Here is a 128,730-nt window from a genome sequence, read left to right on the forward strand (position 1 = left end):
GCTCATGTTAACACAGAGTTTCTCACTATTGATGGAAGGCACTGGATCCTCATCCTGGTCCTTGTGAGTAGTTTCACTCGTCCAGAAATTGAATTCATGACAGGAATCTTTTTCCTTCTCTTGGATGGAAGATGATGGAAAACTCCATGAGAAATTGAGTGTTTTCTTGGGCTGATTTGAATTGCCTGAGCTGCTCCATTTGCATAGATCAGTGATCCGAGGAGAATCCTATGAAGATTGAAAGGTGATCATTCATAAATCGTCATGAACTGTTATGAGCTAGTACATGAAAGGAATTGCACAAGAGGCATGCATACATACAGTAGAGTCACTTGATATGCCTCCTTTTTCAAACTTTTGAAGCCATGAAGGTAGACAGCTCGAGGGGGGTCTTGGGCCATGCCCACCGTTAACACCAGTTCTTTGAGCTCCTTTAATTATGCTGCACCAATCAGCAGAGCCAAAGTTCTTGTTCCTCTCTCGAGCATCCAGTTGCCATGATGGATCCACTCCAAGCCCCTTTCCTCGGACATGTCTATCAACTCCAGTGCTAGAAAGACAGCAGATATCAATCAGATATCTCGACAAGGCGAATGGAAGAGATCTTTCGGAAGGTTACATCAACTAGTGACCTATTGCATCAGTGGCCAATCTAAACGTAAGCATACATTTCAAAGTGGAGTTTGAGAAAATGTACCTGTCAAAGCTGAGGCTCAGCTCCAAGCTTCCACCTGGAACAAACAATGGCTCGACATCAAGAACTCCTAAAGCATGAAGCCAAGAGATGGAATTTTGATGAGTGCGGTATGTTGCGATTCCCACGACCCAAATCTTGCCACCTTCGACACCATGAGAGACCAGCCTTCCGAGCTCCATGACTGCGTGCTCCATGGGGGAACACAAGCTCCCTTCTTTTTTATCAGTAATCTTGAATCCACTGAGATCTCCCAGGTAGATTACGCTGCTCCTTCCATTCACGAGGCAGCTCAGTTCCTTAGTCTTCTCCTCCACCTCTGCTCTCGACGAGCGCTCGAGAGAAGAGAGTGAGAGGTTTGTGAGCTGGAGGCTCCTCAGAGTATGAGGAACATCGCCACTCACGGCCCTCTCCATGACCCTTCTCATGACGACCTCGCAGGTGGCTAAATCGTCATTTTCAGCGACGATGACGAAGCCGCTCTGTTTGGCTTTCGCTAGTGACTCCATGACGGCGTCGACGTCGTTCTCTACCGCTCGAGCAGCGTCTAGGGACCTTGTTTTCTTGGGTAGCGGCGAGAGAGCGTAGGTATCTTCGGAAGTGGGAGAGATGGACTGCTCCACATTGCACTTGACTTGGGTGCTGGAGAAGCCGGCCTCCCGCATAACTCTGCTCACGCTGGGGTCATCCAAGATGGAGACGACGAGCTGGTGGAGCTCGACCTTGACGACGAGCAGCGGCTGCTGCTGGGCCTCGACGGAGCCGCGGCGCTGGTGAGCCTGGGCGCGCTTGAAGGCTGCGACGAGGGCGTTGGACAGGGCCGGGGGGCGGTGGAGGTGGTGGTGGTGGTGGGCATAGGCGCCAAGGAGGGAACAGGAGGCGGAGGAGGAAGGCGAGGCGGCGGCGGCGGCGGTGGGGAGGCGGTTGAGGGCGACGTTGAAGCAGAGCTCGAGGGCCTTACAGCGGAGCGGGTGGGAGTGGGAACGGAGGCAGGCAGGCGGAGCGGAGTAGACCTCCGGCGCCGGAGGAGTGAAGCATGACGCTGGCCACGTGGAGCGGAGTGACCTGTGCGTGGCCTCGCTGCTGCGCCAGGCCGACGGCTTGCCCCACCACGCTCGCTGCCTCCGGGCTCAGCGATTGTTGCACCGTGCTGCCTCCTCTCATTCTTCTCCTTAATTCTTCGTCGTCGTCTTCCACTTGTACAGCAAATTAAACCAATCCTCTCTCTCTCTATATATATATATATATGATGATGACGAAGAAGAAGAACAAGAAGAAGAAGAATTAATGGTGCAGAGATATGGAAGGGAACGAATGAGATTGCTGAGGCAGAGGAAGTGAGGAGGACTTTGTAGAGGTGCTTTTAGTTTTGGTCGAGCCGAACATCTGGATATGTGAGTGAGGGAGCGGAGGGAGGAGCTGCATGGCTGTTGCTGTCTCTGCTTTTGTTCGCTTTAATTTTACTTCTTTTTATTTTTTATTTTTTAAAAATCCTTTTGGAGATTTGAGAAATTCGGTTTCTTTTTGGGTTGGAGGAACGTGAGAGTTGATGATGGGACTGAGGGGTGCGTTAGCACATAGCCATTGCGATGGGATGGAAGAAGGGTGCTTTTCTTGCGAAGGAGGGAAAATGGAGGCCAAAGCGTTTGATCCTGTGGTGGAAAGTGGAGCAGGTGTAGTAAACAAGCACCACCAAGGACAACCCATACGTACCTCGAGCTAAACAGTGCAGCTCTAATGATGCATGTTTTTATCGATTTGACTCAATAATTCTCTCTTCGCTGAGAATTGCTTGCAGATCGTGATCACTGGAGGAGGAGGAGGAGGAAGAAGAAGAAGAAAAAGAGGAAAAGATGTCACTTGGGCCTGGACTTGTTCACAGTGAATGGGCTGCTGTGATGAGTCCAATGAACTCTCTACTCCGCCACTAAAAACTACTTGAATTGAAACACGTAAACAGATGTGTATATCATTATCATTCATTTAGAAACAGAATACAAAATAGAGAGATTCTCCTTATCCATCGATCTCTAAGCCCAAAGAAGAAGCAAGAGTAACAAGTAAATCCAGGAAAGCTTCAACTATGATCCCATGGTAACTCTTCTCGTTCATCTTCAAATACCAGCACAGCATCTCTTCTAACCACTGCACCTTCATTTCTCCATTTGCCATCACCACCTCTTCCATGGACAGCCTAAAATCCAAGTATGGATCCTCGGAATCCAATTCCGTGGCAAAGTTTCCCTTAAATTGTAGCCTCTCAATTTCGGCTGCCTCTTCCGCTAATGAACTCGCCCTGCCTGGTTCAAAGAACAAACGGTTGGATCCCTTTCCGTAAGCGACTGCCAGGACAGCAGCCTCCGCTGCTGCTGAGGATGTCTCCGACTCCGACGAGAAGCTCGTGCACTCTGCTTCAGATGAGCCCGAGAAGCATGGCTCACTTGAATCCAACTCATACAAGGCTTCATTGACATCGCACTGTTTGTCTTCCTTCCTAAATGAATCTGTCATTGGGTGCTTGCAAGAAGGCCAAAGCCAATTAGAAGTAAGAGGAGGAGAGACTGGTTTGTGCTCTCTTTTCTTGAAGAAGAGAGACGCGAAGACTACCTTTCTAGCCATTCCTTTTCTTTCCTATGTAGGACAAGAATGAACGATGGTGCTGAGGTAACTCTTGCCGAGGCTTTATTAGTGGGTGGCAGATCAGGTCGGCATCAGTTAGGTCGAGGAAGGTGGGAGGGAAATTAGGGGAGTGAAGAAAAACAATGAATGATCACTCAATTCGGGCAGGACGTGTACACATAAGAGAAAAGTGGTTGTGATTAGGAAATGTTTAGTTGTCGTTTAGGTTGCAGATCAATTCAACATTGTCTTTTAATCTCTTGGCTGTCATGTCTCAGGGTGTTCAGCTAATCATATTCTTTGTCCAACACTCGCAACGAAGCCACCACTTATAATTGAGTTTGAAGGACTTCTTGTCTTCTGTTCTGTAAACGTTTGTGCTAAACAGGAAATTATAGGTCCCGAGCAGGAATTATTGTATTGGTTTAGAGGACAACCATCAATTAATTAAGGTTATCGCAAGCAATTATAATGTCTCTGTCTAAGCAAAGGTACCTATCATGACAACCCGTGCTCCGTTGACAGAAATATGTTCGACTTCCAAACTAATATTAGGAACAATTGAAAGATCAAGAACAACTATAGGGAAACAGAAGGCATATTTGGGCTTTACTTGAGGTATTTAGTAATGGAACACGAGTGTTTTGAGCTTCTTCAATGGATAATTAAGTGTCCAATAATTTCATAATTACAGGTCTTAGTCGGGTTGTTTAGTTAGGGAACACAAAATCTCTGAAGACCTGGAATGCTGCTGCTGCTGCTGCGATTGTGTCAGATGTTCTGAAACACAAAATTTCCTGGCTTCTTAGTGTTCAATATTAAGCATGTTGTATTGAGACCAAGTCCTCCAGTAAGATATCCTCTTCGTCACTCACCAACTTCTCAATATTGTAGAGATCAGAAGCTTCACAGACTCTGCCTCATCTGTGAAACCAATACAAGTTGCCAGTTCCTTATTTTAACTATCTAATGCATTGTTGTTCTTCAAATCTCAGTATCCAAGGGCGGAGGATCTTTATCGAGCGGCCAAAGAGTTCTTCAGTCATAGCAAATATGAAAATTAATGAAAAAAAAACTCACCATTTACTTAGCAAAATAGTAGAACTTTTAATTTTCATGTGATTTAAAATAAAAAAAATGCTCAAAACAATTCTAGTATATCGATGCAATGGATCTTCGCCAATGATGGAGGCTTTTGCAAAGATAAATTCTTGCTCATATAAGAATATATGAAAGTCCCGAACTGATCTCATACGTGTCATTTTGTTTGGCACAAACTAAGTTTAGAAGATACGTCCAAGAAGAACCAATTTGATGCATTGCACTTGACAAACTATGCGTTAATTAATTGCTTCGTACAGAACGTCCCCAAGCAACCGCTAATCACTAAAAGGGAGAACCTTTCCAAGTGGAAAGCAGTCTCGCCTGCAAAACTGCGTCCGCATAAATATTCATGTCCTCATTCACTGTATCTGTTCGATTGTTCATCTTGAGTAGAGTACCGCCGCAATTAAGAAACATCGATCACTGGACTGGAATTTATATTTAATTTTTAATGCTAATTCCCACTTTTAATTTTTTCCCTCACTACAAACATTCTTAAATGTTTGAGATTTTCTCTTTCGTCGAGTAAACAAGGATCGCAGAGCCAGTGGCATGGAGCAGTACGTAGAATGTCATGGATGCGTGATGTCATGGATGCTCCTCCTCTTGCTCTCCCTGTTTCTTCCGGCGTGGCTCTGCCGGATAAAATACTTCTGCGCGTGGCTCGCCACCTGCGTCGGCGTCCTCGTCTTCACTGCCCACCGCGAGATGTTCCTCCAGTCTCCCTTACCATACTTCTCTAGCCCTTCCAAGAACAACCTGCCGTAATCCCAAATTAACCCGTGCATGAATTGTTACAGACCTTCCACTGATTGTCGTACCAATTGGAAAGCAATGGCCGCTCCGGCGGCTGATTAAGTAACTAATTAATTACTTACCGGTGCTCCTCCTCGGTCCACGGAACCCCTCGCTTCCGCTCCTCTCCTCTGTTCTTACCGGCCGGCTGCTGTCGCGACCCTCCCGCACCGTCGCCGTAGTCGCCTCCGTCGTCGTCGTCGTCGTCGTCCCAGCACGCCGGCATGTCCACCATCCCCCGGTCGATCAGTTGGCAGTCCCGGACCAGCGCCTGGTACCGCTCCCACACCTCCACCGCGCTCCGCCCCGGCACTTGCCTCGCGATGGCCGACCACCGGTCCGCCATCCCCTCCGGGAACACCACCAACGCCTGTTCGAACGCCTTGTCCTCCTCCCGCGTCCACGGTCGCGCCGCCGCCCCGATCCGCCGCGCGAAAATCCCCGCCAAGTCCCCTGCTTCGCTCATCTCCTCTGTTTTTGATCCCTCCGCCGCCCCAAGAAAGCGAAAGGTCACGATTCTCCTCGCTGCTCACAAGGACATGTATTTATAGATCGCGGTGGCAGGGATGGGCGGACACGTTTAACACCTTGGGCGACGGATAAGTTCAACAGCAGTGCGGCACGCGTGTCCGATCGCGTCGGACGATGATGCGAATCTAGATCTTAGGATTGACGGCTGGCACGTGAGGAATCCGGACGTCGGCCGTCGGCGTGAGGCGAAGTGGCGCACGAGTCTGACGTGGAACGGCCCTTTCCCCAGCCAAGTGGCGTGTCTATACAACCAACACGTGGTACGGAGTGCTGGCGGACGACGTGTGTCGGTGTATCAGTTTCCCTGCCGTCGACGATTCGTCTACGTGGCAACTTCAGAAAATGACGCGGGAGATTATTCTCGGAAAGAAATAAAAAGCAAAGTTAAAATGACATTTTTACTATATTTTTCATATTAAAAATATTATTATATCAGATATAATTGATTTATTTTAATGTATTGATATTATTTTATTTTTTTTAAAGAAGCGAGTAATTTTAAATATGACAGCTATTTTTAAGATTAAAAAAATATAATAAAGTATAATTTTAATTGTTTGCCTTTAATTCATTATTTATAATGTGGGGCCGACAGCCGAGTCGATAACGAGCACGTGAGTTAATGCTGATAGCAATTGTTAATAGTGGAACTGGATTGTCTTGGCGATGGGACGAATAAGGTTAAGTCACAAGGTGAACAAATGATGAGGAAGCGCAGCCATTTGAGCACTGGATTTGATGCAGAATCTCTCAAGATTTGGATAGCACAAGTGATCCTCCTACCTTTCCGAATTTTGCACTGTTTGCGTAGGCCACAAATAGCTTTAACTTCTATAGTAAAGATTTGATTTGAAATTTGGGTCCCACTGAGAGTGTGGATTGGGTGATACATTTTCATAGTGAAAAGCGTCAATAGAACGAAAAATAAAATAGAGAAAATTATAAATTTGTTTGTTTTTTAAAAAAATATCCCTTGTCTTCCAAGTGTTGGATCCCATGGCAATTAAAAAAAATATAACAGCTGTAGCATTTATAATTAAAATAAATAAATAAAATTAAAGGGATGAAAGTGAGAGAGGTCTCTATTTTACAAAAGATGATTAATATTATCGACATTACAAAAATACATATAGATTATGTTTTTTTTTCTTTAAATAAATAAAGTATTTTCCAATGGTTCATGAAATAAAAATTCTAAAATATGAGAAAGAACACAGGAACATACCCAGCCCTGTAAGCCCTAGCCGTCCCTTCTCCCGACCCTCAGAAACCGAACAACCGCCGGTGATCCTTGCCGACGCCAATCGCTCATCTTCTCGATCAGGTATTTCTTACTCTTCACTTCCTTCGATGTTTTCCTCTACTGTTTCCGTTTCTCTAGGTTCGATCTCATCAGCCAGTTCAATTCTTTTTAACTCTTCCAAGTTTAGTTTAGTTTTTTTTTTTTTAAAATTATCTCAATCGATCGTATAGAAGCATGGGCCATGGCTACTCCTTTTTTTTTTTTCCTTTTTTTTTTTGCTGTGTCGAATGATTTTACGATCCTCAATTGAATAGTACCTCTGCAGTTTTCCAGCAACGTAGCACAATTCCGACGAGTCTGCGGGCGAGGGATGTCGAGGCACGTGGTGCGACAAATGGTGCCGTTGTTTCACAGCCGGCTGCAAATTTTAGGGGCTCAACTTCGGCCGCTGAGTTCTGCCGCGGAGGTGTCTTCTCCTGATGCCATCCACATGACGGAGAATTGTGTCCGGGTACCCTTTATATCCTGTTATTGATTATGGGCAGGGTGCTGTTCTTGTGATTCGTCATTTGACAATTTTTTTAGTCTCTTGGATTAGATGAAACTTTAGAGAATTTGCTAACAGATAGTTGATGGATATAAAACTTTGTTTGCTTAGTGAAGATTATGTATTTGTATAGTCACTCTGATGACAAAGTGGTTGCCTTTTGGTTGAAGTTGGGACCTTTATGTCCAGCGTTAGTTCTTCCAAACGTTACAGTTTTCTATGTTCTTGTTGAGGCTATACCTCTTTTCATAGATTTTAGGAGCTTAATGCCATAATGCCCTCTCTTTAAGAAATATAAAAAAGGAATAATCTCAATGATCAAATTGAACCTGTTGTTTCTTTATATTAATACTACATGAACTTATGTATTGACATAAATTTTTTTGGCACACACACATACAGTATATATTCTTTTAATATGATATTGGCCTAAATTTGTGAGGATCTAGATAGAAAAAAATTGACATTTATATTTTAAAAAGAAATGTTAAAAGTTGTAGGTTTTAAACTGAGCGGAAGCAAATCTAAATATGTAAAGATGTCTTTAATCAATTTTCTAACAAAGTATATTGTTGGAGTAGACATTATTATTCAGTAAGATTATGCAATTAAAATTGAGAGAGAGTTTTGTGATCATCATGTGTTTCTTAGACTAAAACAAAATTTTATTAGACAGTGACACTACCAATCATATTTTATGGGTTAAGAGATTTTTGACAGTTAAGGAAATCCAAAACTTAGTGTAGTGAGATAACTAAACGAAAGCGTAGGGTTATGAAAAAGATAAACTAAATGCTGTTATCTATGTAGATATACTGTACATAGAATTTAATGAGGAGCTTCATGTATCCATCCCCAATAGTTGGAACACACGGTTTATTTATGTTTGTGATAAGAAAGAATTATCTCAACGCAATTCATCAAGCTAGCGCATAGTTCATGTTTTTTGATTTTTATTTATCTCAAGTACTCAGTGAGTGAGTGTTGAGGTGTTTAAATGGTTTATTAGATCAAAACAGATCACATTTGTATGATTAATTTGGATTACACATACATGTTTGTGGTGTTACACACTCCAAATTGCTATTGCATTTTGGTCATTTCTACTTGATATGATAGAATTTTCTTTTATCAGAGATTGAAGGAGTTGCACGCCACTGAGTCATCCAACAAAGGCAAGATGCTGCGGTTAGGGGTGGAAACAGGTGGTTGCTCTGGCTTCCAATACGTGTTTTGTCTAGATGATAAGAAAAATTCAGATGACAGGTTGGTTGTGTTTTTTTATCTCGGAAATGGTTATATAAACTTCTGCATTTAATAGTATTATAAGTTTCTATCTCGTATAATCTCTTAAATGCGGTTTAGGTTTTTTGAGAAGGATGGTTTTAAGTTGGTGGTGGACAATGTCTCTTATGACTTTGTTAAAGGAGCAACTGTTGATTATGTCGAGGAATTGATTCGCTCAGCATTCCAGGTAAACACCCACTAGTGGAAATACATTGTAATACCCACTTTGTCTATGCATGCATATCCAACAATAAGAGCTAATGGTTCTCAGGTTGGTTTTCTGACCTATGTTTGTTTTATACACTTTCCCTTGCCAAGTGAACAGCTCTATTTGCTTTGTTAAGACCTACTCTTTTTTTTTAAAAAAAAAATCTATGGTTAAAGGAAATGTGAACCACAACCAATGTAATTGTACCTCCTTTTAAAATAAGATGTTTGAATGGGAGTTCAATGAAGATCTAGTTCATAATGAACAAATTTGTAAAGAATAAACTAAGAATTAAACATATTTCCTTATAAAGTTCAATTTCTGGATATATAAACTGAGCTTGTGTTGGATTAAAATTCACAAATAGATGCCAACCAGTGATTACTTTATGAGAAAGTGCTAGCTTCAGGTATATTTATGTCCTGTTGATTGAGGCTTTTTTCTTTGTTTAACTTCTGCAAAATAACTGGTTGGTTTCTATGGTTATGTATTCAACTAACAACGTATATACCTATTAGTTAACCATTTGTTATTTTCTTCCATAATTGTTCCCTTTGATTTTGTTGTTATTGCTCAATGACATTGGTTGAAGAGGAGCCTTAGCGCAATGGTAAAATTGTTGTTATGTGATTTGGTGGTCATTTGTTTGAGTCGCGGAAACATCCTCTCGTAATGCAGGGTAAGACTGCATATGATAGATGCTTCCCTAGGACCTCGCATTGATGGGAGCTTCGTACACTAGGCTGCCCTTTTGTACAATGACGTTGGTTAAACTTTTGAATATAATTAATTGATTTCCATTGTTAAATTTTGTAATACTTGTAAGGACAGAAGTTTGCAATAGGCAACCCACTAGATTAATCTTAAAAGGATAACTTGCACAGAGGACTCTTGGAAAATGATTGTAAGGACAGAAGTATGCAAAAGGCAAACCACTAGATTAATCTTAAAAAGGCCTTTTAAAATGCTAAACCATGCTATAGGATTTATATTTTTAGGTATGTGAACTTGGTACACGGAGCACTCTTTGAATTTATTGCTACCATTAAGAAAGTGGAGTTTTTACTTCTTTTTTTAGTTTGATCCTTTACGATCATCCAGAAGGATACTAATTTTTTCAGGCAATCAGTTTGCTGATCATTCTATCCTTCTTTTGGTCACTCGGACTTTAAGCTTTTCAAACCTCATTATATGGCTCTTTTTTTTCCTTTTGTTGAGCCAACTGTTTCACAGCACGGAGTAAATACCTATTTGCATGGAGTATAATTCAAAATTGAGGTTGCTCTAAATGTTTATAATTCAGTGGGTTAGGATAGTTGGTGGAATAGCAACTGATTAAACTAAGCCTGCAGGTGGTATCAAATCCAAGTGCTGTTGGTGGCTGCAGCTGTAAAAGCTCCTTTATGGTCAAATAGCTGGAAGTTTTCTTGGACTCAGAGTTGTAACAACCGGAGTGGGCATCCCACCATACTGGCCTTCAGATATGGATGATCCTTGTTTATGGACATTACCTTCTGCCTCTTCCATTTTTGTATCTGAGCTGCCAAAAAACAAAATTAGCCTATTTTTGTTGATATTAATCACAAAGTTTGCTGACAACAGATATCTGTTGTAGTCTATAATTGTTAAATTATTCCACACACATTGAAACAAATTAACAATTTGCTGTTTTTACCACAGGACGTACACCTGTGAAATAACACAATAAAGTTTTTCTTTTCGATCTGTAATTGAAAGAGAGTATTGGAAATGTTCTTCTCTTTTTCTTCTTATATGTGAACTATATGTTTCAAGTAAATCAGCAGATCAGGTCTTACCTATTAAGAACAAGACAGATTCAATTTTTTTTTCTCTCTTTGAGATTCGAATAAGACATCTTTCAAGTGACATAATGACTCTCGTTTTATATCTAATCAAGAAAACACATACAGTAATTACTCTTAGAGAATATGTAGACCAGTCAATTAACCTTTTATCTACATCACCAGGACTCCATTTTCCTGCCTCTCTTTTGATTTCCAACACCTCTCTTTGACCTAAAACACACTTGCTTTTGGGGTGTTCTGAATGAAGTCTAAAGTCGAACAATTTGTGGTCAGATCTTGGCGAACCATATATGATCATTCAGTAATGGGTTTGGCACACTCGCAAAATATTTTATTTAATTTCGATATCACTTGGATCGTCGTACGTCATTGCATTCTAGACCACAATATCTATCTTAATTAATTACCTTATGACATCATGTTATTCTTGCAACCTTATTATATAGAGACAAATCTAAATTCTATTTCTCAACAGTTACGTTGTTGGTTAATTAATTAAGTGATAATATTTAGTTTTGGTTTGAAGGATCATTAAGCGAGAATAAACCATTAATTATATTATGATCTGTGGCACTGCGTTTCTATGAGTAAGTCGAGTCAATAAAGTTATTTATCAATAACGCATGCCTGAGACTAGAATTGTGGATTTGGGTGTTTATCAACCATAAGATCATCTTCAAAATTAAATTAATTGATTCAAAGAGAGAAAAAAAATCAAATTTATTTAAAATTGGCAGCAATTGAGCTTTTACTCGTTGGCAGAATTGTGTCTGGTGATGACCAAGCCACTGAGTCATTCACTATCTTCCTATTTATTCGTGTGAAGTCATCCGTCTCTTTCCCCATTCCCCTTTGCCATTTGCATTCCTTCCTTCCTTCCTTGATGATCCAGTAATTACTAATTAGCTGATAGGAACGCCTCCACCACCACCACCATTACCAAAGACTTGCAAGCACCAGTCACACATGCATTGATTAACTCCAATCCTCCATTAACCCATGTATGCCTTGACAAAGCAGAGCCAACTTCTCTCTCCCCTTCATTTCTTCTCTTCTTCTTCTTCTTCTTCTTCTTCTTCCTCCTCCTATGGGCCTGAGGGAGACGTTCTCCGTGGAGTGCTCCTCCCTTGGCTTCTTCCTCCAGCCTCAATGGCTCCATCAACCGCCACCCTCTTCTTCTAATTACTCCTCCGCTAATTCCTTCGCGGTGGTGGAGCCCCATGAAGCAGAGTGCTTGCCGCTGCTGAGCAAGCTCGAGGAGGCCGCAGAGAAGACCCTCAAAGAAGAGACTTACTGCTTCGACGAAGAAGACGTGGCCTTGAATATCGGCTTGCCTGGTGCTGCTTCTGCTGCTGCGGATGAGGAGGAGGAGAAGAGCAGCTTGATCTGTGAGAAAGAAGAGCAGATGGTGATGACCATGAAGGAAGGATCAGTAATTGATGGATTATGCATGAGAAGCAGCAGCAACAGCAGCAGCAGGTATTGGATCCCTACCCCAGCTGAAATCCTCATTGGCCCAGAACAGTTCGCTTGCTCCGTCTGCAGCAAGACCTTCAATAGGTATAACAATTTGCAGGTAATTGATGAATTAATGACTATATATATATAGGAGTTTGAATTGTATATTCGATGCTGGATTTCGAATCTTACGAGTGTTAATTTGTTTATTAATTTGGATCGAGTAGATGCATATGTGGGGGCATGGGCCGGAGTACAGGAAGGGGAGAGAGTCGCTGAAGGGAGGGTCGTCGGAGGCGGCGGGGGCGGCGCTGATGAAGTTGCCGTGTTACTGCTGCGCGGCGGGGTGCAAGAACAGCGTGGGGCACCCGCGGGGGCGGCCGCTGAAGGACTTCCGGACGCTGCAGACGCACTACAAGCGCAAGCACGTGGCGGCGCGCTGCTTCGGCTGCCGAAAGTGCGGGAAGGCCTTCGCGGTGCGCGGCGACTGGCGCACCCACGAGAAGAACTGCGGCCGCCTCTGGAGCTGCTCCTGCGGCTCCCGATTCCGACACAAGCGATCCCTCAACGACCACGTCCGGTCCTTTGGCGCCGGCCACAACGCCATCGCGGCCACCTTCACTACTGCTGCTGCTGCTGCTACTGCAAATTGCGATGATCATAGCTAGAGATATTAACTCATCATCGAAAATTAGTACGATCGATGGAGAGAGAGAGCATCGAATCATATATAATCGATAAATAGTCTAGAGAGGATCGATTTGAAGGTGTTTGCATTGGCAATTAGAATCTCGTGCTCAGGAACAAAAAATTCTTGAGAGAAGGGAGTAGTTTGTTGCCGAGCATGAGAGCTAATTAATTAAGAGATTTAGAGATGTAATGGATGGTGATTAATTAATGGTATCGATAGTTCATGAATAAGAGACATGATTGTTGTGCTTCAGATCAGTTCAAATTACATAATATTCTTCTTCTGGTTGCCAGGATTGTTAGTTAGGATCAGTTGAGCATGCATGCATGATCTTGTCTCATAAATTACATCAAGAACTCGTAGAAGAACCTTGTGTTGTTAAAATAAAGATATATAATTAAATGTGACACAAAAGGGAAAAAAAAATAATGCATTAATACCAGTATGTGCATCGATCTCTAGCAATTAATATGCAGATGCAAGGGGAGGAATGAATCTTATTATTATTTATTTATTTTTGTCAAAGTCCACCACTCGAGGTAATCTTTTTCTTTTGCAGAAAGTCAAACTTTGAGGCCCAAAAAGGTACGTCGACGACGACGAAGAGCCCTAACAAATCCCACTACCGTCCATTTCCCGTCTGCATTCAAGAAATCTCTGCTGCATGCTTCCACTATCACCAACAAATAGTGATGCAGGAATTAATGAACAGGCTTGGAATCCTTTCTCTTTCTCTTTCTCCTTTTCGTTGGTTGGAATTGTTTGTGTGAACAAGGAGAAAAACTCGAAGAAACTCAAGGACAGGGAAGGGATCGAGTTGGGGGGCCACCATCGCCATGCGCCATGACTTGTCGAGGAGTCCCTTTGTCGAGGAGGGATCGAGATGTCAACGAAGACCATTTCCTTTTCTCACTAACAGTTGGAGTCTCGATCGGCATGGCGTGTACAGCCCGAGACGATCGAGGAGGATGAATGGATGGATATATGTATATATGCATGTATGGGATTAATGATGGATCCATACATGCTTAATTTGTATTTATGAGACATGCAATTGGTTTCGCTTTCCTCCAACTAATTGTTTAGATTATTGCAATCGATTCGTAACCTATGAAGATTTTATCGAACTAATAGCTTAGATTATATTAGATTTCCATTTGGTTCTTCACCTTTTTTTTCTTTTACATTGTCATGTATTTAACTTGAATTTCTTGAAATGAAAAATAAATCAATTAGTTTGCAATTTGCGTTTTACATTGAACTGAGCCGAAGTTGAGTTATAATGAATGACAAAACCCCAAGATAATTACCCAAGTAAGAGGCACAATCCAATAAAATATCATTTATTGTACAATATAAGATAACTTAATAATCAATTCTTTTACATTATATGTAAGATTAACAACAAATAATCGAAAAATGTTATTCAAACAAAAAAAAGTTCTTTGAGTTTATACAGATAAATTTCTATGCTAACTAGAGTAATTCGCATGCATGAACCCCCTCATCATGCTTTAACTCTCTTTTAGTTTGAAGAATGACAGGAATATTCATGAACACAGATTAAAAACTGACAGGGAAAAATTATACTTTCTGATTTGGGTTTTAATATACATGTGAACAGGAAGACAACTGCTACGTTGCTTATCGGGATATAATGAAGACTGACAATTCAGTAGTGCGAGAAAAAACTTTCAGTGCATGCCTGGTTTAAAGTCCTCTTAACTTGGACGAGAGCCAAATGCCACATTTTACATGAGATAGCAAGATTTGTCTTCAAAGCCCTTCACCATCAACTCATATTAAAACAAAGAGCACATGACACGTCTCAAACACAAAATAATTTATTTTAACTACCTCTCTTCATTCTGAAGGAGTGTCTTGAAGTAATAATAAAATTTGATTTGGAGGTCATGAATTTGAGTCTTGAAAATAACTTGATAAGACTACGTGTAATAGATCTTTTTCAGACCTTATTGATGAGAACTTCATACATTGGACTGCCCTTTATTTCGTGTCCAGCCTCATCGCCTAATCCGTCGAGGAGTGAGTCAACATCCTCGCCCAACTCTGTGAGTCTAGCACTGAGCTTATCTACCTTGCTTTGCTCTTGTCCCAGGCAAATAAGCAGATCATTCAGTTCATCTTCACTCTCCTTCTCAGCTGCTTCTCTTGCTTCCGCTTTGATTACTTCGACATCAGGATACTGGACATATTCACCTTTTCTCAGCACCTTCACTTCGGATTCGAGACGGAAATTGAACTGCTCCATGCTGGCTGTTGTACGCATCCGATAAACTTTTCAAGTTAGACTCCAGCATATAGTGTCAGTCAGGTGACGTACTGAATGTGGAGACCTACTAAATGTCTTATGAGAATTGCACTTCATAAAATGCACATACAGTGTCAGTGAGGTCACGTACTGAAGTAGCATAGATCCTACAAAATGTAGTCAAATAGCTAGATATGCATCACTTGAAAGTTTAGTGAAAATACAAAGAGAGAAACAGCGTATTTAAGCATGGAAAGGACTTGGAAATATTTCAATTTTATTTTAAAACATGTATCCACTAACAGATTGCATCTTCATTACCAGATAAAGAATCATACAAAAAAATTAAGGCTCTGTACAGTTATTTATGCAAGGGAAAACTGTTTACTAAAATAAATAATATTCTGATGAAGCCTGACATCACAACACACTATGTCGTGTTTAAGAGGTAATCTCATAATAAAGAATTTGGTGGAACAGGGAGCTACTATAAATTAAACTGTCTCAAATATTAACTATGATAATTTGCATTGATGAGTATCGCAGTATAAAAAGAACTTCATTTCTCTATAAGAGCTTCTTTAATATTAGGTAATTTTGGTACAACAACAACAATCATCCAAATGAGTCAAAGCTAATTGAACAGCTGAGATTCTAACCTCACTATCCATAAGCATATTCATTAATGTAGTTATGCCACGGGTAATGGAAATAATTGCTTCTTGTATTCTGCATAAGCACAACTTAACTTAGATAAAAGATGATAGGTACAAACAAGCCACAATTACTTTGCTTGCATGAGTACCTATTTGGGGAATGTGTGAGAAGAGCAGTTATAATCTGAAGAGTGTAATATCTGACCTAGAAGTCATCGTCTGATTGCAAAGAGACAAATGTAAGTAAAAGGTGGAAAACAGGAGACAAGACCAAGAAATATCACTCAGTTACCAATACACTTTGGAGAAGAGAAATATTCTCTCATTCTCTGGAAATAAGATCTGAATTCACTAAAGCTGATTGAACCACATTTTTCTGTCCTTGTGCAGTTTCCATGGGAGTTAAGGTACTTAGAATAGTTTCTAGCGCACTTCGTATCAGTTCAACATCATCACGTTCTTCCTTTAGAGCATTAAGAAGAAGAGGAAATCCTGTTTAGAAAAAAGGAACAATAAATAAGGACTGATTGGAACCAGAAATATATATATTGTAGACTTAAAGAAAGCACTACCCATAGCCCCAAATGACATCTGAGCAGTATGGCTTTCCGCAACAAGCAACTGGAGATCAATCATAGCTGATCGCCTATCATCAGCTAGTACACCATTGCTTATACGATTGAGATGTTTTTCAATATAGCCATCAAAATAAATGTGGTCAATGAAAGTATAAAAACCATTCTAAAGCAAGATGAAAAAAAGATAATAGGTGAATCTCAGTTTCATAAAGAAGTGCTCTTCCAAGAGTGTAGGCCATTGAAGCAATTCTCGTTCATCTGAGACCATGATACTTATACTACCAAATTCTATCTTATACTGGTAGTGTTGATATTTATATTACCAACCCATGGCTGGCAATGTTTCAAAGATAAATCTGATTTATCAAGTTTCAGGTACTTTGTAAGAACCAATTCAGCACTGCAGTATAGGATTAATACCCATCAGTAGTCTGATAAACCAATCTAGATTGGCTCTGATGGCAATTAGTAAGTAAAGGTTTGAATTAAGCATCACGTTGATGGACTCAAGTTAGAATTCCACTTAGCATAAGTAGTTTGAGTTTGCATTAGCACAACGGCCAGGAGTATTTAGGATTTTGGCTCTGATGGATGGAACTTTCAAAATGTTGACAAACAGGGATGGCCAAGAAATTTTCATCCAAGGAAAACTTGCATTTCATATCAGAACTCAGAACTAATTTCAAATTTTCAATCACGAACTAAGTATATCAAGCATGTAAGACATCTGCTGCTTAAAATCAATCCACAATATATTCACTTCAGAACAGAATATATGCAAACAAATCGTTATTCAACTATAACAAAAGTACATGTCAACCACTAAACAGATTTAATATTATTTAAGTAGAACATACTACCTGTCTTTGTTTGAATCAGAGTTCTCATTTCTGAAAACGAATCCACCAACACCCTGCATGCAATTGTCATCAAAAGAAAGTCATCTTCACAGTAAAACAATGGGTCACTAATTAACTATAAGAGGTCATGATAGGCCGGCAAAGCTGAAACCAGATGAAATTCAAGTCTGTGACTTGCCTTAAGGTCTTCCAAAATATCAATGTAGAAAGTTAAAATTACTTAAGGTTTAAGACGTCTGCACAAAAACCTTACTCACTCTAAATAAATCGTGATACTGAAGATTGCATTGTTTCGGAGGTATACCAGGGCAACATCATTAAGATTAAGACGATCAATCTTGAAATCCATCCCGAAATGATTCGGCAAGTATAATTGAGCTCCTTCTCAGCTGCCTATTCGAACAAAAATAAAAAATAAAAAAATAGAACAGGGGACGAAACTTTAAATGGTTTGGCAACAATTCCAGTAAAACGGCGAAGCTACAAGAACAAAGCTCTAACATTGATGAATAAACAACTCAAGCAAAAGAGTGAGGAGAGAAACCCTAAAACAGATCAAACCGACTGAATGATCTAGAGGGGCTTAACGTGAATTCCAATCCCCACAAAATTGGTAATCACGAATGTAGTGGAGAAGAATCAGGAGAGCAGAAGGATAACTGATCGCCGACGCGACAGAACAGCATACACTCTGTTCCGGAGCAGGTCGTGTCCAACAGCGATCAGGTATCAGCTCCGGCTGCAACGGCTGAGGAAGAGACTCGATCTCCTTAGGTAGCCGCCTTTTCTTCTTCCGGTGACCCCGTACAGAGGAGGGCTGGTCCAGTTGGGGATGGGAATTCTCCGGTTCGGGTTTTAGGCGAAATGCGGACGCGGGCGGGGGAGACAGTTGCGTCGCGATAGGGACCCCGGGACCACGGCCCGGGCGAGATCGTGGCCTCCGGTCGCCCGCAGCGACGCCTGTGGAGAACGTAGGTGCGGCGTCGGCGGTGGTCGCGGTCGGGCCGATGGAGGCGCCGGCTTCCCGTGGGAGGAAGTGGCGTTCGAATGGAGGCGAGAGAGAGAGAGAGAGAGAGAGAGAGAGGCTGAGCCGTTATATTTCAATTGTAACGGTGGTATTAATAAATTTGTCAGTGAGGTTATTTTAAATAAATTTCATAATTTATTTTTATTATTTTTACTAAATTTCATAATTATTTTGTGATATAATGAAGACTTGTTGCAGCCTTTTGTTGGGAAAAAGAGAGTTTTGGTGATGATCGCACAAGCAGATGCAAGGGAAGGGAAGCAAAGCAGAGAGTTTTGGAATTTCGAGGCGAGATTGATGCCGACCTCCGCCGACGACTGCTCCAAACCCCCGCCTCTCAGCCCTTCCGCCCCGGCCGCTGCCGCTGCCTCTGCAGCTGAGCCTCTCAGCCGCAGCATCTTTCCCCTGTCTATCACAGCAGTCTCCGCCCGCCGCCGCGCCGCGCTTTCTTCCTTGATAGCGGGCTCACCTCCACAAGACGATTCAGTCGTCCGCGAGCGAAATCCTGCTCTCCCCTCCTCCCCCGGCCATGCCTTCCGGATTGCGGCGCCCTCCGATGTTTTCTTCGACCCGATGACGAGCCTCTCCGACGCCAAAGATGACTGCTTGAGCTTCGTCACCGCTAGGGTCAGCGACGGTACCGCCTGCAGCGTCGGCGCCCGCTCTACGGTCAGCGATTTCCAAGACGAGGACAGCCGGCGGAACCCTGGCTCGAGCGGCGACGACGATGCGGATGATGAATGCAGCAGCAGCAGCAGTTGGTGCAGCGGCTGGAGCAGCACTGCCGGCGGCTGGTGGGCGAAAAAGCCGCACCAGGCGAATGATGCGCGGTGGGACGCCATCCGCGCCGTTAGCATACGTGACGGACGTCTTGGATTAGGGCACTTCAGGCTCTTGGAAAGGCTTGGGAGCGGGGACATCGGTTGCGTATACCTCGCCGAGTTGAGGGGAAAAGGAAGCCCCCTGTTCGCAGTGAAGGTGATGGACAAGGCGGCGCTTGTGAGCCGCAAGAAGCTTAGCAGGGCGCACACGGAGAGGGAGATTCTGCAATGTCTTGACCACCCGTTCTTGCCGACCCTCTATGCGCATTTTGAGACTGAGAATTTTGCTTGCTTGGTGATGGAGTTCTACTCCGGTGGCGATCTCCGCGATCTCCAGCAAAGGCAACCTGGAAAATGCTTCACTGAGACTGCTGCAAGGTAATATGCTGTAAATGTAGCATCTTTGTGGAAGCATCATTCATTTTGAATTATTCAAATGATGAAATGCTAATCACCAATTGAATTATTCAATTTTTGTTTTTTGTTTGTTTTCACATTCTTAGTCTTCATCAAACATTGTTCAACAACCTTTCCAAGCTTTAGGCTTTTCTTTCTATCCTTCTAATGTCTTTTGCTTCCCATGCAATGCATTCTGCTCTATATTTTGTGAACAAAAGAGTAAGAAGCTTAGAGGAATTCAATAAAATATTAGTCACTAATCTCCACATATAACTGTCAGAAGTTTGAACTATGTGATGCAAAATGCTTACACCCAATTTAATGATATCAACTCATCTAATGCTTTCTCCACCCACAACTTCCAATGGCAGTAGACTAAATTGTGGTCACATAATCTCTCCCATAAGTGTTGATATTCTTTTCCAAGTCCAAAGTCTAGTAAGTTGTGAGGCCAATTGAGTTATAAACAGTTCACTTTTGTTGCATCTTCTCTGGGGTGATTAAATATTACTGAATTAAACCTCTTAATGTGCTGCTCATTATAGTAAATAGTAACCTTTATCTCTACTTAATTATACCATAATTAGGCAAGATTTTGCATGTATTGTGGTTGTCTGACACTTATATTGAACATTCATTCAACACTCGCAAATCATTATAAGAGGCAATGAACCAGCTGTCTGATATTTGTGATCTTAACTAGCTTGCTGAAATCTCTGTCTCATATGTTGCTTGAACTTTGTTGCTAACATGGAACTGATTCTTGTTTTGATTACTATCTGAAAATAAGTAGAAATGATGAACATAGTCTGCCAATAAAGTCGTCATTCTTATCCATGCTTTATATAAAAATACAAAAATTGACTGCAATGTGAAGATGCTTCTTAACTCTACAAGCATGAAAATTTTTGATGATTCAGGTTTTATATTGCTGAAGTTCTTCTTGCTTTGGAGTACCTTCATATGCTCGGGATAATTTATAGAGATCTCAAGCCAGAGAACGTATTGGTAAGAGATGATGGACACATAGTGCTATCTGATTTTGATCTCTCTTTAAGGTGTGTGGTTTTTCCCACTCTGGTGAAATCCACAAAGAGTAGCGGAAGACACAGTCAACCTTCTTGTATCGAACCCAGCTGCATGAAGCACTCATGTCTGCAGCCTACTTGCTTCTCACCGCATCTGTCGGGTGTCAGGAGGTCCAAGGCAAGCAAAGCATGCACAACTGATGTTGGTAAACCGGATCAAACACTTCCTGTGCTAATCGCAGAGCCCTCAAGTGCCCATTCCATGTCCTTTGTAGGTACTCATGAATATTTAGCACCTGAGATCATCAAAGGCGAAGGGCATGGTAGTGCTGTGGATTGGTGGAGCTTTGGGATACTTCTCTACGAGCTTCTGTTTGGAAAGACACCATTTAAAGGGTCTGGAAACCGTGCTACCTTGTTCAATGTGGTGGGAGAGCCACTAGAGTTCCCTGAGCTTCCTACTATCAGTTTTGCAGCGCGAGATCTGATCAAAGGCTTGCTCTTGAAAGAGCCCCAGCAAAGGCTTGCTTATCGGCATGGCACTGCAGAGTTGAAGCAACATCCTTTTTTTCAGAGCATAAATTGGGCACTTATACGGTGCGAAAGCCCGCCAGAGGTGCCAAAGATGAACAAGTTTAAAGTCGGGACAAGCGGTGATTTTACAGTCACAGTTAACGGGAATATGGTGGGAGTGAATGTGAAACCATCCGGCAAATATCTAGACATGGATTTCTTTTAACTTCTTAGATCTTTGCAGTCTGCTCCTAAAAAGGTTCCAAGGAGACGACTTTGCTGTGATAAGTGGGTGAATATGGTTGCTCTCTTGATGCTTCAGACATCGATATTATGTTAGCAAGCGATCATGGAACCTTCCTTTTAGTTTGATCATGCCGATTGTTTCAGGGATCGGATTCATTGCTTGAGGTGCAACATTTTCAAAGAAAAAAAGGAAAAAGTGCAACTCTTCAACCATGAAAAGTTGGCATTCGAATCTCTGTACAGAAATCTGCAGAACAGATTTGTGCTAATTGTTCCTTGATTATTCTCTCGCAATGCCAACTGCAACTTGCGAATCTGAAACATATCGAAACTGAGCAGAACGATAGCACCAAGCTGCATAGTGCAGACTGCTATGAAGAAGGATTTCTGCAGTTCTAGCTCAATTTGCAGAGTTGAGTTGATCACTGTATATATATATATATATATATATATTTCACTTGTAATTCGTAGATTAAGTTCATTGTATGTTGAGATTGTAGTTAAGAACCAATTAGTTGTAATTAAGTGCAATCGGTCAGTAGTACTGTTTGTTCTATAATCTTCCATATCATGTACTAGAAATAGAACCAAGAAGACAAATATAAGCCTTATTGAATTGTGAAAGTTAGCAATCTCCAGAGTTATTGATAGGAAAGGCAAAGGCGCAACACTTGCACACAACTCAAAAGCATTGACCTCATCTTCGAACCTGAACCAAACTCTTCGAACCAAGACCACCATGAAAGGATCATGTTCAGACAAAGATGTAGACAATGATACCGATACTTAACAGGAATTAGGTGAGATCGTCTTCCTCTTCTTCCTTCAATTTGATGGTGTTCTTCACTCGCAGCAGAAGAGTAGTTTTCCAAGAATCCTGGTGTCAGTTTAGATTGTATCGTCAACAAGATTGCTTAAAGTGTAACAAGTTAACCAGTACAAATACTTGTGCTATCTTTTTTCTTGAGGAAAAGACATGGAAAAGATACTGGCATTGATTAGGAAATATTTATCAACTTTTATGTTCTTGCTACTCCATCAAATGCTAGATCAAGTAGAACATAAACTTTTAAAGTACGATGCGACGGAACAACAATGTTAATAGAAAACAGCATACCAGCCTGGTCATGCTGTCATATTCTTGAACTGCATCTGTAAATTTCACAACATCTCCCTCATCCAGTGCTTCTGCTAAATTCTGCAATAAAGTGGTACTTTTCTAAGTGAAATACATATAACTTTAAGAACTACACCAAATAATTTTTAACAAATCCAATCAGACATGCTGATCCAGATGGTTTTCTTAATTTTGAATAGTTTAAGAAACTTAAGTATAATTTGGTTATAAATAATTCAGTAAATTTTTTAGAATAAAAAAAATGGACAAGGAACGAAGGGAATAAAAGCAATATAGTAGCAAATAAAAGTGGCATGCAATGTTATTCTAATATCAAACGAATTAAATTGATAAAACATGAAACCTTGGACCGCAATAATTTTTTGAAAATTAATTTGACCATGCACCATTAGTTGGGCATTCTATATACTCTATAGTTTAAGACATTTCACCTTTCTTTTTACAAATTTGATAAGATCTGTCCATGATGCAATAGATTATGTGAAATTAAGTCAACTATCTAGGGCCGACTATAGATATTATCCTTTCAATGTGATAAATATTATGTGATTTTTTCTAGAAAATAATACTTGCAGGAACTTGGTTGACTGAGTAAAGAAAATTGATCTGCAAGTGTAAAGGCAGGCCTATATCACTCGAAAACCATCTAAGTCTTACAGATAAAAGCTTGTATTCCCGTGTGCCTGAAAAAGTGGGATCAAGTTCCTGCACAAGATGTATCACCAGGTTAATGATCTTTGACACAAAAGGTCTTCAATTTACCAGCCAAGATGAACAAACCTCATATCGTTCTAATGCATTTGTAACTGCAACAACATCACCTTTGCACAGCTGGCATATTCCAGCATTCAGTAGAATCCCTTTGACACTATACTTGAGAAGATTGTTATTGATGCACTGTCGTGCATTCACTTCAAGTATTCCAATTGCCTTTGGGTATCTGAAAAAATAACATGTCTAGTTCGTACACAACCACCACCAGAAGCTAAAATTTTCTGAAGCTAAATATCTCATATGCATATGCTGATTCTACTAAGTATACAAAGAACATATGGTATACAAATTGTTCACCAATCAACATGGCAAATCATACTTATAGCAATTTTCAGAATTATAGGTTAACCAAAAAAGTGCATAACACAGACTGAAAGTAAAACATTATTTAAGACGGCAGGCACTATGGTCAAGAGGTATGAGTTGTTTGCCAAGTCCAGATTCAATGTGGTAGACATAAGAGTTCCAGAAACTATATATGCAGAAAAGAGGTAGATATCAAGGTGTTCCAATAGATACCACTAAGACAGCTAAAAGCAATCTTCTTCAGGTCTGCACAGAAAAAACATCAGCAATGGTATAAGACGGTCAACCAGCTAAACCTAATTCTCAAAGGGGAAGGCAAGAAGAAAACTAACATTCCAGCACATTGGATCTAACAGTGTGCACAATCAGTACACCAACAAAAAGGCTTAGTCATAATCATAATTGCTGGTAAGGAACATAAACTAGCCAAAAATATCAGAGAATATTGAAAATTTGATATAGTAAAATAAAGAACAAATGTCAACAAGTTACACTTACTGCTCCAGTTGAGCGGCAAATTGTGCAACCTTTTGGTTACATTGATTGGCAGAAGTTGTTACTTCCTCACTTTGAAAGAGATCAGCTGCCCGTTCAAAGTACACAATAGCCTTCTCTAAATCCTGTTCTTGCTCATATAACTCACCAAGCTCCTGTAATATGACAAAATGAAATCCACAGAAAAAGAAAATAAAATAACTAAAAACACCCTAAGTTCATACATGCACAGCATCAACTTAAAATCAGGGAACAATCACCATCAAGGATAGTCCCAGCAAGTTTATTCCAAGCACAAGATCTGGAGAGATTTTTATACTCAAGCAATATAAATGCTAGATTATGCAGTAGCATGATACAGTCCATGGAGAAAATGCCACAAGAGAACATCAGCAGCAAAAGCCAGATCTTCACCTTGCAATATCTTGCAGCCATGTTTAGTCTACCAATCTCCAGGAAAAGGTTAACAGCCTGGTTTAATGATTCGGCAGCATCTGCATCAACATGGATTATGTTATTATCCAAATAGCAAAGTAACAGGTTGAAAATGCTTACCCACTTTTTAGCTTCGACAACTTAAAGATGTTAATTAGTAAAAAACTGGAAACAGCAAGAAACATGGAACTCAAACATGTAATAGAGCCAAAGAAGTAGTAACTGGTTTGAATCAAGGAGGCACTTGATTGAGCTTGGCTCAGATGAATATATACCTTGAATTGAGATTTTCTTGTAACAATTTGCTGCATCAACATATGATGAGGCAGCTTCATGCTTGCTATCTAACTGCATAGTGATACCGGCATGAATGATTAAATGCCAATAAAATTGATAACATGTGAAACTACTCATCCTATCAAATTCATGAATAATCTTATCTAACCTTCAATCGACAGTCAGCGATTTTGATGTACACTGATCCAGCCCTGTCCCCTGCAGTAGCAAATTAAGCCATTAATTAAGAAGCAATACAAAAACATAGTTGTCAACTGGAAATTAAAATAGTCAAACTAATGTTTATTGATTTAAATTTAATCAAATTTGACACAACTAAAAGAATAACTGATGCCTTTTGCTGAGTATTGCAGGCAAAATAGAACTTCCAACCAAGCTCAAACAAGTGCAATCATTGAGAAGAAAATTAAGAAATAATTATTTTGCAAAGGAAATAACAAAGTAACTTGATACCATCAAATCAAACAATCAAAATCGGCCAAATAAAGAACTAAACAACAGATCTAAATAGCAATAATGAAGTTGATGAATTTAGATCCTCATAGCTTGACTCTGCAATATCTAATTGACATCTAATCCAGAATAAGATGAAATGACTTCTGGACAACATATTGTATCCTAGGAGGCACAACTCATCTAACTGGAGGCAAGCTACCAATCTAAATCTCCCTGTTAATTTAAGCAAATGAATAAATGGGACAGGATTTGATTTGATTTGATTAAATCAACATTACTTTGAATTGGATCTTGTGCTTAAGTCAAACTCAAACAAGGTAAATGAATTTGCTCATATGGCTATGCTAGAAATTTATCTATACACTTATGTGGAATCCAAATCAGACAAGGACTAGGTTATTTGGTTATATTACCACAAAATGCCATAAATGTGTTTACCAATTTATGTTGACAACTTTAGGCATTGTTGTATTTTTGACAAATGGCATTCATGTGTTCATGTCAAACTGATGTTGGAGACTAGTGAGTGATGGGAATATAAAATGACCAGTTGACCATAATGTTACCGTGAGCAAAAACACAGCCGCTGCCAATTAATTATAGATAATGAATACCACCAATTCGACCTACAAAGTTCTAGGATTCACTAAATTCGAAGCTAAAAGTTACTAGTTATCACCAACAGCCAACATTTAACGAGAAAAAAAAAACCTAGGCAGTCGCCTTCCGATCGGATTTCAAATGGGAGAGAAACCAGAATCCAATAAGCCCAATACAAAATTACTTGGGCATACTCCGCTCATCCACCAGAACCGAAGGCGAATCCGGATAAGGATTTTTGTCTTCAATAAAACAACTAAATCCACCTAACCAGACAAGGGTGGTCGATAAGCAGATTTCTCCAACCAAGCACAAACATGCAGGGAAAAAAAATACAAACCCTAACTTACAAGGGAGAGAACCATAAATGAGGCAAGAAAAATACAGTTTTTTGCGAGCTTGAAGCAATTGGCGGCCTTTTCGAACAAATCGGCGGCGTCATCATGTTTGGATCCGAAGATTCCCCATCCCGATAGCTTCTTCTCCGCCTTCTGCACGAACTCCTCGGCCTTGGCGCTCTGATCCGCCATCTCTTCTTCCTCCAACGTTCTGATGGCTTCCTCTCAGCGCAGGAGCGGCCGCGGACGTACACACGGCAGAGGAAAGCAAGGCGAACGGGAAGAAAATCCTGCGAACGCAAGCAAAACGTTTGCTACAAATGGGCAAATCCCGTTCCATCATAAAATCTAACATTACCTTTATACCCCTCCTATTTAGAGTCGAGGCCAGCTCAAAATTACAAAGCAGCGAGGATAAACAACCGGGTCTTCATTTATTTTAAAAAGTACATTTATAAAAATCGCCGTTGCCGGGGATCGAACCCGGGTCTCCCGCGTGACAGGCGGGGATACTCACCACTATACTACAACGACTTCGGATGAATGAGCGAGAATTAATAATTAGATCTTTATTTGTTTCAAAAAAATTAAAACGCCGTTGCCGGGGATCGAACCCGGGTCTCCCGCGTGACAGGCGGGGATACTCACCACTATACTACAACGACTTCTGATCAATTAGCGAGAATAAATAATTAAATCTTTATTTATTTAAAAAAATTAAAACGCCGTTGCCGGGGATCGAACCCGGGTCTCCCGCGTGACAGGCGGGGATACTCACCACTATACTACAACGACTTCGTTGTATGATGATTTTATTAAAGGTAAATAAAACTTTATAACATATTCATTGCATTTTATAATGATAAAATATTATAAAATAATATGTTCAACCTATCTAATTTGCACGTTCAACTTGCCTAACTTACTAATTGGCTAAACTGACCAAATCAAGAAAATATCGAATAAGAAACTTTAAGAAAGAATATTGTATAACTTTAGCAATTTTTTTCCCCCTTTTTTATCATTAAATAGTTAATCTTGTATATTCTTTTTTTTTGGCCTACATTTTTTTCTCAATCTTTTGATGTTCAAAGTAATCACAGTAAAAGTCCTAGATTTTTATCTGTTATTGTTGTTTTATGAAAGGCAAGGTTAGTATATTTTTAAAATGTAATGTTGGCATAACCAACTAATCATATAATTCTTTTTTTTATTTGCTAGTTAGCCACTAATTTGCTTCCTAAAATACTTTTCCCACATATTTTCTTAACTCTCCTTTTCAAAAATTGAAAATTTAGAGAAAATAATAACAATAATTGCCATCGCTTTTTTATTTTTTTTCTATACGATAAAAATCTATTCTATATAGAAGATACTTGCTCTTTCTAAAAAATAAGAAAAACGAAAATTAGAATGCATTCTAAGAAAACCATCTCGCATTGCTCAATCAGTAATCCATTCCTTGCAATTTAATCAAATCCAACAAAAAGAGCAACATAAACCCTCAGATCCACAAAATCTAACAACGAATCCAATCAAAAGGATCTATTTCATAAAAAAGAAAAAAAATAAAACTTAATTCAATGGGGCCCCCAAAGGAGCAACTGCAGCACCGTCTCCGCCTTCTCCTCTTCCCTTCTCTTCGCCGTCCTCATCGCCGCCTGCTCCTTCTCCTCCGCCTCCGCATGCAGGACATCAGAGTTCCGCGGCCGCTCCTCTTTGGTCTTCTTCTGTGGCAGAAGGGCGAACCGGAAGGTGGCTCCCAGCCCCCTCTCCCTGTGGTTGCACATGTCCTTCAGCAGAGCAGAGCAGAGCAGAGCCGAGGGCAGTTTGATTAATCGCACCGGTGAGCTTAATGATCAGTCTGTTCTCGTAGGCGATTTATTTAGAAGGCCGACGATAGATTCGAGATCCCGGAATCGGATCCACGCGTTGGATGCAGTAGATTTAGTTCTGTAAATGTACTTGTCGCTGTTTTATATTTGGTTTCACTGTGTCATCCACCGGATGGTGTTGAATCCACTGGCAGCCACACAGAAGCAGCTACTTGTTTTTGAGTTTAGCGAGAGGGTTTTTGGTTTGGTGGATTAGGAGAGTCAAAATGATTTTTAAACATTTTGATCTTTTGTCACCATCAATCCCATTCTTCATGTCGGCGTAACATACGAATCCTCGTGCTGCGGGTCGGTAGGGTATATCAAATTACCCATACGTATACCGCGAAAATTTTGCACAAAAATCTATACCGTTACCCCAACGATATACCGGAATTTCGGTATACCGAAAAGCATACCGCACAATGTTCGACCTTGGTATCCAATGAGCCATGCATGACAACTGCCGACTGGTAGACTGGAGAGCCAAGCTAAGCCGTGGGCGGTATGGAAAATAAACAAAGAAAGCCAGATCGAGCCCCAGGTATCTGGAAAAACCAGCAACGTCCCTTGTTTTCTTCGAAACCCACCTTGTAATCCTCTCCCCCGGATTGGTCCTCTTTCCTCTTTCCCTTGAGGTCCGGAGTCCTTTAAAAGGAACCGCTTCTACATTATTTCCTTGATTTAGATCCCAACCAGCCACTTCTTCTTCATCAGCATCATCTAGTGCTCACTCATGGCTTCAGGGAGCAAGGCGTCATTGGTGGTCGCAGCGAGCGTGGCGGCGGTGGAAGCGCTCAAGGACCAGGCCGGGCTTTGCCGGTGGAACTACGCGCTCAGGTCGCTGCACCACCGCGCCAAGCGCAGCATCAAGGAAGTCTCGTCCGCGCAGCAGGCCAAGAGGCCGTCGCGAGATCAGGCCGCGGGGGCGGTGGAGAGAGCCGCATCCAAGCGCACGGAGGAGACCATGTCCAGAATCATCTACTGGGACGCCTGGGGACCCAAATTGTAGTCGCAAATAACCAAATAATCGTCTACCTCGATGAGTTGGGTACCACGTTACAAGCTATGTGCAAAATTGATTGGACGACGCTCGACAAAATGTTTCTAAAGGGAAGTCAGATGATTATACATGAGCGATAAATGTTTCTCCTATTACTACAAAACAAAATTACTGAACACAGGAACCTCGTGCAAACCTCTCTTTTGTCCCCGCAACATCAGTCTTCTGGGAAATATAAGGACAAAATTGTCGAAATCAGGAAAATAAGCTCGATTCGTAGTGCGAGGTAGATGCAACTTTGTGAGGGATCTGATCTATCAGAAGCATATCTAATTAGAAGTAAACAAGAAACACTCACGAGCAGCGATTCAATCCGTTAAAGAGGGAACAAAAGCAAGCCCTAGTTTCCGGGCAAAACCCAGAGTAATAGTCAATAGATCTTTGGGAGGAAGAGATACCAATGCAAAAGCTGGACAGATCAAACAGAAACATACCAAAATAGAAGATGGATCGAAGAGGCGGCTATCGCCGGCCGGGTAGGAGACAAGCACCCTTGATTCCCTGAACTGGAGGTCACGGCGATTTTTTTTTTTTTTGCAGAAAAATTTAATATTAAATGGCGTAAATACTTGCGCTTATAAATGGGCTGGCGCATACTCCGCATGATGGGTTTTGTAGAGAATTTGGACCATTTGTATTATACTCACGATGGATATTATAATATTTTTATGAATCATTCATAATTTTAAAACAGAAAAAAAAACATAATTCTGACTTTAACTCACAAATTAATATTTTTTTATAAATAAAAATTAAATAGAGAAAAATATTTATAATACTCATTTACATCGTTAAATAAAAATAAATTTTAATTATAAAAATCTCATTCTTATCTAATGAGAGAAACATTCTCTATTATTCATCTATTTATATCTTTTATTAAATTATCATTCATATTTATTAGATAAAAAAATATTTTTATCTATAAAATTTATCTTATAAAAAAAATATCTATGGGTAAGGGTGTAAATGAGCCAAGCTGCTCATGAACTATTCGAGTCTTGGTTGAAAAAAAGTTCGTTTGAGTTCGTTCGATTACGTTAATAAGCCGAGCTCGAGCTTGATTTCGAGCTCGAAGATATTATCGAGCCGAGCTCGAGTTTAACAGTATTTAGTTCGTGAGCTTGCAAATATGTTCGTTTAAAAATTCACGAACGTGTTCGTTAAGAGGCTCGTGAATATATGTGTATATATATATACATATATATATATATATATATATAACATGAATTATAAATTTTTAAATGAGTTATTTTCAAATCGAGTTCGAATTAAACTCGTTTAACTTTAAAATGAACTCATTTTCAAACTGAGCCGTTCGCGAACTATTTAATTTTATTACGAATCGAACCGAACTCGAGCTTAAAAAATTAAAGTTCGAATCGAATTCGAACCACACTCGAGTTAGAAAAAATAAACTGAGCTCGAACTCGAGCCTCTTATTGTTTGGCTCGGTTCGATTAGGTGAGGTTGATCCTAAGCATTTCTATGCGGAGATCCGCATTCTGCGTGAAGCGAGAGGCTTCCAGAATCGCCCACGGGTCTCTTTTTCTCCCTCAGCTCGGAATCAGATGTAGCTTCGAGCGAGGAGAGAGAGGAGAGGGAGAGAGAGAGGCAGTAATGGAGTTCTCGTATTACAGGTGGAAGAGCTTCAGCGAGGATGAGGATCGGCCGGATAAGCCTCGACTGTTCGGCGTCACGGAGATCAGGGGGCCCGACCACTGCCTCGTCGGCCGCCAGTCCTTCGAGGTGAAAATCCCTTCTTATTTAAGTTGTTTTCAGACCGATTAATTTTTTCATGTGCATCTATGGCGATGAGACGATCACAGCGCCTGTCGCTCATAATTTCTGTCTTCCTGATCGTTTTTCCTAGAGAATTACTCTTTGTATGTAGATCGTCAATATTAGGTTCTCCTTTGATGCCTTCCTCTTAGTTACCACCAATTCATCTATTTAGGGTTTATTCTTTATACAGTTTCTCATGGTTTGATGTGGAGAGACAAGTTTGTGGTGATGGGTTACCAGAGTCTGAGAAATTCACCACTTCTAGAGGGAATATGGGCAAGTTGCTGCTTGCTTGATCAATGATGAGATTGGAGAAGCTGTTAACGCTACTTATTCCCAGGCTCTAGCTTGATATGACCTTTCGTGGGGAGGTGGATTGGCAAACCCGACGAGTGATGAGAAAAAATTACCAACACAGACTAAGATTTGAACACAGGACCTCTTGCTCCAACACCATGTTCAACCTGATTGACTGTTCACATGTACCAAAAGCTTGATTCAATCTATATATTTATGTTATTAATAGGATTCTTCTTGTTGCTGACTACTTAAGGAGCTCTAATTGTTTTATATCCATCATGAAAGAGTGATCGACCAAGCAATTGCATTAAAAGATGTATGGTTTTATCATGATATAGTTAGCTCTCCTTTTTTTATCAGGGTCCATGTTTTGTTAGATTGTCTTTGGTCTATGATGTGTGACTTGAGAGATTGGACAAGTTTCTAAATCTATGTATTTAGCAGAAATTTCAATCTCTTCTCTTTTGTTTCAACCAAATAAGTCTTTGAAGCCCATGCTAGAGTAGCTTCTATATCTTAATGCATGTTAGATATCTCATGCCTGCAGAACTTAATCAATACCGTCATGACAGAAACAAAAAAGGTTCAGTAGCATTGTTATATCAGGTATACAATAAATGTTCAGTAGCTAGCAGTTCTTTTTCACCCTTCTCCTTCCTTTTCTTTGAACATGCCACTGTCTTAATCCAATATAGCACTTTAACAGAAGTTTCTGATGATGATTGCAGGAGATCTTGGAATCAATGGGAGAGTTTGTTGATGGTTTGAAATTTTCAGGAGGTTCACATAGTTTGATGCCGAATGACTTCATTAAAGAAATTACAGATTTAGCACATAAACACAATATATACGTCAGCACAGGTGATTGGGCAGAGCATCTGCTCCGTAAAGGCTCCTCTTCATTCAAGCAATATGTCGAGGTTTGTAGAATTCAGATATTTAGTTTGATGCTCTCCATTGCTATTCAGCTAGGAGACTTCCACTAATTTCCTTTTACAGGAATGCAAAAGACTAGGATTTGACACTATTGAATTGAATGCTGGATCACTTAAACTTCCTGAAGATGTACTATTGAGATTTATTCGTCTCATCAAGAGCAGCGGTCTTAAGGCAAAGCCACAGTTTTCAATAAATTTTGAAAAATCTGATATTCCTGTAGCTGGTCATCGAGCTTTTGGAGCCTACATATCTCCTGTTCCTGAAAGTTCAGGTAGCAGAAATACGCAAAAAAAAAAAAGCAGAAAAACAAAGAAAATAAAGGCTGTAACTTACTTCATAGAACTATAGTTATTTTGCAAATATAACCAAAGAAGGTCTACTTAGTTCAACAACCTTTTTGTTTCCTGTCATTTTTTCTTGTGATAGTACTTCTTGATCAGCTTTAAAATGCTAAACATGCTTAATGGCAATTGTTGGGATATGTAGAAAAGCTGGCCTTGATGCCATCTGCATTTCATGCAATCAAAATGGTAAAACCACTGCAATGCACATTGTAGAGAGTATTGGATTCAAAACTTTTGATTAGTGTACCTAGTGTTTGGATCAGAGTGTATCTGTGTATCACCATTACATAGCCAAAACCATTGTCCTGTTTCTTTTTAACTCTTGCATGCTAAATTTGAGCTTTGCTTACACTGAAATCCTAGTTTTACAGAACTAGTTGAAGACGTTGATTTGTTAATCAGAAGGGCTGAGCGTTGCTTGGAAGCGGGAGCCGACATGATTATGATCGATGCTGATGATGTTTGCAAGCATGCTGAATCTCTTAGATCAGACATTATTGCAAAGATTATAGGGCGTTTGGGACTGCAAAAGACTATGTTTGAAGCATCCAATAACAAGACCTCTGAGTGGTTTGTCAAACGCTACGGACCAAGGGTACTACTAACTACAATTGCGCATCCTTAGAGGTCAATTGAATCTTAGCATTGTGTCCTAATGGTGCTCTAATTGTGTTATAGGTGAATCTTTTTGTGGACCACTCTGAAGTGATGAATCTAGAATGTCTCCGAGGCCGCAACTTGGGAAGAAACCATTCATCTGTGTTTAGACCTTCATTTTTCCTGGTTTGATAATGCTCTATTACATCTATGTACGCATTGTTACTTGCGTTGTATGTTTTTAAGTGTGATTGGTCGGCGTGTAACTAAAACTCTGTCGAACACTGACATCTTGAATCGATATGGTGCACTGCTATATGGTGCGTTGCTTCATTCGTCTTGGGGTGTGCTCGAAATTGTAGAAAAAAATCTAGTGTGAAGGGGCCTTCACAGAGAGTTTTTTTTAATTTTGAGATTTACCAGAAGTGCCTATTCTGCTTACAGGAAGAAGAGTTTAGGAGTTGTAAAGAAATATGCTTGAATTAACTGATAATAGCTGCTTTATTATATCGAAAGTAGGAATCTTTACTACTTTTATCTCAAGAAATGCGCCTCGAATATGTCTGTATTTTATTTATTTTTTTCCTCCAAAAAACTACACATCGAATTACAACATACGCTCTAAAGGAAGTATGTGTTGCATATTGAAAATGCCAAGCTAGCTGTTCTTTGTTACATTACTATTTAGGAATAAAACCTTTTGCTGCTTTTGTCTAATTTTCTATACAATCATTTTGATCTACTTAGAAATATTCAGCTACATCCTACTGCCAACTTCTACATATGTGATATTGAACATCCATCAAGTGAAGTACGAGCACTTTGTTGCTGCTTGTCACTTAGTTTACTCTGAATCGCTCTATCAATATCCTCTTCCTTTGTGTCAACAAATTGAATTAGGTCCTTGACACTTTTTAACCTACCAAGGCGAACATTGGCTTCATGGATAATCTCTGTGTCTTTGGACTCGCCAACTTTTGTGCTGCTATACCTGATATATTGATGGCATATCTTTATGAAGAAAATTATGAGAGCAAGAACACAGACGGCACCACACAGCAGGAAGAGACCCTGGAAACTCCTGAGACCTAGCTGGTTCGCCCCTATGTCACTGCTGGAGGAAGAACAGCCAGTGCGAGTTAACCATTTGTCGTGGATTCTCTGTAGTTCCCCGCTCTCAGACAATGTCAGAATTGCAGTAGATAAGTCGACGGCAAGTGGAGAGTCCCTCTGGAATGCCTGTTTGACATTGAATTTGTCAGAACAATGTAGCAGATATGCAGACTACATTGTCGTTATTCATATTGCAAGAACAAAGATAAAAAGTTCTACGAGGTACTTTCTTTGTCAATAAGTTCATTAGATTTGTTCTGGTTTCACATTTTCTGAATTGAGCCTTGTTACTTAAGTTCAGTCTATTCATGCAACAGAGAGTCCTTTATGAAACTTGTAGTTTCTTATCCTAAATAAAAGGCAAAAAAAGGAAAGAAATTCAAGTTCCAGATAGCAATCCTTGAGTTGTTTGATCGAGACACTTACAAATCCCCATCCATTTTTGGTGAACGCTTCGCCGACGATCCTGAACTGGCAGTAAGTGGAAAGGAAGATCTCGACAAATGGAACCTCATCTACTATGGCTGCCACCCCACCACCCTCAGGTCCAAGCTCAAGAGCCTTTGCATATTGTTCAGGCGAGTTCAATGGCACAAGCCTGGATTCCCGAATGTTTAGCTCTTCGATCATATAATTCCTCGCAAACTTCCCTTCTTGGTAGCCAATAGGCTCGGTAGAGGAGATCAAGCCGTCGAGCCCTTTAATCCCCGAGGAGAGCTGTTGAACTGTGAGGATTGATGTTAAGCTAGCCGTGTAGCTCGAGTTGATAATCAGGACTACAAAGAGCCACACAATCAATAGAAGTCGTCCGAGGGTGCTCACTGTGTTCTCTCCTGAACATGTTCCAGACCAGATGCATAAGAAAAAACATCATAGCAAAGAAAAGAAAACCAAATCTATCTGATCCACAGCAATTCTTACTTACTATGGGAAAAAAACATGGTCGAGAAACTAAACCTGCAATATGGACACAGTGACTCAAGTCATTAAGTATTTCAAAACTAATATAGAAAAGAAAATACATAAACTAAGATGATACAGTGGTAGCGTACACAGTCAGTGACCATTTTGTTTCAATTCAGTAGTTAGCAGGAAAGAGAACTCACCAAAACATTGTTGCTATTTGTTGTCTGGGTTTACCACGAAACTCTGGGTTCATCCGATGTTCGAGGATCCAAACAACAGTTCCAACAAGGATGAAGAAAGCTGCAGTGACACACCACATCTCTACTGAAAATGGTTTCAGGAAGGCCAAAGCGTTGGTGCTACGCTCTCGGACACGAGTAACAATAACAAGCCCTGATTCAGTGTACGGCTGTGTAAAATCAGCGATTCTGGTTCTATTTCTCACGATAGCAAAGTCCCCTACCGCCGCATCAAGTTCCTGCAGAGAGAGGAATTTCAAACGATATCAGTGATAACGCAATTAAAGAATCAGCATAGTTTATGACAAGATGAAGCACGCACATTCCGAGCTACCATGTTCACAATTTCATCATAGTTTGGATTCTTAGAACCATTTCCGATCAGCATAAATGAACATGGAACTGGATAGGGCAACAGCTTGATTGCAGCATCGAATACATCGATGCAAAAGCCACCGAGATTGTTCGAGTTTGAAGAATCTGTCACAAACTGTTTGAAACTTGCTCTGTTGGGGACTCCAATTCTCAGGGGTTTCCCATTGTTTGGAAACACCCAACCACGTGGACGCGTTGCTGAATCTCCAGGCCATATGACACTCTGTAGCTTCTGACTTTGGGTTGACGTGTTTGGCGGCTTCTGATACAAAATCTCAGGAGCTACGACTGACAGACCAGAGTAATTCGTCCAGTAGCCTATCAACCGAGATCCAGTTCCACCGATGTTCAGAATGTCATACGATGGCTGGATGAGATTCCTATCTGAATCAAATTGCACTCGACCTGAAAGGCCGGTGAAGTTTGTCTGCAGCAGTTGCTGGAGTAAGCTCTCGCCTGCATCGAAAACTTGCAGGGATGCCAGGTGAAGCCTACTGCCCTTAGCGTCCTGCAATCGAGGATTACCAGAGAAGTTGATCGTCTGTCCTTCGTTTAGAAATTGGTCGACTGCATGCGCAACCAGCCAAATTGAATCATAAGCATACAGACCGTAACTGTTCAATCCTGAAGTAGCTTCTCCTTTAGATATAAATCTCTTCTTCAGCGCAGAATCTGGGGTATGGTGTCGAAGAGCGATGATTCCTTGTATCAGGCTCATGGTGTTTGAATCAGCTGTTATGAATGAATCCAAACTGGAAGCGAGCCAATCACTGGTTATCCACACATATCCAGCGGCCATCATCCCCAGATCTTTCGCAAGGGAAAAGATGTTCAAGCCAGAGTCAGGATTGGCATGGACAACGTATACTCGAGACTCCATCAGGTTGACCCTCACCAGCACTTCTTTGATGGCGTTCAAGTCAGCTTTGGGAGAGAAACCTGCTTTGTAGGAGACCCTAGACCTCTTCGTTGCTAGTGCATCACCCAGAGCTATTACTCCTCCCCTTCCATAATCATCATCGACGTAGATGGCAGTCACCTCTCTCCATCCGTAGAACTCAACTAGATCAGCTACAGCATTCATTTGGAAGTAATCACTATGAGTTGTTCGAATGAAGTAGGGATATTCCCGGGGAGAAAGGCCTGGATCTGTAGCACCAAAAGCTAACAGTGGCACGTGAAGTTCATTGACGACGTGAGAGATGACATGGGCTATGCCGGACGATTGAGGACCAACGACAGCCACCACGTTCTTCTCCATCAGCTGTAAAGCTGCATTACATGTACGATCTCAATCATATGCAAGTGCAATTGAACTAAGCATATGCAAAGTTACTGATTTTCATATGGTTTTAGATGGGGGAAAAGCAGCAGAAACCAACATCATCAAGTTAATCGATCGATGATTCACCTTCGATTGTGCCGAGAAAGCCACTGCAGTTTGTATCTTGTGTGATGACATTCAACTTAGTCCCTGAGAGGATGGTCGGATTGGCGTTGACATCTTTGACGGCTTGTTGGATCCCGAGCATGGCTGCCCTTCCAATGATAGAGTTGTAGGTAAAAAGAGCGCCCACGTTCACCACGGAAGGCCTGGTGGTGGAGACGCTGCTCCCGTTAGCCGCCTCTTCTGCTGCCCCAGTCGTTACAAGCGCAGTCAAGAACCACAAAACCCACAGGGAAGCCATGGCCATCGACTGCAGCTGAAAACCGGCACTATTTATGCATTTCTTTTTCGCTCGAAATGAATTTTTCATTGGGAAGAAGGGAAAGAAAAAGTTTTCGTGTGAAAAAAGAGACTGAAACTGAGACAGAAAGTAGAAAGACAACCTGAAACCTCCTTTGGCCGTTTAGATGAACAATACCTCGTAGAAGATTGCAGTAGGAAAAGAACCTTGCTTGTTACTTTATTTTTGTGTAGAAGATTCCCCTATCTCTTTCTTCATCTCTATGGATAGCATCTCTAAGATTCCCCAAGCTCTGCAAGAGCTGCAAATTACTCAATTTCATGCCACTGCCAGAGATGGTCAAACCAGTTGATCAATTACTTTTGTAGATTCTCCAAAGCTGTATTCTGCGCTTTTTAATTGCAGCATGCCTTCAAGAATTTGTCCTCTCCTACTTCATCTACAGCTCACTTTCGAATAATTGGGAGAATGAATCCATGACCAGCAGCCTCGAAGAAGCATGGAATTTTAGAATAGTTTAGTTTTGCAAATTAAGTACTTTGTATCAGAATCACTAAGCTTTTTTTCCGCCTTTCAAATTCACAAATAATATCTAGAATGAGGACAAACCAGCTCATGTTTCCTTGGTTCTGGTTGCATAAATATATCAAGAAAGAATAAAAATAAAGCTGCCAATAATTGAGAGTTACTGGCAAACCAGAGTCACCCACAAAAGTTCACATCACGAGGCACTAAGATACGTTTACTCGATAAATCCCAGCATCCATGGAAGGAAGTGCAGGAGAAGGCGTCCAGCATCCGATTGCGAGAAAAATTCTTACAAATATAGGAGAGAACTATCTGAAAATTGCCCCGGGGACTAAGATACGTTAACTTGCATCTATGGAAGGAGAGGAGAGGAGAGTGAAAAAAAAAAAAAAATCTTGCAGTCCATCTTGCAGAAATGGCCTTGCAGCTTGTCCACGGCTTGCAGTTGCAGGCACCAATCTTTGATGCCACCTTGGTCAACGCTCATGTATAACGACGATCTTCAGCTAATGTCGATCTACGTGCAAGTGTGTTAATCGCCATGCGGCGCTTGTGCTTGCTGTTTCAATTTAGAAGAGGCGACTCTAGCTTTATCATACAGAAATGATAAAAAAGGAGTCGAATTTTGATGGATTATCAGAATGAATCTTGATCGATTATTAATCAAAATTTTTTGAAGATCTTTATTCGATATTAGATGGAATTCATACCGATATACTTTCGGATCGATGGAATTCATACCGATCTACTTTTGAATCCATTTTTGAGTACGCTTATTTAATTATTTTGGGATGATTTTTAATTATTAAATAAATTTTTTTTCATAAAAATCTAGAGACAATTACGCCCTAATTTCTCTTTATTTTTTCAATTTTTTTTTTTTATAATTCTCTTCAAAACTTCTATCTCTAGAATAATAGTTGTTTTGATCCCGTCACGGCGTCACTTTAGGCTAAAATTGAGTTTTTCATTATAAATAAACTCTCCTCGCCAATTTTCTCAATTATATAAATTATAACATGAATTTAGATTATAATGTGAAATAAATTGTTTCATTTTCAGAATCGCTAAATTAAAACATGCATTATCTTGCCTGTCGACCATAATTATTATATTATTTAAACTCCAGAAATCAATTTGTAAAAAGCAAAATAAATCCCAAACGCCAAGAAAGAAAACGTGCTCATTAAAACGTGGTGCATGAGCTGACACGTGTGTAACTGCAATACTGTCGCTTCATGCAGTTGGATAATAAAAGCTAGATAGAGAATTTCTCTACTGCTCCGTTTACACGGGAATTAATTATCGTTTGTGCAAAAATTGAGTTTCTCTTTTTTTTTTCTCAAAACGTGAAAAATGCAATAATAATAATAATAATAAATGTTTGAAATGTTCAGATGAACTGCTAATTTAAGTTTTTTTATAACAAAAAATTTCAGATGGAAAATAGCCTTTAGAGATTTTTTTGGAAAAATTATAAATTTATCCTTTGATTAATTCTCTGTCTAATAAATAATATATAATACTTTAATTCTTAGGTAGTCCATTATTTCAATGACTCGTTTTCTCAGAATAAATTGAGCATTAAATTAACAGAAAATGAAATAAAGCGGGAAGGTGAGAGGTAATGGAAATTGATATATCGATATACTTAATAACAAAATTAATTAAAAGAAATTTAATTAATTGCAGCCGCTGGGTTGATCGTAGTTAGGCTTGAGACACGGTGGAAATTAAATGCAGCCGCCGGGTTGGTCGTAGCCATCGGGTTTCATCCAATATTCAATTATAGATTTAGCCGCCGGGTTATTCGTAGCCGTCGGGTTTCGTAGCTCCAATATTCAATTATCGATCTTTGAATGAATTTTGATTTAATATATTATATATTTCATGATTCAATCTGATTTCTTAAAATTTAAGATTTAATATTTACAATATAATAATTATGAAATTGTAACTGTTATAACTGTGTATCAAATATGATTTTGTGACTATTATAACTATGTAACAGTTACAATTTCATAGTCGTTACAATTGAGTTGTCACGTAGTTGTAACAATTACAATTTTATAACTGCTACAACGTAAATATTAAATCATAAACTTTGATCGTGATTTTTGATTTAAATTGAATCATGAGACACATAATATATCAAATTAAAATTCATTCAGAGATCTATAATTGATTGCTAGTTGAAACGTGTAACAGTTAGGTTTCAAGCTCAAAACACATTGTTTAAATCCTTTTCAAAAGTTTTAAGTAATTTTAATAAAAAAGAAGTGTCTTTTGACTTTTGTCTAAATTTTTTTCTTTTATATTATAGCAACTACCGAAATAACTATGTGCTATAATTATATGACAATTATAGAATAATAATTGCTATAATTATATGATAGTTTAATATTTATGAAATTATAATTATTATAATTTATACAGTATGTTCAATAACTGTTAAAATGGATTGATAAATTTTAAATTATTTAAGTGGGAGATGAATAGGAGTGGATTATGTTTATAAGAATGTTAGTACAAGAGGATGTGTTTCAGTAAAAAAAAAATGGTCTTTTAACTTTTAATTACCCAATTATTATTGGTGATGGACGGAACATCAATTATTTATTCAATTTCTTTCTTGAAAATACTTGTATACCTCCTGAAAGAAACATCTCCTTATAATTTAATTCAAATATTATGTAAAAAAATTCAAATTAAATGATATTAATATGGTCAAATCAATTAATCGAAACAGACAATTAGTGCCGGCCCTGCATTAATTATTTAAACGGTGCTCCCGCGTGTTTTTTGGGCAAGCCTTTCTTCTCTCCCAGCTTCTCTCTATCAATCATGGCCGACGATGGCTGCTGCGTCTCTTCGCCTCCGTCTCCGAAGCATCAACTCCAACCAACCCGCCGCCGGATGCTTCCCCAACGCAGCGTCGCGGGCGTAGCCCAGGATGAGCTAGTGGATCCGAAAGAGCTAGCCGACGCCGACAGCTGCTTCTGCGAATTCAACGGGGTCGATCTGCACCACAAAATCTGCAGAACTCGTGAAGAAGATGTAAAGGTTGGGACTCGAGTTCCAACTGTCCTGCTTCACGGTTTCGGTGCGTCGGCCTTCTCGTGGGACCGAGTAATGCAGCCCCTGGCGCGGCGGGTGGTCATGGCCGACGTCCTCGCTTTCGACCGTCCTGCCTTCGGCCTCACTTCGAGGACCGCTGTAGCGAGTAGCGGTTTGAATCCCTACTCCATGGTCTTTTCCGTCCTTTCCACGCTCTTCTTCATAGATCGGTTAGCTGCGGAGAAGAAAGGCGCAAAGGCTCTACTGATAGGGTATGTAGCAGTTGCTATATATATATATATATAGTGAAGCCCGCAGCTCAAGGTCTGCTTAACTGTGAGTTTAATTCTCAGGCACTCTGCCGGTTGCTTCGTCGCGGTCGAGACGTACTTGGAAGCCCCCGAGAAGGTCGCTGCGCTGGTCCTCGTCTCGCCGGCGATATTTGCTCCGCTAGCCGGCGGGAGAATCGGCAAAGAAGGACTGCGAAATCGGAAGGAAAATGGAGCTCCCGAGAATCATATTATCAGGTTTTTGAAAGCCCTATCTGATCTAAGGACGCAGTTGGTGCGGGTAATCTTTACTGTTCTGAAAACCTTCAGAAATGTGGCTGGCTCTCTGTTTGCTCGAGCACTGACGGCATTCCTGCGATCGACACAGGCGTTAATGCTGGTATATATAATATATTGACGTATATATATGTATGTATGTATGTATTTTAAGCATGAATGTTTTGATTCCTGCAGGTAAGAATGATAGTGGACAAGTTTGGAATATCGGCTATTCGTATTTCTTGGTTCGATCCGAGCAAAATAACAGATTATGTGATACAAGGTTATACAAAGGTCTGCTTCTTAATTACTTTACTAAAGCAAATCTGAGACAAGAACAAATTAAATATGCATCGATCTCTGTGCATGCAGCCACTGAAGGCCAAAGGCTGGGAGAGGGCATTTCTGGAGTACACTTTGGCCTTGCTGACTGATTACTCTTCTTCCATTAAACCACCATTATCTGAACGACTCGCTCAGATTTCATGCCCTGGTAAAAGCTTTCACTTTATTTAATTTTATAATTTAGAGGAACATTTAATTTTGTCGTTGAAATTAATGCACATCGGCACAAGCAGTGTTGATCATTACCGGCGACAGCGACCGGGTTGTGCCAGCATGGAACGCTAAGCGTCTCTCATTAGCGATTCCTGGTTCGAGCTTGGAGGTGATCAAGGAGTGCGGGCACCTGCCTCACGAAGAAAAAGTGGAGGAGTTCCTCATGATCGTCGAAACGTTTCTTCGGAGAGCGACTGCAGTTTCTGATGCCCGATCCATCAACGCACCGGCCGCATGCCGCCGGTCAAACATAACTGCGTAGTCCGACGACTGCACGTTTTAATTAATTTGTTGCTATATATATATATATTACGATGTTACATGGCCAATAATATTAATTATATTTATTCTGGAATATGTAAAACTCTTCAAGAAGTTTGAACTTAATTGGATTTGAAATGGAAGTAATTTTCATCACTTACGAAACATCTTGATGAATTTGCAGATCTTAAATTATATCAAAACAAAACTCCAATATAACTAATAATTTTGTTAACCAAAAGTAGTACATAATTATATAATAAAAATATATAGAATTTTATCTTCTATTGGAAAATTATTTTCTTAACATTAATTATGCATTCTAAAATATGTATAAATTCATATAAAGGAAAATATAATAATAAGTGATCTAGTCTAAATCTATAACAAAAATAAATATAAAAGAGAGATGATGAACAGCTGATTGCAACGAAAAAGTCATCATCTATTTGTGTCATCTACGAATTCAAAAATTCTACAGAAGAAGAAAGAGAGCGAGGGGTTGATCTTCTGAAGAAATTAGGGTGATGATGTCATAATCTCTTCGCCGATGAGGAATAAAGAGATTTATCAGAATCCCTAATTCAATGGGGATCATGCCTATATATGTGACCTAATTTGTTAACAACCTATTAATGATAACAATTAATGGTATATATCTAATTAATTATGGAGGGTTTAAATTATTTGAACAAAGAGATATATCAGAATCCTTAATCCAATGGGAGTCATACCTATATATATGACCTAATATATTATCAACTCATTAATGATAATACTTAATGGTATATATCTAATTAATTATGGAGAGTTTGAACAAAAAGATTTGTCAGAATCCCTAATCCAATGGGAGTCATGCCTATATATATATAACATAATCTGTTATCAATAATCTGTTATCAGTGCATTAATAATAATAATTAATGGTATATATCTAATTAATTATGGAGGATTTGAATTATTTGGACAAAGAGATCTGTCAGAATATTCCCTAATCCAATGGGAGTCATGCCTATATATATGACCTAATCTGTTATCCATTAATGATAACAATTAATGGTATATATCTAATTAATTATGGAGGGTTTGAATTACTTGGATTAGCGGGTTCTACACATAAATCTCTACATCTAATAATTCAAACCTTCCATAATTAATTAGATCACTTAACGAGTTTGATTTTCTTAATGGTATATATCTGCATGTCACAAATAACATATAAGTCCATCAAATTAGATAAAATCTAATAATTTTTCACTTGGACTCCATGTGATTTGTATGACATACTATTAAATCTTAGTTGACGTCAACAACAATGTCAAACTTTATGAGTATAAAATACTCCTGAAATAATTTAGTTCATTAACTCCATTGATATAAGACTAAAAAGGTCATAGTTACTAGAATATAACTATAGCAAACCTAAAGTAATCACAATATCAATGTTATTAATGATATAGATCAAGATGTAGATATGTAACATAGAAATTATATGAAATATTATCTGTACATGTCAATTTTCAACTGATCTTCTTAATGACTCAAAAGAGTCCTAATCATATTTGCAATCACTTTATGTTAAACTGCAGTAGTAAATCATAATCTAACCTCATGAGTCCAAAATGAATCTCATATCATATTTATAGGCATCATATGCTAAACATCATTAGTAAATCATAATAACTTTATTTCAGAGTGTCAAAAAATAAATAAAATATTTATGAGTGTTTTGAACATAAGTACGTAGAATATATCAAAACAGAATGTTTGTGTTTATTAACAAATATAGAGCATCAAAGATAAATAGAATCATACTAAACGAGTACTTCCTCCAATGGAAGAACTCTCATATCTAAAACATGTGCATGAAACACCTTGAGCACCAAGTCCTTGGTGAGTGGATCTGTCAACATGGAATATGTGTTGATGTGCTCTATCATCACCTGACGATTCTGAACTTTCTTTAACCAATAGAAATTTAATGTCGATGTATTTTGACTTCGACGAACTACGCGTTGTCCTTTGCATATGCGACTTTATTATCACAGTTGATCTTTAATGACCTGTCGATGCCATCAACAATCTTTAATGATGTGATAAAATTTCACAGTCAAATTCTGTGATTGGATGCTTAATAGCAAGCTACCAACTTTGTCTCCATAGTAAAAGTGACTATTAGCATTTGTTTGACACTTTTTCATGATATAACCCTTTTAGAAAATATGAAGATGTATCCTAAAGATGTATCCTGGAGTGACTCCGATATGTGAACATATGTCCTTTTATTTTCTGCAAATATCGCATCACTCTTTTCACCGCTTCTAGTGCGTCACCGCATTATAGTGCGTCAATCCTGAGTTACTTAAGTATTCCATTTAACATGCCCAATATGTATATATGTAATGTCCGAACATATACAAACTTATACATACATGAGACTTCCTACAACTAACACATAAGGGAATTGTTGCATCTCTTTTATTTCAAGTTCAAGTTGTGGACAATGTTACAAATTAAATTTGTCACCTTTAGATACGAGCGTATCACCAGATGCATAGTTTTGTATGTCATACTGTATGGGCACTTTTTCAATATAGGCCTTTTAAAGTTCGAGAATAACTCTTAAACAATCATAATATGTATGTATGTCTGAGACAAAGGATGTTATACCAAGATCTTTCATTTCAAAATTACATGATAGAAATGACTTGGTTTCTTATAACAAACCTTTATTATTGTTTGTCAGCAATATATCATCCACATACAAAACAAATATAATAAACTTGCTTGTATTGAACTTGATATATATACATTGATCAACAGAATTCTCCTTAAAATTGAATGAAATAACCACCTGATCAATTTCAAGTATCATTGATGGGACGCCTGTTTCAAATCATAAATGAACTTCTTTAATCTACATACTATGTGTTTTGAGTCATCAGACTTAAAGTTCTCTAGTTGCACCATATCTAGACTTCTCAATGTCACCATAGAATGTAGTCTTTACGCCCATCTGATATAGCTTTAAATCAAAATGAACTACAAGTGTCATGATTATCTTAAGAGAGTCTTTCGTTGACACAGACAAGAAAGTTTCCTTGTAATCCATATACTCCTTTTGAATAATTCTCTTAGTAACAAGACGAGTCTTACACTTTCCGATATTGCTCTTTGAATCTTGTTTGATTTTAAATATTCATTTACAACCAACGGATTTCATACCTTCAGACAATTCGATAAGTTTTCAAACATCATTATCTATCTTAGACTTCAATTCATCCTTCATGGCTTCGATCTACCTCTCGGGATTAGGATCACTTTCAAACTCAATATCAAAATCATGCTTTTTGAGATAAACATAATCACAAAAAATTGTGGATCTCCGTTCCCATGTGGATCGTCTTAAAGACACTTGTTGTTAAGGTGGTTAAGGTACTTGCTCATCAATATGAGACAATATCTCAACCTCAGTGGGGGGGGGGGGGGGGGGGGGGGGGGGGGGGGGTTCCTCTAATTACATTGGAGATAATATAGGTATATCTTAGTTCACTACTCCCACAGGATATGTAATATCTATAATGTAGGGTATGGATATCAAACCACTACTCATTACACTTTGTAGTGATCATAGGAGAATCGTCAATGCTTTTCTTGAAAGATACGTTTTAACCTTCCACTGTCCTCAATAAACTTGACATTTTTCATCTTGAAAAAGAATTTAGTTAAGGGGTCATAAAATTTATATCCCTTAAGCTTATCAGGATATTTCACAAAATAGTATCGCACAGTTCTTAGGTCCAATTTCCTTTCATATATAGGTCTAGTCTTAGTTGGACAACCTCAGACCTGTAAATGTGTAATGCTAGACTTCCTACCTATCCAAATCTCGTAGTGAGTTTTAGTCACTACCTTATTAGATATTCTATTAAGCAAGCAAATTGTAGCATTGAGTGCCTCACCCCACAAAGACTTAGTAGAGAAATGAAAGTCATTATATTTCTCACCATATCTGTAAGATACCAGGAATTTCGTTAGTGATAGAGAATGGAACTTGTCTTGCAAAGACCAAATCAACGAAATTGATTTGGGTCAAATCAAAGATTGTTTGATTAGTGAACCAAACAATTCGATTTAAACCAAATTAAACCAACTTGGTTTTGTTCGTGATGGAAGAGGTTTTGATAAAATGGATGCGATGAGAAGATTCGTCTTGCAAAAATAAATTTAACAAAGCTGGTTTAGGTCAAATCGGAGTTCGTTTGGTTAGTGAATCAAGTGAACAAAAAATAAATCCAGTTTGCTACAATAAACCTAAGATTTTAAGCCGGTTCAACCGAGTTTTAATCCCGCCATGTGACCCAGTTAGCCCCAACCCTAATCCTGGTTTAAAAGGGGCACTGTTACTCCTCGTTAAAACTAAAATCGCAATTCCCCTGTTTGATTCCCTGCCACCGCGCGATCGCCCTTCCCCGCGATCCCCTCCTTTGCCCGACGTCGCCGCCCGCTGCATGGAGACGCTGCACGACACCACCGACCTTCGCAACCCTTCGTCGCCGTTCTTCTAGAAGCAGAGCCTAACATTAACAATTGTAGAAGTTGCTTTCCATGGTTGAAAGTTTAGACTAAAATTGATAAACCATTTCTGGATACACATGGGTAATAGAGACTAAAATTGGTAAATCCAAGATGCAACTGCTTTATGACAAAAGCATAGTACTTTGAGAACACAAAAACTAATGATTAATGTGTTGAGTCTATACCCAGTATATATCAGTACATCAAACTCAACTCAAACATGAAAAAAATGTTTAAGACAAATCTATCATGACAAAATGAAATGCCTGAGTTGACTTGAAATTTTATGAATAAATAGACAAAAAAATAACAGAATTTTTTTCATCAATAAAAGCAAAAGGAGAAATTTAAATAAAAAATCCCTAAAATGCAATGCAACAAAGTTTATGAGCCAAACCAAATAGATTGGAATTGAAAATTTTCTATTCCATCTCAGTAGCTAGATAAATATTGAACTTGTTGTCCTATTAACTAAAACAAGATCCTATTAAATCTCACTCTTGATCTCTCATACAGGATACAGCTCAAATGCATATTTTAAGCACATTTATATGAACTCATTTCATATCTTATTTAGTGATTATCAGTAAGCTCACTTACAAATCTAGTCAACTACATGAGTTGATTGACTAAGTACTTCTCAATTAAGCTACATCACTGAAGTTGACTTCTGATAATATGCATATTATCACCAAAGAAAGCCATAGCAAACTATATTAAAAAATCTCAGGAAAACTTAGTTTCCTAATATATATAATGTTAAAGCAGTTGCATCTTGGATTTCTTATACCTTGAAATGGGAGAAAGTAGCAAGGCGAGCACAGGGAAATGGGTGGGTGATGCGAGAGGCGACGGCGGGTTGGGGGAGTAGCGACGGCGAGCCCAGAGCGAGACTAACTCGGACGGAATTAGGGTTTCGAGCAGAGGCGAGCCACGATGGAAATGAGAGCGTGGCGGCGGGCAGAGGGAGAAGAGAGCGCGGCGAGCAGAGGGAGAAGAGAGGCGAGCAAAGGGAGAGAGCGCAGCGAGCAGAAACAGAATTAGGATTCGGGTTTTTTTTCTACTTTGCTTGCCACGAGCGCGCGGAAGGAATTCCCAGCCACGTCGGCATCTCCACGTCGACGTCGCTCACGAGTCGCGCAGGGGGAGCGCTCAGGCTAACATATATATATATATAACTCAATCTTCCGTAATTAATTAAATCAATTAATAGATTTAAGTTTTTTTAAAGACATTTGTATGTCACACATAATATATAAACTCATCAAATAGATAAAATTCAACATCTTCAACTCAAATGATATCAATGATAACATATAAGTCCACCAAATTTATAAAATCCAATATTTTCTTCAATAAAAAGGTATTATTCATCATCCTAATAATCTTACCCGATAAATCTCACGATCATAAAATAAATTAAAAAGTTATAATTGACAAAGAAGATATTATTTCAACTTCATCAAAATTTAATTCTTATCCATTTTAATAAATCTATCTTATAATAATTAATATTTAATTTTTATCTATTTTAATAAATTTATTTTATAATAATTAATTTAATGATGTCCCGAAGACCACCTGCATGATCTTTCTATCATTATCTATTTATCCAATTGCACGACTCAGTCAACTGTGACTACTTCAAGCTGCGTGAGTAACGTCAGGACTGATCGTGCTGTCTACGCTCAGATTGTTTTTCTAAAAAACGCGTCTTTAAATTTCTAAAATTGACAGAAATTAGTAGATCATGTAATATTTCCATTCGCTTCCCTTCCCCTTCACTTTAGATTACAACTTGTTTTAGATTAGAACAATTATCGCATATCTCTCTTCCAGATCTCAGCCCTGATGGGTCCAGAGATCACAGTAGCAGGATGGCTAGCAGCTCCTCTCATCAGTCGCTTGACGAAATTGGCCATCGATCACTACCTGCGAACCAGCGTGAAGCAGAAGTTAAAGAAACTGCAGATCGATCTCAACAAAGTCAGAACCATCGCTGAGCTCGAGAACATGCAGTTCGAGAGCCAAAGCTTGAGGGACTGGCTGTGGCGCTTCAAGGAAGCGGTTTACGTTGCCGAGGACGTGATCGACAGCTTGGAGCTCCAACTTTCTTGGAACAAGGACCAGGCCAGTTCTCCCGCTTCGTCTTGTCTGATGCCGAAGGTTGTTAGAAAGGTCATCCAGAAAGCTTTGCTCTTCACCGATGCAACCGACGAGCCTGATAACTTCATGAGAGCGATCCTCTTCCCCGCGCGACGAAAGATCGATCGAGGCGACATCAAACAGCTGGGCGAGGTCGTCAAGACTCTCGGCGACCTCATCCATGAAATCGGCGATATTCTTAAAGTGGTGGAGCGACATGAAGCATCTGGCGGAGTGAAGCGAGGGTGGATCCCCCCCTTTTGGGCAGGGATGTCGCACCCTACCGGGGCCATACCGATCAGAGGACGAACTGCAGAAGAGGAGGCGATGTTGCAGGCCTTACTCGAGACGACGATGGTTCACGGGGAATCCTTTCTGAACTGCAGCAAGTTCTCCGTTCTGTCTATCGTCGGCCCTGGGGGGATCGGGAAGACAGTCCTCGCACAGCTTGCCTTCCACAACAAAGTGGTCGAGAGACATTTCGATATCATGGCATGGGTCTGCGTGTCCACTCAGTTCGACCTCAAGAAGCTTACGATCAAAATTATAGAGTCTGCTTCCATGGAGAGACCCTACGATCTTCACAACATAATCAGCCTGGGAGAGTTGAGGAAGATTCTTACTGCGGGGATGAAGGGCAAGAGGTTTCTGATCGTCTTGGACGATGTGTGGGAGGAATCCACCACTGCATGGAGATACCTTCTGACGCCCCTGAATTGCGGAAAAGAAGGAAGCAAAATCGTCGTGACGACCCGGCTCGAAGGGATCGCGAGGATGCTGGAGACGAAGGTGACGATAAAACTGGATGGCTTAGAGGAAGAGGAGTACTTGGAGTTGCTCAAAGACAGTGCGTTCGGCGTGGAAAGGACCAACAAGCAGCCAGACAGGGAGCAGATGTGCTGCAAAATAGCACAGCAGCTGGGAGGCCTGCCGTTAGCAGCAGTGAGGATAAGTGGTTTTCTGAAGGATCGCTTTGAGAGGGGAAAGACTTCGTTGGTCGCGCGAGATGGCGATCTCTTGTCAGTCCTCGGACAAAGCTACCAGCAGCTGCCCGAGCACCTGAAACAATGCTACATTTCATGTGCTCTGTTTCCCAAGAACTATTGCTTCGAGAAAAACCAGTTGCTGAGGTTTTGGATGGCACTGGGTCTTACTCCTAGCAACGGAGCCTCCTACGCCCACAACTTCGTCGACGATCTCTCAAGCAGATCGTTTTTCGTGGACGCATGGAGAAAGAAGAACAAGTTTGTGATCCATGCCATGATGCATGAACTTGCAGATCATATCTGTGATGGTGAGTTTTTCCGGCTTGAGGATGGAATCGAAGAAATAGAAATCCCAATGAAGGCTCACCATCTGTATGTCACTGCAGACAACTTCGTCAGGTTTTCAAAGGTTTTACGAAAGCGAAAGTTTCTTCGCAGCCTTGTAATCGATGGTAGACTGTCCTCGCCCATCTCGCACTCTGAATTCATGGATTCTCTCGCAGAGGTTTTGAAAGATTCACGTCGTTTGCGGCTGTTGATGCTTTCTGAACTCCCAGGGGATTTGCCTGACGCAATTGTTCATCTGAGGCATCTTCGATATCTGGAGTTTCCTGACAGCGGCGTCGATAAGCTACCAAAATCTTTTTGCAGATTCTATCATCGATGGAGGCTGAATCTGAAGACGGGCTCTAAGCATTTGTTGTTGCGCAATCACATGGACCAAGTCATCAATCTCTGTGCCCTGGACCCAAATCTCGAAGCTATCGACCATAATGATGATATTTAGAACATCTAGAATAATAATGTCAGTGTTCGAAATATCAGATACTATTATAAGTTATAACCTGTGTTCTAAGTCAGACACTAGGTTTGAATGCCAACATCATGCTTTCTATAACCTTGATATCAATTGTTTCCGTATCTGAACTTTGTATGTGGTGTTCTTTGCTGTGATCTTAAAAAATAGCTAAGCTAAACTTGCTTTAAGAATTCAATAGTTAAAAAAAAAAACTTCCCTTGTACTTTTACAGTAACTAAGGTCGAGTGTCAGATCATTGCAGGATAAATCATGCAGTTCGACATTCTTATTGTTCACAAAGTTGATACAAACCTGGGAAAGAGTTCATCAAAAGGATGCCCATGGTGCCAACGACAACATCATCAACCTACTGCAAACCGATCTTGTAGCACTAAATTCCAAACTGAAATCTCACGTTAATTAACCAAATATGCCTTTTCATAAAAAATAAATAAATGTACCAATGCTAATGTAATGCACAAAAGCAAGGAGAGCCACAGCAGCATAGAACAAACACCATATTTGTGCTCTTAAAGAGAAGCCATCACCATCCATAGAGATGTACTACATAATGTTGCTGCAGATTAGTATATATTACCGACACCACCGAAAGCAAATGATTGGCAGACGTAATACTAATATCGTTTTTCAGAAAATAATTCATCTCGATTATACAATACAATTATGACAGATATACAGTAATGAGTTATCAAACAGATTACGTTAAATGTATTGCTCTTACAATCTTCTTGCTTTTGACCAGCGCAAATGTCATGCATGTTACTAAGACATGTAATAAAACAATGGGGAGGAATGATTTGTAAGCAACTCTAGTTTACAGATGCCTTTATGCAAGTCCTACCGATACTCCTGGAAATTTACATGGCCCGTAGCTTGAGCATGCTCAATAGCTTCCTGGATATTCAAAACAACTCATTAGAAAAATAATGGTAATTTCTGAAATAAAGTGGCTTTTTCGTTGATATAGTAACCTTTTGGCCAACCAAACCAGCTTGGCATACTCCACAGCGTAAGGTAAAGTGGGCAGTGTCTGTGTAACTCCTCTTCCTGGAAGATAAATATTTGCTTATAGAAATCAGATGCTAGGAAGTAATGACATATATCACAGAAAAATCTAGAAGAATCATGAAGTTATGATCAAACTTGGTTAATTGTAAAGTCCCAAAGTCAATCAAATGTTTGCTGAGTTAAGCGATGGACAATCCACAGGTAGCTATTTAGGAATTCATTGTTGCTATCAGTCTATCTAAAAAATTAGATCAACCCATTTCTCATTTCATATTGAATGTGCTCTACAAAAAGACAAACCCATCTACTTGGAGTCGACACAAACTGGCCAAAACCCTCGGGATATTATCATTTAAACTTGGTGGATGAAAAGTTCACACTGAAAGAAAACAATGGATAACTTCAGAACTAGATTAGAAATCTATCAAATTTACAGTGAAAAGTTTAAAGGTGTCAACTAGCCTAGTCCATCTGAGCCATAGAAGTTGTCAAGGCCTTGAGTTTAAATCTATTCCTTTTTCTTAAACAAAAAAAAGGACAATCTGATGCACGAAGCTCCCGCCAATGCGAGATCCCGAGGAAGGTCTATTATATGCAGTCTTACTCTGTTTTAAAAGAGATTGTTTCCAAAACTTGAACTTGTGACCTCTACGTCACACGGCAACAACTTTGCGGTTGCACCAAGGCTAACCTTAAACAAAATAAACTAAAACAAAACATTAGTATTCTAATCAATATAGCTGCCACCAATGCTAAAAAGGCAAGCTTTGAGGATGCTAACAAAATTGTGCATCCTGTGGCTTTCAGTACAGCTTGTTTAGGTTATGTAGTTTCAAATCCAATTTATCTAGGCTTGCCTGAATGATGCAAATTGAGTGTCAACCTCAAGTAGCTACAATTTACAACAGAAGCACCGTGATTTTGATATGCTCATCTAAGACCAATTTTGTTGCAGCTGAAGAGAAAGATGATCGCTTTACCAAAAAAAACTTACCTTTGGGCATCTTTAACCAGATTAAGTGCAAAGTTCTCCACAGGTCCAATGGAGCGGTCACTTCTAACATAAAAAACGGTTTGATCAAACTCTTCGGGTGCCCCATCATATGGAGACATCTGTAAGAAACATATATTGAATTACAACAAAACAAGTTAGGTTAGCTATGCTGGAATGTGGAAAGTGACAGTCTTTTTCTGAGACGACCACAAAATTGACATACAGCTAATGCATCATAATGTAGGCCATCATATATCAGCATCACCCTTTCACTGTAGTTCTTCTCCTGTTTCCCAGTCACAAAGCAAGGGGGAAAACATAAAATCCCTTGGCCAAAGGAAAGAAAAAAGTAGTAGATTAAAACCTTATGATGATACATTACCTGGCCATACACATCACACCGAGTGGTTTGGATATCATAAGCAGCAATTTCACGTCCATAGAACTCAGAGAGAATGGACAATTCTATAGCACCTGTAGTGAAAAGAGGAGCATCTTACAAAGGAACATTTTAAGTATTAAAATCTATAATAATAATAATACACTAGATGTATGTTGTTCATGCCGAACAAGGCATTGGGGAAGAAGGTCAAAAAAGAGCATCATAAAATTTACTTTAGAGCTATAATTTGTTTTTTTTTATTCTGGAAAGCTACTCCAAAAGTTATATGGTTAAAAAATACAGAAATATTCAGCCAAAGCCACTAGAGTTTCAAAATCGTCAAATATCCCATGCTCTCTGTTGTAGGATACCCTAGGAGTTGAATCAACTACAAGATTGAATCAATAGAGCATTCCTTGGTTTAGTCACTGTTTATATGATATTAAATGCTATCAAAGTTGCAGGATCTGAATGAAATATGAAAAAAGATAGTGGGAGAACATCAAAAGATGATAGATATTTGGCCATTTGTAGCTTGCAGTACTTTATTTTGATTGAGAAAATCACAAGCGCTCACCACCCCATTTATCAGGATCCTGAATCCATGAACAATACGCATCATTTGGCTTTCCCAAAAAGGCTTCAGTGTATTTTCCTGGATCACTTCCCACAACTGCAGCTATGACCTGCAGCGAAACAGAAAAAGAAGAAAGAGAGTGAAGGTTAGGCTCAAATTACAATGATGATGATGCAGATATCAATAAACTCTTAGAATGGACAGTCTAATAGTTTTATCATTTATATTTATAGCCCATAGATACCCATAAAAAAAAGTAGCTGATTCAGAATACCACACTAACCATTCTTTATAAACTGTTTCGATGAACACAATCAATATCAAAACAGTAAACATAGGAAGGAAAGGTTTAATATACTATCATCGCACCAACCTTTCCTTAAAATTTCCAATTATTACTGGATAGGTTTTCAAAAAGGGTGTTCACAAATGTTTATGCACCAAGCTTAATTCTATTTAAGCAGAGGATGTGTGACTAAATGAGAGGAGTTGTTGGAGCAATAGTGAGACAAATTTTCTAGCAAGTGAACACAAGTATCACTTTTATATAAGGAATTCTAAAAGTAAAGCAAAGAGCTCCTCCTCCTTTCCCAGATCCACACTCTTGATTAATGCCAACATGTATTGTGTGTTGACACCATGCCAGACCAGGACTGCCATCGGCTTTAAAACTTGTATTTCTTCCTTTCTATTCTACCTTCACCACATCTGACACTGTTACTAAACATGCAAAAGAAACATAACCAATCCAAAAGGTTGATGCAATATTAAATCTAATTAAGCAATAATATCATAATATCCCATCAGCAACATGACAGTAATTTCTTATCCACAGATTTGATTGCACATTTGATAGTGTATATCAATACAATCTCAAAGCTACAACAGCATAGAGGATATTAACCTTGTTTTGCCGATGATACATATTTTCTGGTGGAATTTTTATTTATAGACTAGCTGTTATATACCATACGCAATGCAGCTGCCAAAGATTTAAGATGATTGCAACAGACTGAAGGGAATAGGTGACTCTTCACTATCTTGAACTGGAACTACAAAGGAGCTGCCCATGTTATGCACAACTGCAGTGCCTACTTGATGGGTTAGCATCTCACCTTTATTCCAAGTCATGCACAACTAACACCATAGTTGTTTTATCTAACCCTGAACATGATTATAAAGTCATTTACAGTCTAAATTCAGCTTACTACACCACAAAATATGACTTCTGTTTATCTACAATTCAGCTTACCTCACCTGTATATTCATCTATAATTCTTCAATGCCTTCTGTTTGATCCTCTATTAAGAAATTAGGAAATCCAATATAGATTATAACTTGAATCAAATCAATCCTTTTTAAATTTTTATTCATAGAATCCCTTTGAAACTAGAGGATATGTTCCAATTGTTTTTGGTGTTGTGTACCTTAACTGTCATCTACTATATCTTCATGTTAAGACTTTTATTCTTCTATGTTATCATTTACTTTGAGATTCCACTATCTAGCCTTTCTACTTATAGTTTATATCATAAGATTAATCCTTTCTTTTTTTATTAAAAATCTATTTAATTTTTAATCTGTTGGTTTAGTTAATGACTTACTAGGCAATGGGTATTGGATTCATCTTTTGATCTGATTTCCAACTTACTTTAGAATCATAAGAAATAAGATTTAAAATCCTAATTCATATATAGGATACATATCGTCTTACATGTAAATCACAACATTTTTATGATAAGAATCACGAATAATCCAGTTCTAACTATGATGTTAATGCTTAACAAAAATCATGAAAGTCTTTATCCGTTAGTGTCGATTATCTCCTGATAAAAAAATGTCTCTTTTTGGAAGCAAATAATTTATCAGTTTGCATATGAGAAAGGTATGCTTATAGTCAGAGAGAGCATCTAACTATATAGCCTACGCCAGACAATTTGAAACCATTCTGATTACATGAAAAATGCATGATGGAAGGCGTGAACACTTGCAGAGAACCACAATAAAATCTTCTCAATTGCATTCAACATACTGAAAGCGAATAACATTCAAGGTTGGTCTTGACATGGACTCTTAGCTCCTTGTGGTAGGAAATCTAATATGGTAGGAAATCTAACAGGTAAAAAATAAAGTAATAAACGAGACAAAAGCAAAAAATGACTACAATTGAAGAAAAAGAAGAAAACCTGTCTCAAATATGGAGCTTTGTGTTTGTCATGTTCCATAACATACCTGTAAAATTATTTATTTCTTCACAGATCCAGAACAACAATGAATTTTTGTTCAAAGAGAAAAAAAAAAGAATTTAGATAGCAGAAACCCACCCCACAGCATTGAACAGACAGCTGTTATCCGAAGGGATTACTCTCCGAACAACAATCCCTTCCATTCTATCGAATTCTCACCTGCATCAATGTCAACCAACGAGATCTCAATCACGAGAATATCTCTTAGGATGAGCTAAACAGAAAGCAAATAAGGAATTTTGACAAGATAAATCAATTAAACAAAAAAGGGGGAAAATTGACAAACAAAAAAACTTCTGGAGCCAAGTCGATCCAAGAAGGGGGAAAGGGTACCGAAAGGCAAGATCAGCAACTCAGAGCTAGAAAGGAAATGGCAAATAAGTAAAAGAAACGAACGGGAACCTGTGGAAGAGAGGAAACACCACCTAATCCCTTTCTTTGGCCGGAATCAACCTGCGGAAGGAACCGCTGGAGGAAAGCAGCGAAGACGGAAAGGTGCGGCGGCGTGAAATCGATAGGCGAAAGCGGGATCAGATTCAGGGGGGTCTAATAGGAACCCGCGTCCTGACTCGATCTATTACCCTGCCACAAAATCAATATAAAATTTTTTAATAAATTTAATAATCTATTAAAAAATAAATTTAATAATTTTACCTAAATTTATAACAAATCTAATATAAAAATAATATTTTTAAAAAATATTTAAACAAATCTATTTAAAAATAATATCAAGGTCGGTTGGTTGCGACCAAGTGAGGGTTACATTTGACCAACTAGTCTCATGAATTTTGCTCTTAGATCATATAAGTTTTTCAAATAAATCCATAAGATAGTCACCTATCAATTTCACAATAATTTTTTAATTTTCTATTGATTGTTTAAACTTCTCAAATATAATTTATTCTAAATGAGATTTAAATTTTCATTATCTACAACTTCATAAAAATTTCTCATTAAATATCAAAATTAATCGAGAAGACAGATAGATTTTGATACATCATCATAAATTTTTAAAAAAACTCCTATAACGTACCCTAAATAAAATTTGAATCATGAATCCATTCCACCTCTTACCATTACACAGTAACCCAAATCAATAATGACATTTATAATGGAGTTTAAAATCGATTTAATTTGAGCAATGAGAAACCATACATAATAAAAATTGGATAAACTTGAGCATATTCTTAATTAACCGGCTGATTAATCTACAAAGCCAAAATACCAGAAAATTTACGCGAAATTTTTGAATGGCAGATTTTTCAGTCATCCCCTCACAAGTTTAGAGAGGTCGCACATTTACAAGCACTAAACAGCATCCAGCAGGCCAAGAATCAAATACACAGCATGAAGAAGTTTTTCATGAACTTGGAATGCTTATACCAGCTTTCCATAAAGCTTGCTGGCAACAGTTGAAAAATGGACAAAACAAGCAAATTGTAAATGCATAATGATCCAGTGATCTATGATGGTTTGTAATACTTGGTCGGCACGAACGGCATCTTTGTTACAACTCCATTGTTGGACTTCCCTCGAATAACTATCTTCACTTCGGTCCCAACCTTGTGGAAACCTGATTTCACATAGCCCATTGCTATGTTTTTCTTTAGGCAGGGACTGAAGCCTCCGCTGGTCACCTCTCCAATCTTTTCCCCAGAGCTGCTAGAGATTTCGCTGTGACTTCGAGGGGGAGGGCCTGTCGAGAAGAAGCCGACGCGTCTTATGGCTGGACCTTCTTGGAGTTGCTTTAAGATCACCTCTGAGCCCAGGAAACCACCTTCTGCTCTTCTTCTCTTGCCAATTGCCCATGAAAGGCCAGCTTCAACAGGCGTAATGTGCTGTTCCATGTCGTTGCCATACAGACAAAGGCCAGCTTCAAGACGGAGACTGTCTCGAGCACCTAAACCTGTCAACTTAACCTTACCTTCGGATTTCTCCAGAATTGCCTTTGTAAGATCTAAAGCATCCTCAGATGGAACTGATATTTCAAAACCATCCTCGCCTGTATAACTGACAATTAGAGGGAGATGAGAAACTCAAGCAATTGTCAGTTCAACAAGCTGAACAAGGTCTACCTCACAAGCTTCCAAGTACAGGAATAACATGGAAAATACAAATACATCCATTGAAATTACTGTGTCCAGGATTTTTCAAGCACAGTGTTATTATGATCCAAGAGCATTACGTATTACATTGATCTTTCTTTTTTTCCCTTCAAATTAAGTTTAAAATTATCCAACCGAATCTAATGTCAATACAACTGAGGCTCAACTAAATGTATCATCCATAAAGTAATGGATGAAAGGACAAAAATTTTAATGAATGATGAAAACATAACTTAGCATAACATAATGTATATCTTTCCTTAGTGGGAGCACCAACAAAGATAGAGGTAGATCACGTCAAAACTCAATCTAAATCATATTGCTATCTTGAATCTAATAAAGTTCGATTCAGTGCCACAGTACTGATAATTATTATTCTTCCATGTTTCCCATGAAGCTTATATTTGATATACACGTAACATGAACTTAGAACATCCGGGACGATGGACATCAACACAATTATGCTGCATCATCGGGCAAATTTTGAAAATAATAAACCACCCCAATTATCTAAATCAACAACAAAGGATTTAATGAGATAGAAAAAGTGGCTCAACAAAGAATGCAGCCCCAAGTTTACAGGTTTCTCATGCAAATAAATTGTCAATTGGCAGGTGGTTCAACAAAGGATACCCCCGACCTAATTGGTTTCCATGCAAACAAATTGTCAATCAGATCAAGAGGTTGACCTATAAAAGAACAATATTCTTTTCAAAAACTAATTTGCTTTCTACAAATAATATCCTAGATTTGAGTGAACTAAAGGTTTCTAAGAAGTGAAAATAATTAATTATAGTTAGGTTACAAATCTTCATATGCATTGCATTAGAGGACTTGTCTCAATGTCAATGTCCATAAATATTTGTAGTAAAAGGATCAAAATACAATTATTGGCTATCTTTAACCTCACTAGTTAGTTACCGTACTCAAAGGAGCTAAGGCACTCATAAGAAAAGACCAAAAGAAAGAATATAACTTTTAATCAATGTTGTCTTCCATGTTAGAGTATATAAAATTAACAAGAGATTAACTCAATTTTTTTTATGTTGATGGACACTGAAAGTGCCAACTAATCCAAGACATTAGAAATTGGAATAAAAATGCAGGTCTGAGCTTGTAGGAAATATTGTCCAAAACACAAAATTAACTAATAAAAACATACCCAGTTCTTGTGAGGAAACAAAGAGATCCGTTGATGTTGGTGGTGCGGAACTCGCCAAAATAAAATTTGCTTAGGTTCTCCTTCGTTAACAATTGGAGAACTGGTGCAGCCATGGGGCCCTGAGTTCATTAATTAGCAATGAAAAGCTTGTCAGAAACAATGAAATAGCTTAACCATTACCTTTTCTATAGTCCCAACTATTCTAAAAGAAAAGAAAGTCAAAGGAGAAACTTACAAATGAATTTTTTTTTATTTAATGGGAAAAAATTGGAGAGGAAGACGACTCAGGGAAAAAAATTATTTAATGGAAACTGGAGAGGAAGCTTACTCAGGAAAAGTTGTCATATTTTGTGATAAATTGAAGCTTGTGTAAAGGAACATGGTTCAACTTTTATGAAAATCAATTTAAACTACCCATCAAAAATCCACTTAACAGGGAAAGGAGGTTCCACCCATCAACTAATTAATTCTTAAGTTGTAGTTACTTGAAAGAGTTTATTTGGATGAAATAAGTTCATCTTACTAAAAAAAGGAGAAAAAAACATGAGAGTGAAATAGTGAATCTCAAATTAGTTTTAAAAGTAATCTGCACAAGAAGAAAATTTCTAGAAAAAGGAAAAGGTATTCAAGTTTGATTTCATGTGGTATCTAGTACTCCAAAACATTAGAAACATGTCACATTGCTTATTAAATCTAGCTGCAAATGTTCCAGTCTTGTATTACATAAAGTTCGTTAAGTTGAAACTAGTAAAAACCGACAACAGCAGCCAGCAATAGTAGAATGGAATCGAACATGTATTTCTCTATTTTGCAAACATCTCCTATCTTATTTTTTATTTATTCTGCTAGTAATGAGGCATTTTTTATATCACTTAGACCATCAAATTAATAGCTTTCTATACTGTTACTAGAAGCCGAAACCAGAACATCTTGCTTGCGCAGTCTTGTGATATAAAATACAATTCTCCATACTTTTATTATCTGGATACTCTTCAGCACACTAGTTACTTATCGTTCTTTGGTTGAAAATGCCTTCAAGAACAACAGAAAGCTTCCAATTTTAAAGACTAGTTAATTGTATAGGAACATGCTGAGATCAGGTATCATCCGAACTATTCCAAAAGCACATAAAATCGAAATCAAATATAGATCTCAAAGCATCCTTACCTATTCAACTCAAATACATTCAGAAACAAGGGGTAAAAAAACAAATCTAGACTTCTTTCTGTGAGATCATTCCTCATATAATGTTTCTAGAAATAAATGTTCATTAAACAAGTTTCTCCATGATATCCGATCTGCACCAATATTATACCCAACAAAAAAAGAAGATCTCAGATACCTGAAGGGCAAGCAGCGATCTCTCATCATGAATGTGCCAGTCCACAGACCCTCCCTTGGACTTGAATGCCTCCATGTGCGCGCCAATGTGCGCCAGATCTTTATCCCTACATCCGGCGTTCACCACCAGGTAGATGTGATCGTCCCCCACCTTGGCGACCACAGAATCATCGATGGCGCCGCCGCGCTCGTTGGTGAAGATCGTGAGCGTCCCGGTGCCGGGCTGCAGGCCAGCCACATCGGCGACGACGAGAGTCTCGAGGAAGGGAACGCAGTCGCGTCCGCGGAGGCTGAGGCCGCACATGTGGGACACGTCGAAGAGGCCGGCGGAGGCGCGGCAGTGGAGGGTGGAGTCCATGATCGAGTCCCTGTACTGGAGAGGCATGCTCCACCCGGCGAAAGGCACCATCTTGCCGCCGTGCTCGACGTGGAGGTCGTGGAGCGACGTCTTCTTGAGTTCCGCCGGCTCGAGGGAGGGAGCGGTGGCAAAGAGGCGGGGGTTGGAGGCGGCGGGATTGGATCGGGCGAGGCGGCGGGAGATGCATCGTCCGAGACGCCACAGACCGCGTCCGCCCATCTCGCACGGAGGAAGCAGAGAAGGAAGTTGGCGCAGAGTTGGTGAGAGTGAGAAATAGGGAGATCCAAGGAAAAGGAAAGCCACTTTTAAATTAATACCTTCTTTGTTACCCACCGCACTAGGCTCACCTACTTGCTTCGCAACTCGAGGTAGGTAGGGTCAGCCCCTTTTCTTTATTCACAGATATATTAAAAGAATATTAATTTTATTTTTATGTAAAAATAAATAAATAAATAAAATTCACTATCTTAATAGCTCCACTCGCCAACGCTCCGATCCATGATCATTTATGAGAAAGTAAATCGAAAAACTACAATTGATCACGATTTACGAAAAAACGTGTATATGTCTGACTTCGGTCAACCGAATCACGATCGGAGAATTCTACTGCGTCGTAATCAACTCGGACAATATTGATTTTATTCCATTCATAGCGCGGGGAAACCCGATGATGGCCGGACAGCACGGCGAAGACGGCGGCAAGATTATTAAAAGAAGGAACCATTTTATTCAATTAATAGGCAAAAGAGTGACTGTGTTGAAAGACCTAGAGTGAGCGAAGATCTCTGGTTCAAAATAATGCCAAAAAAAAAAAAATACAAAATATATCTACTGATCTAGTTAAACTCAACAACACTACGTTCAGATGCGAGCAGGAATTTCAAAAATGGCGTAGTAAAATAACCCTTGCCTGACTCGTTGATGCTTTACTCAAATTATTTTGTTTCTGGCATCTTCGAGTTTCTTCAATATTTCTCCTGGAGTTCTATCGAGTTCATCAGCAATCTTCCTCTGCAAATCGGGAGGAAGAGTTGGGAACTGCTCGCACAGATCACCATCAATTACATCCTGCAGAATAAAAAGGAGCAAAATCAATAACGTGAAATTAAAAATGCACAAGTATGCATAAGAGTTTGAAGGCTCGCCTTGACAGGGAAATAAGCAGATCTGAAGGCCATGTGATCCCTACCGCACAAAGGCGGATGTTCTTGCCTCATGTGCATTTCTAAGTGGGAGAAAAAATCCACATCTTCCCTGGAGATAAATGGAAGCAATGCGCCCACACTTCCCATCACAGTCCCATAAATGACACATTCACCTCCTCCAGGTATCAGTGAGGCCTTCTGCAAGCATGTCACAACATCTCCGACATGAAATTGCACGATCTCCTCGACTTTATTAGGAGCACCATTCAACTTCCCTTGCTCCCACTTTATTTTACCTCCTGTTGGATCTTCCTCGATCTCATCTGACACATCTTGTGGCAGTCGAACAAAGTATATGTTTCCGAACTTGTCAGCTCCAGCCACGGTGTCAAAATCTATATGATGTGCTGCAGTGAGCCACCTTGGAACAGAATCATCCGCAAATATGTAAAGTTGATTTTCATCCCTTCTGTACTTGCAGTAATGAAAAGACTGCAAGAGAAGATTCGAATGACAATAAGTTGGCAAAATAGTCATATTTGAAGGGAAAACATCCTGCTTGAATTGAGTATAACCATGTGCAATTGTTCAAATAAATCCAAGCAAAGCATTCATGCATAGAAATACAATATTAAATGCTCAAACACGTTCATATACAGATGCACATACCATGTTAACCTAGGGTATAGTAGAATACAAGCAAATTGGTTAATGTCCATCCTAAAAAAAAACACACTAGCAAGAGAGACTTCAATAGCAGTGTGAAAATCATGTCACCAGAAAGTATAAGAAGAAAGACACCATCACCAAGATAGGTTTGCAGTAACTATGTTCTATTGGAATAAATCGAGCATGAATGACATATAAATTCTTGCAAAGTTTGAATTTAAAACTCACATAAAGCAAGCAGTTGACAAGCAATTTAAAACTCAGCATTATGAAGGATTATTTGGAAGGGAAAAAAGTCATAGGGAATAACATTGCCTTAATGATATCTTGATTACTTATATATCTAAGATGGCGGAGATTATGATTAATTATGATATGTGTATGTCAAGACATGGTCTGGTACACAGTGCCAGGTTCTATTATTGAAAGAAATATACCAAGCTACACAACTGGGTGGTGCTTAATAAATTTATTTGCCGAATATGTAAACAAAGTTACAGGGCTTCATAATGGTCCATTAGACAGATACTACCTTCAACAGCAGACATTATAAATAAAATTCACAAAGCTGCTTGTAGAACAGCCAATAACCTAAAGTACTTCTTGAGACATTTGTAAATCTCCAGAATTATTTATCTAATCCATTTGCATAGCCTAGTATTGGAAATCAGCCAGAATGGAAACAACTATCTGAAGCAATAAGCTGGCAAGAGTGAGCAAATAGCCTCACACCCACTCATCTTAGGCCAAATATTTGGCATTAGGCCTCAATGTGAAAATCAAGCCAAGTATTTTCAAGTTACTTTACACATTCAGATTCAGTTTTAAATCAAGTTCCTTTACATTCATCTCTCAAAAGTTTTCTGGAGTGCTACAAAACAAATGCAGGAGTCTGTGATGAAGATGTTGTCGAATACATGTTCTAATGTTACAGCTACCGGAAGTGCGGAAACAAGAGTCATCAATCCAAAATTGCCAAGCATGGTTAAGTATAAACAGAAAATTCTTCTAACCAAGGCTCAAAAGTGAGCATGATTAAGCCATAACAACTACCAAATCTTATCCCACTAGGTGTGGTCAGCTATATGGATCCTTCTACACCATTGAGTTCTATCCTCTACTATATTTCAACTCCCAAAAAAAGAAAAAAAAAACTTGATGGTAGCTAAATGATTTTCTTAGTCAAACCACATTTTGCAAGAGTTCCTTCATGATCAGTATCCAAAAAACTGAAGAGACAAATAAAGATCACATTTCACAATACATAAAAGTAGTAAAAACACAAAAGAAAGCATACCTCTTGGATATCACCAACATAAATCCTATCACGATATGTATGGATAGAAACAATAGAATGGGGAAAGAGCTTGTTCTCACATTTTCTGAGCAACCTCCTTTTCCCTAGATCGTACAATCTGAGTACTGAACCAATACCTGCAAGGAGCCTCCCCTGAAACTGACACAAAGCAAGTGGAACCCCCTCTACTTGTGTCTTGTGAACAAGCTCAAGAGACTTTCCTTCCTCAACAAATCTATATATGTGAATGAACCCAGCAGCAACACTTCTCTTAGGCCAGAACTGTAATCCTTTTGCAGTACCAACAGCCAAAAGAGTCCCATACTCCTTATCATGGAAGTTCACTGTGCAAATGCTGAATGCTGCTTCATTATCTTGTAGCTCCAACAGACAAGTTGTATTTCCTGTTTTTGGATCAAGAACTCTGATGCAAGAAGCCCACCTATCCGACTCTGCTTTTGGATAACCATATTGCTCATCCGGCAGAGCGTCCTCCTTCTCATCATCACCATCACCATTTTCCATCTGTTCACCATTGTTTGCATTTCCATTTTCACCAATCCCAGCAGCTTCCAAGCATTCCTTTCGAGCAGCTTCTCGCTCTTCCGCAGTAAATATCCCTTGATCACTCTCAATGATAATTAAATGTTTACGCTTGGGCTGCAGCACAAATTTCCTAGGAGTATATCGTAAAGGTACAACTGTTTCATTGAATGTCTCTCCCAATCGCTCAACTGTAAAAATTCTCAGAGCTTCATTAGCCACTGCAACAACTCCTTCAGCACATTGGTCTGAAGAAAAGGATGCAGCATATTCAAGTGCCTCATATGAGAGAGGAGTTAGCAAAAAGTGTCCTTGATGTATATAACCAAGCCAGGGCCTACTGGACAAACAAAGCATTGCCTGTCGGCCTCTTATGGTGGTTGAGAATAGCTTAGGAGCTCTTAGTCCTAAGAACCGGGACCGGGTATCAGAAAGTTGACCAGTGACCATATCAACAACTGTCCGGAACAGGACACCATTCTGCAAACCAGCATTGAGAAAGACACTAGCAGGATGATCTGCTCCTTCCTCCCCTCCACTGGAAGCCTTTACCTCGAGCAATAGGAGTGACTCAGGTGGTGAAGACACACTTTGGACACTCAAGATCTGCATACAATCATCAGGATCCAATGACAGAATCCTTATTGTGTTATCATAAGATCCCACAGCAAGGAAGCGAGACCTCTGCCTCCCCTCTGGAACTGGTGCAATATCTAAGCACGCCACATCCCCAGGCATTTCATGCTTCTCCACCTCCATCAACTGTCCCGTCAGGTCCATCTCAAAATAGATAAGTTCCCCTCCACTCAGAGCAATAACCACCTGGAGCCTGTTGGAGCCAACCTTCACAATGGTCTTCTTACCAGGTGTCTTCCACTCATTGATACGGCCATCCTCCCTGATATGCCTAATTCCATTGGGATGGACTTGCATTAGAGAATCATCTCCTAGCAAAGAGACAGAAAGTGAAGGTGTGGTGTCAAGAAACCCACTGTCACTGACTTCCTCAATAGTCTCACCAATAGAAAGCACAAGTGTGGCATTCACAAAAGACACAACAATGTAAGCGTCAAATTCATCATTGGCATTCTTCTTCACAGTCCAGACTGCACTAGGTGTGCCTGGAAGTTGTGACACTGCCATCTCATTGATCGCCAAACCTGGTCTTAAAATCCGCAGTGTTGAACGAGGACCTCTACCACAGAGTGTGAAGATTTGAGGAGTCTCTTCCTCAAAGAGATTCAGTATCTTCATGTCCATGATGGGCATGAGACTTTCGACAAGGTCAATCCTGACAAGGTTCTTTAAGCCACGTGGTTGGAAGAAGACCGGTTGGAATCCTTCCTCAGTCTCCATCAGAGTAGCAGATGATGCTTCAATATCCTCAGCCTCACCAATGGCCTGGAACTGATAAAGGGCATGGTTGCCAAACTCAGAAGCTGCAAATAGAAAGCCAGTCTTCAGGACGGACATGGATGAAGTGACAGGGATGGTGTCAAAATACTTGATCTTGAGCTCAGTAACCCTGTCGCCCTCGTGCTCGAGTGTGACCTTGAAGATGTCCCCGTACTCTGTCTGTAGCAAGAAGAAGAACATGGACTTCTGGCGGTGGGTGGCAGCAGAAACCACAAGCACACCACGCTCAGCGGGGAGGTCAGCACGTCGAGGAATAACAGCACGAACATCTGGATGACCTTGGTTCTTGTAGATAACAAAATTCTCAGCACAGACAAGGACACCGCTGGGGCCGTCACCACCACCAGGGACAGTAACGAGGAGATTCGCACCATTGTCGACAGGTTCAGACCACTTGCGGGAGACGTGGTTGAGACCAAGGTCGAGCTCATAGAAAGTAAGGTGCTTCTGAGCGTCGGCGGCAGCCTGTCCGGTCGGGTCAAGATCAGACTCAGAGTAATCTAACTCGATGGAGGCAAAAATGGGGTTATCAAAGCCGCAGTCAACCCCGACAACCGAGTAGGTGATAGTGTGGGACTTGTGTGCCTCGAGGGGGGAGGAGATCGTGAGGCGGGCTGCAGCATCACGATTGAGGACGTAAACAAGCTTCTGCTTCTCGCATGCCGCGACCATGACAGCGCGACCCTTGGGATCGACGGCGAGGAACTGGCCGGGGACGATGCGGCGGCAGCCAGATTTGCCGAATGTCTCTTGGTGAACCTTGTGGAAAATGTTGTGCTCGCGTGAGTACTCGAGGATAACGAGGCGTCCAGATTCAGAGCCAACCACCACGTAGTCTTTCTGGGAGCCGGTGAGCCGGAACTGAGCCAGCGAGCGGATGGCGCCGAAGACCTCGACGGAGAGAATGGTCTGCAGCTTACCTGACTCATCGGGACGGAGAAGATCCAGGTTTTTGCCCCGAGCCACCACGATTTCCTGCGTCTTTCCGCCGACGAAATTGCCATAAGTGGCGCATACAATCCCACCTGCCCGCTGCAGCGTCAAGCTGTAGAGGTACATCCTTTCTTCTCCCCACCTCCTCTTCCTCGCGTCTTCTCCTCCTCCTCCTTCTTCTTCTTCCTTTTGCCTGTGCGTGAACAAGATTGCGGGTTTAGGGTTAGGGTTTTGGGTAGATCTCGTCGAGTAAGCAAAGTAGAACTCGAGCAGAATCAGATCGGACTGGTGGTGGAATGCGATCCGACCGAAGCGAGGTTGGTCCAGTGGCATGGTTCGCCGTACAAACCGGGCCGGTCGAAGCAATATTAGGCCGAACCAGGGCCAGGCCTAGCAAAGTCTCTTATGGGCCGAGGTCCATGGCCCATTGATCTCTTATTGGTCAGGTCGACCTAACTTTCAACGTGAAAAAGAAGCCGTTAAGCACAGCACATCGCTTCGGTGAGCCGTCTCTGTCGGCGTTGCATGTCCCTTTCATGGTTTCTGTGATGAAGCAACGTAACACGTATGCACACTGGATCTCACAGCTCGATGATCTCAACAAACAAAATAAAGATGACAAAGATAGTTTTGATGCATTCGATCATAGACCTTCATCTCTCACATAATATCATTCGAATATTTTGTGCCAATTATCACTCTCTGCTGAATTACTGAACTGTAGTCTGTAGAAGCAGAGGATGAAGACCACGCATGTGCAGGTGGCAACAGCTACGCGAGGAGGCAGCTAAGGTTTTTGTGATGATTTGAAGCTCTACGATGGCATGTTTCCCTATCAGATAAGATCGAAGCGAGGGCACCAGTTTGTGAGGTCCCCAATGCACTGAACTGCTTCCACTACAAGAGAGAGGACCATGCAGATCTTGCAGTTGACTCGGTGTGATCTGCATTCATTCTTCATTTCCTTTTTCTTTCAGTGATCAAATGCATGCTTAAATTCTGAAAAGAAAAACACTGTCGGCAAGAATGAGCCACTGTAAACAATCTCAAATCTGCTCTGATTTCTCCACGTTCCCTTGCTTTCAGTCTCATTCAAGAAAGGGAAAAGAAAAACAGAGTTGTCATTTTCTCAGCATGGACAGCCATATTTCCATGTCTTTACCAGAGCCAAAATGGAGGATCGTTTGATGGTGTCATATCGAGGACATCATCATATTTTTAAACAATACTTAAAGAGGTAAATTAATGAAAGTATCAAAGAGTGATACTTTAATAAACCTCTCTTTTTTGGTGTCCTATTGCAGTAGTGCCATGCTTCTGAACATGATGGTGGAAGAACAGTCATGCCTACTTTAGCCTTTCATATCGTGAAGTTTTTGGTTATTAAATTCAAGTTTACACATCCACATACAAGCTCCTTTGTGTATTAACGAAGCTAATTAAGTGACAAACAACATTAAGAAAAGAAATGCATGATTCATGCAGGAAACTATCCATGCTGTATAATAATATGCCATGTGTTCCACAGATGCTGGCTGATGCCTCACCCACCATTGTAGTTTGATGCTGTCCTTTCAGCAAACAACAAAAAATAAATTAAGTAGAGCACATAAAAGAGAGAGTGAATTAACAAATAATATTAAGGAAGGTTGGCCTAACAATTTTTTCGGTTTCAAGAGGATTAACCTAATAAATCCTAACTCGTAGAAAGAATTTGGGTTTATTAGTTCAGTTTGTAGAAGATGCTTCACAAGTTTTAGTGTTCTTCTGTTAAGCAAGAAAGATACTGAAAACAAACAGATCTCTGTTTGACTTGACTTTTGTGGAGTAAGATTAAATTAAAATCTTTAATTGTTAGTTAAATTGGTGACTTAACAAGCAATTACCCAAATGAAGATTCTCATGATAAAAATAATTGAAGTTTTTTTTTTGTTTTGGAAATATCAGCAATTACGTGTACATTTGCTTATAGCTTAATTTACAAGTAATTATTGTCATCGATTACTTGCTATTTTACATAAAAGTTCAGTTGTTTAAATAGTGATAATTATTTGTAAAATCAAATAGACATTTTCTTTTATTTTTTTACTTTGGGAAAATAATCACAAGTAAATAGTTTGTCTGATTAAAGTTTAATTAATTTCATATTTTAAAATTAATTGGAATATTTTGAAATAAATACTTTAAGATGCGTGCGGGGCACCCAAAGCGCCGTTCACGCAATCGCGCGTGCGTTAGGGTTGCCGCACGCGCGCATATTCCAGGGCTGTGCGGGAGCTATAAATAGAAGCCAATAAGCCAGTGACCAGCGTAAAAGAAACGTGACGAAGCGAGCCAGCCAACCTTTTTCTTCGACCCTTTTTGCCTTCGTTCTCTCTCTCTCTCCGTCTTTCTTCCTTCCCATTTCCACGGAAAGGTCGCCCTTTTCCTTCCCGATTCCTCAACAACCCCGATTTCGACCGGCGGATTGAGTATGGGACTGCTCCGATCTCTCGGCTGATCGGTCTTGTTGCGGCGATCGTCACTTTTCGTGGTTTCGGGGAGGAATCGCTACGTTTCCGAGGCGGCCATCGGTTCCCCGGTGATTACGTATGAACTGGTTCGTGAACTTGGGGTTGAATTCGAATTCCAGCCACTTCGTCGCCTGTCTCTTGATTTTTATTCTCCATTACTCCCCCCAATTCCCCCCTTCCATTCTGAGTTCGAGGAGTTGCTGGAGCTTCAATCGTCGGTGTCGTAGTCATGGAGAATCGCTGTGATGGGAACGGCGTCAACAAAGGTTACTCCTTTCATGTGGAAATTTTAATTGGCTTATTTTTTTCTATTATTTTAGATATTTTGAAGTTTCTGCTTTATTGTTAGAGAAATATTTCCCACAATCGGCGATTGTGATGCGAACCAGTCGGAGTTGTTAGCTCCGTTCATGTTTTATGCTATTGACCGAATAATTCGCAAAATCGTCGGATTTCGACCAGGATCGGTCGGAATCGCAGATTCTATTTCCTGAGAAATCTGCTGCCTGCTATAAAATCACCAGAAATTTGCCGAAAATATCGGGCGATTGGTAATCGGCGAGAAGTAATTGAAAATTAGGTATTAAATCCGGTGATATTGTCGTTTTAGGCGTTATCCCGATCTCAGGGAAAACAAATTTGGGAATTTATGATTAAAAATAACTCTCCAAAATAGAAAAAATGAATTACGAGTAAAAAAGGATGTCTGACCCAGTCGTTGATCTTCGACCGTGGCCCCCAGAATCCGTATCACATCAATCTTCCACCTTTCAGCTGAGGTGTTCATGTATTTTTAGTTAATTCGTCTGTATGTGGGCATTCCCAGCTAACATTTTGACTAATTGCTTTGTTTGCTCATTAATATATCAACGCATATGGTCAAATGCTGTGCTGTGCGATTTTGTAACTATATACAACATATATTTGAATACTTAACATCAGCCAATTTCACACTTTTCAGTAAAATATTCCAACAACATAGAAGATTTGCATGCCTATAGTTAGTCTAGAAATCGCTTTCTATTTGACCAAGCTTTCATGTTTATGGCACTGTTCTGACATCTCACGCAAGCATATTCATGGATGGATACTGATAAGACTTCATGTCCTGGCAGCCTGTTACCATATGAATCCCGAGGGAAAATCTCGCTCTCCTTCTGCCATTGTCATTGGCGCTGGGTTTGCAGGGATTGCAGCTGCTCATGCACTTAAAAATGCATCTTTCCAGGTATTTTGAGGTTTTAATTTAACATTTCTTTCAAGTATGTTTAAAATCTACATTGGCAGTTCTGCTGTTATAGTAGGATCAAGTAATTGGCTAAATTTGTATCACATAAAGATTTATTTTACTGCTCAGGTTGTGCTTTTAGAATCTCGGGATAGAATTGGTGGTCGAGTTTACACTGACCACTCATTTGGCTTCCCCGTGGACATGGGAGCAGCCTGGTAAGTTACTTTTGTTGTTCTGGTTTTGCATTCTTGACCAGCATTGCAAATTCTAACAATGACCAAATTTGTTAACTTTGATGCATCAGGTTGCATGGTGTCTGCAAAGAGAATCCATTGGCACCTTGGATTGGAAGACTTGGCCTACCAATTTATCAAACTTCTGGTGACAATTCTGTTTTGTTTGATCATGACCTGGAGAGGTAATGGTCAACTCGATGATTGTGTATACCTTAAATTTGATTATTGACTCAGTTTTAATTAGATAAGAGATACCATATTATGAAAATTATGATGGTATGGAGATCAAAATTTACTTTTCTTTTCAGTTATGCACTTTTTCAAGAGGATGGGCGTCAAGTTCCTCAAGATTTAGTCCAAAAAGTTGGCCAGGTGTTTGAAAAGATTTTGGAAGAGGCAAGTCTTTGTCCATCCTTTATATGCTTATAACTTAAAAAAAAAAAAAGTCTTTTAAGCAACTCTTCCTTTCCCAGGCTAACAAACTCAGGCACGAAACTGATGAAGATATGTCTATTTCACGAGCTATTAAGATAGTAATGGAGAGACATTCGGATTTAAGGTTAGATTGGCCATTTCTGTTTTTCTTCACATAATCTTATGAAATATTTATACTTTTTCTTTATTTCAAATTGTTTCCTGCAGACAAGAGGGCCTTGCCAACAATGTATTGCAGTGGTATCTGTGCAGAATGGAAGGTTGGTTTGCTACAGATGCTGACAACATCTCATTAAAGAATTGGGATCAGGTCAAATCATTTGAAATATTTTTTGCAAACCTTTAGTTCACCTGCAGAACTTAAAAAGTTTTAAACATGATTAATGTAATTGTTAATTTTTGCAAGCTCCTCTACAAGTTTAATACATAGGTATATCTTGAGTCAGCTTGTATTTGATCGGTTCAGAATGATCTACAAAATGCAGGAAGTGTTGCTCCCTGGTGGTCATGGTCTTATGGTTCGTGGCTACCGTCCTATTATTAACACACTTTCAAAAGGCCTTGATATTCGCCTGAATCACCGGTAAGCTCTTCGTTACCAATAATTTACTAATTTCGATTAGTTAAGCTATATTTGTTTATACTGTCGCATTTCTAGATATGGTTATTTTCTCTAGTTTAGTAGTTTTGATGGCGAATTCACATATTTAAAAGCCTTTTTGAGATTCAAATAAAAAGGCCTTTTTCTCACCTAAATGTTACATCCAGTGTAACAAAAATAACATGGGGCACAAAGGGAGTAGAAGTAAAGGTCAACAATGGCAAAACATTTTCTGTTGATGCTGCTATTGTAACCGTCCCGCTGGGGGTTCTCAAAACTAAAACCATCAAATTTGAACCAAGTCTTCCAGATTGGAAAGAAGAAGCAATAGATGGAATTGGAGTTGGGACAGAGAACAAAATTGCTCTTCACTTTGACAAGGTTTTCTGGCCAAACGTGGAATTTCTTGGACTTGTCTCTACCAATACATACGGTTGCAGTTATTTTCTTAATCTTCACAAGGCAACTGGACACCCTGTTCTCGTTTACATGCCTGCAGGCTGCCTTGCTTATGATATTGAGAAAATGTCTGATGAAGATGCTGCTAAGTTTGCTTTTAGTCAGTTAAAAAGGATCCTTCCAGATGCAAACGAACCGGTATGCATTGCTCTCTAGTTTCATGATTCTTTCTTATTTTTATTTGCCATTATATTGTTTATCAAACGTTTCAGTATCAATTTTTGCGTGCAGTTTGTGCAATGCTTGTTCTTTGGCTGAATTGGTCATATGTTTTCCATGTTGTAACATGATATATAGGTTATACATCAAACCGAAAACAAAATTTAGTTCATTGTTTAGTTTATGGAGGCATGGATCTCAACTAGAGAAGATTGTAACTCGGAAAGGAAATATTTTAAGAAATTAATAATCTCCTTTGTCAAAAACAAGCACACACCAGCTGGAAAATGACTCTATTGAACACTTTCTTTCTCACTTGGTTTCAGATCCAATATCTTGTGTCTCACTGGGGGTCGGATGAGAACTCGCTCGGTTCTTACAGCTACGATGCAGTTGGCAAACCTCGCGAATACTTCGAGAGGCTGCGCATCCCTGTGGACAACCTCTTCTTCGCCGGAGAAGCTACAAGCATCAAGTATACCGGCACCGTGCACGGTGCTTTCTCCACCGGGTTGATGGCGGCCGAAGAGTGCCGGATGCGTGTGCTCGAAAAATATGGAAATCCAGACACTCTAGAGATGTTCCACCCAGCTATGGGGGAAGAAGCCGCTTCAATCTCTGTCCCTTTGCTCATCTCCCGCATGTAGATCGCAATGTGGCTGCTTTGTATTTGAATAATTCCACACACGCTGTGTGGATGCTAAATAAGAACCAGATGTATGTTTGCTTGTTGGATTCATAAAGCTATTTCTGCCATTTCCAAGTATGGAGAGCAATCAAGTTTTTGCAGGATTCAAAGAAAGGCGATCACAATTCACAAACCACCAAGACATCTCTCGGCAGGGACGGTCTTCAAAAGGAGAGACAGGCGATCATGCACCCACCGAAATTCAAAATTAAATGGGAAAAGAAAAGCTGTTGTATGTCTGAGAGATTGGAGGAAGCTTTGCACAGAAGGTACGCCTGTTGCTCACTTGTGGTGGAGGACCACGACTGTTCTGTTGAGGTCCACCATCTTCGGCGTGGGGGCGTGGAGGTTGACCAGCTTGCAGTTCTACCAAGATCTTGGGCCAACAATAATTATCCACCAGGATAATAAATATTTTTTAAAGTCCAACCAACCGAACTTAATGATCTCAAACTAAGATGTTCGATAAAGTTTATGCTTAGATGTTCAAATTTTATTCGATAATCTCGAAGAAGGTAGAAGATGATCTTCTGTTGTTGAATTGATCATAGAAAATATTAAATTTATCTTTTTAAATAATAATTACAGTGCCATATTTATATTGCAAGATTCCATTCATCTTCCCTTTCTCATTTATTATTTTTTTAATGTGCATTAATTACAGTTTTAAGGTTTCATTTATTCTATCTGTTTTTTTTTCCAATTTCATTCAAAATGCTTTAAAATTCACTAATTTCTAAAAATATATCTTGAGATCTTATTAATACTAAAAGTGTTTTAATTTCTATATATTATTATTAAATTAACTATTTTACTTTTCTAGAGATGTTTTAATATTATCAAAATTTAATGGTATTTTTATAAATTTTGGTAAACCTTGGGGCAATTTGAAATTTTCTGTGTATTTATTTCCTCTGGAGGCGAACGGAAGATGGTGGTCTACTTTGTCCTTTTCTTCCCACCGAAGCCTTTACCTTTCCTCAGCCGTTTGTCTCCTTCCTCGCCCCGCCACCGTCCGGCGCCTGCAAACCCCTCTAAAGTATTCCACTTGCAGCGCGGTCCAAGAATTCGAGTGCAAACGGACAGAATGGAACCTGTTCTCTTCTGGACTTTGGTGGATGAGTAGCAGAAGGGCCTTCTAGTTCCTCTTTCATCTGGTTCTGGCTCATGTATTTGGTTGGACGTGAGATTGAAGTGGATATTGTTCTGTTTATTGATTCTTCATGGAGCTGGCCGCTTAACTTGCGGTTTTCCAATTGGGCAACTCTCGGGTCGCGGGGTTTCCGGATGAAAATCTAGGAAAGTTTTCGCCTTTTTGTTCCTCTTGATTTGCCTGATGCTTTTTGGTTGAGTTTGCTTCGATTCGGTCAAAGTTGCGATATTGGCAGGTGATCTTTGAGCACCTTGTCCTTCTGCGTTTGTTGCTGATTCGAGGAGGGTTATCTTTTGGTTTGGGTTGTTTATTGTTTATTTTGCTTGGGATTAAGCTGGATTACGATCAGAGTAGCTTGCTAGTTTGTGGTGGATTTGGTTAGGGTTTCTCCTTCCTTGTTTTTTTTTTGTTCTGGTCGGCTACGGCTGAAATGTGCAACTTCGTGTGGCTCTTTGAGATTATAGTCTTTCTTTTTGGGTTGGCTTTTGATGAGTAGCCCTAGATATGCTCTCGGTTGAGAAAAATAATCTGTAGTTTGGTGGATGAGTATGAATTTGATGCAAAGAATTTAGTGAAGATGGGAACGATGAAAGATAATTCAGCAAATTTATCTGTTTAAGCAACAAGTAAGACTGTCAGGAGGGATTCTGGACTCAGATTTCTTGGTAAATTTCGAGATGGCATGCGTGAAGCTAGGATCCAAAGCTGATGGACTACAACGGCAAGGGCGGGCATGGTATGCTGCTTCCTCTGCTTCATATGGCTATTTGTTCACTATTGATTTTGTTGATTAGTGTTTCTCAATCAGTAGGCACATTTAATGTTAAATGGGATTCCTATCAAACTTAGATTGTTATATCTACTACTTGAATAATGCCTTTCAAACTGAAACCAAATTTGTGTATATGTTTGTCTGATTAATATGCGTAGCACCTTGTTCTTAGTGTCTCAATGAAGATTTTATATATGATGGACTTGTGAAATGCTAACAGTGAATCTTGGATTGGCTATTCTGTTCATCATGTAATCTCGGGTGAAATATTTGTTCTGCAACTTTATTTTGCCTATGGAAATAGTTGTTTCCGACTTATATTCTTTAGATGAATGTGTGCTCCAAGTTTCCTATGTGTTTTTTTCTCAGTTTTGCCACTAGACTAAAGGTTATTCAGAAATCTTGTTAGTTATCAATGAATTTGTATTTTTGTTATGGATCACTTTATTTTGTCAGATATACTTTTTTATTAAAAATACATAAAGAGCTTAGGGTGATTTAATAGAAGTGGGCTAAAAAAAGTCCCCCGTGAAAAACGGATGAGTCCTATGATTATTGCTCCCCAATATAGGTATGGTATGGCAGATTTATGTTTTTTATATGATAGCCAATTGGCAAAAAGTATTCTTAGTTATTCACATAAACTGCTTTTGTTCTGGATTGCTCTCTAGCTTTTCTCCTCAAACAAAACTTAATCAGAACCTCTCTCTTTTCCTTTTCTAATGCAAAGTCATGTACTTTATCCAAAGCTAGATTTATCTTAACCTAAGAATGATGCCAAATCATTTACTTTATTACATAGGAATTCCACGCATGTGGTAGCTTTTCTTTTTAAATCTATTTTTAGAGCGAATCTATGTGTTGTGCAAGCTAAAAGGTTGTTCCAAAGAATTTGATGATCTTGTTGACAAAATCAACTGACCTTACTTTTGTGGATCTTGATTATAATTAATCCTTGAAACTAGGTTCATAGTTTCCACAAATCATTCTGACATGTTTAACCATGAAAACAAATGAACCAATCTTCTGAAACACTTGAACTCATGGTTAAAATCTACACAATATATTGTTTGGTGTAGAGCCTAATTAAATATTTTTTTGATTAAAAATGCACTTCCTGATGATATCAGGTGCGACATCCATGTTCACATTGAAAGCCTATTAACATGTTAAAATAATGTGAATTTGTAATAGCAGATACTCAGATAGAAGTATCTTATTTGGTTGCTGGCAATCAATTCCCTTGGATTAGGGTTTGTCTTATAAGCAGCACCATCCAATATTTTCATCCTGTATCTTTACATAATTTTTTCTCATGCCCCCAGTAGATCACTCATTTAAATGGTGCATGCTGGTAGCCCTTGTACAAACACAGCTAATCAAATGAGCCTGGCTGTCAAAAAAAACAAGCTTCTTTCTGTTTTTTCTCCATTATCATTGCACTGGTCTTTTAAGTATAAACTAGGATGAATCATGTATTATTTTGTTTCCCTTACTTTAGGCAATGATGTTGCCAAGGAATAAATTGCATTTAGTATCCATTTTTGCACTTGTTTGTTACTAGTTCCTGCCACCTGAATATTCCTTTTGGCATATGTTTTAGTAAAATATTGGGGTAACTATTTATTTCCATTTGTGAATGCTTTATTGAAAATCCAATGTTCTATTAGTTTGTTTTCAATAAAAACTTTACTGCTATTTTAAGTTAGCATTTTGTTAACAAAGTTCAGAATGTTACCAAACCGCAATTGGTATCTAGTCTGCTGTCATTTCATTAATTCTTTCTATCTAGGTTTTGCACAACTGGTCTACCAAGTGATGTGACTGTACAAGTTGAAGAGATGGCATTTCATCTTCATAAGGTAAGTATAATTTTAGATTACTAAACTGGTCGTGGTTTATGATACTCTCCAACTTTATTTACAATCCTCCTATTAATTTTTAAGGGTAGATATGAGCAAGTATTTCCTAATTTGATGTTGCAGTTCCCTCTTCTATCGAAGTCTGGTCTTTTGGAAAAGATGATCAGAGAAAAATCTGAGGGAGAAGAGAGTTGTGTTATAGAATTGCTTGGTTGTCCTGGTGGGCCAAAAGCTTTTGAACTCGCTGCCAAATTTTGTTATGGTATGAAACTGGAACTGACTGCTGCAAATGTTGTTCATATGCGTTGTGCTGCGGAGTACCTTGAAATGACAGAAGAAATTGCTGAGGGAAACTTGATCAATAAAACTGAAGCTTTTCTTAACCAAGTCATTCTTCGTAGCTGGAAAGACACTATAAAGGCGCTACAAACTTGTGATGATGTCCTTCCTCATGCAGAAGATCTTCAAATTGTAAAAAGGTGCATTGATTCTTTGGCTACGAAAGCATGTGAGGACACAAACTTAGTTGGGTGGCCCATTGTTGAGCACACACCCATGCAAAGTCCAGGCGGCAGTATTCTGTGGAATGGTATAAGTACAGGAGCCAAACCAAGAATTAGTAACTCTGATTGGTGGTATGAGGATGTTTCCTCATTAAGTCTTTCACTGTACAGGAGGTTTATCTCAGCTATGGAATCACATGATGTCAGACAAGAGATAATCTCAGGGTCTATCACCTTCTATGCTAACAGGCACCTGCCGGGCCTCGACAGGCGTCAGAGCATTTCTGAAACCAACTTTCGTCTAGAATCTAGAACATTAGTGGCTCCTCCATCAGAAGAGGAACAGAAGTATCTTCTTGAGGAGATTGATAAACTTTTGCCATCACAAAAAGGTCAGATACCCACTAAACTTTTATTTGGACTTCTTCGCACTGCTATGATTCTGCGAGCCAGTTCCTCCTGCATGTCTAACTTAGAGAGAAGGATTCGGCATCCAACTAGATCAGGCTTCCTTGGAAGATTTGTTGATACCTAACTTTTCTGAGTCAATTGAAACGCTCTATGATGTAGACTGTATTCAGAGAATTGTTGAGTACTTTTTGGCTCAGGATCCAATGATTGCTGGGGTCTCTCCTGATGTAGATGATGATGAGCAGTTATTAGGATCACCATTGCTGATACCAATAACTAGAGTTGCAAGATTAGTTGACAGTTATCTGGCAGAGGTTGCATCCGATGGTAATCTAAAGCCATCCAAGTTTCAAGCTTTAGCTGCTGCTATACCAGAAGATGCCCGGCCACTAGATGATGGCCTATATCGTGCCATCGACATATATTTAAAGGTAGCTGATCAATTCCTATTCATTCTTCACCATTCTTTTGTAGACTTGTAATGCTTTACACTTCCATTTTCTGTTTTTATGTTCTATTTTGTGCATTGATGAACAGGCCCACCCATGGCTCACAGAGAATCAGAGGGAAGACCTGTGTCGGCTGATGAACTGCCAGAAGCTTTCTCTAGAAGCTTGCACCCACGCAGCCCAGAATGAGAGACTTCCACTTAGAGTTGTGGTTCAGGTCCTCTTCTTCGAACAACTTCAGCTGAAAACATCAATTGCTGGATGTTTTCTCGTCTCCGACAACCTCGACCAGTCCAGACCCTTGAGGAGTGGTCTTCCGATCTCAGGTGAGGAGGGCATGTGGGCATCAGCCGTTAGGGAGAATCAGGTACTAAAGGTGAGCATGGACAATATGAGGATGAGGGTTTCTGAACTTGAAAAGGAGTGTTCGTGCATGAGGGAAGAACTCGAGAAGCTAACAAGGGGGAGTGGGAGAAAATTCAGGACCAATATCAGGTACCAGATCTGTAGCTCGAGCGGGGATGTCGTTAGCAAAGAGATGGACACTTTCAAGATACTCGAGAAAGAACAACTAAAGCTTGCAAAACACAAGAAACAACTGTCGACGGACATGTAAAGATTCTGAAAGCATCTTATAGTTTGGTTCAGTTTACAGTACATGAATATGAAACTTTTTTTTCTCTTTCCCTTACATAAATCCATATGTGGTTTTGATAATATATAGTGTGAACATTTTGTGGTTCCTTGAACCAAATTCTTCACCTAGTTCAATCATTTAAAAGAAGGCACCTTGTTCAGAAACGGAGCAAAATGCTAATACGACCTTGTTTTGCTTTCATGCTGTGTATTTTAAGAACACGTTGTGTTGTATCATACTTGTGATATAATATTACTATTTTGTTCATGAGATGGTTCATTAGCTCTATTGCTCTCATCTTCAGTATTGCAGTGAGTGAGTTACTAAGAACTAATTGATAGTGTAACAACACATCACATAGTTGATTTAGATCAAAAAACTGAGCTTACGAAATTAGTTACTCTTTGCCCTTTTACTCTGTCCTATTGTCATATGATTCATGACCAACTCTGAGCTTTCTTCCTCATTGTCAATTAAAAGAAACAAAGGAATTCAAACCTACTATTGAGCTCCCAACCATGTTATGAAATTATATATATAATTATTGATAAATTTGTAAATCAAATACAATATAGATAATCTCAAAAATAAATCTGTAAATTGTCCTCGAGGAAGTGGAGACGTAGTGCTAATAGCTTTGACTCGGCAATCCATTATAGTCGCTGTCGTTGATGATGTCGACAGTGTTACCTGTTGAAGCAGCCATTGTGGATTGCAGTAACTACTGTGTCTCCGTTGACGAAATCTTGAAGAACCATAACTGAGAATTTAGTTGCTGCATCTTCTGGAAAACTTCTTCCACAGGTGGCGGCGGGCCGGGATGCTTTGCATGTCGGTATCGGCAATCAGGTCCATTTGGACAGAAACCAAGTTTATACCTGTTACATATATATATATACCATCACAAGCATGAGCTAGAAGAATTGTTTAAAAAAAACACTCAAATCAGCCGTTTCTCTGTTAATAGCATAGCATAGAACAAAATTTCTGCATCAAATTGAAAATGAAGACAGTAATGTGAGCCGCAATGTCAAAGGCTCCAATAGAGGTACCAGAAAAGGATGCGTACATATTGCACTCCTTGATGTCCGCAGTAATGTGCCTGTAGAGGCAGTGCTGCTCGCGGCACCCTCCGTTGAGCTGGAAGAAGCGGCACACTGGCATCCGGTCCTTGTCATACCGGTGAAGGAAACCGCAGGCGTCGCCCATCATGCAGAGGCCACGAAGCCAGTGGCGGCATACGGTCTTCCGAAAGTTCCGCCTCCCGTAGCCGTCAGCAGCAGGCGCACCGCCCGCCGAGTAAGACGGCGTCGCGCCCGTGATCGCAGCGACTTCGGCGTGGTTGGGCGGCGCGAAGAATCCGGCGGATAGGGCGTGGGCCGAGGCGGCGGGGGCAGCGTCGAGGCCGCCCTCGAAGTCGAAACTGAAGGCTCCGTCGGTGTCCTCCATGAAGTCGCCGGCGACGGGGGGATTGAGAACTATGATAAATACACTCCCTTTTCTGTAGAATTCACGCCCTTCTGTTTCTTTCCCTTTCGTAACCTACGGAGGTTGCTGGGTAAGAATAACAAAATGAGCTTACCAATGAACTGTAAAAAAATAATAATAAAAACTGACTTGTTAATTGCTATCAGTTTCCTTCATGAACACATAAACAGAAACGATTCAATTGTCCTTGAAGTTTTTATCTTAAAAACAAAAATCATTCTGATAGAAAAAACCCTCACCGCGAGCATTTGATAGATGGTATATATTCTATTCTGTACACTACAGCAGTTAATAAAGGAAAGAACATTTAAGAAAGCGTAAATATAAAAGTATATATTTTTAAATCTTCAACTCGAGTTCATCTAATATTCCTTCTCGATCGATCAAATCAAACAGGTTGTGGGAGACTCTAATTGCTGTGGCAATTAAGTTTTGGATTTCTGTTTCTGAGATGTAAAGTCACACTGACACAGAAAAATAAATTACTATAGAAGAATTAAATTATGAGACTGGAGTTGCTGCAACTGTTAACTGGCGAAGTGAATCGGATCCTGTGGAAGAAGAAAATTCAAAGATGGCATGGGAAGAAAGAGGGCACTGACCACTGAGAGAGCTTTATTCATGGTGGCGAGGCGAGGAAATCCATGCACTTTGCCCAGAAAGCGAATGGTCTTGTCATCCTTCTTCTCACTCAAAATATTTTCTTTTAAAAAATATCATAATAATTTTAACACTAAACTAGCTAGTTGAAGCTTTTGACAGTATAATTTGAAGTATACAAAGAACTCTGAAGTGGAATCAATAATATATCTTCCTACGACGCAAGGCTTATGCTGTATTAATTGGTGCACAGTCGATACATGTTTAGGTCAAACAATTAGTTCAACTAGTCCTTAATTGGGACTTAAATGTAGTTTGAATCTGTTCTAGGCCTGCAGTGAAAGAGACAATGAACTAAAGAAATTAAATTAAATTAAGCGATCTGCAGTGAATTAAGATTAATTGAAGAAATTAAGCAGATAAACGATACGATGAGAGAAGAGAATTAAGCGAGGTGTGAGAAGACGTTTCTGCAGTGTGCTTCGTCAGGAAACCCATCATTTCCACGAGGTGGATGTCTACGTTCATGGACCCACCTCCTGCCTTCTCCTACTCCTCCTCCTCTCAATATCCTTCAGTTTCCACTTCCTCCTCCTCCGTTTCTCGTTAATTATATTCCATTTCTTAGATCTTCTTGTTAATCTTATCTAATTGGGATAACTAAAGCTTCCAGGACTGTTAATTAACTTGCTAATCACGGAGCTTACGCATATGTAAATTAAAGGTACGTGTAGATAATTTTGCATATATATCTCCGAGATCTAGCGTTTGGCCATTAGATCTCATATGTTTTGGCAAGCTAGAGACAGATGGTGAGTCTCTCAGTTTCTTTTTGGATTTGTTTGAATCTCGACGCGGAGATCTAGAGAAAGAGAGGGGGAGAGAGAAAACCCTAGAAATTGAGCTTCTGGTGATTCAATTTGCTGCAGATTTTCCTGCTTTTGTAGAAGAGAGCGTATCGATCGATTCGATGTCGTCGGCGAATTCGGACAGCTCGGGCAACTCCGGCGGCGCAGTAGCAGCTGGGAGCCGGAGGCCGAGTCGGTACGAGTCGCAGAAGCGGCGAGACTGGAACACCTTCCGGCAGTACCTGAACAACCACCGGCCGCCGCTGGAGCTGTCCCGGTGCAGCGGCGCGCACGTGCTGGAGTTTTTGCGGTACCTCGACCAGTTCGGGAAGACCAAAGTCCACGCCGGGGGGTGCCCGTTCTTCGGCCACCCCCACCCGCCGGCGCCTTGCCCCTGCCCGCTCCGCCAGGCCTGGGGCTCCCTCGACGCCCTCGTCGGCCGCCTCCGCGCGGCCTTCGAGGAGAACGGCGGCGCCCCGGAGGCCAACCCCTTCGCCGCTCGCGCCGTCCGCCTCTACCTCAGGGACGTCAGGGACAGCCAGGCCAAGGCCAGGGGCATCGCCTACGAGAAGAAGAAGCGGAAGCGCCCTGCGCCTCCACCGCCTCCTCCTCTGCAACAACATCAACATCATCAGCATCAGCATCAGCATGATCATCATCAGCAGCAGCCACTCCCACTTCCCATGGTGGTGGCTCCTCCGCCACCGCCGCCGGACGTCGTGCAGGGATATGCAATTAGGCCGCCTCTGCCGCCGCCCGAACTTAGCCTTTTGAATGGTGGCAGCTTCCAGTACCATCACGTTCACGGCCACCTGTTGATGCCCTCCGTGGACACCTCCGGCGGGGAAAGTTCAGCACCGACGGTGGTCTTGCCTCTCTCAGTGCTCAATTGATTAGTCAATAATAAACATCTACTTCTATTTGATATATAAACAAGATCATATGCACCAATTAAGGTCAGTATGTATATTACGAATCCTCAATTTTCTAATTATGCTTGTTAATTAGCAACTCTGGACATGTGTAATGGTGGATATGCTCTCCACTCAACTTAATCTAACAGGCACTAATTAGGGTTTGTACGACATATATGTTAATTAATTCCCTGATCATGATAATTAGGGTTTGGCTCAAGTGGGTGGATTGAGAAGCTGATCGTCTTCTTCTCTTTTCTTAATTTGTGTACTCTTTTCTTTTTGTTTCATTGCTTTCCTTTGAAGTGGATGGTGCTTGCATGAATGGTCAGTCTGTCTTGTAATTGTTCACATAAGTACTTTTCTGATCAAAATATGAGATTCAATTAATTGTTTTTTTACCTTGAAATGTTTTGATACTCATATATTTATATGTTGAAAAAAATGCTCATTGCATGAATCAATATTAATGTTAATGTTGAGGTAGAGAGTGATTTATGAATTCTAGCTATCTTAATGTCTATATCTCTTGATCTTTCTCTCCCTATTTCCTAAGTTGTTTAGCTATTTTATAGCTATCAATTATATTAATTTCTTGAAGAAATTATATTAATTAACCACATATATTCGATGCATGTTGTTTCTTCTGCCCCATGCTATAGTTTCATTTTGTCACTAGCTAGGACATATATGATCATTTAAAATATGAGCTTGTCCTATTTATATAGTTTCATTCTGCAAATTTGAAAAGTCAATATGACATTTATATATTAATATTTATGCTTTACCATTATCTTGCTACTTCATACTTATTCAAATGCCTTCTTCTTCTTCTTCTTCTACAAGATAGTTTCATTGCATGCACTAGAAATCTTATTTTGCTCCTTAATTATCCATTATTAGATTGATTATTATGGATCATATCTAGAACAGTGGACGTAGATGCTAAAATTAGACCATAGTTTCATGGAAGTTTCCCAAAACAAGCTTTGAACAGTGCTTAATATTTGAATAGCTGTTATTATTGTTGGATAGTCAATGGCTAAAGTAGAATAATAATCTATTGAACTATACTGAAATTCCTTCCAAAGGTTCTCTTGTTAATTTGAGTCCTTGCACTTAAATTATTAAAACTTAATTTATGATCTAAATGGATTATATTAGAGAGTCTGATAATTAAAAGGAACAGCTTAATAATTAATTGTCAGTAGACATGATCAGAAGCCTCTTTAAACGGATAAAGACCTGAAGACTTCATCATCAGCTTTTCTTTCTCAATAAAAATTTAAAAAAAATAAAAACCTACTGTTCAGTTTTGTTGACACTGTTCCCTCAAGTTTGAGAGAGGGTAAAAAAGTACGGGCAAAAAACATAAAGATGGAGGTGTTTCGTCTGTGGTGAACATCCCTCTCAGTTTGATGTGACGGGACTGCTGTTAGCTTCCAGAGAAAACCAGCAGTTCTTCTCAAGAGTAAAATAAAATAACAATATTTATTTTGTTCTTTTGAATCATTGCTCCCTTTTATTGTATATATACATATATATTCAGTTTCTCAGAAATGGATTTGTGATGAAATATTGAGCTTTTAAGAACGATGCAGAAACGTCCTGAAGCTGTTTTGCAGTAACTAGGGTATCAGAAATGGCAGGGGGAGGGAGGTCTCAAATTAATGCCATGCACCATAAAATTCAAAGGATTAACAGATCCTGTTCTACAACAGTGCACTGGAATCTGACGAACTGCTGCTACTCCAGCAATAACATCGTCTTAGGAATGAATCATCAAACTCTCCGCCAATCATTATTCTTAATAATAAAAAATAATCTAATCCTCTATTTATCGATATCAGTTGGCCATTTGTTCATCTTTTATCTCTCTCTCGCATGAAGATCGATCGCTGTCCTCAAACTGTTTCTTGAATTAATAGTTTAATGGTTTTGACAATAATATTGCTTAATTGTTAAGTTGTTTTAAAAAAAATAATTTATGGGAATTAAAAGATTGTCAATTTCAAACTCTTGATAAATTTTGTATAAATTCAATAAATTTTCTTTCTTATTTTTTATTTAAAGATAAATATATAAATAATAAATTTAGAAAATAAATAAAATCTTACCCTTCCTTCAATATGCCACGCATGCAAAATTCGGTCAACGCGAAGAACAGGGACAAAAAAAGTGGCACAGTTGTCGTCAGGGGCCCACGCATTGAGGCGTTGAAATGACCTATGATTCGTTTCCTTATGCGGTAGCCTACTCGGTCAGATGACATCAAATCAAACAGAGACACGTCAAATCGTAAAATAAATTATGTATAAAAATTTCATAAAATCACCCTTTTTTTTCTTATTTTACTCAACAGTCCTTTTAAATCATTGGGTGTTCTAATTAATTAACTATTATATCCGTCACGCGATGTTGATGTGATATATCAGTGTGGCTCTCGGGAAGCTGAGTTGATTACGACGCAACAGAATTATAGAAGAGGACAAGGGTTTAAATTTTGACGAAGCCAAACAACATCTTCCTGCGTCATGATCAACTGCAGTTTCTCGATTTATCTCCTCATAAATGGTCGTGGAGTTGACCGTGTAGAACCGTCTAAGGTGACGAATTCCACCTTTATAGAAGATATATCAGGTGTGCGATGTTGATGGGCCGACCAACATCATACACGGATTAATTTCATATATCTCCTAATTGTTTATATATATATATAGATAAAAATAAAAGTTATTTTATTTTTCAATAGAGCTGAAGGCCCCAGATGTTTTCCATATCAGTTTGGATGAGAATAAGATCGATTCCCCCACTCATCGGGCCTTGCACTGAAGAGATGAGACATGAACTGTCCTCTGATATCTCCTCTCGTTTGCAAGAAACATGCATGCATGGAGTTAATGCACCCACGCAACTCACCCCACGTCCTCTGTACTACAGCTATGTTTTTCCTCCTCCTCCTCCTCCTCCAGACTTGAGATTAATGCTCGTTTTATATTTCAGAGAGAGTCTGTTCTTCTTTAAGACAATAATCTTTTGTTTTGTCCTGAAGCAGGGGAGCTATCTGAGAGACTGAGACAGTGATCGATGTTGTCGTCTTCGATATCGCATGCATAAATAAATAAATAAATAATCTAAAAGGCATTTTCGATGGTCAGAGTGCACCCACGTCGTTGCACGAATAAAGAAATGAAGGGGAATTGAAAAGGTAGAAGGAGGACTAAGGCAATGGTCTGGGATCGGGGACAAACACAAACAGGATGGTCAATGGTGGTGGGTGCTATTTGGCACTAAACTGGCCATGCAATCTCATGTTCTTCTCATTGGGAATGGGGGGGGGGGTTCAAGTTTCTATGTTCGAGATAGCTTTGATAGCGATAGAGGCCAAATTAAAGTTCTAAAGAGTGCCATTAGTCCATTGCCTGAGGGGTTTGAGACAGATTGGGACAGTGCTTTAGACGACAGTTGCACCAAAGGAAAGGAAAGGAAAGGGAAGGGAAGGAATTTAGATTTAGTTTAATATTTAAACAGTCAAGAGTTTTCCTCAAAGGCCCATTATAGAGGTTAGGCCCAATGTAATGGGCTCGACTTCAGAGGCCCATTATTTTCTTGCGACTCAGGTTCTTCGTGGTAGCCACAGTTGACCAGCTTTGAGAGAGAGGAGAGAGAGAGAGAGAGAGATTAGGGTGGTGGAAGGCGAGATTTGAGATCGGGAATTGGGACATCGGGAGGGAACGGGCGATGGAATGGATCACGCTACGCAGTTTGATGCTGTCATCTGCAGTTCTGCGGTTGTTCCTGGTGGCCTACGGTGAGTGGCAGGACGCACACATGGAGGTCCGGTACACCGATGTCGACTATCTCGTCTTTTCCGATGCAGCTGCCTTGGTCGCCGCCGGAAGGTCGCCGTTTGAGCGCTCTACGTACCGCTATTCGCCCCTTCTAGCTTTCTTACTCGTCCCCAATTCCTTCCTTCATCCATCTTGGGGAAAGATCCTCTTTTCAGCCGCTGGTATGTAAAAAAGGCGAAGTTTTGTTGGTGTTTTTACCTAATGATGCCGTCTCTTAGACTTCTTTTGCTTGGTAATTGGTAAGGCTGTTCTGTATTTCTTCGATGAACATGGAGAGTGAGGTGGTGTTGTGCCTGATCCTGTTATTGCATTCATCCTTTTGTTTTTGACCTGTTTTTAAAGTGGACAAAATGCACTTTTGGCTTATAGATTGTCAATCGGTGGCTCTAAAAATGCAACCCGCATTTGACCCTAGAGTGTAATTTGCGACTTTGTTTCTGTAATTTCCTGTTGTCTGCCAATATCTTAGTGAGAAAAAAGTGGTTTCTTCCTCCTCAATGATTAGTTCTTAATCTAATAAGGTTTCTAGGTTCTCGGACTTATTTTATTATCCTCACTCTTGTATGTTGGGACCAACTATCTTGCTAAATATTTGTTCGCTTATCCACTTGTGACAAATTAAGGACTTAATATAAATTTGGTTCTGATATATTCTACATTATTGTTCCTGTTTCTCAACTTTTCTTGATAGCTAAAGATCTTGTTTTGTCAAAACTAGCTTAGATTAAGGAAAAACATGGATGAAGAACAGATGTTGTACTGTCAAAACTGGCTTAGATTAAGGAGAAACATGGATGAAGAACAATCAGCATTAGCACGGACTACCTACTTTTTTGTTGTCTGCATCTGAATAGCAGCTATAAAGTTAATTTAATGTTGTATCTTCACATTCCTCAACTTGTGTCCTTTTTCTGAGTAATTTTGTAACTTTTGATGATGAAGCCAATGATGTTGAGTTTGTACTAAGATGTTTCTTCAGATGTTGCAAATGTAAAATGTTGATACATCAGTCACTTGGCCTTTTATTTTCTCAGATTTGCTTGTGGGGTTGTTTGTGGATACTATTATTAAGCTGCGTGGTGTACCAGAGAATCTGCGACTTTGGTCAGTTGCAGCATGGCTCTTCAATCCATTCACTTTCACCATTGGTACAAGGGGAAACTGTGAACCCATTGTTTGCGCTGTGATCTTATGGATCATTTTGTGTGTTATGAATGGTGTAAGTGCTGTCTTTCTTGATATGTATTTTTCTCCTGCAGAAATACTTTGCTTCAATTTACTGGGATTTTTAGTATGATATTATAACCATGCGATTAATTTTTTCTGTTTGTGCCTGCATATGATTTCTGAAAAGTAGAACAAATTGGAAAAGCATGATATATCTTGGTTGCAACTCTATTTATCCTGTTTCATAAATGTTTGTCAAAACAGTGGTAATGATACCTCAACAGATTTTAGTTTATATTTTAGACAAAAAACAAACAAACAGGCGTTAGTGATTATTTATGCTTGGTATCTTAGTCGACGTATTTTACACCAATATCTTTCTGTTTTAATTACAGGTAAAGTAATTCAGGCAGCATTCTGGTATGGGCTTATTGTCCATTTCAGAATATATCCCATTATATATTCTCTTCCATTGATCATAGTTCTGAGCAAACAAGGTATAGATTCTTCAGGAAAGCCAAACCTTACACAATGGAGCTCGCAACAACATATATTATATTGCAATTCAAGAGCTTCTTCAAAAGCATCAAATTGCTGGAGTTCATTGTGGCTTTTTCTGAGAGGCATTCTATCATGGAATACCATAGCATTTGGGTTGCTTTCGGCAACTATATTTTTCCTCTTAACTATTGGCTTCTTCTATCTTTATGGATCAGAATTTTTAAATGAAGCACTACTGTATCACCTCACGAGGACAGACCCACGGCACAACTTCTCCATATACTTCTATCATGTCTATCTCCATCACCAACTGGGATTCTCAGTTTATGAGAAGCTTGCATCCTTTCTACCTCAATTGATAGTGCAACTTGCTCTTATCTTCTCTTTTGCAGACGATCTTTCATTCTGTCTTTTTGTGCAGACAGTGGCATTTGTAGCTTTCAACAAGGTGTGCACTCTGCTTTCTTTAATATTTATATCACGATTGTTGATCACTACCAGATATACCTCGTTCAAGTCAATAAATTGCACAATATTTTCACAGGTTATAACTGCACAATATTTTGTTTGGTTCTTCTGTCTGCTGCCTCTGATTCTTCCTTGGACCAGCATGAAAATGAAATGGAAAGGTTTTATATGCATAACCGTGTGGATGACATCTCAAATGCATTGGCTGATGTGGGCATACCTGCTAGAGTTCAAGGGAAAGAATGTCTTCATACAGTTATGGGTAGCAAGCTTGTTGTTCTTGGCAGCAAACACATTTGTGCTCCTCACAATTATCCGGCATCACAAGTACTCACCAATCTTCATGCCATCGGCAACGTCTAACTACACCGATACTAAGAAGTCGGAGTGACTTAGTTTCTTTATTTTTTACTTGTCAGTAGGATATGTTTTAATGCTACTACTACTTAAGTTGATTGCCTGTTAAGCACACTATAAATAATTTTTTCACTTCTTTGAGAAGCTGGAGATGGTAGAAAGTTCAATCCACTGTTTACTTAGATATCGAATCAGTTTATCAAATGTTTGTTGCCAAGATTTCACTCACATGAAAATGTGCTGGCCGAAGGTAGGAGCTGAACTTGTTATTTTTCCTCAGTGAACTTCTCTACTAAGTATCGTATTGTGCTTGAAAGAACAATCTCACACATGTTCTTCTTGTATACGAACTAAAATCCATATCAAAATATCACTGTCTTGATGTGACACTCCTCTAATAATGCCCTCCCAATTCATAACCAAATCATCAATTCATAACCTTAACTATATATATTTTCAAAAGAAAACTCAGGAAAATCTTTATACTTCCACAGTAGAAACATGTATAGCTCTCTATACATACACAAAAACCATATCTTTTCGCATACTTCTCTTCACAATCTGAGCTAGTTAGTTAGGTAACAATTGCCGTGTATCACGAATTAAACCATTCATGCCTGCTACAGCAGTACACATGGACAAGAACAAGAAGATGATATGGTGAGCTCCAAGTTCAAGTGTTGGCAGAAATCTCTACTACTCCTTGTCTCTGAAACTTCCCTTTCATGGAAATCTGCACTCGAGCTAGTGCCCCAGCACTCAGTCTCCTCTTTCCTTGCTGCTTTCTTATCATATTGGTTCAAGGACGACAGAGTCAGCTCACAGTCCATCTCCTTCGCAGCCACAGTCTGCAAAGTTCAAGCAATTATATATATATTCAGCAAGTTTGAGTTTAATAACTTGAGCTTTTGATTGCAGAATTAATGTTAGACCTCATCTGTGTTCTTCAGCATCCACTCTCTCAGCAGCTGCTCACATGAAGGTCTGAGTGGAAATTTTCAGGTGTCAGGAGAAGTTTGCAGAGATTAAGCGTAGTATTTAACCTAATCACATATGCATGAGCTAAGAAACTCACAGTTGGAAGATGCAGTTGGAGTTGAAGGTAGAGTTTTGGTGTGAATCTTGAGAGTAAAGTGGTGATGAAGTGTAGACCCTTCCTTTTCTCTTTCTGGAGTGTTTCTGCTTAGTTTGAGAGTTATAATCGACTGTGGATTGGCTGTTGGTGATCCTGTACATCTGTCAGAAACAAGAACTTAATTCAGAACATTAATTTTGAATCATAATTTTGTGTCGATCTAATATGTAAGGTACATATTTAACTATTCTGTAATAGAACATTAAAAAGAATATTGCATTTCAATAATTAGCATGGTTAATTAATCTTACATGTTATCAGTGCATAGAATTTGTATATATATATTAAAATGGAAAAATAATTTAATTACCAAGGATTTCTTCATAATGAAACTAAAACTTTTATGGTTAATCAATAATTAACAAGGCATGAACTCACTTGCAGGTGGCTTTTAACGTGAGATATGTTGAGTTCCTTCACTCCCATCAGCTGCAAAATTTTCTTTGGAGTTGCTTCTGCAATATTATATACATCTAGGAATCAAATACAGATCATCAAATTAAAAGAAAATCTTGTTTGGGAGATTAAGTAGTACTAGATAGTTAAAATCACTTACTGTTGAGTCCTCCAAGGCTATGAACAACTTCAATGAAGAGGCTGTGCAGCTCCTGAGTCCATCTGATGCGAGGCGTTTCAGATCTGTTGTAATCCCTCACTCCTCTCCTCTCCAGGGCTCTCGTCATCATCCCTAATCAACCTTAATCATTCCACAAGATATCTACTCTGGCTTTCTATTATTAATCATATTACAGCATATATATGCAAGATAGATACATAATACAGCTGCTAGCTAGGGTTAGGCTCTTAATTCTCTGACTGAGTCCAGTCAAACATGCTCACATCTCTCCAAAAGGATGAACAACACCTTTTTCAATCTCTGACAAAAAGTATGCATCCGTGCTTGTCTTTTGGAGAAAAAGTGGGAAACAAAATGGTGCTAACCATCTTCACACCTTCTTCTCCATCTGTGCAGGGATATATATATATGATCCCACAGATGACTAAAATGAATTGCTGCTTTGGAACGATGCTGACTTTTTGCAGGCTTGTGGCTGATATGAGAGCCTGTCGAGTGAAGAATTGTGTGTGTTGAAGTCAAGGATGCATGCTGAAGATTGAACGATCAAGCAGCATAAAGTTATGGAGAAAGAAATAAATAAATTAATGAAAGCCGTGGCATGGAGTTCTTTCAGGAATGCTGCAGCAATCACTCTCAGTTGGACTCTCATGCAGTTTTTGATTTGATTTTTCCTTTGAAGTGCCATTGTTCATTGCTGGATTCTTTTCCAAGAGGATGGGTAGCAGTGATGCTGACAGATGTGAATGTAAAAAGAGGAACAAGGAGAAACAATGCCTTACCAGTTTTTTATCACAAGAAGAAGTATGAACTGAATCTTTATCATTTGAAGCAATGCCTTACCATTGGTGTTTAATTTCACCCTCTAAATATTAATATCATTATCTAATAGCTAGGTACAATTAACAAGAGTTTCAAAATGCTAGGAGGGGAGGTGATCTTAAACTTCCATAGGCATTTTGAAAGAAAAAGAAAAAAGAAGTGATCAGGAAAGAGTGTCAAAATCTTTCAAGTAATTAGACCCTAAATCCATGAGATACCTAGATACAAGCTCCTTGATCGTTTAATTTTATTATAAATCTCTTCCAATGACTAATTAAACCATGCATCATCCTCCAATAATTGATATCTCATCATTTTAAGAAATTTAAGATTCAAGTAAGAGCATACATAGAAATTTATGATCAAAGTTGGCTGACTAATTATCAAAAGTGATGAATCTTAATAGGTATGTAAGTTTTTTCTTCCCTTTCACTGCAACAAAAGGTAGAATCTGTCATCCCAACAGTGGTCTCGAGAAACTGTACAGTTGACCACTACGAGAGAGGGCATTTGCCTTCGTTGAGATTCAACCCTTGTCCACTGGAGTAAGTTTATTCCGTAATAATCAACTTAAACATGCCCCAAAGGTTTTTTCTTCCCTTTCACACTTAAACTTAATGAGGAGCATTCTTAGATGTCTTGGTCAAAAGGTGATTAATGAATCAATTGACCAATCAAACCTCTCTCTATTTTCTTAAAGTTGAGGAGAAACAATCAAGTGGAAGACCAAACTTAAAGAATGGTGATTGAGTGCGACAGGAGCAAAACTTGTGGAAACAAAAAAATGAGCCTTTAGAGACTAAAAAGGCATTCTAAGTGTCAAAAATCTACATATTATCTATCGGCGGTGCCGACTTTTGGCCTTGTTCCCTCTCCTTCAATTGCCGTGTTCCAAACCACTTGACTTCCTTCTCCCACAATTATCTCCTACTCCATCCACAAATTAATTGTAGTTAATTTACGTAATTATCTCATTAGACAATGTAGATGAGATATTTAATTTTTGTTGTACCCTATCTAATTAAACTCTTCCCAATCAAAATCATTGAATAAGAAAATTAGTCCGAGGAAAACGTGCTAATTGTTAAAAAAAATATTGTAAAATAATCAAGTTTTTGTGATTTGAAAAGTTGATGAGTTCGTAGATTGAAACTTTCTTAGCAAGTAGACGTGTAAAGTTCTTGGCTTCTCAAAATTCTTCATTGAAACATTGATTTTGACAAATCTTGCAGCTCGGCACTGTAGCATCATTTAAAAGTAGAGCCTTAATTGTTAATGTAATTAAAACTTAGAAAATGAGACATTGTATATATTTTTATTCCGTGGTAGTTGGTATGTACCTAATAATTTAGTTGATCTTTCCAAGATATGTGATTATCTTTATGTACCTAGAACTAGCAAATTATTATACTCAAAATGTTTGTGTTGTAAATTTATTGAACAAGTTTAAACCAAAGACACATTTTATCATCTAAAATTGATGTGTTAATCAAGTTTGATATGCACATCTCATATAGTTTATTGATCTTATTTTAATTTATCATGTGCCTTATTTAGTATGAAAAAAATAATAAAATATTATATGAAATAATTATAATCTACCAGAGGTATTATCTCTTGATTATATATCATTCAAATGGCAAGGAACTGATTCAACAAAAGCCAAGAAATCAACATGGAGCAAAGATAGAGAATATTGGAATTTATTCAGCTTTCATAGTGTTTAATCTAATTGGATACCTAGTTTAACTTAAACAAGAATCTGAGGGATTTTGGACAATCAATAGAAAACGGTTGCTTGCAAAGGAACATCTACAAGCTCAAACCCCCACTGCAAGGTGAAGGCTAGGAAGAGAGAAAATAACTGAAAATGCATATCCCTTTACAGCAATATATAAGCTTGCAACAAGATCACTAAAATTCAGAAAACTTGTTTCTTCAATCGACAGGACCAAGCAACTTCAGAGCACAAAATTATTTCGAGTTACAACAACAAACGAACTTGCGTTGTGACGGAGGTTGAAAAGAAAAAGCAAGGCAAAACCATGCCTAATACCGCTTTCCGAGAATGATGCCAATGATGATTGATACCAAAGCCACTCCAAGCACAAATTTGAAGGCACCACCTTCTGAATGCTCTGTTGCAAGATGTGCCTTTGGGCTTACATTAGTTGTCTCTGTATCCTTCTTTCGCTTGTCACTGCTTTTCTTATTCTTTCTCTTCGACAGTGTTGAGGTGTCCAGTCCAATTTCTCTTGATTTCACCTCAGTTGAATCATCTCTTTCTACTTGAGGAGTTGCATTCTTGATATAGAGAATGATTGAATGAAGATTAGTAGGAGAGATATGTTTGTCAAAGTTACGGCTATAAGGGTTCAGAAACTTGACCAATGTAAAGGCAACTGCTAAAATTACCTGATTATCGCTGGCAGTGTGGACCGACCGCAGAGCGTTCTCAAGCTCTACTATCTTCTTTTCCATTGAAGAAGTTTGATTTTGTTTAAATTTCAATTCTTCAAGTTCTACCTTAAGAACTGTAACCTTATTGTTTTCTTCTGCAATCTGCAAGTCACAAACAATGCAAATTAGAGTTAAGGCTCAACTAGACTTGGAGCTTATTGGGTCTAGGGTGAGTATATTGAGAAGGTGGGTCTCTCCCTCCAAAGAGACTAGTTATTTTGGTATAACTCTTCCCACTTCAATAATACAATGATCTGCTAACTTGCCCATAATATGCAAGAGATTTGATCTAATCAGGATTAGCGGCAAATACATGCAATCAAATGTAACATAAATTAACACCAGCATGTTAAACATAGATGATATAGACAGAAATAACAAGGTGGAGGAAGAAATGGTTCGATAGTCTAAAGCAGCTCCACCAAAGGCATTATTCCTGCTAGTTGGAATAAGGCTTCGCCCGTATCCTGAGTCAGACACATCTCCAATTTGCATGTAATGGAACTATAAACAAAATTGCTGGATTAACTATGCTGGTAGAGAAGTTTGAGAAATTGGAGGTGCATATGGTAGGGGAAGATCACATGAATTGAAAAAAAAAATGCAAACTTGAGTGTGAGGGGTAAATTTCGAAGTTATGTCAACAATGGATTAAGAAATTTAGCAAGCAAGAATACTTCAAGAAAGAGATGCCTTAGATCCAGTTCTTTAGGAAATGCTCTAAGTCTAACCATCTCTTTCTTCAAGTGTATTTCTCTATTTTCTTATTTAAGCAGCTAGTGCTGCATGTAATGGAAGAAAAAACAAACTTGCTGGAATATGCACCAGACTTACTATGCTAGTATAGAAGTTTGAGAAAATAGAGGTGCATATGGCAGGGGGAAACATGCAAACTGATTGTGAGAGGTAGACTTAGATGTTATGCCAACAATGGATTAAGAAACTTAGCAAACTGTACTTCAAGAAAAAGATGCTTTAGATCCAGTTCTTTCTGTAATTTTCTAGATTCAACCATCTCTTTCTTCAAGCACATTTGTTTGCTCTCTTATTCAAGCAGCTAGTGCTGCTGCATCCTTCCATGGCTACTGATGCCATGATTTCAATTTGAGTGGATTGGTCACTGTGCAAGTAATATACTGGGACATATTTATTGATTCAATCTGTCAAATCCAAGCGTGAAACCACAAAATTACCTCTTGGGCATATGCTTTCTCAGCTAATAGCAGCTTTTCTTCAAGTTCAGAAGCCCGTTCTTGCAGAAGAGACTTCTCTGCCAACTCTGCTCTAAGATTATCAACAAGAGAACTATGAGACTCTTGCTCCACTTTTAGTTGAGACAGTTCTCTTTCTAATTGTGCCACAGATGTTTCATGTTCGTTCCTTAACTTTTCATGCATTTCTTTCAGCAATTTGCCCTCTTCCAGATGAGAGCTAACCTGCATAAATTATTCTGGTGTTAGTTCAATGTGTAGTTTGACCTGTGTAGCAGCATTGAAAACACCCTTTCTTTACATAAACATAATAGACACTATATATCCACTAACCTGCAACTTGAGTTCATCTTTCTCAGTGTTAAGCACTTGTATTGAATCATCAGACTCTTTCTTAGAATACTGAAGCTGCTTAAATAAATCTTCTTTCTCTACAGTAGTTGCATCAAATGCTACCTGTAAATCATTCATTTTGGTCTTATATGCTGCAACATCTTCAGCAAGACTAATATTTTGTCTCACTAAACCTTCATTCTCAGTTTGGAAACTGTGAGAATTGCTTTTCAATTGCTCAATCAGTCCTTCCAGATCCTGTATCTTGAATAGAGCCTCTTCCAGTTTACCCTTCTGAGTTGCTAACTCACTGGCCTGTTCTTGATAAATTCTCAATTTAGTTTCAGTAGCAAGCAGCTTCTCATTCAGTTCACTGGTTTCTCGGTCTTTTAGCTTGTATTTCTCAATCGAGTCATTCAAGTGGGCTTCATTTTCTTTAAGACGAGACTCGATTGCCAATTGGAGATCCAGCCCTCTTGAATGCTCTTCTGTTAATTTGGTTATGGTGTTTGTATGAGAAGTAAGTTGAACAGCAATAGTCTCCTTCTCAGCATGTGTGGATTTTAACAAATCATTGAGCTCATTGATTTTGTGTTGATGAACTTCCAACTCTTCCCTGAGCTTTGAGTTAGTCATAGAAAGCAACTCATTTTCTGAAATTGTCTGTTCACCTTTTATATTAGCTTCTGACAACTTTTGCTTAAGCTCCTCGATGTTGTTTTCAAAAGAAACCAGCTTCACTGCCTTCTCCTCCAACTCTGATTTCAGTGAGGCAGCATTTTCAGTAGATTCAACAACCTGTTCTTTATAAAAGTTCAGTTGTTCTTCAAGATAGTGTAACTTTTCAAGCAATTCTTTGACTTCAGAATCCTTCTGCTTTAAGTTTGCTGCAGCCTCTTCAAGTTTCATCTCTGACTCTTTGGTTAATGATTCAGTTAAAAATTTCAAATCTAGGTTCCTTGCAGTAATTTCCTCTACAGTCTTTCCATGATGAGTCAATTGTTCTTCAGTGTACCTAAGCTTCTCACTTAGATCTTTCTCCTGTAGATTTGAAGCCTCCAGCTGTCCCTGAACACTTTCAAGCTTCTCTGTCATGTATTTCAATTCATTTTGCAAAATCTGAATTTGAGTCTCAGATTCAATGAGTTTTTTCTGCTGACTATTAGAAAGGTCTTCAAATTTTTTTCTTTCTTCAATAGCTGTATTAAGGACATCAGTCAACTCTTTTTCCTTTTCATTTGCATCTTGTAGCACAGCTTCAAGGCTCTTTGTTCTTGTCTGATGTGCTTCAAGTTCTGTAACAAGTTCAGTGACTTTGCTCTTGTATTGCTTTGATTCAGCCTCAACATCTCTCTGTTTTGACTGTTCTATGCTGAGTAGTTGCTCAAGTTCCTGGGTGTGATAATTAGCAGCCTCCAACAACAACTCCACCTCTTCCACTCTTTTTTGAGCATCTTTAGCCCTGGAATCAGAAGAATTGACCAATTCTTCCAGCTCAAGACTGTGGTTTTGTGTTGCAGTAACCCGTTCCTCATATTCTGTACATTTGTTGATGAGATCATTAAGCTCCTTTTCTAGTTCTAACTTACTCAAAGATGACTTGGTCAAGGAAGATTCCAGTTGGTTGATTTTATCTTCATAACCTTCTAAGTGGTGTCTTGATAGTGCATTTTCTTCTGCTGCTTCCTTCAATGAAGAAGTAAGTTCTTTTATTTTCTCATTGAGTTCATTTATTTGATTCTGTGCATCAAGAAACTTTATCTCTGAAAGATTTATTTGTTGCTCAAGCTCCACATTGGACTTCTCAGCTGATGCCAATTTTAACTCACATTCTTTTAGCTGTGATCTGATATTCTCTTCAACTTCACTTGATGCCTGAATGAGACCTTCTAGCTCAAGGTTTCTTCTAGTAGAAGCTTCTGTGGTTGTTTTGGATTCATGGTGCAGCTGTTCAAGCAATTCCAATTTTTTCTCAAGCTCCCCTTTGTATGTTGATGTCTGTGATAGCAGTGAATTTGTTTCCCTGAAATTTTGTTCAGCCAGATTTAGCTTGTGTTCCAGTTCACGATACAGGTCCTCATTTTCTGACAATTTGGTATTAAGATCTGCCACAGTGCTCTCCAGTGTTGCCTTCTCTGCTGTTAAGTTGGTTAAATCATTTTTTACATTTGATATCTGAATTTCTTGATCCTTACATAAAGCTTCAACTCTTTCCCTTTCTTTTACTTGATCCTGAAGCTTCTGCTCCAATTCCCCCAAGCTCACACATTTTGTCTGTATGTCTCTTTCTGAAGCTGAAAGCATCACCTGCAATGATGTGAGATCTGATTTCAATTTTTCTTCAGCAACCTTGTGCAGATTTCGTTCTTCAGTCAGTTCCTCGATGAAGGCATCTTTAGAAGAAATGTCCTGTTCCAGTTTAGCCATTTCTAGTTTTGAGGCTTCCAATTTCTCCTGAAATTTTGAAAGCTCCAGCAAAGTGTTTTGAAGTTTTTCTTCAATCTGCTGTTTCTCAGCAATTTTACCATCTAGATCACTCAACTCCTTCTGTAGATTATTTATTTGATCCTTCATACTCTTTGCAGTCGCATGTGTCAGCTCCAATGTGCTCTCCAACTCCTTCACTTTCCTTGACTCTAACTCTGCTTGTGAACTACTATGCTTGCTTGCTTCATTAAGTTTATGCAGCTCATTAGTTGAGGATAATAACTCTTCTTCAAGGGCCTTTATCCTATTTTTTGAACTCTCAAGTTCAGTGGACAGACCAGTGTATGATTCCTTTAAATCAACAAGTTCCTTATGCTTCATATCTGTAGCTTTTAGTGCTTCCTGATGGGATTCAAGCTGCAAATTATACTTCTGTTCAGCTTCTGTGATCTGATTTTTCAGCAACTTCTGGTCAAGTTCAAGTTCTTCGCAGTGCTTGTTCATTTTCTCTAGTTCTTCATTTGCAAGATCAAGCTTGGATTTCATTGAGTCCTTTTCAGTTTCTGAACTATTTAATTTCCCAAGAATTGTCGCAAGTTGAAGCTTAAGTTCATCTATCTCCTTTACCAACTTTGGAGAATCAATGGTTGATTCTGACTTGCCTGATTGATTGCTTGCAGGGAGTTTGGATTCTTCCAATTCCACCTTGGGTAGGTGAGAGCTTTCTTTTGCATCTACCAATAGTTCCTTCTCAACTTTGACAAATTCTCCATCTAATGCGGACTCCTCTTCTTCTTTAATTTCTTCTTTTGACAGTACATCATTGTTGCCATTTGTGAGAACTTTTTTGGCATTTTCCCCTACCTGCAATTGAAATATACTCAGAGCACAAAGCGGGGGTTTTGTGGAAAAAAAGAAAATACATTAGTTTCTCTAATCCCGTACTTCACTTTATTGAGCTAACGGAAATATTTACAATTGCTAATCTATTGCATGTTCTAATTAAATAAATGTGTAGCAAACATGGTTGAAGTTTTGTTAGCATGAACCGTCCGAATTCATGGAAACAATCATGTGCAGCACATCTTATGATTCTCAGAAACTAAAATCAACTTTTTTGGTCAAATTTTGTAATCACTAAAAAAAAATAATTAAAGGCTACTGAAGATTAACTAAATGACTCATTGAAACTAAGCTTTTCACATAAAATGGTACACATCTTGCATCAGCTTCTTGCTAGCTTATACACATATCTCAGAACAAAACCCCTAGAGTCTTATGTCTTCTCAAAAATAGAAGCTTATGCAATTTCATGCTAAATTTAATCCAGATCAATAGAACATAGTAGAAAACTCTGGATGGCCTTCTCATTCACATAGGCAACCCCATATAATTATATCTCATGAAGACAAAATACAGCTGAGTTGTCTATTCCGTTCGCCTGAGAACACTCATGAACAAATAACTAAATCAGACCTATGACCAAATAAGCCAGACAAGTGGGCAAAACCCTATCAACCTTGAGATAGTGGTTATGAACATGCTAGAGAGTGTTAGGGAAGACTGATAAGGATGTGTTTCCTTGGAGTTCTTCCCCCTGTGTACTAAGAAAAAGGGTACAGGCACAAGTATAATGCCTTCTTAAATTCAGAGGTTCCTCTGTTCAACACCCCCTTTGAAGTTTGGACTGGCAAAGCCAAGAAAGGGAAATGATAATTGTCTTCAGCTATAATGTGGAGTTGAACAAAACAAAATAAATGAATTTTGAGGATAGTATACAAAATGTCATAAATTGCATAAATAAAAGAACTAAATCATCAACTTAAGCATAGGAAAATGTTAATCACGCATCCAAGCCTATAAATGTCTCTCATTAGTCCACAACTCCGTAGTTTGATAGGCACTAAATAATAATTGTTCATCCATTAAGCCTAAAAAACAATGTCATTTCTAGACTTCTCCATATGGGACCAAACTAGTGCCATACAAAATGCTTCACACGGATGTTATTTTAAATTGTATTGAACTAAGATTGCCTCAAGTAAGTTTTTCATTTTGATTATCTTTAAAATGAATTTCATGAGTTTACTTCCACCTTTTCTCCTAAAAAATAAATAAATATCCAGGCAAAGTCTCAATTTTGTCAGCATATGCAAGCTAATGATCAACCAAAACAAGTTTTATCCAATAAACAAGGTCGTGGAAGACTGCCTTTCTGAGGAAGAGATATTCAGATGTCCAATTATTTTTCTCTGGAATTGTATAGAAAAGTCAGCATCCAAATTACATTATTTTGGAAATCATTTTTGGAACTGAAAAATCTCATGTTAATGCAGAAAGAAGCACACTTGCATATCCATTATGATTATACAGTATATATTCTTTTGGACTTATTACCTCAGTATCATCCTTTCCTGAGAGCTTCACTTCAGTCTCATCCGAACTCGCTTGCGAAACTTCAGCCATATCTTTCTAGTCCTAGCAAATACACCTCCTTTTCACCTGTAACAGAAGATAAAGTGGCTGCTTACGCTTCCGTAACAATAACAAAGATGTCATTCTCCACGAGTAAAGTTGATATAAGCGAATGATTTTCATCTGTTTGCCTGCAGTTAGCAGGACTATGTATGAACATTAATAATTTATAATTAGCAAATTTAGGCAGTGTTAGATTTACTGGAACCACTTTAATTCTAATTTCAATGCAGAGCCCGTAGATACAGCACCAACTTAAACAAGCAACTAGAGTACAACATATTGCAGTTATAGCATCAGTTTGCTAGAAGTTTTTTATATAAGCTACACCAAAGCGCAAGCATGCTTGATTCCAGATTCACCAGTACTAGTATGGGACAAGTGATTTGGATCTGCAACTCCCCACCAGAGTGATCAAACAAAAAATACCTAAATAACTACTATCCGCATTCCTCTCATGATGAGAGTTTGCAGGAAAAAAAGTCTATATACAGCCATTTCTATGACAGAAAATACTAAACGGCTCCAGAGACCAGATAGCACAAACGCCTTAGTCTGAGAAAGAGCACTTGAGGAACAAAAAACTGAAATAGCATGACTCGGATGTGGTAAAGTATATGAATGGGGAAAAAATTAAATATTTTGTTAGCCAAGAAAAGGAGAAAAAAATTCTGCGTGGTTATCCGTAATATCTAAACTCTTGATGACAGTAACATCGATCATACAATAGAATGATGAGAACAAGATTACTTTACCTTAGATCCAAATAACAGAACCTACTAAGAAACGGAGTAAAAATCCGACACGCATCAAACAAATCCAAACCTTTTCTGCAGAAACTGAACGGTTTGGCATCAACATCAATCAGTCTATTTAAATCTCACGCAAAAGACGACGTAGATCATTAACAAAAAAAGCTTTGTGGCGGCGAAAACAAGGCATCCGCGATTCGGAGTCAGACAAGTAACCACGATCGGAAGCGAAAAGAGTAGAAGGTGGTGCTGGGAAAGGATATGTATAAGCTAGAAGCATGATCGATCGGATCAAAGACGAAAGGCAAGTTGGAAGCCATGCATACTTGAATCGATCAGGCGATCGGACGGCAGGGTGAAAGGCGTGAGTTCCGTGGGGCTGCTCCTTTGCTTTCGAATTCGTTTGACGGCGATGACTCCCTGGAATCGTTCCGTTGAACGAAGCTGAGACAGAGAGAGAGAGAGAGAGAGGATGACTTGGAGAGAGAGAGAGAGAGCGGAATCTTTCTTTTGTACCAGATGGCGAGTACAGTCACCTCCCAATGGGCTGCGGTGCGATTACCACCGAGCTGTCTTTTGTAAAGTTCTCGTGTTGAAGTTACCAAAACAACCTCCGGTAAATTTGGCGCCTTTTCCAGTGGGCGGTTACTGTTTTCTTTTTTTTTTCTTTCTTTTTTTTTTAAGACTGTGGACGACAATAATTCGAACCGTACAGTTTGATTAATTATTACCACATGAAGCTTTATATTACCATTTTAGAATTATTTTTTTTAAAATTATTTTTTTTAAAAAAAATAATTATATAAAGCAATTAAGCTTAGCGAAGAAGAATGACCTGACCAGACCAATATTTCAAAATTATAAAAAATAAAAAATACTCCCTGTTTCACCAAACAATTTAATTAATAGAATAAAAAATAAATACATTTTATTTTATATCCCATCTTGCAAAATTTAAAATTCACATGTGCAAGTGAAAATTAATAAAATTTATATCTGAATTGGAGCAAGCATTTTCGGATGTGCTAAATGTGCTAAATCGATGAATGTACAATTTTACTTATTTTCCAACATTCGAGTGGAAGTTTAAAAGTCAAAAGGTGAATGAGGTCAGAGTTTGACCACAAGATGAATGAGGTTGATTTCTAATTTGCCGTGAAAAAATTTTCTTTTTCAAACAAATTTAAATTTAAATTTTTTTTATTTTCAACAAAAAAATAAATTTCAAATAAATTGTTCTTGGAATGGTCCAAGCCGCCCACCGCCTTTTCCTCCAAATGCCAAACCGACCAACTAAAAGTCCAAATCTACTTTCCTTTCCTTATATATTTCTTGTCTCTTCCCCCTCTTTTAATTCCGATGGCAAACACAATTTCAAATAAATAAATAAATAAAATTTAATTGCGCAATTACTTTTATGTAATTACAATTAACACGAGAGGCTCGACATTTTTTTTTAATGATAAGTGGGAATAAGTATTGGAGGGTTCCTTAATTGAAGGGTAGAATGGGGAAATTTATTGCACTAATTCTAGCTCGGAATTAGGGATGAAATAGAAATATAGAAGGGAGGTAAAAAGTTTAAGGCAATAATTTAAGAAAATTAATTGCATTTTTTTCTCTCAAACAATTTATGTTTTTGTTTTTGAATTCAATGCTGGAATTATTCGATGGCTTCTATCATAAACCCATCGACTAGCATTGAAAGAACTTTTATTAAAAGTAAATAATAAATTTATTTAAAAAATCAATTATATTCAAAACTTTTATTACATTTCAAATTTTAAGAGATTTTTTATTTAATAAAAATTCTAGCTTTGATTCAATATTAGATTTGAATGTTTGGATTAATTAATGTCTCCATTCATCGTCGGTCGGTGGCTTTCCAGCTGTGAACTGGGCCCTCGATCGTCCAGTTCTCGATTCCAGTTGGATATAAGAAATATAGAGAAGAAGATGAAGAGGGGTCTTCGAAACATAGTTGAATTGGATACCCTAGTAGATATTATTATAATGGTCGTAAGATTGATTGTTCAAAGTTTTATCTTTTATTACGAAAGAAGACGATAAGGGAGAAAGAAATCTTCAAACTCATTAAATCTTCGACACAGCAGATTTAAATCTTCAAACGACAATAAATACAACCATAATTACATATCTTTTTCCGTCGCCAACGAAAGAAAGAATGAAGGAATTAATAAATGCAATTAATGCTACATGGATATATAATCGCCTTCATTAGCTTAAATATTAAATCTTAACTCTTTTAAAAAATACATATGGTATTCACGTGGTGCAATATAAGGTGTTATATTCTAAATCATAAATCTTGAACCTGAAATCTTAAATAAAAAACTAAAAATAAAATTTATACTAAGATGTATAATATATAATTTCCGTGTATATATATACACTTATTGAGTGAAAACTCAAAGAGATGCTTTTAAAATATTACAAATATGTATTTACATAATTAATAAATATTTTAATTAGATAATATAAAATTATGATAATTACGTAATAGAAAAAAATTAATTTAAATACAGATGAATATATTAGAAGATTGAATTTAATGATGTAGGGATATTACCTAACCAAATTTTTAAAAACTAATTCATTGTCTAAAATTTTAGATTTTAGATTTTGTGTTACTTTCTATTTTAAATTTTGAATATTTTTGTGAAAGTGTTAGCACGTGTCTAGAGAATGTTTTGTTTCGTCCTTTAAAAACTAGAAGAAAATTGTTTAAAATTTATATTTTGTTAATTATACGAACAACAAGATGAAGTATATAAGTTGGTATGACAAACAAATTCTTGTGGGCAATGGTTTTGCTTTCTTAAAGAAAAAAATAATGTAAAATCTATTGATTAAATATGAAAATTTAAAGATTATATTGACGATAAACGCATTAACTGAATATAAATATATCGCGCTATTTATGCCTTTTGTTATTTTATGTTGAAAGAGATTGAAGATTGATGAACAAACCAGTTTTCACACGGATCAAACCCAACCAATATATGCAATAAATGAATCATATAATACAGGAAACCCTCCACGGCCCACCTTACTCTCCTTTCTAACAAAATCCTTACTTTTTTTTAGGTTCGAGACACATTATTGGCTTCCGACCCCATCTCTCGACTTCCGATGTCATCCCGATCTCAGACGTCATCTCAGCTTCAAACACTATCTCGCCCTCAGATGCCGTTTCAATCTCAACTCTACTTCGGTCGCAAGTACCTCAGACTTCACTTCGGCCTGAGATGTCCTCTTGGCCTCTAAAGCTATCTTAGCCTTCGACATCAGCCTAGTATTAGACGACATCTCGACCTCAGACGTCATCTCTATCTCGGACCTCAATTCCACATACCCTCAGGCTCATTTCATACTCTAGTTATGGGTCTTTGTCCTTCGGGGGTCATGTACAAAGATTGCGAATATTCTTGAGGCACACATTAATACAAGAATAAAAAGGACGGTTAAATGGTTATCAGATTTGGTCCCCTTGGATATCTTTTTTCTGCATATAAAGTCAAAAAAAAATCAATCAACAACTGTCAAATTTAGCCTCCTTAAACACTCTCGTAATAATGTCACTCTAGGGTGACAGTGAGACGCCCCGACAGAAATAAGATGGTAAATCTTAGATTTTTTTTTGTCTCATAAAAGTTTTTATTAAAAAAAAAAGGCAGAAATATCAGCGAGGCTCAAGAGCTAGCTATATACATACGACAACGTGGTGGCTGGTCTACCTTGTTTAATCTACAATTAAACAACGCAAAGAACTATGAAATCGGATTAACGCCAAATTAAGATAATTAACCACTCGTATACATACAAAATACACACTGCTAATTTAATTCGCTACAAGCTTAAGAAGACAAAAGATAAAATTAAGGACCTAAGTGCAGTAAAATATACGTTTTAACTACAGCGTCCGGCGATAGAGTGAGTAGGAGGAGAGGACGACGAGTTGGACGAGGACGATGGCGGCGACGAGCGAGACGCCGACGGAGCTGCCGATGTGGCGGCAGAACTTGCCAGGGGCGGCTCAAGCCTACGGAGGGCCCTAGGCAAATTTTTTTTAAATGATTGTTATTATTTAAAAAAAAATTCTCTCATTCTTTTCTTCTATTTTTCTTTTTTTCATGCGTTTTATATGTCCAGAATCATATTTTTTAGCAGACATATTTATATTCAAATAATAATAATAATAATAATATAATTTTCTACTATTTTATAGAAATAAAAATATTTTAAAATTAAATAATAATAAACGATCTAGAATTAATAAACGATTTACTGATCTGTAAACGATCCGTAAATGATCTAGAATTAATAATAGAAATTGAAAGATGAATATTTACTTTTATAATGAACGATCTATTGAGAATTAATAATATATCCGGAAGTAATCTACCTTGGTAGTCCGCCTTGTCAGAAACGATCCATCGCCTCTCGAAAGATTCGTCAAAGGACTCGTAGAACAACTGGATCAAATACGAAAAATCACTATTTAAATCTCAGCAGCAATAATACTGGAAGAAGGAAGCGAAGTACATGTGTCCTACTTATTAAGAGCTCAAATTAGCAATTAATTTTGTAGTTTACTCTAACCAAAGTGACTGTTACCTTTGATTTTGAAAACAGTACAATCGTAGAGTAAGCAGAAGTACATGCATCATTAAAGCAGTTATAAGAATAATAAAAACAAAATATAGTGGCCTAAAAGGGAAGCTTCAGAAGTAACAACTGTATGTTTATGTTTGCTAACGACAAACAGATTTTTTTATAATTGTATCAAAATATGATGCCTGATCCAAATAAGTATTGGAAAAAGAAAGACAAAGGAGGAGAAAGGATAATGGGAAACAACAGTGCCTACAGGAAGTTGAGATGAATAATCAAGGCAAAAACTTTCTACAGAATCGGACTGTAACTGACAAGAACAAGCCTAAAAACCCAAAAGTTCGAGCCAAATGAAATCAAATTATCCAATAACATACAAAAATGAAAAAAAATGCATTCAACCCCGTAAAAACCCAAAAGAAAGGGATTTTTAAAAACCCAAAAACCTTAAACGAGATCCGTTGACAAAGAAACAATAAGAAGGAATACCTAGACTTTCGCAAAGAACTAATCGTGACAGGTGAAATCATGACAGGCAAAGAATTGCGGGGAAAAACTTTATTTTTCATAATTGGCAATTTGGTATGCACCTGTGATAGGGTTCAGGAAGCCTTCGAATCTCGATCGCAACGATGATGTCCCAATAATCGGACGCCTTGCGGCAGAAATCGAGCGAATTCTGGGAACTAAAAGGGATCAGATTAGGGTTAGGGCCGCAGATCGGGAAAGTAGGAAACGGGCGAGACGCCGAGAATGCGAATCCGAACTCCTCTCGGTCAGGAACGCCGAAACGCCCCGAGGAAGAACGCGAAATGCTTGAGCTCACTGCTCGTGTGACCGCGTCGAAGAAGAGGGGAGATGAAGAGGCGAGATCGGGCCATCGGGGTTTTGAAGAGGCGAGATCAGGAAGCGGCGAGAATACGAAGGCGAGGCGAGATCGGGAAGCGGCGAGAATGCGAAGGGACAGCATACCGGGTCGGGTTTGTGCTGAAATCCAATAATCCTATCCTCCATTAACCCTAAATATCCTAACTAGGTGGGCCCCAATTAAAATTGGGCCCTAGGCATAGGCCTTACCCGCCTATGCCTAAAGCCGGCACTGGAACTTGCCGTAGTTGTTGCAGATCTTCGCCCAGTTGGCGTGCGAGTTCCCCCTCAGCCCCAGGTACGCAATCGAACCGGCGCTCCCCATCGCCGACGCCATCACTCCGGCCATCAACTGCGCACACATAACTAATCAATTAATTTTTCAAAATAAACAAGTCACTGCAGTGACATAATTATTAGGATTAACTTACCGCGTCGCAGACGAGGAGAAGGAAGAGGATTCTGGTGGATGGCGAGGGGATCGAGATGGAGAGGAAGGAGGCGAACATGGTGACGAAGCTGTACAGACTAGAGACGCAGAGGGCCGCCAAGAGATATCTACGCAGTTAGTGAAGATATAATCAATTAATTACGACAAACGATTAATAAATTTGAGCCTTTCATTTGTTGAAAATTAATTGGAGTGATGATGATCGCCGGAACGGTCAAGGCAAGAAATTTATAATATTCAACGTTGGAAAAGGTCTGCTTAAAACTTGCAAGTTAGGAATTAAGTTACAGTTAATCTAATTTGCAAAGTAATTAACGAACTTACATGAAGGCAGGGGAGTGCTGGAACTTGGCCTCCCTGGAGACGACGGCTAATGGCGGCGGGAGGCCGGTCAAGATTTGCCTGCTCTGCTTGCTCGTCACCAGCACCACCAGAGCCGACACCGACGACGCCAACAGCAACAGCCTCAGCAAGAAATCGACACGGAACAGGTTCGTCGGAGGCCGCCGCTCCGCGAAGCCGGCGCCTCCGCCGTTGCCCGTCTCCGGCCCCGTCTTGCCGTAGGTGGATGACCTCTGTTCTGTCGTCGCCATGGCTATCCCACTTCTCGCCCCTCCCTCTCTTTCCCAAAGGGACTCACTAATTTGTGAGTTGCGTTGGAAGCAGCAAGGAAAGAGGAGCTCTTTAAATAGGAACAGAGGCTGCAGACGAAGCTTCACCAGTCAGGTACGGAAGTAGTAATGGTATGAACATAACAGGGCATTTTTTATCTATTATTTCCCCGGAATTATTGACTAGATATAGAAACTGCGCTCAGCGCGCGTTCACAAAGATTCACATCTCAGCCAATGTGCAATCTAATCTTGTTGGGACGAATATAGTTAAGGGCAGCTGTCGTCCCCTCGTTGACTATTCTGTGTCTTATCCGCTGAGCATAATGATTAAAAAATCTAGAGATATTTAGTAAGAAAAGAAAAGTAGCAGTCAACGACTGTTTTTGGGGTTGAAAATTCAAATTAATTAATGCGATTGATAGACATTTCAACTGGGCTGCTACGTTAATCCTTCTAATTAAATTATATTGTTATTTGACGCAGGACGTTAACTCTCAGTATATATATATATATTATATGTGGCATTAATTTGATAAATCAAAATTATGTGACTTGAATTTTCAAGCTTGTTCCACGTCATGTGTCAATTTTAAACGCACGTGATGGAGACGAGACTTCGATATCCCAGAAAAGAAGCTTCCATTTTATTTAATTTTTTTTATTTCGGTTATTTTGTTTGAGATATATGTTGTATTTATCGTTATCGCTAAAAAATAACAATAAAATCCAAGTTTTAGTGGGATTTCTTGACTTGCTATTTCAATCGATTGTATTTTTGCAATAACTTTCTATTTATTTTCCAAGAATCATGGGGATTTTGAAATTAATTCCTTTGACATTTTTGTTACTCATTAATTTAAAAAATAAAAATAAAAACTGTCATTTAATATAATTATTATATAGAATCATTAATTTTAAAAAATAGAAACTATCATTTAATATAATTATTATATAAAATCCTAGTAGAGTGGCTCTTTCTTAATTTTTGTGATAAACATGTTTTTATTTTTTAAAAAATTATTGGGTAGAAGTTAAAAGGACGTCCTTTATTTTTAAATTCACGTCCCATTTTAATTTGTTTATAAAAAAGTCGTTGTTCTACTTTACTATTCAATTGTATATAATTACTCAAATATCCTTTAATATTGCTATCTTTCATTTAAATTTAAATTTTTAATTTTTGAACCGGTCAGACACGTTGTAGTATAGTTAATTACGAAACTATAGTTGTTACACATATTATAATAGTTATGATTTCATAACTCTTATAACGTGTCTAACATATTTAACATTTAAAAATATTCATGTTGTAGCAGTCAATGGTGGAGCTAAAAATTTTATAGCCCCAAGCTAATCTCGGGTGGGCTGATCGAAAAAAAGCCCTCGGGTTACTGTCTTCTCTCTCACGTTCTTCTCGACCACTTTGATATCATACAGAGATCCTCCTCTTCAACATTGTTGGTCCCCCGGATTAAAGCCCGACTAGGGCAATAGTGGTTTTGCCTTTGGTAGCAGTTATAGTTTCGTATCTACTATAATGTAAATATTAGGTGAGTAGGTCGAATATGTATTATAGCAATTACAACTGTAACTACTCCAACGTGAACCGAATAAATCAATATTATATGGTACTGATTTTCAAAATAAAGCACTAGCACCACTGGGGTATTGATTTCCAAAATCAACACCAACACGTTAGTTTTAGTAGAGGTCAATTTTTGCACTTGGGTTGCTCGATTTTGATTAAATCAGTTCAAATGATTTAGTTTTGAATTGATTGCTCAACCATACTAGTGAATCGTAGATGGATAAGATTGAATCTATATTTTAGTAGTTATGAAACCGTAATTATTACAATTGAATATTTTTAAATATTAAGTATATCAAACCCGTTGTAATAATTACAAAATTATAATTATTATAACGCATCCGATCGATTGAAAAATTATAATTTAAGATTTAGAAAGAAGATAACAATACAACCTTGAATAACAACCTTGAATCTTGAATAAGGAGGACATTTAAATAAATATACATGAAAGGGAGTAAAAGAGAATGCCATTTGGATAAAATAAAATAAAAGAAAGACGCTCCTATTTGGAAAGAAAAGGACACCTTTTTTTATTTGTTAAAAAATTATTTGCTTTGATTTACCTATTTTTTAATTTACTATTGATAATATACTTTAACTTCTTCTATATGCAAATTTTAGTTTATTTTTAAATCGTGCAACTCAGATATATGACTAGAGTTAAAATTTTAAAATATAAAATAATAAAATAATAAAATACGGAAGGGCAATATGAAATTTTCTATTGAAGCTTTCTTGATCTTATCAAATTGTTAAGAGCGCCCCCACAGGTGAATAGACTTATTCAAATAAGTCGTTTAAAATATTATCTTTTATAATATACTATTAAATTTATTATTAATTTATATAACATCATTAAATTTATTAATAATTATCCTTTAAATAGTTTACTAAATTTATTAATAATTTTTATATTGATTGGTATTATCTTACGATTTATGTATAGAGTTATTATGTAATTTTTTGAGAACAAATAATGAAATAATTTCTTTTGATTAATCAATTTGACTTAGTTATTAGAAGTCGATCCCATCACTTTATCCCCATTTTTTTTTTACTTTTTATGAGATATGATACGGATTTCTATCAACTTGGTATCAGAGCCATGGTCTATGTGGAGCCATGTGAAGACCTTCAGGAAAAATGAAAGAGGTAGGGGAGGCTCGACCCAAACCATGGGAATTGGGGATAATAGTAAGAGGGCTCCTAATAAAATTCATGATAAACTCTCGAGGTAGGTAAGTCCTAGTAGGTCAATTGGACCGTATACTAGGTAGTATTGGCGGATCAAGAGGACCGGACATCGAGGCAAAGAGGCATGGTGGGTCAAGAGATCGGACGTCAAATTAGCCTCGATCAATATATGATGGTCCTTCGTTTGAGGAGAGGATTATTGGATTACAATCAAAGTTCCACATTGAAAATACATGGAGAAAATCATAGATATGTGACTTCTATCAAGCTAATAATTGGTATCAAAGCAATGTTAATTTCATATTATGATAAATTGGAAATCTTACCTTGTTAGCAAAGTAGAGATCTTATCAGATTTATTTTTAAAATAGAAAGATATTTTATTATATACAACACATCAAATAATTTGAAAGTGGAAATAACTTCTTTGCATCTAGATGGAGATTCTTCGATGGTATCAATTATATGTAAGCTCCAATGGTATCAATTATTTATGTCATGGATCTGCAATATGGAAAGAGTTTGTCAATGGTCTTATCACTCGTTTAATACCTCAAGAGCATAATAATACAAATGAGGAATTATTCAAAATTCAATAAATCACAACGGTAGCAGAATATTATAGTCACTTTCTTCAACTCTTTACTCAAACTCGTGATTGGTTAGAATAAAAATTGTTGAATACTTTTATTGAAAGACTTCATCATAACATCCAAAAAGAGATGAAGATGCACTATCCTCACATTGTAAAAGCTGCATTATTCTGTGCACGATTGTAAGACGAGAAAATCAATGAGGAAACGTGAAGAAATAATAAGTGACACCGAAGTCATCAATATATGCAAAAGAGAATATTGATGGTTGAACCAATAGAAGATTCAAGGAAGAAGATGATATCAATGAAGAAGAAATACAAGAAAGTGCCAATGAAATAGAAGAGGTCACTATGACAAAATCAATTCATACCTTAGAAGGGCTACAACCTCCACAAAAAGGATTCACTGAACAACAACAAGATAGTTAAAGAGACAATGTAAATGAGGAGCTAGTTCTATCATTCAAATGAACAAAGTAATAATACCTTGCCATCACTAACAACATTCGACAAGTCAGAGACCTGACGCAAGGCTACGCGAAGGAAAAGAAAGTATTGACATTCTCATAACTTTCAACGAAGACTCAAAACAATACACTTCATTATCAAAGGAATTTTTCGAACTTAAGAAAGAATCTTAAAAGTTCATTTGTTTTCATCAAAAGGCGATCTCAATTGGTGCACAATAAGAAAATATTTTTTTGTAAATCATTGAAAGAAAAAGAAGAAAAAGAAAAAGATCAACCTTGAGAACAAAGTTGTTTTGAAGGATGGTGGAATGATACAATCCCTAAATAGACATATTCAAATAACCCCTTCAAAATATTATCTTTTAAAATAGACTATTAGATTTGTTATTAATTTCTTTTTTTTAAATATTATAATTTAGATTAGGTCCTTAGATTTATTATTATTTACCCTTTCAAAATATTAGAATAGGTTATTAAACTTATTAATAATTTTTATATTGATTTGACATTATTGTATGATTATATATATAGAGCCATTATGTAATCTTTTGAAGATAAACAATAAAGAAATTCAATTAAATAGTCAAATAATTTGGTTATTGGAGATCAAAGTGATCATTATTGGAGACCGATCCCCTCGAAGTGGTCATCCCATCTCCTTTCTTTCATCCTTTTCTCTATTTCCCTACGAGATAGGACATAGGTTCCTATCAGATTTGTTCCTATGTTCCATCCATGTTTCTTTGATTTGTGGTGGTTTCTGATTTAGATTAATTCCTCCATGCTCTCAAATTATATGGTGTGTTTCAATGTCTTTTCTGTGTGGTTATTTGCCCATTCTGATTGAGGGTGTGGTGTGAGCTACCTTAAAGTCATTTGATCAACTGTAAACTTACAGATTTAGAATTTGAAATAAGATATGTGTTCATCTTGAATCATTGATACATTAACAAATGGAAGCATACATAACTATTAATCTGTAGCAATTGCAAAAGGTATATAAAAAAGTGTGTTTTGAATTTCTTGAGAGCAAATAATCTGATCAACGCCGCCAAGTTTTTGTTAGCATTCAGATAGGCATCAAAGAAGATTATTGATCATTGATGTCTTTGACCTGGCCTAACAAGTTGATGATTCTTTGACATGGTAGAAAAAATAATACATGATCTGAAATGAGCAAGTATTGAATAATTTTTTTACATTTTCTTTTCTCTATTATCACTAACGCTATATTGTTTGTGAGACAATTCCTTATTTTCACATTATCAAAAAGGCTTTTTCTACATGTTAGATTTATGTTTGTGGGAGTAGCAATTCTAGTTCATCAGATGGAATGATTGTTATAGTATTGGTTGCAAAATGAACACGGGGTTTCGATTCTATCAAAATTGTTTTTCCCTCTAAATTCTTCTTAGATACATGTTAATACCATGTAGACATGCAACTTTATTATCTCTCCAATGTTCATGGCTAGCCAAATGTTGTAATCGAACTATTTCATGCTATCATGGAATATTAATAGAAACACTTTCTTACATCGTCAGTCAAAGAACTCTGGATATATGCCAGATTCATAGCAGTGCACCATGTTCTTCCGATATCCATCATTAGATTGAAAAAAAGGGGGAAGAAAAGATGAATCCTCTAGTGCTGGTCTGAGATTATATATTTTTTGATGAAGTTACCACCGTGCTAGCTATAAGTCAATAGAGCTCTTCGCAAAGTAATATTACACTTTACCAATGGATAGTGAAACAAATTGCTCTTACAATTCTGGTTTTTCATGTGTTCTGTGAATCTTCTCAGCAAGCATGCATCTCTCTTCTTTGCCTACCTTTTATTTCCACCTATCTTCTCCTCGTGCATAGATTTCATTGCAAGTTTATGTACTGCATCGTCGCCTTACATAACAATTATGTGCTTTGTTTGTAGTACAGGTGATAGTCGGCGGCGGCAGCGGTGGCGGTGCATTTATCAGTGGTGGTGCTCCATCTGGCGGAGCTGCTAGTGGTTCCAGTGGTGGTGGTGGTTCTGCTCCTGAGGCACCACCCGTCGAGGAGAAGAAGGAAGAGAAGGAGGAGAGCGACGAGGACATGGGATTCTCCCTCTTTGATTAGGATGGGTGGCGGAAGAGTATTTCGATATTTTTTCCCTATTTGTTTCCGAGTTCTTCGGTTGCTACAATTCAAGGACTGAGTTTAATAAACAATGGCAAATTAAGGCTTTTGACGACCTATGAGTTTACTTCATGAAACTATTTTCTTTTGTTTTTTTTTTCCTCGCGTACGTTTTGATCATCCCTTTCTCTTGTGTATATAGTGTAGACTGTTTTTAGAGTTAACTGAAAGAGCAGGTTGATCGTGGGGCCGATTGTGTGGGGCTGTTAAGATGATAGATTTCACCTTTTGCAGAAGAAAGAGTAGGCGGAGAGGATAGTGAATTGCTTGAGTTTAAAGATGACAAACTGTTTTTCTAGCATGGAAGATTGACATCATAAAGATATTTTGCACTATGATATTTAATTATTTTCACATAGCATAGCATTTTTAAATAACTATTGTGTTGAATTCTATGTCAAGTCGTGGTGTACGATGATGAAAGAACTGAATTGCAAGACATCCATCCAGTGAAAGGCTAGGTTACAACATTGAATACTCATGTCTTACTAAATACTGTCGTGATTTGTATATTAAAGAGGAACAAATCATTAAAGAGGAAGAAAAAGAGAGAGGTGGACGGTTTTATTTCATATTTTATTCATTAAATAAATTTAGAAAGTGAAAGAGGTGGACGGTTTTATTTCATATTTCATATTTCATCCATTAAATAAATTTAGAAAGTGAAATAATTTGATATATCAACATCATTAGTTATTTAAATATTATATACGTAGGTCGTTTGAGAAAAATATCTTATCTTTAACCATCATATCTTAACTTGAGGAATATTTGAGTTGAAGTGTCTTATCCCAAGTAGTAAGCATGAAGACACTTGTTGCTTGAGGTTTCAAGTTCGAATCCTCCTAGCAATATATATTTATTGACTGAGCTGCTGTGCGATTCAAGTCTTAGCTCGGCTAAGGTGTCGTGCCTCCAAAAAATTCCTTAGGGGGTTTTTTGATATGGGGCCGTTTCGACGGTGGGGTCGATCACTATAAAAAGTTTATCCACTATAGTTTTGCCCCTGGGGCATAGGTGAGTTGGTTACGACGCAGCAGACTTGCAGAAGAGGGCAAGAGTTCGAATCCTGGCGAAGCCAGGCAATACCCTCCTGCGTCGTAACCAATTGCACTTTCTCGATTTACCTCCTCACAGATGGTCGTGGGGCCGACCGTGTGGGGCCGCTAAGGTATTGGATCCACCTTTTTGCAAAAGAGGAACATTTGAATATGTGACAGAAGAGTTTGAACGTTCGAAATAGGAATAGTAGTATTTATTTATATTATTTATTTAATTTATGATTAAGTCATTTATTATTTTTTAAAGATTTAGTGATTGTATTATAATATTAAATATAAAAGAATTTTTAAAATAAAAAAATTTAAGTGTTTACATCGGTTGTTATATTGTACTCCTTATCTCACATATTTCTCTTGAGCAATTATATATATATTTTTAAATTTTTTTTACTTAATATTATAATCCAACCTCTAAATTTTAAAGGTAAAATCCTAAATAACTTAACCGTAAATTAAAAAAATAAATAAATAAAATTCTACGGATACACGATCACGCATTGTGCCTCGCTTCGCTCGAATATCATGATTATATATATATATATAGTTGTGCACATAGACTCTATTCCTCAACATGTGATACATGTAGCGATTGGAAAAGAAAAAGATTCATTAAGGATTAATTATGTAAATTGAAAGACAAAAAGAAACTTAATCAAAATAAAGGAAATGGTCAATTTATTTTAACTAAATTAGAAATTCTAATTAAGTTATAATTGAGTTTCTGAGTTTCGTTTTTATTATAAAAGATCAATTAAATTATTTCCAACAGAGTTACAGATAATTTTATTATTATTATTATTATTTTTTTATAGTTTCTTATGGAAATAATTAAACTCAAAGCATCGATCAATGTGAAGGGATCAAACAACCCAAGCAAGATTACTGATGAGAATTATTAGTAGCAACGAACATACTAAACATGGTTCAAAGCTTTTTCTGCAGAAAATGGTTCAAAGCTTTTTAATATGGATGAATCCGAGGGAAGACCATCTATTATATATATAAAGAATAGGTCATCCTTAGTAAATTTCTCAGAGGAACAATAAGATGATTGAGGTTTGAATTCTAAATGAGTATAAATTGTGCTTCAATTCTGATTTACTCAATACTTGAATCAGAAAAAAAATCATTTACTTCTTAAATTAATTAGATACTATTCGAACATTTGAATTATAAAAAAAGAAAAAAAAATCATCCTAGACTAGACTGACCGACTTAAATAAGTCTTCTAGCCTCTTATCTTCTTCTGTAAAAAGGTGGAATCCGTCACTTTAACGGCCCCACACAGTAGACCCTACGACCATCTGTGAGAAGGTAAATCGAAAAACTGCAGTTGGTCACTACGCAGGAGGGTGTTGTCTGACTTTGCCAGGATTCGAACCCTTGTCTTCTTCTGCAACTCTGTTGCGTTGTAACCAATTCAGCTATGCCCCTGGGGCTGACTTCTAGCCTCTTATCTGCTTAGACCAACTAATGCCTTACTACCAACATATCTTCTTGGTCTGGCTCATTTATTTTGCTCCATGGATCGCCCACATGAGTTGACTAGTCTAATTGGGCAATTAGAATAGATAGCATTCCTAGCTTGACTTGCTCTCTTAAACCAATTGGCCAGCCTGACAAATAGACTCCCCTAACCTAACTGATATTATATCTATTTGAAGGCACACATTTATTTTGATTGATTAGTTTTAGCAAACAATATCATTAATTTGACTATGACAATCTACTAATTTTAAAACTCTAGGCGTGGCCAATTACAGAGCCAGGGATGATGATGACGATGACCACGGACCACCCTCTTTAATTTTTTTAATATAAAAATTATAGGAGTATAGAAATAAAAGACGAATGAGGGCAACGACACGACCAACCTTCAACGTTAGAACACTTATGGATAAGTAGAGGATTGAATGCGAAAAGAATTTGCACATGGATAGAGAAAATAAGTTTCTCTCATTTTTAATTTCTTTAAAATGAAAATGTTCATATTTATTTCTGTCAAAAGTAAAATTTCTTTTATCATAAATCTATATTTACTAAACATAAAAAAATATAGATATTTTCCCTTAATTTCTATTTATATATTTTTTAAAATAAATATCAGTCTTGCATGTTTGATTAAGTAGTTGTCCCTTATTAAATATAAGTCCAAATCAAATATATAATTAATTCATTTGTGTTATTCTAACATCATTATTATATTTTCACATTAAGAATTTAATGATTACTAAAAAAAATAATACACTTAAAGTATTAAACATTTAAACTTGTTGCAAATATCCCATAATTTTTTTAATAAAAAAAATTAGTATTGCAAGCACAATATTTGAATGACTCCCTTATTAATTAGGTACCATACATTAGGTACATGTTCAAATCATAATTATAATTGGTTTATCATTGTTGGAATGTTAAAGTCATGCATATCTAAACCTAAATTATAACTCATATATTAAAAAATATATATTTTTTCAAATCATGGACCCTCCATGAGGTGCCCTAAAGCATTTAATATTTAAATTAATAGAAGTTATGGGAATGACAAATTCATAAATATCTAAATCTTATTTATAATTCATATTATCATATATAAAATTGATTTTTAGTGATTGATCATATGAGTGATACTACATTGGTATTGGCCTTGTTACTCAGAGCAATAAATAAGAAAATAATTTCTATTATTTTAGTTGGCTAAGTATAATGTTGTTTCTTATTTTCACAAAATTTATAATTATTATACAGTTAATTAGTTGTGATATAGAAATTTTACTGCAAGTATATATTTCATGTAGTCGGTTTTATATAGAGGTGTCAAAAATAAATCCGATTTGTTGATCTAACTCGAGTCGATCTAAAAATTATCAAGTTAGGGTTGAGAGTTTTCAAGTTTGGGTCGGATTCGGATTGGGAGGTTTTGGGTTGAATTGAGTTCGGATTAACCTGAATTTAAACTTTAGAGGGTTTTAGAGTTAAATAAAATTTTATTTTAAAAATTAGGATGTTTTAGCAAAATGTTAGTACGATATGATGAAATATTAAGATAAAAGTGAAGAATTATTGAGAAAAATAGTAAAAAATAATTTTTTTTCAAGTTATTTGGGTTGGTCAGGTTATACGGTTTCGAGTTTAAGGTTTTTGGATTGAGTTCAAGTTCAAGTCAAGTTTACTATTTTTAATAATATTTTTACTTTGATTCGTCCGACCTATTCGAATTCACACTCCTAATTTTATAGAATACCTACTCATTTATTTATTATTATTATTATGATTAATCATATTTTATACATCCATTATTTATGGTAACTCATGGGCATATGACAAATTAATTTAGTATTTTTTTTAATTTAGATTTTAGAATTTTAATCTTTTTAATTTTCACATAAAAATTAAAAATTAAAAAATAATAATTTTAATAGCAAATATTCATGATTGACCTATAGTCAGAGTAACAATTCTCTCTATATATATTATAACGTAATTAAAAATTATTAAACCTGTTAGTTATAAAGGTCGTTGTTTTTTTTTACTTTCATTAAAAGCAACTTACACTAGTAAAATGTAATTTTAATCTCCTTATTATTTAATAAATGTTCTAATTAAATATCCAAATAATATTGTAGTTTTATTTATTTATTTTATATATCTTTTTTCACTCTCTTTAACATCTTGAATACTACACTTTATTGTATTTTTATTTTGATCAAATATAAAAACAAGTAGTCTTACACAATTTGAATGTTTTCTCTATCAACTATGCATCCTTTCTTAAACATATGTCCAAATGTTGTTTATAGATAGCGATGCAGCTCGAGTGAATCCGATTGGGTCGCCCTATCAAGACCTTGTATATTAGTGCAACAAATGCGATTCGGATCACTAGAGGGGAGGAGTGAATAACAACCTATAAATCAAAAGTTTCTATTTCCCTTGCTAATGTTTTAACAAGGACATACTAGTTAAAAACATAAATATAATATAAAATAATGACATACGAATTTAGTTGATTATAACTCTCAGATTATTTATCCAAGAACTATAAAAGTTCCATTAAAATCTTCTCGTCGAAAACGATCTAGAGCAGAGAAATCTCGTACAACGGTTGAACGTAAGAATTATAAAAAATTGAAAGACAATGAATTTGAATGTGTGTGCTTTACAACTTCGAGTTTCAATTTATTTATAACTTTCATTTTGATCTGATTGTTGTGCTGGCATGACATCTTCGGGCACTTAGAAGCTTTCTAGGTGCCTGTACTTGTCGAAACCCAATTCACTCTAGCAATGATCTTGTAACGACTCTTTGCATTCTGGGTGCCTAGAAGTGATTCGGGCGCTTGAAATCAACTGATGTGGACGTCACTTCGACAATGGTTCACTGATGTGTGGTCCGCAAGTATAAGACCGTCGTCAAGTATAAAAAAATATCGAACCATAGGGACCGTGGAATCAATCACTAAACTACCACAAAAAGAGTTGGGAAATCACGTAATTTGGATTGGTGATGGGGGAAGTGAGAGTGAAATCAAGTTCCTAAACCTCGATCGAAGAGAAATCAGCTAAGTGATAAAATTTGGGAAAATGATCCTAGGACTTCGGATTCTTCGAGATTATGGTTGATTGATCATGGACTCCTTACCATTCCTCAATGATTACACAATTGCAGAGATTTTAACTAAAATATCCAATTATACCTCGTCAAGTTTCGTCGAAATTAAATCATGAATCCTCTAATGTTACGATTACTAGTTCGAGATGACACTTAGATAGCCTGGTTCTATAGCTCTCCTGCTGTCATCGGGTACTCCAACAATATTACTAGTGTCCTACCCTCTGTCACAGAGTACCCAATTAAGGACTTCTTCCTAGCAATCAATAACCGTTAGCTATCTCTTATAAAGATTCATTGTAGTCTAAGAATTTCCTCGGAAAGTCCGGTTAAAGGTTCACTTTCTGTCACAAGGCACCCCGGTCCTAAGATTTCCGTTAAACTACAACTTACCCTCATCCATATGAAATCATATCATTCATAGACATATCATCAAATAAGTACAAGACACAAATCTACATAGAAATGCATAAACAAATCATTGAACATGGTAAATAACAAATCCATAGATACAATCATCCATATATACCTCGATTCCTCCTACATCCTAGAATTTAAGGGTCTAATCCATAATGGAGGGGATACAACACGAAGAAGAATAAACACAATACATCTTACTCCTAAATCTGTAAAAAAAGAAATAAGACTTATCAATCAATGTGGTCTTCTTGGTCTTGCAATCTCCTTGTCGACGGTGGATAGATGCGGCGGAGTAGTCCTGAACGAATGGATGGATCGCTGAATCTCGCTTCGGATGGTGGCTACGGTGGCCTTCAATCACCTCTAAGGACTCCTCCCCTTTTTAGGGCTGATTAAAAAAGTATTTATATGCCCCTGACACCACAAGACCGTGTCTCATGGCACGACCCAAAGAGACACGCCCCTGCCTCTCCATCACAGGACCATGCTTGATAGGCACGACCTGGAGCAGGCTTTCTTTGGGAAATCAGGCACGGCCGTGCCTAATAGGCACGTCCTTGACCTGACTCTTCTCTGGAAGCGAAGCACAGTCGTGCGTTATTGGTACGACCCTAAGCTGGATCAGGCTGGAACATTTGGGGCACGACCATGCCTAGGAGGCACGACCCTAAGCTTGGTTGGCTTTGGTAGGGAGCACGACTGTGCCTTTCAAGCACGGCCCTTAGCAGCAGTTGATCTGTAATACACGGTCGTGTCTGGTGGACACGACTACTGCTTGGTGTGGCTCTGGTGGTGAGGCACGGCCGTGTCTGGTGGACATGGTTGCTGCTTGGTGTGGCTCTGGTGGTGAGGCACGGCCCCTCAAGATGATGGAACACGATTGTGCCTTGTAGGCACGACTCTACTTTTTGCCTACTTTTCTTTTAATCTCCGTTTTGCCTTATTTCGCTCTAATTCCGTCCTGCAAATACACAAATACGAGAGCAGACCTCCGAACTAGGAAATGGAGAAAATATGCCTAATGCATGGATAAGGATGTGACAAACACAGGATAATATCATGAAATACTCAAAGATGTGCAATAAAAGTATTAAAAATGTATGTATACCCTACGCACATCATTCACTGACTTGGATTAAGCTTCTGAGCGCCATGAACTGATCTAAGCACTTGGACTTTGAGCACCTAGAACAATTCCAGGTGCTTGGAATGGTCAGCCTTGAGTTGATCATTTTCTAAGTTCGCTTCCTCCAATTTGTCTCGGTCACTTTGTGTTGACTCCCTTCCGGTTTCTCGTCCCTCAGATGCACCAAGCCTTCCTTGCTTGCTCTCGTACACCCTTCTCACTCAGTCGGAATACTCTTTCGCAACTCCTCATACTTTGAATGCATTGAGTCCGTCAGCTCCTTTCTCGTGCTATCCTTCTTGCTTGCTTGCGTCTTCTGTTAAGATACATATGTTCTCCTACGTCCCTATACACTTAGACACGCACATCAAACATAATAAGGACCTAACGTAAACTTATTTGACAACACATCAAAATACTACCGGGGTACTAACAATTTTTCCCTTTTTGATGTACGTCAAACTAAATTTACATTAGAGTTAAATTGGCAAAATGAGTACATAAAGTATAATGCAATAAATTTTAAAAAATTCTAATTCCCCCTGTATTTATGCCTAACTTTCTATTTTTCTCCTCCTTTTGACAACAATAAAAAATTGAGGTTATATAAAAATTTGATAATAATTATATGGACCATAGAAAATTTAAAAATTTTTACCAGATAAGGAGCATAATATCTTCAATCATGAAAAATTAATTTTCATTGAAAATTCATTTTAATTAATTTTTTAAAAAATATGATTTTATTTTGATAATTATTAAAAATATTAAAGCATCCAAAAATTTTACATTACATATTGTCACAAAAAAATAATTTTCATAAAAATTTTGTATAGAAAAAAATTATTTTTGTATATCAAGTCAATTATATTTTCAAAAAATATTACTTTCTATGGTTGATTTTCCTATAAATTTTTAAGTGGTTAAAATACATTTTGAAACCCAAAATAAATTTAAATATACTGAATATATCAAATATTTTTTTAGAATAAATAATTTTGATATATTTTTAATAAACCCTAAACCCTTAAAATTTCTATAATTATATTTTAGTCCTCTGTATCCTAATCTTCGATTAAATTTTATTTGTTGATTCTTTAATATTTTATTTAGATTATGTAAACCAATGAAAAAATTTTCTAATTCTATTTTTTGAGTTTCTATTTGTTCCCTTAATTTTGCATTTCATCTTTAACCTTTTTAAGTTCATCCTTAGAATGAATTTTTCATTTCATTTTCTAATTCTTTTTAAATTTATTTTAATTCCATGCATTTCTTTCTAATCTTACATAATGAACTAGATAATATTTTAATAACATCATAAAGTTAATCTGAGGGTAGTTGTCTTACCTCACTTATCGTGTCGTATTTGTCTGTCAAGGCTCCCCCTGCATTATTGCTCTCATCGCTTGATCTTCAGCTTTCTGACTCTTCTTCTTGATGCATTGCCATTAGTGGAAGCTCCACTATTTGTTCTGATTCCAAATCTTCTGAGGAGTCATCCTAAGTTGTTTTTAGATTCTTGTATTTGGGCTTTGTTTTTTTTCTTTCAATATTTCTTTGGTCTTCTTCTTGAGTTTGGGTAGTTGTTCTTGATGTGGCCTTCTTCGTCACAATTGACAATTATCTTACTCTTCTTTTCTTTCTCAATAGTCTTGAGGTCTGTTTCTTATCAAACTTGTTAGTTTAAAAAATTTCTTCATTTTTCTTACCAGATAGGTTTCTTTATCTCCATCTATTGAAGACTTCGAATTTGACTCACTTTGCCTTACTCTTAGTGCTTGGTTGTGATTTGTCTTATCTATTTCTTTTAAACTTGCACATCTTGATTTGTGTAATTCTATAGTAGTGAAGTCTTCTAAACTACTTACCTTGAGGTTCTTGGAAATATAGTATAAGTCTACTATGGATACCCATTCTTGAGTACGTGGGAAGGCATTTAATGCATATCGTAATTAAAGTATCCCGATTTGAAACAATTTCTTCGAGATTGTGGAGATTTGTTAAGATCTCCTTAAGCTTACCATGTAGTTGTGTCACCTTTTCTCCCTTTCTCAATTGAAGATTGCTGAGTTGATTTTTTAGTAGATCCTGTCTGGCTAGTTTTACCTCTGAGATACCTTTATGGAGCTTTAGAAATTTTTTTAAAAGTTCTTTGGCAGAGTTGTAGGTGTCAATTCGGTTTAGTTCTTACACTGATAAGATTCTTAGTAGGTGGAACTCTGCTTTACTGTTGGTTATGAACTCGTCTTGTTGCTTTTTGATCCATTTGTGTTCTTTGAGTTCATCCCCATTTTCATTCCTAGATGCTTCAAAATCGTACTTAATACATAACATAATTTCAAAATCAGTTTTAAAATTACCTTCATTTTCTCTTTTCACATGGTGAAGTCGTCTTTGAAGTTTGGTGGATGAATACTTGATCCAACCATTCCTCTGAATCTAATTGTTAAGTTGACGATTGGTCCTTCTGAGTGGTCCCACTCTGATACTGCAGCAGTATTGGTGCAAGGAGCACTAGTTTATCACTAGAGTTTTGATGCTTGACTGTTGGTGCAATCGTGCCCCAAGTGATTGGATTTTAATGTTTGGCTAAAATGGGTTTAAGTTAGGCAATGTTGGTGATCTAACATGTGTGATTTGAGTATACAGGAAAGTCCAGGTTTGAAGACTTGGCAAGTGGTGAAGAAGACTTGGCAAGTGGTGAAGTCCCGGAGGCGCGGCCTCTTGGCAAAGGATGAAGTCCCGGAGGCGCGGCCTCTTGGCAAGGATGACTTAGCATGACGAAACCGAGGGAAACGTCTCAAGCTAGTGCAAGGATGAGCACGAGGCTTGTGGAAGGCGTTTGAAGGTTTGCGTCAAGGCTAAGGGTTGAAGAAAGAGCTGAAAGGGGGAGTTTTCAGCTGGAGCAGTCGACTGGCCCTGCCAGCAGTCGACTGGGGTTGATCCGAGACACACACAGAAAGATCAGTCGAGTGGAGTCGACTGATCAGTCGACTGGGAGCAGTCGACTGGCGATTCCAGCAGTCGACTGCTAGTCGACCGTTTGGCTGACAACTGCGCAAATCTGATTTAATTAATGAGCCATTAATGCTAATTAATGAGCCATTAATGCCGCTGACAACTGCGCAAAGCCATTAATGCTAATTAATGAGCCATTAATGACATCAGTCGACTGGCCTTATGAGCAGTCGACTGATGCACCGAAAAATCATAAAAGTGGTGTTCGACGCGAAGAACAACAACAACTCTGATTCTCTTCTTCTTTGCTGAACATTCACACTGTGTTTTTGTGTTCTCTTCCTCTAAACTTCAATCTTCATTATTGTAAGGAAGAGATCAAGATTGTGAGGGTTTTCTCCACCTTCGAAGGGTTCTTCGAAAAGGAGGGTTTTCATAGTGGAATCGTCGGCTGTGTGTGTGGATCCTTGGATTAGTCACCTCGTAGAGGTGGATACCAAGTAAATCGAACGGGTTAGCGTTGTGATCTTTTCTTCTTTATTTTCTTTGCTTCCGCTAATATTTTTGCAGGAGAAAAATCGAAAAACGCTATTCACCCCCCTCTAGCGAACGCACCGATCCCAACAAGTGGTATCAGAGCAGGTTCCTTTCGGAAGATCAAACGTTCAACCGAAATACAAATGGCGTTTCAAGAGGGATACAGCACCGCACGACCACCCTACTTCGACGGAAACGATTTCGCATATTGGAAAGGTAGGATGGAATACTATCTAATGAACGATATTGAAAATTGGTTTAGTGTTGTAGTTGGCTTCGAAAAGCCCAAGGATACAACCGGAGCGCCTCTACCTATCGAAGATTGGTCGAAGGGGATATGTAAGCAAGCACAAGTAAATGCGAAAGCCACAACTATTCTGCAATGTGGACTTTCCAAAGAACAATTGAGCAAGGTCGGTCCATTCAACTCGGCCAAGGAATTGTGGGAGAAACTCATTGAACTCAACGAGGGTTCAAGCGAATCAAGGCGAGCCAAGAGAGATCTCTTGGTGGGTCAACTACAATCCTTCGCCATGAAGCTTAACGAAAACGTGAGCCAAATGCATGGACGATTCAAGGAAATTGTGAATGGGCTCCACGTCATAGGTGAGAAAATCGACAACCGCGATTTAGTGAGGTATGTACTTCAAGCATTTCCCCGAACTACCTTATGGGCATCAATGGTAGATGCTTATAAAGTATCTAGGGATCTTTCAGTCATTAAACTAGATGAACTATTTTGTGAATTTGAATTACATGAACAAGCTAATGGGTCTTCCAAAGAGAGAGGTATAGCGTTGATTGCAGAAAAAAAGAAGAAGAAAAAAAGAGAGGACAAGGCAACCTCATCTGAGTCCGAATCCTCAGATAGCGATGAGGAAATGTCAGATAAAGAAATTGCTCACTACGTCAAGAGGATGATGGGAAAGTCAAGGAGGTTCACTAGGAGAAATGTCAAGAAGATGTTCACACCTCCACGAGGTAAATCTCAAAGTTCTAACTATAACTCTAATGTAACATGTTATGAATGCAACAAGAAGGGGCACATCAAGCCGAATTGTCCGGAGCTAAAGAAGAAAGAAGACTCAAAAGAAAGAAAGAAGAAGGACAAGAAGAAGAAGGAGGTGATGGTAGCTCAAGCCACTTGGGATACTTCAAGTAGTGACTCCTCGGACGATGAAGAGGAGTTGTGCCACATCACCCGGCACATGGCACTCATGGGACGAGAGAGTGACCATGACACCACAAGCGAAGAAGAAGAATCAAGCGGTGACGAATCTTCCTCAAGCGAAGATGAGGTAATGGATAAGGTAAAAGCAAATTTTCTTTATCGTACTATTGCATATCTTAAAAATGCTTTGGTTAAGTCAAAATCTAAGGTTAAGGCATTAAAGAAGGAATTAAGGAACAATGCATGTGAGTCTAGTGACTCAAGTACAATTAATGAGGAAAATGCTAAATTAAAAGATGAAATCATTGACCTTAGGAAATGCATAGAAAAATTTTCAAATGGATCTAAAACCCTTGACATGATCCTTAATAGTCAAAGAGCGGTTTACAATAAGGCCGGAATTGGATATAGACCTAAGGAAGTATCATATATTTCCCTAGTAGGAAGACAAGGGTCATTGAACAATTCAACTACTAAGGGCAAAATTAGACAAGCTTGGGTTCCTAAGAAGTATTTACAAAATGTTAGTGAATCTAGTTTTTGGGTGCCCAAAAGTGATGTATTCTATGTTGTATAGGTAAGAGAGAATACCAAACCAAATATGCTAAAGGAATTATCAAGAAATTTTGGTTTGGAAAATGCTAAGGTAGCTTCAAATACTATAGGACAAATGTGAACTTAGATAGTGATGTGGAGGAAATTTGGTATGTGCTTTGTTTAATGATGAACTTTAGTATTGCATGATCCTATTAAATATATTTTACATCTCACAAGACATTAGGAAGACTCTTGATGTGTATTGGTTTGATTGAATTATATGTGAGATGCTAGGATGATACTCATGTTTCACTTATGCTCTTTAGCATTTAGATGAGGCATGAAATGTATCAATTTATTAATTTTAGACCAACTATGGGACAAGTAAATGTTTAATTAATGGACATCCTGCTCATCGATCATAGTTGGATATTTTAAATGGTTTAAAATCATTTTAATAACTTATCAACAGTTAGTGGCACTATCAATTTCAATGAACTCACAATATAACTTGTAATTGATACTTAAGTGCAAGTTTATGCCAAAACCTTGGAGTTTGTGCCAAACTCACAAAATAAAATCAATTTTCATAAAATATTATTTTTCCCTAATGGAAAATGTCAAAACAAGTGTGCCTGCAAAATTTCAGAATTTTCTGAATTTTATGGAATTTTTTATGAATTTCTGAAGTTCGTATCAGAAATTGGCACAAACTGATTTCAGCATGATCAGTCGACTGATACAGGTATCAGTCGACTGACCTCAGTCGACTGGCAGTCGACCCTGACTCGACCAAACTTTCTGTGAACTTTGAATTAAGCGAGCAGTCGACTGCTGATATAATCAGTCGACTGATAATATAAAAAAAAGAAAACTTGGACTGTTGGTAAGTAATAAGATGCTCAACTAAGAGGTCTCTAGTTCGAACCCTGATTCATGCATATTTATATATATATATATATATATATATATATATATATATATATAATAATTTAAGCTCTAGAATCATTCATTTTAGTGAATATATATTGAATTAAGCTTAGATTTTATGCATTTTGATAACTCTTTGGATATGTTAAGATAAAGTAAGTATGAGTGTAACGTCTCCCTTATCAGTATACTTTTCCTTGAATCTTTTAATTCTAAAGCCCGTTTGAAGTACATATTTGCCCCTCTACGATTAATCTTCATGATTCATGTTTCAAAGCACCTCTAAAATTAAAAGTCATTGTTGGTGCAATGGTCTAGGGGGAGTAGGGTTTTAGGAGGGAGTGTGTCCCGGAAAGATCAACTTTTTAAATATTACAACGGGATGAGGCTTTTCCTTGTGATTAAATGAGTATGTACTGGATTTAGGGGGAGCATTGTGACCTATAAATAATTTGGGATTATCATAGTTCTAGGGGGAGCTTATTGATTTATCACATGATTAAGACTTGTCTTGGATTAAGGGGGAGCACTATGGTTTACAGTGTTTAGGGTTTATCATGGTTTTAAGGGAGCATGGTTGCTAAATGAAAGAAAACCAATTTAAATATTTAATCATAATATGTTAAATCATTTCTTAATGGTTTTTATACACCCTAAGCATATGAATTTCGAGTTAAACCTATTACTTCCTCCTAGTGATACATAATCCATAAAAAAAAATGTTAGAATTTTCTTATTTTTGATACATTGTATCAAGACTCTATTTTAATAAGGAATATATTTTAAAAATATTTTTCTTGATCACACATAATCTATGTAATTCAGGTGCAAAATTTCATAATCTTTGGATTTAATCTAAATTACTTGTGATTTTTCAAAGTTGGCACAGACACTTGTTGTATCAGTCACCAGTCGACTGATACAGTCATCAGTCGACTGATGACTTTGTTTTTCACTATTTAGTGTCATTTGTTAATCATTTAGATCTCTTTGACCTCAATTGTTTAATGCATGCTCTTGGAGCATTTATTTGGTCTAAAGGAAGGTTTTAAAAACATTTATTTCGATATTAAACTCGAATTGTTGGTGCTTGCTACAAACACACCTAAGTATTTAGGGGGAGCTCGAGCCATTTTGCGTTGTGTGATATTTATCAGCTCCTTA

The 128,730-nt window shown here is 38.1% G+C and overlaps 22 protein-coding genes, 3 non-coding genes and 2 pseudogenes across 36 annotated transcripts; 11 read left to right on the forward strand and 16 right to left on the reverse strand.

The window, feature by feature from the left end:
• Positions 1-1,858, reverse strand: part of LOC141839660 (protein SMAX1-LIKE 3-like) — a 2,654-nt pseudogene extending 796 nt beyond the window's left edge.
• A 779-nt stretch (positions 1,859-2,637) lies between these two features.
• LOC141837604 (uncharacterized) lies at positions 2,638-3,328 on the reverse strand. The gene has a single exon (XM_074724982.1). It carries the CDS (start codon positions 3,311-3,313, stop codon positions 2,711-2,713), a length of 603 nt encoding a protein of 200 aa, XP_074581083.1. The 5' UTR covers positions 3,314-3,328; the 3' UTR covers positions 2,638-2,710.
• A 1,513-nt stretch (positions 3,329-4,841) lies between these two features.
• LOC141841718 (transcription factor DIVARICATA-like) lies at positions 4,842-5,678 on the reverse strand. Its single transcript, XM_074729902.1, has 2 exons — positions 5,296-5,678; positions 4,842-5,176 (listed from the first exon to the last, which is right to left on the reverse strand). Exons 1-2 carry the CDS (start codon positions 5,676-5,678, stop codon positions 4,990-4,992), a joined length of 570 nt encoding a protein of 189 aa, XP_074586003.1. The 3' UTR covers positions 4,842-4,989.
• A 1,270-nt stretch (positions 5,679-6,948) lies between these two features.
• On the forward strand, positions 6,949-10,752 carry LOC141839661 (iron-sulfur assembly protein IscA-like 2, mitochondrial). Of its 3 annotated transcripts, none has more exons than XM_074727459.1 (5): positions 6,949-7,067; positions 7,312-7,497; positions 8,669-8,799; positions 8,899-9,007; positions 10,381-10,752. In XM_074727459.1, the coding sequence occupies exons 2-5, from the start codon at positions 7,357-7,359 to the stop codon at positions 10,441-10,443; spliced, it is 444 nt and encodes a 147-aa protein (XP_074583560.1). In that variant the 5' UTR covers positions 6,949-7,067; positions 7,312-7,356; the 3' UTR covers positions 10,444-10,752. The 3 variants fall into 3 exon arrangements, with proteins under 3 accessions (XP_074583560.1, XP_074583561.1, XP_074583562.1); XM_074727460.1 differs by having other exon boundaries at positions 6,964-7,067; positions 7,301-7,497; XM_074727461.1 differs by having other exon boundaries at positions 6,964-7,067; positions 7,320-7,497.
• Positions 10,753-11,746: 994 nt separating this feature from the next.
• LOC141840975 (zinc finger protein WIP3-like) lies at positions 11,747-13,225 on the forward strand. Its single transcript, XM_074729091.1, has 2 exons — positions 11,747-12,430; positions 12,540-13,225. The coding sequence occupies exons 1-2, from the start codon at positions 11,942-11,944 to the stop codon at positions 12,978-12,980; spliced, it is 930 nt and encodes a 309-aa protein (XP_074585192.1). The 5' UTR covers positions 11,747-11,941; the 3' UTR covers positions 12,981-13,225.
• Positions 13,226-14,764: 1,539 nt separating this feature from the next.
• Positions 14,765-17,718, reverse strand: LOC141840977 (golgin candidate 6-like). Its single transcript, XM_074729093.1, has 7 exons — positions 17,674-17,718; positions 17,371-17,422; positions 16,504-16,632; positions 16,224-16,423; positions 16,081-16,150; positions 15,935-16,004; positions 14,765-15,442 (listed from the first exon to the last, which is right to left on the reverse strand). The coding sequence occupies exons 1-4, from the start codon at positions 17,716-17,718 to the stop codon at positions 16,254-16,256; spliced, it is 396 nt and encodes a 131-aa protein (XP_074585194.1). The 3' UTR covers positions 14,765-15,442; positions 15,935-16,004; positions 16,081-16,150; positions 16,224-16,253.
• A 975-nt stretch (positions 17,719-18,693) lies between these two features.
• On the forward strand, positions 18,694-21,916 carry LOC141840974 (serine/threonine-protein kinase D6PKL1-like). Its single transcript, XM_074729090.1, has 2 exons — positions 18,694-19,595; positions 20,537-21,916. Exons 1-2 carry the CDS (start codon positions 18,694-18,696, stop codon positions 21,381-21,383), a joined length of 1,749 nt encoding a protein of 582 aa, XP_074585191.1. The 3' UTR covers positions 21,384-21,916.
• A 69-nt stretch (positions 21,917-21,985) lies between these two features.
• On the reverse strand, positions 21,986-26,558 carry LOC141840976 (alpha-soluble NSF attachment protein-like). The gene is made up of 9 exons (XM_074729092.1): positions 26,290-26,558; positions 24,997-25,046; positions 24,827-24,899; positions 24,531-24,610; positions 24,120-24,271; positions 23,322-23,481; positions 23,199-23,246; positions 22,521-22,601; positions 21,986-22,280 (listed from the first exon to the last, which is right to left on the reverse strand). Exons 1-9 carry the CDS (start codon positions 26,432-26,434, stop codon positions 22,200-22,202), a joined length of 870 nt encoding a protein of 289 aa, XP_074585193.1. The 5' UTR covers positions 26,435-26,558; the 3' UTR covers positions 21,986-22,199.
• Positions 26,559-26,704: 146 nt separating this feature from the next.
• On the reverse strand, positions 26,705-26,776 carry TRNAD-GUC (transfer RNA aspartic acid (anticodon GUC)). Its single transcript has one exon. It is a non-coding gene; the product is annotated as a tRNA-Asp (tRNA).
• A 59-nt stretch (positions 26,777-26,835) lies between these two features.
• TRNAD-GUC (transfer RNA aspartic acid (anticodon GUC)) lies at positions 26,836-26,907 on the reverse strand. The gene has a single exon. It is a non-coding gene; the product is annotated as a tRNA-Asp (tRNA).
• A 58-nt stretch (positions 26,908-26,965) lies between these two features.
• On the reverse strand, positions 26,966-27,037 carry TRNAD-GUC (transfer RNA aspartic acid (anticodon GUC)). Its single transcript has one exon. It is a non-coding gene; the product is annotated as a tRNA-Asp (tRNA).
• Positions 27,038-28,820: 1,783 nt separating this feature from the next.
• On the forward strand, positions 28,821-29,228 carry LOC141841340 (uncharacterized). The gene has a single exon (XM_074729492.1). The coding sequence runs from the start codon at positions 28,853-28,855 to the stop codon at positions 29,126-29,128; it is 276 nt and encodes a 91-aa protein (XP_074585593.1). The 5' UTR covers positions 28,821-28,852; the 3' UTR covers positions 29,129-29,228.
• A 1,468-nt stretch (positions 29,229-30,696) lies between these two features.
• On the forward strand, positions 30,697-33,477 carry LOC141841342 (protein HEAT-STRESS-ASSOCIATED 32). The gene is made up of 5 exons (XM_074729500.1): positions 30,697-30,928; positions 31,993-32,184; positions 32,264-32,474; positions 32,919-33,142; positions 33,226-33,477. The coding sequence occupies exons 1-5, from the start codon at positions 30,800-30,802 to the stop codon at positions 33,334-33,336; spliced, it is 867 nt and encodes a 288-aa protein (XP_074585601.1). The 5' UTR covers positions 30,697-30,799; the 3' UTR covers positions 33,337-33,477.
• Positions 33,478-33,532: 55 nt separating this feature from the next.
• Positions 33,533-38,049, reverse strand: LOC141841341 (glutamate receptor 3.4-like). 6 transcript variants are annotated; one of them, XM_074729496.1, is made up of 7 exons: positions 37,643-38,049; positions 37,189-37,474; positions 35,725-37,049; positions 35,364-35,641; positions 35,183-35,214; positions 34,684-35,090; positions 33,533-34,383 (listed from the first exon to the last, which is right to left on the reverse strand). In XM_074729496.1, exons 2-7 carry the CDS (start codon positions 37,469-37,471, stop codon positions 33,922-33,924), a joined length of 2,787 nt encoding a protein of 928 aa, XP_074585597.1. In that variant the 5' UTR covers positions 37,472-37,474; positions 37,643-38,049; the 3' UTR covers positions 33,533-33,921. The 6 variants fall into 6 exon arrangements, with proteins under 6 accessions (XP_074585597.1, XP_074585598.1, XP_074585596.1 ...); XM_074729497.1 differs by having other exon boundaries at positions 37,189-37,480; XM_074729495.1 differs by having other exon boundaries at positions 37,608-38,049.
• Positions 38,050-40,909: 2,860 nt separating this feature from the next.
• On the forward strand, positions 40,910-42,418 carry LOC141837525 (uncharacterized). Its single transcript, XM_074724905.1, has 5 exons — positions 40,910-41,322; positions 41,404-41,719; positions 41,794-41,892; positions 41,971-42,091; positions 42,177-42,418. The coding sequence occupies exons 1-5, from the start codon at positions 40,910-40,912 to the stop codon at positions 42,416-42,418; spliced, it is 1,191 nt and encodes a 396-aa protein (XP_074581006.1).
• Positions 42,419-48,846: 6,428 nt separating this feature from the next.
• LOC141837527 (putative disease resistance RPP13-like protein 1) lies at positions 48,847-50,913 on the forward strand. Its single transcript, XM_074724907.1, has one exon. It carries the CDS (start codon positions 48,847-48,849, stop codon positions 50,911-50,913), a length of 2,067 nt encoding a protein of 688 aa, XP_074581008.1.
• A 651-nt stretch (positions 50,914-51,564) lies between these two features.
• On the reverse strand, positions 51,565-56,683 carry LOC141840704 (OVARIAN TUMOR DOMAIN-containing deubiquitinating enzyme 2). 2 transcript variants are annotated; one of them, XM_074728763.1, is made up of 9 exons: positions 56,579-56,683; positions 56,232-56,312; positions 56,094-56,139; positions 53,908-54,016; positions 53,331-53,422; positions 53,172-53,234; positions 52,949-53,067; positions 51,918-51,993; positions 51,565-51,840 (listed from the first exon to the last, which is right to left on the reverse strand). In XM_074728763.1, the coding sequence occupies exons 2-9, from the start codon at positions 56,294-56,296 to the stop codon at positions 51,784-51,786; spliced, it is 627 nt and encodes a 208-aa protein (XP_074584864.1). In that variant the 5' UTR covers positions 56,297-56,312; positions 56,579-56,683; the 3' UTR covers positions 51,565-51,783. The 2 variants fall into 2 exon arrangements, with proteins under 2 accessions (XP_074584864.1, XP_074584863.1); XM_074728762.1 differs by having other exon boundaries at positions 51,566-51,840; positions 56,556-56,683.
• An 818-nt stretch (positions 56,684-57,501) lies between these two features.
• LOC141839431 (aminomethyltransferase, mitochondrial-like) lies at positions 57,502-61,373 on the reverse strand. The gene is made up of 3 exons (XM_074727175.1): positions 60,763-61,373; positions 59,421-59,539; positions 57,502-58,163 (listed from the first exon to the last, which is right to left on the reverse strand). The coding sequence occupies exons 1-3, from the start codon at positions 61,336-61,338 to the stop codon at positions 57,617-57,619; spliced, it is 1,242 nt and encodes a 413-aa protein (XP_074583276.1). The 5' UTR covers positions 61,339-61,373; the 3' UTR covers positions 57,502-57,616.
• Positions 61,374-61,953: 580 nt separating this feature from the next.
• LOC141841563 (spliceosome-associated protein 130 A-like) lies at positions 61,954-67,307 on the reverse strand. Its single transcript, XM_074729738.1, has 3 exons — positions 64,231-67,307; positions 62,265-62,756; positions 61,954-62,187 (listed from the first exon to the last, which is right to left on the reverse strand). Exons 1-3 carry the CDS (start codon positions 67,246-67,248, stop codon positions 62,050-62,052), a joined length of 3,648 nt encoding a protein of 1,215 aa, XP_074585839.1. The 5' UTR covers positions 67,249-67,307; the 3' UTR covers positions 61,954-62,049.
• Positions 67,308-69,864: 2,557 nt separating this feature from the next.
• On the forward strand, positions 69,865-73,512 carry LOC141840732 (polyamine oxidase 3-like). Its single transcript, XM_074728797.1, is given in 10 exon segments — positions 69,865-69,901; positions 70,751-70,863; positions 70,993-71,081; positions 71,171-71,284; positions 71,411-71,534; positions 71,537-71,661; positions 71,745-71,847; positions 72,023-72,120; positions 72,306-72,735; positions 73,083-73,512. Coding segments are annotated over 10 exon segments (1,554 nt in total). The 3' UTR covers positions 73,404-73,512.
• A 900-nt stretch (positions 73,513-74,412) lies between these two features.
• Positions 74,413-79,498, forward strand: LOC141840678 (BTB/POZ domain-containing protein At1g30440-like; annotated as a pseudogene).
• A 361-nt stretch (positions 79,499-79,859) lies between these two features.
• LOC141837528 (30-kDa cleavage and polyadenylation specificity factor 30-like) lies at positions 79,860-80,680 on the reverse strand. The gene is given in 4 exon segments (XM_074724908.1): positions 79,860-79,921; positions 79,972-79,994; positions 79,996-80,109; positions 80,301-80,680. Coding segments are annotated over 4 exon segments (579 nt in total).
• Positions 80,681-81,882: 1,202 nt separating this feature from the next.
• LOC141838140 (protein G1-like1) lies at positions 81,883-83,301 on the forward strand. Of its 2 annotated transcripts, none has more exons than XM_074725539.1 (2): positions 81,883-82,043; positions 82,249-83,301. In XM_074725539.1, the coding sequence occupies exon 2, from the start codon at positions 82,290-82,292 to the stop codon at positions 83,058-83,060; it is 771 nt and encodes a 256-aa protein (XP_074581640.1). In that variant the 5' UTR covers positions 81,883-82,043; positions 82,249-82,289; the 3' UTR covers positions 83,061-83,301. The 2 variants fall into 2 exon arrangements, with proteins under 2 accessions (XP_074581640.1, XP_074581641.1); XM_074725540.1 differs by lacking the exon at positions 81,883-82,043 and adding an exon at positions 82,059-82,131.
• A 3,447-nt stretch (positions 83,302-86,748) lies between these two features.
• On the forward strand, positions 86,749-89,607 carry LOC141840314 (GPI mannosyltransferase 1). Its single transcript, XM_074728254.1, has 4 exons — positions 86,749-87,093; positions 87,967-88,149; positions 88,495-89,048; positions 89,145-89,607. The coding sequence occupies exons 1-4, from the start codon at positions 86,823-86,825 to the stop codon at positions 89,457-89,459; spliced, it is 1,323 nt and encodes a 440-aa protein (XP_074584355.1). The 5' UTR covers positions 86,749-86,822; the 3' UTR covers positions 89,460-89,607.
• Positions 89,608-89,870: 263 nt separating this feature from the next.
• LOC141841739 (myb family transcription factor MPH1-like) lies at positions 89,871-91,327 on the reverse strand. 2 transcript variants are annotated; one of them, XM_074729931.1, is made up of 5 exons: positions 91,117-91,327; positions 90,939-91,033; positions 90,501-90,661; positions 90,358-90,409; positions 89,871-90,273 (listed from the first exon to the last, which is right to left on the reverse strand). In XM_074729931.1, exons 1-5 carry the CDS (start codon positions 91,244-91,246, stop codon positions 90,046-90,048), a joined length of 666 nt encoding a protein of 221 aa, XP_074586032.1. In that variant the 5' UTR covers positions 91,247-91,327; the 3' UTR covers positions 89,871-90,045. The 2 variants fall into 2 exon arrangements, with proteins under 2 accessions (XP_074586032.1, XP_074586033.1); XM_074729932.1 differs by having other exon boundaries at positions 89,873-90,273; positions 90,939-91,015.
• A 2,402-nt stretch (positions 91,328-93,729) lies between these two features.
• Positions 93,730-102,083, reverse strand: LOC141839249 (uncharacterized). Its single transcript, XM_074726956.1, has 6 exons — positions 101,944-102,083; positions 100,788-100,892; positions 95,964-99,254; positions 95,613-95,855; positions 94,375-94,521; positions 93,730-94,263 (listed from the first exon to the last, which is right to left on the reverse strand). Exons 2-6 carry the CDS (start codon positions 100,854-100,856, stop codon positions 94,009-94,011), a joined length of 4,005 nt encoding a protein of 1,334 aa, XP_074583057.1. The 5' UTR covers positions 100,857-100,892; positions 101,944-102,083; the 3' UTR covers positions 93,730-94,008.
• A 3,001-nt stretch (positions 102,084-105,084) lies between these two features.
• LOC141839719 (uncharacterized) lies at positions 105,085-108,234 on the reverse strand. 2 transcript variants are annotated; one of them, XM_074727535.1, is made up of 6 exons: positions 107,895-108,234; positions 107,551-107,677; positions 107,363-107,471; positions 106,843-107,239; positions 106,044-106,113; positions 105,085-105,143 (listed from the first exon to the last, which is right to left on the reverse strand). In XM_074727535.1, exons 1-6 carry the CDS (start codon positions 108,161-108,163, stop codon positions 105,114-105,116), a joined length of 1,002 nt encoding a protein of 333 aa, XP_074583636.1. In that variant the 5' UTR covers positions 108,164-108,234; the 3' UTR covers positions 105,085-105,113. The 2 variants fall into 2 exon arrangements, with proteins under 2 accessions (XP_074583636.1, XP_074583637.1); XM_074727536.1 differs by lacking the exon at positions 105,085-105,143 and adding an exon at positions 105,412-105,692 and having other exon boundaries at positions 107,895-108,233.
• Positions 108,235-128,730: the final 20,496 nt, after the last annotated feature.

The sequence above is a fragment of the Curcuma longa genome, chromosome 11, assembly GCF_044706935.1.
Source record: "Curcuma longa cultivar G26 ecotype Majalengka, Jawa Barat chromosome 11, ITB_CL_G26_1.1, whole genome shotgun sequence".
In the NCBI taxonomy this organism is placed as follows: domain Eukaryota; kingdom Viridiplantae; phylum Streptophyta; class Magnoliopsida; order Zingiberales; family Zingiberaceae; genus Curcuma; species Curcuma longa.

Bases quoted from the DNA above. Each gene is read 5' to 3' on its own strand.
- LOC141840704 (XM_074728763.1), bottom strand. From the start codon at position 56,296: ATGGAAGGGATTGTTGTTCGGAGAGTAATCCCTTCGGATAACAGCTGT. The intron at 56,140-56,231 runs GTGGGTTTCTGC...ATAATTTTACAG, and splicing joins TGTCTGTTCAATGCTGTGGG to GTATGTTATGGAACATGACA. The intron at 54,017-56,093 runs GTTTTCTTCTTT...GTTTCGCTGCAG, and splicing joins AAGCTCCATATTTGAGACAG to GTCATAGCTGCAGTTGTGGG.
- LOC141840975 (XM_074729091.1), top strand. From the start codon at position 11,942: ATGGGCCTGAGGGAGACGTTCTCCGTGGAGTGCTCCTCCCTTGGCTTC. The intron at 12,431-12,539 runs GTAATTGATGAA...TGGATCGAGTAG, and splicing joins ATAGGTATAACAATTTGCAG to ATGCATATGTGGGGGCATGG.
- LOC141839431 (XM_074727175.1), bottom strand. From the start codon at position 61,338: ATGGGCGGACGCGGTCTGTGGCGTCTCGGACGATGCATCTCCCGCCGC. The intron at 59,540-60,762 runs GTATCTGAGATC...TAATGAACTCAG, and splicing joins GATCGCTGCTTGCCCTTCAG to GGCCCCATGGCTGCACCAGT. The intron at 58,164-59,420 runs GTATGTTTTTAT...TCTAATTGTCAG, and splicing joins TGTTTCCTCACAAGAACTGG to TTATACAGGCGAGGATGGTT.
- LOC141839719 (XM_074727535.1), bottom strand. From the start codon at position 108,163: ATGGCGACGACAGAACAGAGGTCATCCACCTACGGCAAGACGGGGCCG. The intron at 107,472-107,550 runs GTAAGTTAATCC...ATGTGTGCGCAG, and splicing joins TTCTCCTCGTCTGCGACGCG to TTGATGGCCGGAGTGATGGC. The intron at 106,114-106,842 runs GTGCATACCAAA...TATTTGATCCAG, and splicing joins CTTCCTGAACCCTATCACAG to TTGTTCTACGAGTCCTTTGA.
- LOC141840314 (XM_074728254.1), top strand. From the start codon at position 86,823: ATGGAATGGATCACGCTACGCAGTTTGATGCTGTCATCTGCAGTTCTG. The intron at 87,094-87,966 runs GTATGTAAAAAA...TTATTTTCTCAG, and splicing joins GATCCTCTTTTCAGCCGCTG to ATTTGCTTGTGGGGTTGTTT. The intron at 88,150-88,494 runs GTGTAAGTGCTG...TTTTAATTACAG, and splicing joins CATTTTGTGTGTTATGAATG to GTAAAGTAATTCAGGCAGCA.
- LOC141837525 (XM_074724905.1), top strand. From the start codon at position 40,910: ATGCTTCCCCAACGCAGCGTCGCGGGCGTAGCCCAGGATGAGCTAGTG. The intron at 41,720-41,793 runs GTATATATAATA...TGATTCCTGCAG, and splicing joins CGACACAGGCGTTAATGCTG to GTAAGAATGATAGTGGACAA. The intron at 41,893-41,970 runs GTCTGCTTCTTA...CTGTGCATGCAG, and splicing joins TGATACAAGGTTATACAAAG to CCACTGAAGGCCAAAGGCTG.
- LOC141841341 (XM_074729493.1), bottom strand. From the start codon at position 37,534: ATGAAAAATTCATTTCGAGCGAAAAAGAAATGCATAAATAGTGCCGGT. The intron at 35,642-35,724 runs GTGCGTGCTTCA...CTCTCTCTGCAG, and splicing joins TGAACATGGTAGCTCGGAAT to GAACTTGATGCGGCGGTAGG. The intron at 34,384-34,683 runs GTAAGTGTCTCG...AATGTCAAACAG, and splicing joins CCAAAAATGGATGGGGATTT to GCATTCCAGAGGGACTCTCC.
- LOC141841739 (XM_074729931.1), bottom strand. From the start codon at position 91,246: ATGATGACGAGAGCCCTGGAGAGGAGAGGAGTGAGGGATTACAACAGA. The intron at 90,410-90,500 runs GTGAGTTTCTTA...ATTTCCACTCAG, and splicing joins TCCAACTGCATCTTCCAACT to ACCTTCATGTGAGCAGCTGC. The intron at 90,274-90,357 runs GTCTAACATTAA...TGAACTTTGCAG, and splicing joins TGCTGAAGAACACAGATGAG to ACTGTGGCTGCGAAGGAGAT.
- LOC141840974 (XM_074729090.1), top strand. From the start codon at position 18,694: ATGCCGACCTCCGCCGACGACTGCTCCAAACCCCCGCCTCTCAGCCCT. The intron at 19,596-20,536 runs GTAATATGCTGT...TTGATGATTCAG, and splicing joins TTCACTGAGACTGCTGCAAG to GTTTTATATTGCTGAAGTTC.
- LOC141841340 (XM_074729492.1), top strand. From the start codon at position 28,853: ATGGCTTCAGGGAGCAAGGCGTCATTGGTGGTCGCAGCGAGCGTGGCG.
- LOC141839661 (XM_074727459.1), top strand. From the start codon at position 7,357: ATGTCGAGGCACGTGGTGCGACAAATGGTGCCGTTGTTTCACAGCCGG. The intron at 7,498-8,668 runs GTACCCTTTATA...TTCTTTTATCAG, and splicing joins TGACGGAGAATTGTGTCCGG to AGATTGAAGGAGTTGCACGC. The intron at 9,008-10,380 runs GTAAACACCCAC...CTAAGCCTGCAG, and splicing joins TGATTCGCTCAGCATTCCAG to GTGGTATCAAATCCAAGTGC.
- LOC141837604 (XM_074724982.1), bottom strand. From the start codon at position 3,313: ATGGCTAGAAAGGTAGTCTTCGCGTCTCTCTTCTTCAAGAAAAGAGAG.
- LOC141838140 (XM_074725539.1), top strand. From the start codon at position 82,290: ATGTCGTCGGCGAATTCGGACAGCTCGGGCAACTCCGGCGGCGCAGTA.
- LOC141839249 (XM_074726956.1), bottom strand. From the start codon at position 100,856: ATGGCTGAAGTTTCGCAAGCGAGTTCGGATGAGACTGAAGTGAAGCTC. The intron at 95,856-95,963 runs GTTAGTGGATAT...TAATTTATGCAG, and splicing joins AAGATGAACTCAAGTTGCAG to GTTAGCTCTCATCTGGAAGA. The intron at 94,522-95,612 runs GTAATTTTGTGG...TGTGACTTGCAG, and splicing joins AGAAAGCATATGCCCAAGAG to ATTGCAGAAGAAAACAATAA.
- LOC141841342 (XM_074729500.1), top strand. From the start codon at position 30,800: ATGGAGTTCTCGTATTACAGGTGGAAGAGCTTCAGCGAGGATGAGGAT. The intron at 32,185-32,263 runs GTTTGTAGAATT...TTCCTTTTACAG, and splicing joins CATTCAAGCAATATGTCGAG to GAATGCAAAAGACTAGGATT. The intron at 32,475-32,918 runs GTAGCAGAAATA...CTAGTTTTACAG, and splicing joins TCCTGTTCCTGAAAGTTCAG to AACTAGTTGAAGACGTTGAT.
- LOC141840977 (XM_074729093.1), bottom strand. From the start codon at position 17,718: ATGGATTTCAAGATTGATCGTCTTAATCTTAATGATGTTGCCCTG. The intron at 17,423-17,673 runs GTATACCTCCGA...AATTGCATGCAG, and splicing joins ATCTTAATGATGTTGCCCTG to GGTGTTGGTGGATTCGTTTT. The intron at 16,424-16,503 runs GTAGTGCTTTCT...TTTTCTAAACAG, and splicing joins GATGTCATTTGGGGCTATGG to GATTTCCTCTTCTTCTTAAT.
- LOC141841718 (XM_074729902.1), bottom strand. From the start codon at position 5,678: ATGAGCGAAGCAGGGGACTTGGCGGGGATTTTCGCGCGGCGGATCGGG. The intron at 5,177-5,295 runs GTAAGTAATTAA...GGATTACGGCAG, and splicing joins TGGACCGAGGAGGAGCACCG to GTTGTTCTTGGAAGGGCTAG.
- LOC141841563 (XM_074729738.1), bottom strand. From the start codon at position 67,248: ATGTACCTCTACAGCTTGACGCTGCAGCGGGCAGGTGGGATTGTATGC. The intron at 62,757-64,230 runs GTATGCTTTCTT...CTTCTCTTGCAG, and splicing joins ATGTTGGTGATATCCAAGAG to TCTTTTCATTACTGCAAGTA. The intron at 62,188-62,264 runs GCGAGCCTTCAA...TTTATTCTGCAG, and splicing joins CTGCTTATTTCCCTGTCAAG to GATGTAATTGATGGTGATCT.
- LOC141840976 (XM_074729092.1), bottom strand. From the start codon at position 26,434: ATGGCGGATCAGAGCGCCAAGGCCGAGGAGTTCGTGCAGAAGGCGGAG. The intron at 24,900-24,996 runs GTTAGATAAGAT...ATCACTATGCAG, and splicing joins TCGCTGACTGTCGATTGAAG to TTAGATAGCAAGCATGAAGC. The intron at 23,482-24,119 runs GTAAGTGTAACT...TTATTTTTTCAG, and splicing joins TTTGCCGCTCAACTGGAGCA to ATACCCAAAGGCAATTGGAA.
- LOC141837527 (XM_074724907.1), top strand. From the start codon at position 48,847: ATGGGTCCAGAGATCACAGTAGCAGGATGGCTAGCAGCTCCTCTCATC.